This window comes from Podarcis tiliguerta (assembly GCF_965153285.1).
Source record: "Podarcis tiliguerta genome assembly, chromosome: 6".
NCBI classification, from domain to species: Eukaryota; Metazoa; Chordata; class Lepidosauria; order Squamata; family Lacertidae; genus Podarcis; species Podarcis tiliguerta.
Window position 1 is genome coordinate 14,458,936 of NC_139539.1, and position 144,179 is coordinate 14,603,114.

Below are 144,179 nucleotides of genomic sequence, written 5' to 3' on the forward strand. Positions count from 1 at the left end.
AACCTGGGGCCGCAAAGCGGATGCCCTACCACTGAGCTGAGCCGTACATCTGCCCTGTACATTTGAAGCACTATCATGCCATTTTAAGCAGCCATGGTCTGCCGCCACCCCAAAGAATCCTAGGAACTGTAGTTTAAGGGTGCCGGGGATCATTAGGAGACAAAAGCCTTGGATCTGCCAAGGGTGGTCTCCATTGTGGTAGCAAGGCGGTCTTCTCCATCATCTCCTATCTGATCAGCCTCCAATGCAAGCTAAATCCCATCCCCACACTTCCAGCCAGATAAAGGCAAGCTGCAGTTAATGAGGAAAAGCGGTTCAGATTGCCAAACCAAACTAGGAAGAACAGGGTTTATAGCAGGGATGTGGGGAAACTTACGGCTCTCCAGCTGGTGTTGGACTACAACTTCCAACACCAGCAGGGACAGTAATCTGACTGACAGCACTCAGGCCAGCACTGCAGCCTTGAGGACACCCTTGCCCTCTAGGGCTTTATCTGATTGGCTGGTGGAAGATCTAGAGTTCTGGTTTGAGCCATACTCCCCTCAGCACCATAGTCAGACAATTTATCTCACCCAGTTTGCCTGCCTTTCTGGCCTCCACCTAAATCCTCTTAGATTAGCCCCTCTTCTGTTTTTCCTTTTCTAGGGTCCCACTGCTCAGGCTTCTTCTACTCCCTCTTCTGTTTCCTCTGCCCAACTCTGACACCAAAGCAGCTTACCCAGTCCCTTCCAGAGACTTCACTGTTTGCACAAAAACCATTCTCGGCCCAGTATACCTGAAGGAGCATCTCCACCCCCATTGTTCTGCCTGGACACTGAGGGCCAGCGCAGAGGGCCTTCTGGCAGTTCCCTCACTGCGAGAAGCTAAGCTACAGGGAACCAGGCAGAGGGCCTTCTTGGTAGTGGCATCCATCCTGTGGAACGCCCTCCCATCAGATGTCAAAGAGATAAACAACTACCTGACACTTAGAAGACATCTGAAGGTTCAGGGAAGTTTTTAATGTGTGACATTTTAATGTATTTTTAATCTTTGTTGGAAGCCACCCAGAGTGGCTAGGGAAACCCAGCCAGATGGGCAGGGTACAAATAATAAATTACTATTACTATTCATGCGTTGCAATGCAGATACCGGTGGGCGATTAGATAGGGCTGCTGTATGGCTGCATTTCCCCCAGACATATTTGTCAGAAATAGCAACCCCGTAGAATTTCTGAAAATCACAAAAATGTCCAGAAAAACGTAGGTGTATGCAACCCATGTCTGAAGTGTTGATTTTTTGGCAAATTTCCTTAAAAATAACTCAAAATCTTCTGTTTTTGTTGTGGAAAGGTTAGCACTGGTTTTCTGAAATGCTTGTTCATGTGTTTAAAATAACCAGACCTAGGGCAGCAGATCAGAACAGAAGCCAGAGTGATGCACTGTGGACTCAATATCTAATAGCACATTTTTGGTGAGGGGGTGGAATCCCCCCCTGCCCCTTCTAATAGCAGTTCCACATGCTGCAGCATAAGCTGCTCCTGAACCTTGGGGAATTGTCAAAAGCAGTGAGGAGGAATTAAAGAACCTTTTAATGAGGGTGAAAGAGGAGAGCGCAAAATATGGTCTGAAGCTCAACATCAAAAAAACTAAGACCATGGCCACTGGGCCCATCACCTCCTGGCAAATTGAAGGGGGAAGAAATGGAGGCAGTGAGAGATTTTACTTTCTTGGGCTCCATGATCACTGCAGATGGTGACAGTAGTCATGAAATTAAAAGACGCCTGCTTCTTGGGAGAAAAGCAATGACAAACCTAGACAGCATCCTAAAAAGCAGAGACATCACCTTGCCAACAAAGGTCCGTATAGTTAAAGCTATGGTTTTCTCAGTAGTGATGTATGGAAGTGAGAGCTGGACCATAAAGAAGGCTGATCGTTGAAGAATTGATGCTTTTGAATTATGGTGCTGGAGGAGACTCTTGAGAATCCCATGGACTGCAAGAAGATCAAACCTCTTCTTAAGGAAATCAGCCCTGAGTCTGAAGCTGAGGCTCCAATACTTTGGCCACATCATGGCTACCTGAGAAGAGAAGACTCCCTGGAAAAGACCTGATGCTGGGAAAGATTGAGGGCACTAGTAGAAGGGGATGACAGAGGACAAGATGGTTGGATGGTGTTCTCAAAGCTACCAGCATGAGTTTGACCAAACTGCGGGAGGCAGTGGAAGAGAGGAGTGCCTGGCATGCTGTGGTCCATGGGGTTACGAAGGGCTGGACACAACTAAATGACTAAACAACAACAAGCAGTACCAACAGTAACAGAAATAAAAAGTCAGAAACCCCATTGCGTACACAAACCTTTCTCCACACATAACAGGGGGGCTAAGTTCAATATGTATTAGAATAAGACACTCAGAATTATTCCTGTTGCGGTGCATGGGGGACCTAAGGTTCTTTTAACAGTGCAATACAATTCAGACTTTTGACTTCAAGAAAAGTAGAAAAAACTGTGTACTTAAGACGGGGTTACTGGCGTGACTGCAGTTGTGTATTTGGAGGGCAAGAGATTAGAAATATGACAAGGATAGTAATGAATCATTCACGATCCTCTGATGGCCTTTATGGTTTCACAGGAAGCATCTAGAGTGGCTTTTTAAATATTCATTCTTAATTTGTGGTGCAGATGTGTCGGTGGATCTAAAGCCTAGATCTGGCAGTTCCATTTTAAACGGAGATAGAATTAAAACGCTGAATTTTGTAGACACGGCGGCAGGGGAAGAAGGCATCCGCTTTCAGTTGACAACCGTATTTCGTGAGAGATGGTTACCCGTGTGATGAAATATTACAGGGGTCAGCACTCCTTACCATTCACTGGTCATTAGATGGGTGAAATTGGTTACTTTTCTCTCTCTGGAGAACTAGATAGGACTGAAGGAGGAAGTTGAGGAAAAGTGACCCTCTTTCCCTATTCCCTCAACCTCTGGGCTTTTCAAGGCTCAGTTGAATTCTGCATCCGGCTTTTACCCAGAAACCTTGGAAAACCAAAGTCTGCAGACACACTTTCTCTCTTCCTGCCTCTTAGGAAGGGGAGGGGGTTAATTGGGGGGAGGGGAAATGGCCAGAAGAGGCAGTGTGCATGGCATCCCTCCCAAAATCCATATATGCCCATGGGCCTAAAAATGTTGGTGAAACTTAGTATACTGTAATGTTCTCCATGTGTGGCTACGTAGCCCTGAAGACTGTTCAGAATAGAATGCTATTGCCTAGTTATTTGTGAATGCCAGAAAGTCCATGGGCAGGTAGGGTCTCAGCCTGTATTCCAGGTAGAGCTGGTAGACAGCTGCCCTGGACACAGAACTGGCCTGCGCCTCCATGGACAGCTGTGAGTCCAAAATGACTCCCACCTGCGCACCTGGTCCTTCAGGGGCACAGTTACCCCATTCAGGACCAGGGAATCCTCCACACCCGCCCGCCCCCTGTCCCCCAGAAACAGTACTTCTGTCTTGTCAGGATTCAACTTCCATCTGTTAGCCGCCATCCATCCATTATGTAGATGGATTAGAGATTTTTGGTGATTAAGTGGTCTATAAATCCTGATAAATAAATATATACAGTGGCCCTGGTCATAGCTCAGTGGTAGAGCACATGTTCACTCTGTATCAGCCTGCTGAGATTCAACTAGGTCAGTGGTGTAGCAGCTGCTCTGCATGCCAAAGATCCCAGGTTCAATCCACAGCATTCGGTCCAGTATATCTAAAGGAGCGTCTCCACCCCCATTGTTCTGCCCGGACACTGAGGTCCAGCGCTGAGGGCCTTCTGGCGGTTCCCTCACTGCGAGAAGCCAAGTTACAGGGAACCAGGCAGAGGGACTTCTCCGTAGTGGCACCCTCCCACCAGATGTCAAAGAGAACAACAACTACCGGACTTTTAGAAGACACCTGAAGGCAGCCCTCTTTAGGGAAGCTTTTGATGTTTGATGAATTACTGTATTTTAATAATTTGTTGGAAGCTGCCCAGGGTGGCTGGGGAAGCCCAGCAAGATGGGCGGGGTATAAATAATTTCTTCTTCTTCTTCTTCTTCTTCTTCTTCTTCTTCTTCTTCTTCTTCTTCTTCTTCTTCTTCTTCTTCTTATCTCCAAATGTCTTCTCCCTGAAATCCTAGAGAGCTGATGTCAGAAAATAATGGTAGAAAATAATGAGCTTGATGGACCAATGGTCTTAGTATAAGGCAGCTTCCTATGTTCCTATGAAAGATACTGACCTGTACATACTGTAGACTTTATCAGTCAGTAACTAAGACATAAGATCAAACCGATCCATTCTTAAGGAAATCAGCCCTGAGTGCTCACTGGAAGGACAGATCGTGAAGCTGAGGCTCCAATACTTTGGCCACCTCATGAGAAGAGAAAACTCCCTGGAAAAGACCCTGATGTTGGAAAAGATGGAGAGCACAAGGAGAAGGGGACGACAGAGGATGAGATGCTTGGACAGTGTTCTCGAAGCTACTAGCATGAGTTTGACCAAACTGCGCGAGGCAGTGGAAGACAGGAGGGCCTGGCATGCTCTGGTCCATGGGGTCACGAAGAGTCGGACACGACTAAACAACAACTAAGACATATGACATCTGCCTCTTCCACTCCTGGCAAGAAAAAGGAGGGAAAGCACAGAGGAGTAGCAGATTCTGAAATATGGCACTTTCACACCACCAGTCTGTTCAACTATTCTGTGTTTGGACACGTGAACTGTCTGAGATTGCTGCCTGCCAGTATCTGCTACCCAATGATTGTCCCACCACACCTGACAGAAGCACAGGAAATGTGGGTTTATCTTTCTCTGATGTCATAAAACAGCCCCTTCTTGAAATATTTCATCATCTTCCCAAGTCCAAACGTAGCAAAATTAGTCAAGAAGCGTTTTTGAACAGACCGGCTGTCTGAAATCGCTTATTGTCTAGATTTGTTACCCACAGACCAGTTGAAAATTGCTGAGGGTCTTGCCTGACCACTTAATGGCTTTTCTGCTTGTTGCAGCAACTGTAATGCGCTGGTGTAGATGTGGTATGACTTACAATAATGATGCAAACATTAAAACCAATATTAAAAAAATCAACAGAAACTGAAAACCGAAAACCACATTCATAACGCACAAACACATATAAAGGTAATACAACACAAACCACTAAAAGACAAGCAAGCAAGAGGTCTGAATTAAGGGCCAAAAATCTGGGTAAAAAGAAACATAATTTTTTTTTTGGTCTTGTGCCTAAAAATAGATAGCTAGTGCCAGACATGCCTCCCTGTTGACAGCATTCCAGAAGTGAGGAGCCACCACTAAAAAGACCCATTCGGATCTTGTCACCTTCTGCACCTCCCTTGGTGGAAGATCACAGAGAAGGGCCTCAGATGGTGAATGCTGGGTCCAGGTTGGTTCATGTGGAAAAAATATGGTCCTTAAAAGAAAAGGAAAAGCAAACACTTCCCTGCTGCCAGCTGAAAATTGAGGGATCAGGGCAATGTGGGAAGGGGAGAAAGTGGGGCGGGCGAAGAAGGTGTGAGGCAGGCATGGGCAGTGCCAGATTTGCGTATAAGCTAAACAAGCTATAGCTTAGGGCCCCACTCTCTTGGGGGCCCCAAAAAAAATTTAAAGGAAGAAAAATCCTGGATGTACATTTCCAAAATATGAGATAAAAATGAATAAAACAAAATCTACATACAGCAACAGCTGCAAATGGCTTTAGATATATATTAGGTCCATAAATTACCATATAGCATATATTCAACACAAAAAACAGCGATAGTTTGTTGTTGACAAAGGACAGCTGGACATATAAAGGGCCCCATTCCCTTCAGTAGCTTAGGGCCTCATGAAACCTAAATCTGGCCCTGGCCATGGGCAAAAGGAAGCGTAGTAACAGTGGTGGAGTGACCAGATTGGGGCACGAGCTCCTCTCAAACATGGCAGTGCTCCTATTATTCTATTTTTCCTCCGCAGAGGTTGATGAAGCAGGAAGAAGGCTGTATCTCAGTGGAAGTGCATCTGGGTTCAATCCCCAGAATCTCCAAATAAGACTGGGAAATGCTGCTGCCTGAACCTCTGGATTGCCACTGATTTAGGAGCAAGAGAGAGTCTGTAGCACGACCCGGACCTGTTTCACGCGTAATAGCAACAAGGCCCCACACAGAAGACGGAGAGGCCTTCTCGATGGTTAATGGCAAGGTTAGTGTAAGTAGGTCACCGTTTAATGGTTTCCGATGAAACGTGAGCAAATGTGTCTTGTTAACACAGTGACTTATTTATGACTCAGCCCCATACTGTAAGTGTGAAGACATGTGCTGGCGGTATATGAATTAATATGGTTTGGATTTTGCTCAGAACACGATTGCTCTAAGGCTCTAGCCTGGGGCTCTCTGGGCAGCCAATTGCTTTAAATTGCAAGCACAGCCGAGAGGTGAGGTGTTGGGTCAAAGCCAAGGACAAAGGCCAGGGAGGGGGGAAGGACAGGGTGCAGAGGGGGGGGAGAGTTTTGCATACAACGGAGCAGTGTGCTGTAACTCAGAGGAACAGCAGCTGCTTTGAACACAGAAGGTCATGGGTTCAATTTGCCCCTACAGAGCTACTACCAGTCAGTGTCTAGACCAGGCACCCCAAACTTGGCCCTCCAGGTGTTTTGGGACTACAGTTCCCATCATCCCTGACCACTGGTCCTGTTAGCTAGGGATGATGGGAGTTGTAGTCCCCAAACAGCTGGAGGGCCGAGTTTGGGGATGCCTGGTGTAGACAATACTGAGCAAGATAGACCAAGGGTACAGTTCAGTATAATTGGTGGCAATGGTCACAGAGGACAAGCCTGAAGAAACCATTGTGGGGAGCCGGCCCCAAACTGCAACAAATCCCTGTTCCCATTGTTCTTGGTCTATTTTCAACATGGCTTCCAAGAATTACTAGTCCTGGGAAGTGGAGAACCAATGCAGAAGGAAAACACCAGCTTCTGTCTCTTGTCATGGGGATGTTTTTGGGGTGCCATAGCTATAAGGGGACTAGCTGGATTTTTGGCCCCGGGTGACGCCACAGAAGGGCACCACTGAGGCTCTCAGCCTCTATGGGGTGTACGCAAATGTGGGGGGCAGGATTTATTTTAGGAGGGCAGGCTTTATGCTAGGAGGGGCAGAACCAAGCTATCTGCGACACAATTGGTCAGTTCAGTATTTTTATTTAGTTACTTGATTTGGGGAGGGCAGCTGCCCCCTCTGCCCATGGTGGTGTGTGCCAAACTGGGTCTCTGACCCAGGCAAAATAAAGCCTAGTTTTTCCCCTGGGGAGGGGGGGGACCCTACTACTTCAAGCACCTGAGGTTCTGGCATGCTGCAGGACTGACCCTGCCATTAGGCAGGGTGCAGCAACCACCTCAGACAGCAGATACTGAGGAGTGGTGAGAAGCTGTTGGGAGGACAGAGTTGTGTGCTCCTGTTTACAATGCTATGTTCTCCGCCTGAAATGAGTATGTCCAGTTAACCAGAGACGTTCCAAGACCTTTCATTGCCTGAGCCAGAGGATCCAAATATACCCCAACCGTTTTAATGACGAATCTTTCCACATTCGCTGGATGGCTACAAGTTTTAGTTATTGCGTATTGTACCACACTTTCTCTGCATCGTGCTTAATTTTAGTCACCTCTATCTAGTCTCCGCGGGACGCGGATGGCGCTGTGGGTTAACCACAGAGCCTAGGACTTGCCAATCAGAAGGTCAGCGGTTCGAATCCCCGCGACGGGGTGAGCTCCCGTTGCTCGGTCCCTGCTCCTGCCAACCTAGCAGTTCGAAAGCACGTCAAAAGTGCAAGTAGATAAATAGGTACCGCTCTGGCGGGAAGGTAAACGGCGTTTCCATGCAGTGCTCTGGTTCGCCAGAAGCAGCTTAATCATGCTGGCCACATGACCCAGAAGCTGTATGCCGGCTCCCTCGGCCAGTAAAGGGAGATGAGTGCCGCAACCCCAGAGTCGGTCACGCCTGGACCTAATGGTCAGGGGTCCCTTTACCTTTACCTATCTGGTCTCCTCTTTCTCAGCCTTTTCTCTAAGTGAAAAAGCTCCAATACGTTGCAGCCTTTCAAGTCTCTCCAGCCTGTGATCAGTTTGGTTACCATATTTCTGAACTCTGTTCACGGATTGGTTTTTTTCTAGAAACATGGATGGAATTTGCCTAATGAACCCCATCAAGTGGAAGCCCCGTGCAAGGGCTTCTGCTTGTGAAAAAGGGCTCCCCCCCCTCTCTCTTCCCTCTGTGCCAACCACAGTTGGCTTACTTGGGGGGGGGGTCAGGAAAACCCCTAAAACTGAGCAGGTGGAGGGGGGCATCATTCAGTCTGGAAAGCCGATATGCTTACACAGAGTATTTGTAATAGTGTGGCACTTAGGTCCACCCATAAACAGCAATTTTGAAAATAATAAATTTCAAATTCAAACATTTCCCATTTTAAAAAATCCAAACCCGGATTTCAAATTGGCATACTTGCATTGACAAATTTATGTCCCATTAATTCTCACTGTCCATAAGCTGGGAATGAGTTGGCATAGCGTTGGTGGATGTGAGTGCCAACATTTTGCCTTAACTGCAAACAGTTGCTTTCGATTCCCTCAGTGTTCAGCTTTGCCACAGAGGGATGGTGGAGGAACATCACCTGAGAGTCCGTTAAGAGTCACCCAGTAAGTTTCCCTCTTCGCTCTCTAGCCCTAAGATAATTCACAACCTTTCAGCTGCTAAGCTTCTTAAATCACATTTGTTCTCTGTGATACAAGACTTTTCGTCTCATCCCCACCGGATTATCAAGTATTGTTGAAGCTGGGCATAGACTGTCAGGTGGCAAAAGTGTGAAGATTAAACAATCTTCTGGGAGTCTGTTCATGTTCAGAAAAGCCTTTTCATCAGCAAGAGCCAGTTTCCAAACAAACTTGGGAGTCTGTTAGAAACTTGTTTAATACTATTTTTAAATCCCATTTTCCACGGAAGCCAATGAAAGTTCACGCTTAACATTAAGAAAGACCATGCTTGGCGCTTCATAATTTCCGTAGGCTTGCAAGTAATTTGGGGTTTTTTTCATGCCATTTCATTATGAGCCCTTTTTTAAAAAAATCACCTTGTACTTTTGCACATTTGGCATTGTTGGTTCTCTAGGGGGAGAAGGAGCAAGATAAAGACCCTTTAACTATTTGCAAGCAGCAAATCATAGCTATGAAGAATTATGGAGGAGCCATTCCCTCCTTTTTACAAGAGAACCCAAAGCTGTCTTTATCTCTGAGTAACAGGATTTGCCAAGTATTTTAGCAGCTTGTTCACACTGCTATGGCTGAGCTTGCATCAGCAATTTTTTATTATTATTATACATGCCTTTCTTCAGACAGGTTTATTTCTCAGCTAAGGGTGGACAGAAATAATTTTGGACTAAATCTTAGTGCAAAGATAGGCATCATTTCTGGGGTTATTTTATCCCTAGTGCACTTGTCTGCGAAGAGCAAGGTAACTGTGGTTTGCTGTTGCTGTTGTTGTTTGTTTTTTAAACTCACAGGAAGAGACTGGATCTCTCTACAGTCTTTCTCTCCACATGTCTCCAGCCACGATCTGTGGCTGTCACCAAGCTGTCACACAGCTCTACCCCCCACCAAAAAAAAGCATTTTGGGACCCCATGCCAGTTTTCTGCCCCTAGCTTCAGCCACATTCCTCTCTAGCAGTGGAGGCCTGCACTTTATCCCCCAGGTATTGATATTGGGGTGGGGGTTGAGAGCCAACCCTCTAACAACATACGGTAACAAACCTATCCTATTAAAGGTTTAAGCCAGGGGTAGGAAACCTGACAGCCTCCTGCTGCTGGTAGACTCTAACTCCCATCAGCCCCTGCCAGCATGACTACTGGTCAGGAATGATGGGAGTTGTAGTCCAACAACATCCAGAGACCGCCTTGTCATGTGATTTCCCTGACCAACCTGCACATTACACAGAATGAGCTGGTAGCCTGAGGCAGTAGAATTCTGGACTGCACCACCTAAAAAAACTGTAGGTGGGAGTTTGCATTTTTTTAAAAATGCACACTTATTTACTCTACTATGTTATATATGTCTGCACAGAAGTAAGCCTTATTGAGATCAGTGGGGCTCATTTTCAGGTGAGTATAGGACTGCGCCCTTAAAAAAAAATCCTGACATATAGTAAATATCAGGAAAAATGTTATGAATACTAAATTAAACATACAGTGGTACCCCGCAAGACGAATGCCTCGCAAGACGAAAAACTCGCTAGACGAAAGGGTTTTTCGTTTTTTGAGTTGCTTCGCAAGACGAATTTCCCTATGGGCTTGCTTCGCAAGACGAAAACGTCTTGCGCCATTTTTTTTTTAACCGCCAATGCATTCCTATGGGAAACCGTCAATACACATTGGTGCTTCGCAAGACGAAAAAACTCGCAGAATGAAAAAACTCGCAGAACGAATTAATTTCGTCTTGCGGGGCACCACTGTACTATTAATAATTGTTTTTTTATTTGTACCTCACCCATCTGACTGGATTGCCCCAGCCACCTTCCAAAAGGTGGTGGTGCTTGTTACTTATCCCGCTTTTCCCAGGGTATCCAATCATGATCTACTATATATTTTGCAAGTTTGTTTGTCTGTTCCCTATGCATTTAGGCAACTCTTAAGATACTTGTAACCAAATTTTGCATAATGGTTCCTGAGATCAAGAGCAGGTTTCTGTCTTAAGTTTGGATACAAATGGACCCCATTTTGAATGAAGATGACAGGCTGAACCTTTCAAAACAGTACTGATTTGGGGCGTGTTGGGGGTTTCTTAGTTTTCCAAGCAATGTTGGGCATGTGGCTGCTAGTTATAAATAAAACGATATAATCACACCATTATAAACTTTCAGAACACACACAGGGAGATTCAAACATAAGACATCTCATCTGTTCATCCCAGAATTCTGCCACTCCAGTCTATCCCCTCATTCTACTTCAGGCATAGATTGGCTCTCACATATTACCCAAAGTGCTGTAGGGTGACCCAGTGCTGTTGACAACAGCTGGACTTTAGCACATCACTTGTACCTGTTGTGCTAGATAGGAGTTTCCAGTGTGCTACAAAGTGTGTTAGCTGGCCACTGTGAATTAAATTTACCTAACATTCCTTCTGATATTTGCCAGCCAGCCATATCTACATAGTTGGCCCATTGCTAACTGTCTTAGAAAACGGATCTCTCAATGAGTAGCAAGCTCTTGGAACTCTGAACATTTGACTTGCATGTTGGTTGTGAGTTACTGTATGACCAAAAAATAATAATAATGCACACATTTATGGCATCCAAATATGAAAATGTGATTCCTAGGCTACAGAGAAATGCATACTTTATAATTTGAAGAGCTCAAAATTCTTTTTGAAAGATGAGCCATTTTTAGAGGTCCTCTTGCCCTCATTACAAGGAATGCGGGTGGCGCTGTGGATTAAACCACAGAGCCTAGGACTTGCCGATCAGAAGATTGGCGGTTCAAATCCCCGCAACAGCGTGAGCTCCCGTTGCTAGGTCCCTGCTCCTGGCAACCTAGCAGTTTGAAAGCACGTCAAAGTGCAAGTAGATAAATAGGTACCGCTCTGGTAGGAAGGTAAACGGCATTTCCGTGTGCTGCTCTGGTTCACCAGAAGCGGCTTAGTCATGCTGACCACATGACCCGGAAGCTGTACGCCAGCTCCCTCTGCCAATAAAGTGAGATGAGCGCCCCAACCCCAGAGTCGGTCATGACTGGACCTAATGGTCAGGGGTCCCCTTTACCTTTACTTGCCCTCATTAGTTACCTATACTCTGATGTCTTGTAAGGGGCAATATGCAAGTTGTTACAGCAAAGAGTCACGTGGCAGCATAAAACGAATGCACATCCCATGACCTGAGCTTTCATTCAGCTTTTCACTCACTCAGTCTTGATGCCAAACATAGGAAGCTGCCTTACACCAAGTCAGAGTAATGATCCCTCTCTCAACACTGACTGGCAGCAGCTCTACAGAGTTTCAGGCAGAGGTCTCTCTCAGCCCTACCAGTGACCGGATGCCAGGGATTGAACCTGAGACCTTCTGCATGCAAAGCCAGTACTTTGAATTGGGCCCAGAAACTAATTGGCAGCCAGTGCAGTCTGGCCAGGATTAGTGTAATATGCTCTTCGAGACTGTGAGCAACCTGGCTGCTGAATTCTGCACCAGCTGAAGTTTCCTAAGCATCTTCAGAGGCAGCGTTGCATTAATTTAACACACATGGCTTCCCCCAAAGAACCCTGGAAATGGTAGTTTCCCCATCACAAGCACTACAATCCCCAGCACCTTTAGCAAACTGAAGTTCCCAGGATGATCCTTTGGAAGAAGGCTTGTGTTTTAAAGGTGTGTTGAATATGTACTTTAAATGTATGGTGTGTGGGGTTTTTTTGTGGGGGAAGAAAGATACAGGACCTGCAGTCAGTTAAAGGGTGCCTTTCCAAAAGCAACAGCTAGAGGTGAGTAGGATCAAGTCTTTTATAAGGACAAGGGCAACTGGATCCGCAGGGGGACAGGTCACCACTGCAATATTTATCTCCCCCCTCCCGTTTCTTCCGCACTTGTCCTTTTTTTTATTACTGAAAGGGCCATGCCTGTTGGCTCGTCACAACTGAACCTCTTTCGGGCCTGCTTTCCCCCTCCCCTCCCTTGCAAACGAAGCCCAGCCGACGGAGGTTGCCCATCCGAAGAGGCTCGCTTGCTACTGCTGCAATAGCCCTAGCCCCATATCCATTTCCCACAAGGTAGGGACGTGGGTGGCGCTGTGGGTTAAACCACCGAGTCTAGGACTTGCCAATCAGGCGGTCAGCGGTTCGAATCCCCATGACGGAGTGAGCTCCCATTGCTCAGTCCCCGCTCCTGCCAACCTAGCAGTTCAAAAGCATGCCCCCAAAAGTGCAAGTAGATAAATAGGTACTGCTCCGGCGGGAAGGTAAACGGCGTTTCCATGCACTGCTCTGGTTCGCCAGAAGCGGCTTAGTCATGCTGGCCACTTGACCCGGAAGCTGTACGCTGGCTCCCTCGGCCAATAAAGCGAGATGAGTGCCGCAACCCCAGAGTTGCTCACGACTGGACCTAATGGTCCCTTTACCTTTACCTAAGCTCAAGGGAACTGACTTCTGAGAAGACAAGGACAGGATGTATAGGAGCCATGTCGCTCTAAGACACGCACAGGCTCGCTCACTCCAGCTCAGTCCCGATGGAAACCAGCTTCATTAACATAAACTAAGAGGTGCCAAAAAAAAAAAAATCACTTTGCAGAGGATCCCCAATTTCCGGGCATGGTCAGCTCTTGCAAACCGCTCTCATCACTTATCATCTATTAACTGTCCCTCCTTGACGCCGTGGGTGAGCGCTTGGAGCACCAGGAGCGGCTTAAGAAAGCCTCGTCCGCCGCTTACAAATAAGGACCTTATCGCAGTTCTACCGGCGAGGAGCCCATCTCCCTCTGTCGGTTCCTTGGAGAAGCACCTTCCGAAGGGGAAAAGCTCTGGGCGCGTTTGCCTTTAAGAGGCGGGGCGCCGAGCCTGGGAGGAGGGCGGGGCTGAAAGGCAAACGCCGCCTGCGATTGGGTAGCAGGCCCTGTCGCTCCCGCGCCTCCTCCCTCCCTCTGCCAACCTCCCCCGCCCGCCCTCGCCTCTTCCCTTACGGCTCCCTCCGCCCCCTCCCCTCGCTCTGCGCCGCTCGCGCCCCGCCCGCTGGAAAGGGCAGCACCAGTCTAGCGCTGACGTCACCCCGTCTGTCTGCTCTCCCCCCTCCTCTTTCCCCTATGAAACTGGATCTCCTTGGACTTGAATGAGGAGCAAAGGGCGGGGGCGGGGGGGGGTTGGAGGAGGAGGAGGAGGAGCAGCAGCAGGAGGAGGAGTGCGGGGGGGGGGGAGAAGAGGAGGAGGAGGAGGAGGGAGTTACTAAGATCTTGCCTGGGCAGGCGAGAGAAAGAGGGAGGCACACACCGAGAGAAACAAAGTAGCAAGTCCCTTTCCCACCCGGCTCTGTCCGCGAACTTCTGGGGCTGGGGGGCAATGGAGGGGAGGGGGCCAGCCGCAGAGCTGAGAGCTGAGATCTCCTCTCTCTAGTGCTCCCCATTTTCCCCCCTAAACTTGAATCCCTCCCCCCCCCCGCACCCTGCGAAATTTATTTTTGGAGGGTGCGTGTCCCCCACCCCACCCCCATTCCTTCCTTCCTTCCTCTCCAAAGGGTTTTTTTTAAAATCAATTATATTTGCCCCCCTCCCATTCCCTCCCCCCCTACTCTTCTTCTTCTTCCGCCGCCGAACCCCTCGAAGGAAGATCCCGTCTTTATGTTGTGCTGCCCGGAGAGACCCCTGAAGTCTTCCCGTCCTTTGTTTCTCCGCTTCTTTTTTAAATGTATAACTTGATGGGTCTCAACAGCACAACCGGAGCCAGCCAGCCCAATGTCTCCTGTACATGCAACTGCAAACGGTCTTTGTTTCAGAGTATGGAGATCAGTAAGTACTTCTTTCCCATTCTGTATCTCTTTCTGTATTTGCATGTGTGCAAAACTCTCCCTTCTGTCGCCTTGTTTGGGGCCGGAGAGAGAAGCGGCGTCTCGGGCTCTCCTCGCTCGCCTTTGCTGGGTTCCCAAACGCGGCGCCTTCTCTGGGCTTTGGGCGATTATTTCATTTCGCGCTGCAAAAAATAATCGAAGGGTTGTTGTTGTGTTTTTTGCAAACAAGATATTTTAAGACTTGCGGGTATGTTCTGTTTCCCCACTTAGTGTGTGTGTTCGGGTGCCCCAAAGTTTTATTTTCCTTTATTCAATTGCAAAAAAAAAGAAATCCCCCCCCGTAACGTGCCCCCCTGCACAATTTTCCAGCTTCCCAAAAATGCGATTTGGAGACCCTCTCCCAGGGAGCTCAAAAGAGTTGCTTTCTCGAGTCCCGGAGTTCGCTGGCTTTTGGCTTCTTTTCTCCCGGATCTGAACTTCAACTCGACATCTTTTCCTCCCGTCTTAACGTTGCCCTTCTCCTTTGGCCGGCGGCGGGGCGGGACGGTGCGAGGCTCCCGGGGAGGGGAAGGGGACGCCGGCTGGATGGGGGTGAGGCGGGGGGTGGGCGGCGAGAGACCCGAAAGGAGACCCGGGGGGGAGTCGTTGCAATATTGATCCGCGCGTTCCGCGTGCGTAAAGCCCACCTCCGGAGTGGTGCGGGCGGCGGAGCAGCCTCTTCTCCGGCTTTGGCGAGGGCGGCGCGGCCGGGTCTCCCCTTCGGAGAGAGGCGAAGGGGGCCGGGGAGGAGCGAAGTGGCCGCGCGATCCCAGCCAGTGAGCTCCATCGCCCCTAGGAGCTTTTGTCTGCTTCCTAAGCCAGACGGTGAAACAGCCTGTTCAGGCTATTTAAAGCACATGCTCGGCTGGAGAATCCAGCAAGCAAAACCCCGGGAGCCCTTTCCTCCCAGAACAACACACCGACGCGCTCCGCTTTCTTATGACCGCCGTGGCTGCCCTGCGGTTTATTGCCCTGCTGCAATCCGCTGCAGATCGGGACCCCTTTTCTCTCCCCCCCCCCACAAGCAATCACACACACGCTCCTCACATCCCCGATTCTCTTCTCCAAACCCCCTAAGCTTTGAGCCCGTTTGCATTTGTGCATTTGGCACCCGCCTTTTGCAACGATTCGGAAGGCTCTTTCGGGAGACCCTTTGAAAAGGGAGGAAAAACAAGATTAGACCGTATCATAATGGAGGGCCGGTCAAAGCGGCTGAGCATTGTGGCTAAATAGAGCTTCCGTGTCGAGTAGCAGTCTACCTCTGGCTACCAGGTGCTTGTGTTCTGCATGCGAGTTTGCCAGAGAGAGGGTTACTGTACGTGGTTGGAAACAGAATACTGGGGAAGGGGGGGGTGTTGTTTAAGATGGACCTTTTTGGTCTGATCCAGCAGGACGCAGAACTCTCATATACCGGTTCCGGCTCCAAAATGTTTAATCGGCTGCTGTGATGCCTTTTGAACCACAGCAGAGGACGGTGGTGAATTAGCAACGGTGCAGCGGCACACCCCGCCATGAAATTACAGGATAATAGTTCAGCAATTAAGTTGTCTCATCACCTAGTCCTCTGTGTGTGTGTGTGTGTGTCTGTGTGGTAAGAATGCAAATGTTATGTCCAGCGAACTAGAATTTGTGCCTATAAATAGTAATCGCTAGGTCTGAGAAGTAGATTACAGCTCTGTCTAGCCTTTAGAAAGGGTAAGTCAGACAAAGTTGCCTCCCCCCCCCACCACTCCCTGAGTGTCTCTGTCTATAAAGTGCCTATAAAGCTGGCTAACTAAATGTGTTGTCTAAGAACTTGTGATACCAAATGAAAAAGCATGATTTCTGCCCCTGTATTTATGGACTAGGTACCTTAAAGTATCTCAGAGAGAGAGAAAGAGATGGCAGTTTTCAAAAGAATCTTTTTATTACGTGCCTGGGTGGGAGAAACCAACTAAATCACTAAGCAGTAAAATACAGCCTGGGATTGTCCTTACCATTCTACAATGTTACACTCAAGAGCTAAACTCTCTAATGTTGGGAGACGCCGGGGTCCGGAATATTTTTGACAGTTCCACTTTTGTGATGATCACCACCTCCCCCTCTGTTGTTGTTGTTTTTTGGCAAGTGTTTGTTTTTTTAAAAAAAATATATTGCAGAACTTGTTCAAAAGATCCAAGCGGCACATAATCCTGATATCCTCATTACTGGTGAATGTGCCTGTGCCCTTGGTGCTAAGCTAGCTAGACTCCTAGACAGAGCAGGTTCGTTTTCCTAATAATGATTGTGGGAGGGGTCTTTCTCCTCCTATTGGAGGTGTAGGATGAACCGGTTTCCGTAAATTAAAAAGATCAATGTCCATAGAAAATTTGATTATCTCTCTTAATACCACAGCAATTAAGATGGATTCTCCACCGCCCACCGCCCACCTCCCAAATCTCATTCCTGATCTTTAAACTGGGGGTTTGGACTAGTCACCTGCTGGAAAATTCCCAGCTCATAAAAAGATATGTGTGGGACTTAAGTCTACTGTGTAACAGGATGCCAGATCCCCATGTCCCTCAATGCATGCTTTCTTCTTCTTTCTGCCTCAAATTCATCACTTTTATTTTCAGTCCCTTACTCTCTCAGCTAATCAGCCATAATGATGTTTTGGCTGACATGGAGGCAGTCTTGTTAATTTAGTTGTCTGCTTCTCCAAATAGAGTTCATTTCTCACCTCTGAAGTAGTGATACTCACAGCAATTTGACCTGCAAGGGTTAGCATCAGTACTAACTGCATTCAAAATACAAAATATATACATTCTTTAGTTCTTTAGAGGCCAAAGTGAAATGAGGAAGGGAATATCCCAGGAAACTTATTTTGATGGGCAGTTTCTTTAAAAACGTTTTGTAGGAATTAAATCACCTGTGACATTTTCTCCTTTTTGTTGTTTGTTACTAACCCTAGTCTGGCTCAAAAGGAAAAGTCTTATTTTAAAAACTTACCATGTTCTATCTAGATATTCAGACTGTTCAGAAACCCGACAGTTCTATGTGTTATGGATTTATTTATTTTTTAGGGCTAGAATCTGCTTTAATTTTAAACTGTATGGGACTTTGCCTCTGGGAGTTATTGGCAAAATATAAGAGGGCTGCAATTTGCACATACTGTATTCCGTGCTTGCTTGGGAGCAAGCCCCATCAAAATCATTTGGATCTACTTCCAAGTATCTTGCATCAATCTTAAAATCTTGTAACGCATGTTACAGTGGTCAGGCTATGGTCTTCCTAACAAAGCAAATTTCCATTTTTATAACAAAACATACAGCTGTATGGAAGGTAATGGGACCACTACCTATTAATGCCAATATATTAGAATACCTGGCTTTCCCTGCTATTTCTGGGCTCCTAACAGCAGCATATACTACTTAAGAGTTTAACTGATTAGGTCTGAAAATTATTCAGCTATATATTTTGCTATTTGAGAAACTTGGCATGCTTCTCTGCACTTGGAACTCAAACAGAACTTAAACATTGATTCCATATAAAACCAAACATTCATATATTTTAGTACAAAGCTGATTTGCCTGGTTATCCTAACATTATTATTACTGAATCTAATCTATCTTGATTTGAGCAAACTCCATACTGCAGATAATATGGGTAGTTTTTTGTGATTCTCTCATTTGACCCAAAAAATGAATGGACTACCAAACCCATCTTCCCCACCCTACATCTGAGAAAGTAAAACTTTTTTTTTTCACTTGATAGGCACTGGAAAAAGTAAAGAAATTGGTATAACAAAAAAAGGGGAGGGATAAGTATCTGCTCTCAACATTCTGCTGGAAGAGAAAGTCTCGAATGACACACAGGAAAAGTTTCCTGTTTGGAACAATTTGTTCTCTTTCAAATGATTCCTTGGCACTTTGAAGATAGAGCTCAGTTTACAATGTTATTCAATATATGAATTTTCAATATCCCTTTTGCTTTTTGTAGTGGTGAATTAGTCTGTGGGTAAAAAGCTATGAATAATGAGGTAGGGATCCGTTAAGGAGTGTCTGCTTTACTCAACAGTACTATGCACTTACTTGAGAGTAAGCCCTTTGAATAACTAGCGGAACCTGTGGGGAATAAAAGTTCATAGAGTTGAGCTGCACATTGGCTCTCTTAAGAAGAGTGCAACCACTTACTCGCAAGTGAGCCTCATTGACTTCAATGGGACATACTCCCAGGTAAGTATGAACAAGAAGCACTGCCTGCTTCTAACACAGCTTGCTAAATCACAATGACGATATCATCTGATATTGTGGAGCCCAAGCTATTAAAAACTTTTAACTCTTCTTGAACTAGTGATTAATGTGATGTGTCTCTTTAGGGACTGAAATACCTACCCCAGGAGAGGATTTTTGTATCTGTTGTACCTGTTCAATGTTTGAATGCATGTAGTTATTTTTCTTTTACCCCAGATCCATTAATCTAAAATACTCCTACACCCAGGTTTCTTATCCCACCTCGAAGGAGAATTAAAACCCCTTCCCCACTCTTAGGCATTCATTAGAAAGAGTAGTGAAAAGGCTATTTGATTCCTTGTAAAGCTAAGAGCCCAAGTGTGTTAAGAGGTAACTGAGCCACGCTGAATAATCCTGGGCATGAATTATCTAGCTGCAAGCACATTTCGATGAGATGCTGACCTGTAATTCTGCAAACTGATGGAAGGTGGAGGATTCCACAATGGGAAATGAAATATTCTTTTTAAAATGCTCATCTTTACTGTATATGCATGTTAATCCACACTTAGGTTAATTTTGGGGGGATCTGTGCCTACAAGATCTGATTTGAAATAGAGGAGGAACTCGGTTCCTGAACTTCACCCCTGGATTAGGATTACAGAGTGTCTGTTTTCTGCCTTCCTCTCTCTCCTCTCTCCCCCCCTGCTCCCCCTCTTCCAAGTTCAAAGTCTTGACTACTCTGACCCACCGTAGCAACCATTCACCGTGACACTCTCTGAGACAGCCAGACATCCCCGATGTGGTCCTAATCAGTCAGACGGAGTGAAATGAGGTCAAGGGAGAGCGCACTGTTGGCTGCGTTTTGTAAATAACAAATCATTCGGATCGGCAGAGTAACGTCGCACTCTTCATTCATCTGCTGTGATCATTTCTATAAAACAGTTAATTCTGCTTGGTGTTGTCAATGGGTTTGTTTTCCCGGGGGTTAAAGAAGCGTGTGTGTTGTTGAAAGGTAGTTTGTGAGGCCTGGGTAAAGTAGAGCTGCAAATCCGTAAGAATTTAGCCTTCCTGCATTCTGCCTCGGTTTCTCTGGGTGGCATTGGAGACTTCTGACCTTTTTAAGTTCATCAGGTTTTGGCAACAGGTGGTCCTGTCTGTCTGGGTACCCCAATGTGATGTTGCCTGAGGATACTGGGGGATGGGGAGGCATCCTATACTCTTTATGTGCTGCTGTAATGTTTGCAGGCAGAAATTCAGAAGAATTAAATGACAGTGCTCATGGTATAAAGCAGGGATGAAGGAACCTGTGGCTCTGCAGGTACTGGACTCCATCTCCCATCAGCCCCTGCCAGCTTGGCCAATGGCCCGGGGTGATGGGAGTTGTAGCTGAGCAATACCCAAAGGGCCACAGCTTCCCCACCCCTGGCATAAATGAATTAACCGTATCCCAGACTGTTGTCTTCATTCATACTTTTCCCGTTTCATTGTAGCTGCTTGCCTTTAGTAACTTACGGATATTACACTAGAAGCATACAGCCAAATAACTGGATGACTGGTCCAAAACAGAAGTGAAATTCAGTTTCGCCCTTTGCCCTCCCCATCCCAAAATTGCTTGCGCTCCCTTGCGTTTTGGCCTCATCAGGGTTGCCAGGACACCATGCCACAGTGATAGGAGAAGCTCAAATGGTACAATTTCCTTCTCAAGTCTAGACAGGAGACTTGCTATGTTCCCCACAGTCCTCGGCCCCTTTTTGCCTACTCACATCCTTCATATCAGTAATATAAAGGTAAAGGGACCCCTGACCATTAGGTCCAGTCGTGGCCGACTCTGGGGTTGCGATGCTCATCTCACTTTATTGGCCGAGGGAGCTGGCGTACAGCTTCCGGATCGTGTGGCCAGCATGACTAAGCCGTTTCTGGCGAACCAGAGCAGCGCATGGAAACACTGTTTACCTTCCCGCTGGAGTGGTACCTATTTATCTACTTGCACTTTGACATGCTTTTGAACTGCTAGGTTGGTAGGAGCAAGGACCGAGCACGGGATTTGAACCGCCGACATTCTGATCGGCAAGTCCTATGCTCTGTGGTTTAACCCACAGCGCCACCTGCGTCCCATCAGTAATATACACAGCTCCAATTCTATTTTCATCTGAGCTCTTCCTTTTTAAAGTTCCATGTTACCACCACTCCTTGCTTTCTCTGGTTCCTGCTTTTCAAAGCATTCTTTCCATTGTCCCATTTCCTTTAGCTGCTCTGTCCTCTTACCCAGCCTCCCTAACACTCCTCTTCCTCTCTTGCTCACAATATAAGGCCCCTCCTGACCGTAAGTATTCTGACATCCCTTCAGAGCTCCCTCTCTGCCTCCCCTTTAAAAGTCCCGTTTCTCCTCTATTCTTTTCTGCAGCCTTCCTTCTTCACTGAGCCTCCTTTCTCATCTCTGACCTCTATCTCCCTTGGCTTTTCTGTGTCCTGGGACCTCTTCCTGGTCTTCTACCCCACGAGGTTTTAACCTAAAATGACAATGTTCCCTTCTCTCACAGAAGCTGGAGTACAACTGGTTCAGTTTCAAGAGCAACTGAACACGCCACGCAGCTTCACCAGCTCAGCCTTTTGGTGCTGGAAGCTTCACTGCCACAAGCACAATAGAATATCAATTGGTTCTCTTAATAGAGTAGGGAGAATACAGTCTCAATCATTGCTGTCTTGTTTACTCTTTCCAAAATCTCAGGAAGCAAACCATATATATATATATAGCAGATAGCAACTCTATTCTGACAACCATTCTGCATTTAGTGAATGCATGTGGGTCAATCCAAATAGGACTCAAGCTTGATTTAATTAAAGAGGAGGATCCAGGGCTCAGTTCCCTGACATGTGGGCATGGGTGATGATGATGTGCTTCTAAAAGCACATGTTGATTGTGTTCACACACTAGGGAGTTATTTTAAATGGAGCCTGAATAAGCAGTTCATGTAATTCATTGGCCTCATTTAGACAACTGTGGCTTAGCAATACATGAATAAGCCACCTTCTGATATGGCCGTGAGAGGGAGATCAGAAACTTTCGTTTTAACTAACTGCAGTTTAGTGTTACGAATGAACCTAGACAAACTGTGGTTAGTCTTGGCTTTGGTTTACTCAACCTTCAAACCGTGGTTTATGAAGCTGGCTTGTTTCAATAAACTGGGTGTGGTTAATATGTGCCTTTCCAAAAGCTGTTGGACCACAGCTCTCATCACCCCTGACCATCGGTCATGCCTAACTATAGTTTAGGCCATACTGGATCACAGCCTCAGATGCAATGCTAAACTTCGGCCAATTGAAAGTGGAAGCAAAAGCTTCCTATCTCTGTCTCTGTAGCCACACAGACGGAAAGAAGTGGGGAGTGCCCTATGTTCATTCAGTAAGGCTAAACCATAGTTTAGCATTATGTCGTAACAAGGCCAGTAACATTACTGGGTTACGTGAACTGCTTTGGCATTTAGCGCTGTGTCCAAATTAGGCTATTGTGTTTCAGAGCAAAGCCTTACAGCTTCTCAAGGTCTTTTCTGAGCCCTGACTACATACATAGAGTTGTGCTTAGGGTATTCTGTGTTGCTTGTAATATCCTGAGATAGCTGTTCTGGAGCAGATGCACATCAGCAGTTTTTCTGTGGTCAAATATTAATTTCTTCCTCGAGACCTCAAGCAATGTCTTTATACCTTTGCACTCTCTCTCTTCAACTGTGCTTGCTGTTTTGATTAGCAGGAAGCAGGAAGTTGAAGGGTTGCTAACCTGAGGGACCTGTCTAGGTGAATAGGCCCAGGGTGCTTTTTAAAGAGAGCACCGTACATTAAATTCCCCTTGATACACATGTGCCTATAGTGGCAGATCTTCAGTGGGTTCCTGAACATATATGTAGTAGATATTGAAGAGACTCATGAATTGCTAGCTAGTTCAGGCTCCACTGAAATCTATGGGGATCTGCTATGGGCTACAATGCAGTCAGAAACAAATCCCATACCAGATATTAGCAGTGTGGAAGTAAAAAACAAGTCAATATTGCTGAAAACAACTGTATCAAAGAACAGCCTGTGCCACAAATACTCATTCAGGCAAAAAGAAGAAGAAATCCTTATTACAGATTTTCAACTTCTAGGATGAGATTGATCTGCAGCAGACTGATAGTACAACTTTCAGTCTTCGATTTGTCTCCTAACTTGCTTAAAGCGTTCCAAATTTAAATCCTGCTCATTGGAGTTGGACTAAGTCATTTCTGGAAATGAGACACTGGGATTGATTTCGATGGGCTTTTGTGGGACAGCTCAGAACAACCAAAGAGGAATACAGACAGCCATTTATCGGGGTGGGCAATACCCAAATTTGCATATACATGGGGGAACTGGTGCTGCCATGCTCTGTACGCATCAGAGATTAGGAATAGCACATAGCAGGGACGTGTCGAAATGCTTTTCACTGCTGTCGACAGCACATCTGACCAGCATCACGCATGGTCACGAGTACAGCCTGGTAGGTTATCAGTTGTTGAGCAAATGGTAAGCTATATTTCTTATCCAAGTTGTGGTTTTAGATAGGGATAGGGTTGTCTCAAAAGATTAACCCAACAGTGAAATAGTTGTGCTTTGGAATAACCCACTGATTTAGAGCTGGAAATGAAGCCGAGTTAGTTTATCAGACTGAGGCTGAGCTTAGTAACCGACCACCACCATCAAAGTTCTTGGTTTTCTTTCTATCTCTTTGTTCAGTGTTCTGTCCCTATTTTGTTCTGGTTGCGCTTCTCTGAAAGGCACATGTACCTCTGGCCTTCAGAATGGAACATAGCCTGACTTGGTATATATTTATCCATTTAGCCTATTATTGTCTATCTTGACCAGCTCCAGCGCCTTCCTTTCATGCTACCTGGTGTACCTGTTACCGGGTTCCTTCCCGTTCCAAGAATCTTCTGAGTTCCTTCTGCCCTGCTTGACCATTGCATAATTTTTCACCTACACCAGGAGCACAACTCCCTTTGGGCTCACCTGCATCAGAATTCAGGGTCACTTCCCACTTCTGGCATAAAAAGGAATCCCATTCCCTTGCAGTATTGCCGGGACACCTTGTGCTTTGTTTCTACGGCTTCTCAAGGGCAGTAGTTTGTATGTTGCTGTTACTGATGTTACATTGTGCAGCACTCACACATATTTCGGCATGCAACCTCGTCGCTTGATGATTGCAACAAGTAGGGACGGCTTACATGTGTAGACATCTGTCAGTGACGAAACATGACAAGCTGAGCATCCGTACATCACCTCGGGCCAAACGCCTTTCCAATAGAGGCATCTTGCATAGTTAACTGCAGTGTATAGCACTGAGTAATCAAAAGGCATCAGGAAGCATGCACTTCTGTCAACCAATCAACTTTTATCACACAGTTAAGAGACCTTCTAGGTACATGTATGTGTGAGTCAAGCCTAAGGCTACTGTGGTTGAAAGTGGTTTGGATAGCTCTTTGATTAGTAATTTGGTTCTAAACACCTTTATATGCATTTCCCATGACACACTGTAAAGTTAAGGTGTTAGTATGAGTGTGCCTGCAGATTTGCAGAATGTATGATTGATAAAGAATGGTAATGCAGGTTTTTGTAATTACCCCAGTCTGCCTTCTAGGTTGATACCCTTTAGAACAGGGGTCTGCAACCTTTAAGACAAAAAGAGCCACTTGGACCCGTTTCCGAAGGGGAAAAAAAACTGGGAGCCGCAAAACCATTGCGACATTTAAAACAAATATATCTCCGGAGCCGCGATCTGACAGCGGGCGGGAAGGTGATGTCCGGACGGTGCGTGACTAACGCACGCACTGCCCCCATGCGACGTCACAGCCAGTACAGCGCGCGCCACAGTGGGGAGTATTGGGGCACACAATGCGCCTCCTCCCCTCGCTAGTATCCGCCCCGGAGCCGCAGCAAAGGTGTAAAAGAGCCACATGTGGCTCCGGAGCCGCGGGTTGCAGACCCCTGCTTTAGAACATTGTGAACAGGAAGACCTGGGCACAAGATCATTCTCCCTTCCTAGATTTTCCAGCAACTGGTACAGGCAGCGACTGTTTTAGGCATGTCCGATGTGTGTACGACTGCTCACACACTCATCACACTAAACCCAGAAGTGACCTGGAAACATCCCAAAAATGGGCGGAGCAAGGTGGGGTGGAATGGGGTGTTTGTAGGCTTTTTCAGTGGTGTTTTAAATATACACAAATATATATTTGTATAATGGCATTACGGTATCCGCAGTTTAATTTATTGGTAGCGTTCTATGGAGAGGGGGAGTGTATTCAGCCCTGTCCCCCTGTCACTATCACCTTCTATGAATGTCTGGACTGGGGTGGGGGGTGAAAGTCTGAAGTAGGGAACGTCTTGTGCTCCTGGTGGCTCCCTGCACGTTTTGGATCTCTGGAAGATCCGTTTTCAAAATCACACAGGAGCCTCCACGTAAATGAGGCTCCCTGTTTCAGAAACTTCTTCAACTTGCGGAGGTTCACGGAAACAGAAGTTTAGCAAAGTCATCCCCGCTTTCCTCTATATGACTCATGTGGAGAATGGATGCCTGAAGAGGGCTACTGTCTGCTATGAACATTAAGTGTAATGGTTGCTTGTCATTGTAATTTAGTTTCTTGGACAATGTTATTGGTTGGAATAAGCCTTCTGGGTGTGAATACTGTTAACATTTAGAAGCTAAGACAGCAGTTTACAGGGCAAGTTTACAGGTTACAGGTTAAAATTTAGAAGCTAAGACAGCAGCTTACAGGGCAAGTTTTTTCCCGCTTCTCTTTTTAAGGATTGGTTTCTCCCCAGTAATTGCACTTACTTGTGAAATATTCCTTAATAGCACAAGGGCAGAAGTTTTAGGATCCTGTTGCATGGAGTCATCTTGACATTATGCTTTGTGAGCTAAATTGCCTCTGGCCAGGTTGCAGAATTGGTTAACAAGGATTTCTTTTCAGTGGAAAAAGAACCATCGGACTATGTGTGTGCTCATATGAGTCGTGTGTATATTGGGTTTTTCTTTAATGTTCTGTTTAAAAACAACACTGTGATTTTAAATGGGTTACAGCACAATCTAAACCCAAGATCCACCAGGAAGAGAGAGTTTGAATTTGGAAGTTCTTGGGTTATCAAGGCTGAGCCAGGACTAGGTGGGTATAAGTCTCTCAGCTGGGGCTCAGCTGGCAGAACTTTGCTGGCATATGTTCCCCAAAAGGGGGCATGGCAGGGGTTAGGGAAGGAGAGACTTGTGTGTATTGCAAACCCAGATCAACTTGGCCTCAAAACTTGAACCTACAATTACTTGCCATTTCAGCCAGGCATAGCCTCTCCCAGAGGTTCCTGAACAGAGTTTGGAACAGGGCACGTTACACCAGTGTAAACCATGCTGGCCTAAGTTACTTTGGCATCTTAATACTCAGGATTGCTGTGTTAGTTGCTTACATGGCCCTAAGTCACTCTTGCTTTCCACAGAGATAACCACAGCTGTGGGGCAAGAGAAAACAGTAAGAGCTGTTTGACAGTGGAGTTTGCTGCCAAGGAGTGTGGTGGAGTCTCCTTCTTTGGAGGTCTTTAAGCAGAGGCTTGACAACCATATGTCAGGAGTGCTCTGATGGTGTTTCCTGCTTGGCAGGGGGTTGGACTCGATGGCCCTTGTGGTCTCTTCCAACTCTATGATTCTATGAAACTAGTTCACAGGCGTGAGACAAGGAAGGAGCACACTCAAGACATGTTTCCCGAAACAGCACTTGAATGTTCTATACGATCTAGGAAGAAATATGTACATGGCCAATATAAGAAGTGTGAAGCATTCCCAGAACCACAGCTAACAGTCACATTGGTGCGATCTTCTCTGGTCCAACTTAGTTTCCTCTGTGTCATTTTATTTGTGATGGCCAGTTCACAGAGGAAAGTGGTCACTTCATGCTGCTGCCAGCAGGTGATGTGCAAGGTGCAACAGGAGTGTTACCTTGCTGAAAGGTATCCACATCTCCTGCAAGAACCAAGGGAGCATTTACTGCATGCTGAAAAGTCCCCATCAAGTTGTTCTAAGACCTCATATGTATTAAGCATATGGGCAATCGAAAGCCCACTATTAGGGGGCTTTTGATTGCAATGCCCACTCTTATCCCTGCTGTTCTCTGGACATGGAAGTTTTGCATTGTTGTCATGAGGAATAAGCATTCGTTTGCCTATCTCTTTATAGAGCCATCCAGGCAAATGGCTGTCCCATCACATCTTGTGGCAGTGAGTCCTGCAAGTTAATCACATATTGCACAAAAGCACTTCGTCTCTTTTGCCTTTGGTCATCCATTTCACTGCATGGCCCTTATGCTCTGGTATTGGGAAGGAAGGAAGGAAGGAAGGAAGGAAGGAAGGAAGGAAGGAAGGAAGGAAACCATAAACCCTCTTCCCATTTTCGCTACAATCTACACCATGCCTGATTTTATAAACCTATATAAATGCATCTCTGTGCGGGTGGCACTATGGTCTAAACCACAGAGCCTAGGATTTGCCAATCAGAAGGTCGGCGGTTCGAATCCCTGCAACGGAGTGAGCTTCCATTCCTCGGTCCCAGCTCCTGCCCACCTAGCAGTTCAAAAGCACACCAGTGCAAGGAGATGAATAGGTACCGCTCTGGCGGGAAGGTAAATGGCTCTGGTTCACCAGAAGCGGCTTAGTCATGCCTGCTACATGACCCGGAAAAACTGTCTGCAGACAAACGCCGGCTCCCTCGGCCTATAGAGCGAGATGAGCGCCCAACCCCAGAGTCGTCCACGACTGGACCTAATGGACAGGGGCACCTTTACCTTTATAACACATCTCTAACCAAACACTCAAAATGCTTTAGCCTTTCTTTGCATAGGGAAGATGCTCCCGCCCCCCCTTGATTATCTTGGTTGCCCTCCTCTGCATCCCAGCTGTTTGAGATGGGGCAACCAGAACTGTGTGCCCCTGAATCACTCCAGCAACCCTAGTCAACAGATTTGCTCTGCTATCTCCTGCCCCAACACACACATGATTTCTAGTAATAAATCTGCAGCTCATGAATCAACTCTGATTAGCATTGTGCAAAGAGCATGAGTAATTTCTTTGTTCTCTCCCCCCCCCCTTTCTTTTATAAAACTTTGTGATTGCTGTCTGCAGAAGGCCAAAGGTATGGCCTTATGGAAAGCATGATTCATTTATTGGTTTGTCTGTCGACTAGTTATCTTTCAGTAATTCCAGAAAGCTGCTACTAGCCAAGAATGAATCATACATGGCTAAGTGCACTAACAAACGGGGTCATGATCATCTGCAGAAACTTTTGAAATCTATTTATGGTGCCGGGGAAAGAGGTGGGCGTATGAATGATGATGGAAGAGGTGCCAATTACCCTTACGAATAAACCAGTTAGGTAATGCCAATCCGTTACATAAATCTCTTTTTATGCATGTTGGTAGTGATCTCTGGAAGGATAACTTTCAAATGTGATTGTATCTGCTTGATGTATCTTTCCAAAGTGCTTCTGATTAATTTCCTTTGTTGGAGAATAGCTAAATTTCTAGCTTCATTGTGCCCACAGGGCCTGAGTCTGCTAACTGAGACCTTCCGTTCATATTCCATACGAAAGACACACATTAAGTGTTGGGAACTCAGATAGTCACCAAATGCCAACTTAAACCTAGCTTACGGTCGCCACAAGGGAATGTCCAGGAGCCATTTTTCCCAGCGAATTTTATTTTTCTTCGTTTCATTTATATGCCAATTTATATCCAGAATAGAACAAATTCGAGCTTCAAGGAAAATATTTCAGATCCTTCTCTAAATGATACTTTGCTTTCCCCATATTTATTTACCTACTTAATTTTTATAGCTGCCCGATAGCAGAAGTATGTTAGGAAGCCAGTGTGGTGTAGTGGTTAGAGTGTTGGACTAGGACCTGGAAGAGCAGGGTTCGAATTCCCACCCAGTCATGAAGGTCACTGGGTGACCTTGGGCCAGTCGCAGCTTCTAACCTACCTCACAAGATCATTGTAGGGATTACCTGGGGGGGTGGGGTGAACCATGTACCCTTTGGGGAAAGGGTGTGATATAAAGACAATAAATAGGCCCTTCTACTTACCTGCTTAACAAAGCTGATGGGGCCAACAAGATGGAGATTTCAGTCTCCCGCTTGGCATCCAGAGATCTCCATGTGGTCACAGTTGGACGCTTGTCAGTCACACGACTCGCCTGGCTAATTTTAACCGTATCAGGGGCAGAAAGAACTGTGAAAGTGTAATGTTCATACAACAATATGCATCTCTGTCTTGAAGACCAAGGACTCATTTATGCAGGTCCCAGAGTGCACAAAAACATCTGCCCATGCTATGCAGCATTTTACTTAAAAGTGCCATAATGGCTGGTATCCAACTAAGTTTTACTCCGAGTAGATACACTGAAATTAATGGACCTAAGTTAATCGTGTTTATTTTAATGGGCTTGTTCCGTGTAGGAGTAGTACTTGGTACAACCATAAGAGTTCCCCGCCAACATTTCTCCAATGAAAATGGGAGAATAATTATTATTATTATTATTATTATTATTATTATTATTATTATTATTATTCCCTGCCCATCTGAGTGGGTTGCCCCAGCCAATCTGGGTGGCTTCCAACATAATTGAACATTAAACATTAAAAAACGGTTCCTATACAGGACTGCCTTCAGGTATCTTCTGAGGATTGTATATTGTATAGTTACTTATCTCTTTGGCTTGGGACTTGCATATATACTGGTGGAGCACTGCGTAATTTTAATGTCCTATGTAAGATCCTGCACACAGCAGCACTTTTCATGCACCCAACACCTTGCAGTCTTGGAATACACATTGTTTGGAGTTGCTGCCAGAGTTGGATTTTTCATTTGGTTTCTCTCCAAAGGAATATGTATGCCCTGCTGGGTTTTAATGGGCTTTTAGGCTAGCCTACAATTCCAAAGAAGGCAACCGTGCCTTAGAAATGTTATCATGCTAAGCAAACCCAAACAAGATTTTGCCTTGTCATGCCTGGTCCTACTTCCACAATGGCCTATGTGGCAACAGCTCTGTCTAGACGCTGTAATTACTTTCTGTTTCTCTTTGTTTTTCTCTTGCTTACTGGAAACAGCTAGCTCATATACCCTTTGTAGATCACACCTGCCTCACCGGACTGATGTGACAAGGAAAACTTGCCCTTTGCTACTGTGGCTGTGCCAAAACTATATACTGTAGTGCTCTCCCAGATGCTGTAATCCCATAATTAAAACTAGTTGTGGTTCCAGCTTGTGCAATCTCTACTGCCATTATTGGCCAGCTATCAGTATCAACCATGAGTAATTTTGGACTCACAGCTGTCCACGGAGGCACAGGTCAATTCTGTGTCCAGGGCAGCTGTCTACCAGCTTCATCTGGTACGCCGGCTGAGACCCTACCTTGCCCACACACTGTCTCTCAAGAGTGGTCCATGCGCTGGTTATGCGCTGGTCACCTTGAAGGTGACTTGGAAACTGCAACCAATCCTGAATGCAGCAGGTGGACGGGTGACTAGGAGCGGCCGCCAGGACCATATAACACCGGTCCTGAAAGACCTACATTGACTTCCAGTACATTTCTAAGCACAATTCAAAGAGTTGGTGTGGACCTTTAAAGCCCTAAACGGCCTTGACCCTGTACACCTGAAGGAGCATCTCCACCCGCATCGTTCAGCCCAGATGCTGAGGTCCAGCTCCAAAGGCCTTCTGGCAGTCTCCTCATTATGAGATGTAAAGCTACAGGGAACCAGGCAGAGGGCCTTCTTGGTTGTGGCACCCACCCTGTGAAACGCCCTCCCATCAGATGTCAAGGAAACAGACAACGACCTGATTTTTAGAAGACATCTGAAGGTAGCCCTGTATAGGGAAGATTTTAATGTTTGATGTTTTATTGTATTTCTAATATTCTGTAGGGCTAGGTAGAGTGACCCCTCCCCTCTGTCCAAATATCCTCCAGCATGGTGGAGCAGGGCTTTGTTGACCACTGTGCCACACAGTTGACTTATTTGCTATTAGTTGGGGAATGCAACGTACGACGCAGGGAGTGGAACTAACTAATACTCCGGAGCGCTTGTTCCTCTTCCATTCCTGCCACACCTGCTCCACATTCCACTCTCCGCTGCAGAGACTAGATGCCTGTGAATGTCCACTAACAGTTAGTCATGGGCCTTTGGGTTTTCTTCCAAACATTCCTTTGGTCTGGGCTGACAGAGGCGAGGCCCTAAGCTGTGGGTGGGTTTCGCTTGAATTTGCAGGGAAACCCTCAGTGCAGTTGGTTGTGATGTCTTCAGCAGAGGCAGTTCTGCTATGTTATTTCTCCCCGCTCAGAATATGATGTGGTCTTGGTTAGACTGAGCCTCCTGGAAATCAGTGGATTGAAGAGACACCCTTTTGAAATACCCACCAGCACCTTCTATGGTGGCTCCAAGTGGTCCCAGTAAATATCTCCCCCCCCCCCAAAAAAAATACACAATACATGAGACCACGTTGGCTCTTCCCTTGGGTATCGGGGTGGGGGGAAGACCTGCCGCTTCCCCTGGAAGAACCATCACCCCCACCTTCCTTTCTTTTTTAAAAATTCTATGTTTCTGGCAGATGAAAAAATTGAGATAGGAGACAAAATGCGCAGACCCTTTTCTTCTCTGTTTTGTGAGGGACTTGCTTTGTCCCAGTTGTTTGTGCAGAGTATTGAACACCCATCCTTCTGTTCTGAGGTACAAGGAGCTTCTCTCTCCCCCCCCCCTCTGTGTGTGCAACCATATAGAGGTAGGTCCCTTCCCATCGATGGAGGGGCCCTGCTTGCAACCATTTTATGGCCCTGCCTCTCCTCCCTCCCTGCTCCTTAGATGTGAAAGCCATTTTGTGTGGGGACATGATGCCCTGGATTTGGGTGAGAAGATGCTGGAGGGTAGAGGGACGCGGGTGGCGCTGTGGTTAAACCACAGAGCCTAGGATTTGCCGATCAGAAGGTCGGCGGTTTGAATCCCCGTGACGGGGTGAGCTCCCATTGCTTGGTCCCTGATCCAGCCCACCTAGCAGTTCAAAAGCACGTCAAAGTGCAAGTAGATAAATAGGTACCGCTCTGGCGGGAAGGTAAACGGCGTTTCCGTGAGCTGCTCTGGTTTGCCAGAAGCGGCTTAGTCATGCTGGCCACATGACCCAGAAGCTGTACGCCAGCTCCCTCAGCCAATAAAGCGAGATGAGCGCCGCAACACCAGAGTCGGTCACAACTGGACCTGATGGTCAGGGGTCCCTTTACCTTCATGCTGGAGGGTATGCAAAGGTAAAACTCACATACATCGCTCCACCCACATTGCCTCTGGTCCCATCCGCCAGCAGCATGTGGGCCCAGAAGGGAGTGTGGCCCTCAGACTGAGAAAGTCCCGTATGGTAGACAGATGGCATATTGGCAGGAACAGATCTCCCCTCTCTTTGGTACTTGTGGCTCCTTCCTTTCAAGCCGACTTCTACGTTCTGTAAAATTAAACATGCTCCTTGAACCCTGGCTGATGCTGAATGCTTATGGTAGCAACCGTCGTGACTAGTGAAAGCCCTTTCTTTTCTTCCATGCTGTGAGACTTTACTGCTTGGCAAGGTGCATGTGCTTTATTCTGAACAGCCTTTTGAAGGAAGTGTGTGTCATCTCCTATTTTGCTGTAGGCCGAGTCAGAATCTGAGTGTGCTTTTTGACTACCCGTCTAGGAATTTTTACTGAAGTCTCCTGCATAGTTTAACCTTGTGCAAACAGAATTCTCATTTGAAGTCTTTAAACACACACACACACACACACACACACACACATATATATATATAATCTCTCCCCCCCCTCCCGGCCGCCCTGATTTGTTCAATTCTGTCCCTACTTCCATCCCTTCGGTCTATGAATAAAACCCTTTTCTTTGGAAGAAGGGAAACACAGCAAGGCAGACCTTCTGTGTCCCATTGATACTATGAATAAGCACACAGTCATCAACCTCAAAACTTCTTACTGAACCATATGTGAAGAAGTTTGGACAACTTCTGAAATAGTTGAAGGTGAGGCCCACAAAGCTTGTTGCAGCTGGTGTGCCTCCGGGGATCCTTGTAAGATCTAGCAAAAGAAGCGTTGATTTGTATTCAAGTGGTTGGAGTAAGGCTGTGCACAAAGTTCGTGGCTTTATTGAAATTGCTTACGAAATAGCATTTTATTAGCCATTTCATTCCCTCATCAAAGCATGCAAGATTTTCTGCATGTAAAAGCAGATGGACTTCCTGTTGAACTTGATCTACTGTCCATACATTTTCTTTTTTAAAAAGAAGTCAACTTCCTCTACACAACTTTTTGTTTCCTCACTGTGGTTTCTTCAACCAGAATCTTGCTCGCAAGGATGAGCTTTGCCAGAACTGAGATGTCAAAAGCGCACTGCAAATTTAATTTAGATAAGCAGAATAAGTTTACTGGAAAGCATGTTGGTCAAAAGAAGCAGAGCTCTTCAAAAGGCCTGCAATCTCAGCAGGAAATGCTTTGGCAAAAACCCACATGCGTTTTCAGCTTCTGTGCAGGTCTTGTGTGATCTGGAAGATATGCTTTGCAAGAGGTTAACTACATATTAAGATTAGAACTGGCAAACTGAGCAGAACACAAAGCTGAAGAACTGATTTGTCTTATAATATTACGCTATGAAGAATTCTATTCCTGTTGCTTCTCACGGATATCTGTTTTTAGAAATAAGAGTTATACAAGTAGATATATTAAAATGTGAGCAATTTGTTAAAAGAAGAAGTTCCCAAGTGGGAACTTCAAATTCAGGGAAGGAGGTCTGTGAATCAGGGATGGAGAGCCTGTGGTCCTCCAGGTGTTGCTGAACGATGGCTCCCATTCACTGTTCGAAATTAGCCAGGCGCCAGGCGCATTTTGCACCTGCCTATCAGCCCCCTGCGACCAAGTGAAGATGCCTGGGCCCCAGGATGGCATCTGACATCTCCACCATCTGGAGGTGCATATCTGGGGTTCATTGGATCTTGACTGTTTCCACACACTCATGCCGCATCCTGTTATCAGTTATATTTTATTTGCACAATCAGAATGAATTTTAGGAATCAAAATACCTTTTCTGTGCAGCCTGAGCAGGAGCAGTGAACAGCCTTGTAGTTACCGGTAATAGTTGTGGCTTGTCTTCATTTATCCCACCCCACTGCCCTGCTCACAGCTGTGAAGTATATTCTTATGTTACGAATGCTCGGTGTGTAACTATTAAGGAAAAGAGATAGGAATGGGCCAATATATATGTGGACTGTCCCTGGGTCAAGTGACTTTTCTTCTTTAAGTTCTCAAGTTTGTCATCTGAAATAACCAGATGTTGTCAGTCCACCATTTGAAAAATAAGGCTTTGAGCCATCTTGCCCCCAAATGGCAACTAGACATTCTGTTTTGGCGACTGTAACCTTAGGGAGCCATTTGGTGCCTAGCTTACTGTATTTTTTGCTCTATAGGACACACTTTTCCCCCTTCAAAAATGAAGGGGAAATGTGTGTGCGTCCTATGGAGCGAAGACTCCATAGCCCCGCGACCCTCTCCTGGCTGGAGAGGTGACACACAGCTATGGCAGGAGCCTCTACAGCCGCGCGTCACCTCTCCAGTCGGGAGAGCGTGTGCGGGGCTAAAGAAGCCATAGCCTCGTGACCCTCTCCTGGCTGGAGAGGTGACGCGCGGCTATGGCAGGAGCCTCTCCGCTGCGCCTTTCTGCTGCTCCCTGACCTGCTCTTTGGGGCTGGTGGTGGGCTTCCCCCCGCCAGCCCCAAAGAGCAGGTTGAAAGGAACCTGAAGCCTGGAGAGCGAGAGGGGTCAGTGCAAACCGACCCCTCTCGCTCTTCAGGCTTCCAAGGTAGCCGCCTGAACGCACCTTAAACGGCACCTTTTTTTAGAGCGGGAAAACAAGAGGGGGAAAGTTCTCCCCCTCTCTGTGCAGCGCCTCCTGCCGTTTCGCTGAAGGGGCGCTGGGCAGAGAGGGGGAGCATTTTTTTTTCTTGTTCTCCCCCCTCTAAAAAAAAGTGCATCCTATTGTCCGGTGTGTCCTATGGTGCGAAAAATACAGTATATATCTGAGTTTCTCACACTGCTCCCATGATCCCTGACTATTGGTCTAACTGACTGGGGCTAATAGGGATTGGCATTCAGCAACACTTGGAAGGCCAGAAGTTCCCAATTCTAAGTCTCAGTTATGGTTTCTGCAAGTGGTGGAAGGGCCTTGCCTCAACATAGTCCAATCTATGCTCTTTCTCTTCCTTTTTTGCCAAGAACAGGCATTTTGCTCTCATTTTCTTTATGTTTCAATGGTCAGCCGCTTTGATCAAATCATAATTTCCCCACCATTTTGAAGCTGGAGTTGCTCCATTAAAAAACCCACAACGAATTCAATAAGATCTGTGCTATGACTCTTTCTAAACCGAATAGATGTGCTAAGAATTGCTTTTATATGCTGTTCTGGGTTTGGAGTTATTTTCAATGCAGGAAAGTGGAGAAACTGCTTGCAGATGCTGATGAGCATATTTTGACCATTTTGTCATGCATTTTATTGCTCCAGTGGAATATCTTGCAAGGGTGGCCCCACCTTTCTTTGTCATCTTTTCCCATACAGATTCATGTGGAAAACATAAATTCCCAGCCATTTTTTTGCGGGGTGGGGCTCTGCACAACTTAGAAACTAGGATACTTCTCCAGTGTCATAATGAAGCACTTGCTGATCCAGATTCCATGCATCACCATGGGAAAGTAGACTCCCTGCATTGCAGTAACACTCGCTGAATCTTGGTCTGCTCTCCAGGTACTGCTTTGAACTGGGTTTCCTGGTTTGCCTGTGGGAAATTAATAGGTGAACTTGAACTTGAAGATGAAGGTTGGGTCTCTCCTTGGCCATGAAGCTTATTGGATGGCTTTGGGCAAGTCCCTTTCTCACAGTGTTGCAGGGTTGTTCTGCCCTGGACTCCTTGAAGGAAGAGTGAGATATTTTGGGTGGCATTGGTTTCCTCACAATTGTAGAACACACATGCAGGCACTAGGGATATGGCTTTCTCAGTGGTGGCCCCACACCTTTGGAACTCTCAGGGAGATGTATATGGAAGTTGGATCAGTTAATGTTTTCAGGAAAGCTTCCTGCCACTGCTGGTCTTCCTGGGCCATAGCTCTGTGTCAGAGCACATGTTTTGCATGCAAATGATTCCAGGTTCAACCCCTAGTGTCTCCAGGTAGGCCAGGTAAAGGTTTCCACCTGGAGATCTGCTGCTGCCACTGACTGGCCCAATACTGAGCTGGATGGACCAACAGCCTGACATTAAAAGGCAGCTTGCCATGTTCCAATTCAGCAACATAACCAAGTACTGAGAGGGGTGGATGGTCGTTGTTTGCTTGAAGTCTTCTTGAAGACATCTGTTGGGGATGCTTTCGATTTGGATCTCTGTCAACATGAAGTGAGTTGGACTGGATGTGGCCTTCAAGGCTCCCTTCAACTCTACAATCGATTCCACTGATTCTTTGCTCGTTTCCAGGGAAGTAAATTCAAGATGTTGTAGCTTTGCATTACGTATTTTGCTTAGATTACAATGGTTGTGTGCTGTGAACATGCTCTAGGTATTATTTTGCATGAGTTCAGTTGTGTATGTGGTGACCCTATTTGGGTTGTAATGTTTGGTAGCGGAAATGTGATGGAGAACAGAAACAGAAATAAAAATACTTGCTAGAAATAACAATACTGGGACGCTACAACTGATGCTAAAACTGAGAACAGGAAATGCTTCTGCATGTGCAACTGATGGCGACGACAAATTAGCTCTTGGAAATATTAGGCTGTTGTTGTTTAGTCATTTAGTCATGTCCGACTCTTCGTGACCCCATGGACCAGAGCACGCCAGGCACTCCTCTCTTCCACTGCCTCCCGCAGTTTGGTCAAACTCTTGCTGGTAGCTTTGAGAACACTGTCCAACCATCTCATCCTCCGTTGTCCCCTTCTCCTTGTGCCCTCCATCTTTCCCAACATCGGGGTCTTTTCCAGGGAGTCTTCTCTTGTAGGCTGTAGCTGCAGCTAGGTTAATTTTCCATTAACCTGGAAAATCATAGGAGTCTTGCACTGTGATGTTTATATGGTTTTCATGGATCATACCACTGCCGCTCACGTGATGAAATTTGGTGCAGTATTCTGGCACACAGGTTTGCCCCACTCTTTCCATAGGTGAAGTGCCTATGCATGTAAAAGGTGTCCGATGACCTCTGCTATTGTGTCGCACCACAATCAATGGTGTGAATGAAATTTAGCATGACCTGGTGGAATATTGATTTAAAAATGCACTGTTCCATAGTGCAAGAGGAAGTTCGGTGTGAAAGGAATGTTAAAAACCAGGGCAGAAGCACTAGCATTATAACCAGGAAGTTTTACACAACGATCTCCTTGCCTCAGTGCACCCTAATTCTCTGCCCCTGCCTCTCTCTCTGCATCCCAGTTCGGGCCCAATGCGTAGAACAGCCAAGGAACTCTGTGCATTTTTCTTATTGTAAGGAAAGGATTTTGGAATTGGCTGAATCAAAGTTTCCAGTATCCATTCCTCAGACTTCAGCTGCAAAGACCGCTTAACTATACTATCAGGATCATACCTACTTTGCATTGAGTTTTACTGAAGTAAAAGGCCATTCTCTGAGTTACCAACTTTTGAATTAGGCTCTGTTTGTCCTCGTCGTACTTTGCAAAGCGCTTGATGAAAGGCAAAAGCAGCACCCCATTCTAATAGCGCTGGATCTTTTCCTTTTTCCCCAGGAACATTTATCTATTTAATATCTACTTAATTACCCAATTCTCTAAGCAGCACGCATAAAAATTACAGAAAGCACATAGTGGATAAAATTAAGATTAATCACAAAAATATAAAACTTCCTTAAAATGCCTGCTGAAATAGAGAAGTCTTTGTCAAACTCCTGAAGTTCAACAGAGCCGAGGTTTGTCTGGTCTCAGCTTCCCTCCTGCAGTGCCACAAAAGTCCCACACAAGTTATCTCACCATCTTCTAAGAAATGGGGTCATGTTGTCCATGAATTTAGAACTTGCTGATTTGAAAAGTCACTGTGCATCTGATGAAATAGGCTGTGGCCCACACAGAGGCACACCCTTTATAAAATGAAGAGCGTAGATGCGTTTTGCTGCTTGCCCTTCGCGGCTCAGGTTGCAATGGAATATCTATGGGTAGATTTCTGTTGCCGTTGTTGGCATTAGAAAGTTTAAACAAATTGACTGTCTCCCCCCACCCCTTGATTAGTAGGTTACCAAGGGCAAGGGACGGTAATAAACTTGTTGGCATTGATCTTAGTGGTATTTTTCACTTCTGTCGTGGCATTCCTGATAAATGGTCCAAGGTCCTGCATTTAAATAAAGATTTATCGGAGGCACGCAGTCTAGTGTTAACACGCTATTCAGTGGAAGTTCACGTGCTTTGTTTTTGTGCATCCCAGAAGATAATGTTCTAATGCGTGCTCTGCATGTTCGCTTTATTCGCAACCTGTCTCAAAAGCGTTCCTGTACATCAGTGTTACTTTTTTTTAAAAAACTGGCAGCTCATCTGAAACAAGACTTTGAGGGTGCCAGGCTGATAATTCACAGGAAGTCTGTGGAGCATTGTCATTTTTTCCTGAAAAAGAGAAAAGGTTGTGCTTTTGGGTGTCCGAGCCTTGTTCATCTATTTAAATCCTTCTGGTTAAATTGTATTTATTTATTTTATTAATACTTCATCCATACCATATTTTTGTTTACTTCTGAGATTTCTTACCAGCTTTTCACCATAAGACCCCAGGGCAGGTTACAAGCAATACAATATAGAATTATAAAAACAACTGAAAACAGTGAACAGTGTTCCAAATGGAACAGAACAGTATAAATTCAGCAAAAGGGGTGGGTTCCGCCTAATAAAATGTCTTAACTATTTATTGCCAGAATAAAGAGGCGCATTTTCAGCATATATGCCAGGTTTACCTCCATGGGGAGGGAGTCCCACATTTTGGGGACTGATTTTTGAGTATGCAAAGCACTTGAGAACCCCTCACTTAGGGGGAAAAGGTTCAGCCTCTTTTCGTTTGCCTAACAGCCAAATTGGGCTCTGTTTCCCTTCCTTGCAACTACCAGTCCTTCCTCCACTGGGCTAGAAGCCTATCACTCTCTGACTGCCTGATCTCAGCCCAGCCAAACTGGAGGCCACGATTATTCCAGCCTAGGAAGATGAGGTATGGACAACACAGGGTTTTACTCACTCCAACATACAATTGCAGTTAACGGTGGCAAAGAGAGCTTGCCAGAGAAACACACCAGCAACTGGCCTGGAGACATACTTAACCAGAAGACCAGAAAAGTTGTGAGCTGGTCTTCTGAATGCTTGCCTCCAAACTCCACGGCTTTTAATGCACTTAACCTTCACCAGGAAATGGTTTTGAGGGGCAAGGCTGCAAAGTTGACTGTGAAACATTTATTTACTCACAGGAAATCCCAGTGTCATCTGCCAGAACTTCCCAGGAGGAACTTGCTTGACAATTGCCTCTCTTCTTCCTTAAACCCTAGGTTTCTAAGATCATTATCATGGGTGTTGTGAATTTAAGCTTGGAAATATCTGTCAAATAGTGAGATTTAAGGATAAACCTCTGGGAGTTAGCAAACCTGAAGAGTTTGCTTTCTATCCCACACTTGGCAGGCTGGTGCCCACTGCTTGCCATAATTCACATTTTGTGAGTTACAGTATCTTCACAGGGCTGTTAATTTACTAAGCTGGGTCCTTACGTCTTATGCTGGCTTGTAAATAACCCCTTCTCTAGAGACAGTGGATGAGGCAGTTTTTGGAAAGTAGAAGAGAGTTGGTTCTTCCGGTGTGCCACAAATGATATTCAATAGGTCAAGAAATGTTGAGGACTAGGAACGTCTGTGCACTTGCCTGCAAGGCCAATATTGTTCACATGCTGATAACAACAAGAAAATAATTAACCTCTGTCTTTATTGTGACTCATTAGCTTAGAGTTCTGTCTACACTGGCTTCTGCTAAATGAAAGAGGAATTGCCCTCTAAGTTAGCTTAGATTTGTGACCCTTTTATCTTGAGCAAAGGAATTCTTTCTCAGCTAATTCCACTGTTGTGCATACAGAAAACCAGTAGTATTCTCACAAGGAGGAGCACACGAGCTGTTGGAAAGCAAAAGTTAGTTTCAGAAGTTGTGCTGGTGTGTGGGAGCTCTTGCTTCTGCCCCACAGAGAGGGCTTGTAGATGCAATTTCAATTTTTGGATTTTAAAAAAATATTCAATGAAAAAAGGCAGTGACTGCAGAAGAAGATGCCAGTTTCAACTCTTTGGATTCTTAAGCATGGCTGTATCTGAAGTATTAGCGAATGAGAAGTTTGATAAGACCCTGTTCACCTAACTGTTCAGGAAGGTATGGGTAGCAAGTAATAAGTTCCTTGCCTATGTGAATATGCAACCTTTCCCTAATATTAGCAAATGAGATATCTCTTCCATGGGCTTTTCTCTCTCTCTTACCCACCCACTCCCAGTCCAGAACAGAACAGGATGTCCCACAACACACGAGGTATTTATTTGGCAACCACATTATAAAGAAGTTGTTGCATGTGCTGCTGAGACAGAAATAATGGGTGTGCTGACAGCTGAGCTTGTTTTGTGGTGGTTTTGTTTTTCATTCAAATGTCTTCAGGCGCTGAATGTCTGGCCACACAACTTTCCCACCAGGTAAACTGGTTCGGCTAAGTATTTCAGGAGCTGCCAAAACCTAATTGTGTTCCATGCTGTCCTGTATGAAGAGCTGCTATCGTCAGGCCTCATAAAATGGTTTGAAATTACCTTGGATGTGCTGCTCACAGTTGCATGCCTGCCGCTTTTCAAGAAGACTGCTAAATGCTTGAGGCACATCCTGGGCAATAGGTGCAATTAAGGCTTTATATGCAGCATTTTCGAGATTTCGCTAGTTGTGCGTCGCCCCTTCAGTAGGGTAGCCTTCCTCAGTTTGGAGCCTTGCAGATGTTTTGGTCCACAGACCCCACCATCCCTAGCCCACAGGGGCATGCTAGCAGGGACTGATGGGAATTCTGGTCCAAAATATCAGGCGGGCACCAGGTTGGGAAAGTTTGTACCGAGAACATAGGCTTCCCTTTGAATGTCCGCCGAGAGGATGTTGGATTCATTGACCAGTTTCTCGTTTCTGGACAAGAAAGAACCCCATGCATTCTGATCTTCAATATTGTTGTTGTTGTTGTTGTTTAGTCGTGACTGACTCTTCGTGACCCCATGGACCAGAGCACGCCAGGCACTCCTGTCTTCCACTGCCTCCCACAGCTTGGTCAAACTCATGTTGGTAGCTTCGAGAACACTGTCCAACCATCTCGTCCTCTGTCGTCCCCTTCTCCTTGTGCCCTCCATCTTTCTCAGCATCAGGGTCTTTTCCAGGGAGTCTTCTCTTCTCATGAGGTGGCCAAAGTATTGGAACCTCAGCTTCAGGATCTGTCCTTCCAGTGAGGACTCAGGGCTGATTTCCTTCAGAATGGATAGGTTTGATCTTCTTGCAGTCCATGGGACTCTCAAAAGTCTCCTCCAGCACCATAATTCAAAAGCATCAATTCTTCAGCAATCAGACTTATTTATGGTGTTAAAAACATGGCAGTAGACGATGGGTCTGCAAGGAAATGTGAGATTACAAGGAGCGCTTTGCAACAAAAGGCCCTCACAGTGACATCTTCCTGAGCCAAATTATTCTCAAGACTTCCTATAGCATAAATCTGGCCTTCCTGTCTTTTCCTTATTCTGTCAGAGGGGTTTGGGGGGTGTTTTGTTTTGTTTTGCTTTGCTTCCCCACCTCCCAATTCCCCCCATTAAATGTAAGACAAAAAGGGGAGCAAGTGCACAGCATAGCAAAATATCCTCATAGCTTCTGAGGATTTTTTTTTTAACAAAAAGCTGGTTTAAGGCAGACCTCCCTGTATCAGATAGTTATTCTTGGAGCCTTTGTTGTCTAGGTCTTGTCTGCAGCTTCAGCCTGTACATTGGTAGGAGAAAAAAGCCGCTCTCTCAAATCCAAAAGTGCTTTCTTTCTTTTTTTTATTCACAAGCTTTGTTAGTATTATTGTGAGGTTTCAGGCTTCCTCCCGGGAGACTGCTCTACACATTTCCAAAAGATAACAGCATACCCTTGCAGCATTATTAGGCATTTCTTGCTTTATTTCCTAGGAACAAGGGAAGAATTACAGCCCTTACAGAGATTACAGCTGTTAAGATGCCATGGCAAGGAAGGCACCAGGGGTCAGCATCATTGGGCACCTGCCTGAGGCTTAAGACACCAGTGCCCTGGTCTTCCTCCAGTTCCCTGTTCACCTGCGTACAGTAGTTTCATTGCAGTAACTGACCTTTAAGAGCCATGACTTTGAATACCACCCTTCTACATGCCAGGAGGGCGTGGACCTTAGAGCAAAGCTTTGGGAAAAGGTTCAGTGGAATAACACAATGTGATGCATGCAGAAGGTTACATGATCAGTGTCTGGGACCTCCAGTATCCCTGCTTGCAGGTTAAGATACAGTGGTACCTCGGTTTAAGAACAGCCCTGTTTACGAACTATTCGGTTTACGAACTCCACAAAACCGGAAGTAGTGTCCTGGTTTGCGAACTTTACCTCGGTCTAAGAACGGAAGCCGAATGGTGGAAGGGCACCAGCGGCGGGAGGCCTTATTAGGGAAAGCGCACCTCGGTTTAAGAACAGACTTAAGTTCGTAAACCGAGGTACCACTGTATATGCTTGAGATCCTGAACAGCTGCCACCACCCAGTTGAGCTAAATGAACCAATGGTCTTGGCTAGATATAAGGCAGCTTCACAGCTGTCTATATCTTCACTAGAACCTTGTGTTCTAGGTTATGCAAAGGGCTGTACTGAGAACTCCCTCACATAAGGAGATGGAAGAGTCTACTTGATGGTTTCCATTTTAGCAGGTGGATAAAATCCTTACTGACCAGGGGTAGGCCTAATAATCCTAATACTTACTCATTGTAAATTCCTACCTCAGTTTAGATGACTTTAAGAGAGATTTTAGGGATGCCTTGCTAAAATGCTGTAAGTGTGAGTTTGCTCAATTCACAGATGGGTAGCCATGTTAGTTTTTTGCAGCAAAAACAACAAAAAGCCTGGTGGCAATGAAAAAATATATATTATGCTATTCAGCTTTCATGGGCACAAACCCACTTCATCAGATGCAAGACTCTTTGCTTTTTGTTAGTTGCTCCTTAGGGTACAGCTACTCCCCCCCCCCCTGCAGCCTCACAAAGTTAAGGCCACAATCCTTAACAACATCCCTGGCCATAAGTCTTAGTGAGATCAATGACACTTTCTTCTGACTAGATATATATGGAATTGTGCTGTAAATCCCTAACTAGGAGAGGAAAGGAGCGTCTTGTGTCAACTGTGCATGCACATTAATGCACACACACACACACATGACCGCTAAGGCAGTATGGTTTGCATAACCTGCCATTTCTCACACATTGCTGAGACTTATGTAGAAGTGTAAATAACATAGACCAATGAGTGTTTCTTTCCCCCTGGTGTATTTTTAACCGAAAGAAATAATATTCCCCTTGCTTTTAAACTAGAGGCAGCTGCAAAGTAAACACAACGCACAACAGGCAGAGCACAGCTTCCGGCTTCCTCCTCCTCTTAGGAGAGGAGGCTCCTCAGGTTGCCGTGCAATCCAAAATAGGTTTTCTTGGAAGTAAATCCTATTGAACTCAATGGGGCTTACAAACTGATGTGTGGCCACTGTCTGCGGATACAAGCACAATAAACATTAGTAGCAGCACCTACTAAATCCCATGAAAGGAGCAGCTCTCATTCTCCAAAGAAGATGGGCAACATGTGGCCTTTTCTCCTCATCTTTGGCAGCTGTGGCACATCTTAACATCGCTCCAGTTCAGGAATTTGCTGCCCAAGTATAACAACAACAGCAACAACAATTCCCAAAGGAAACCTCCACATGGAGGAAGAACATCTGAGAAAACCCAGTCTCCATTTCCAGCTGCTGCTTCCTAGTGGTGGTTCTGCCTCTGTGGCTGCAGAAAAAAATGGCTCTCTGCACTCACGCAAATTGCCACTGGAAAGCAGCAGAGCACCTTGTAACTGGGTTTATATCAGGTCAGGGAGTTCTTCATTCAGCTACATCCCTAACAGTTGCTTCACGCGGCGGAAGATGCTGCAGACATCTTGACATTAGACCTCCATCGTGGGTCTTCCATTGCAGTCAATTATTTGTTCATTTCTTCCACTGTGGCTACTCTGGTCTTCTCTATGGGAGTCTGATGGGCCTGAGGTGCATCAAATTCCTGTGAGTTCATTGGAGGTCTGTGGACAGAAGCTGTAGCTTGGTGGTAGACCACACCTGCTTTGCACGCAATTCTTGGCATCTCCAATTAATAAAACGCTGGCGATGCTGATGTAGCTGGACAAATGGTCTGACCTGGTATAATGAAGTTTCCTATACAAAACTCTGCCCTCCAAATTGGGTGACAGGTGGCCAGTCTGCCACAAGTGGCACAGGCAGCAAGAGTTTGTGGCATCCCGGTTGGACAGAGGGGTTTGAGGCACATGCACACAACGCTTTTGTGCCCTGCACAACCAAGGCCCTTACACCTCCCTAAGCTTTGCAGGGACAAAGCTTCATCAAATTTTGACAAAGCCCAAGCATCTGTCTTCTACCTGCAACTTCCAGTGTGTGTTCCTTGGAGGTTTTTGAGCAGAGACTGGATGGTCATCTGTCATGGATGCTTTAGCTGAGATTCCTGCAAGGATGAACTTTGGGTTCCCTTCCAACTCTTATGATTCCAGGACTAGGCCGTTTGCACATTTAACAACTTTTAATGCGTGAGATTGCAAAATAGGATCTGATATTTTTAATAGTGAGCAACCTTTTGCTTCATCCTGTCTTAGTTTTGCAGTATTTGCTTAATGAAAGTAAACTCCAGTTATTTCAATAGGGTATACTGATTGGCTGCAATCCTCCTAGGCTCACGATTCCAGGGGAGGATCTGAAATACACCTCTTGTCTTGTAACAACCTGCTCTGAAAGAAACCCAAATTGCTCATTAGAAAAGTTCCCAAAAGTATTACAATTCAGCGCCCAGGGTGCCTTATGGAAGGAGGCAGGTTCAAATTCCTTTCAGCTGGATGAATTGTGGCACAAAGCGTGTTCAGATGATGCTTATGCAGCCTGATTCTATCTTTGTCTGTTTACTGGAGAGGAGGGGCCACTAAAATCAGTGGGACACCTTCCCTCTGCAAAAAGAGAGAAAGGGAACATGCATAGACTTTCGCCTTCAAACGGTTGGATTGATGTATATGGCAAAAATGGCGAGAATAATCTGAAAATCATACAGCCCTCCTTTCAGAACAACAACAAAAAGAGAGCAGCGATTCTTGAAGATGTTTTGTCTGGTGTGCTGCAGTCTCCATAGAGAAGGCCAGTATTGTCTCTGCACACTCCGGGCTCTCAGAATGGTTTTAAGTGCAAAAGTCAGCACAGTTTGGTTCTCTCGTTACACTGTGTCCTGCAAAATTGCATTCTAAAATGATGAAACTGGATCAGGCATAGACTTTTAACTTTCCCCAATCTCCATGCAGACTATTTTCCAAGTTGTTTTCTGCTTCCCTCCTGTTCCACCCCCACCCCACCCCAGAAAAGTATATGCCAGCCTCTGTTCTCTGAAGCAAGCCATGTATCTCGATAATACAATACTTGCCTTCTCCTGCATTCAGACTGGAGGTCTAGACACTTTTTCTACCTTTTGTTCGGAGGGGTCACGGGGTTAGGATAGTGTTCCCAGCCAATTTTCTCTCTCCCGAACAGTGGATGTTTTCCCACAATAGGGGGTTGTGCTTGGGAAATAAAGCCAGGGCTCGTCCGCAGAGAGCAGGCCCCGCTTTTTAAGCACGCTCAATTTTTATAATTACCAAGGCAGCTCCCGAAGAGAAACGTGCTTTTGAAACGCAGTCAAGATTACTCCCACTCCAGTTCTTACATGCACAGATTCTCAGCTGACACAGTCTAAATAAAAACCTTTTACCCTATGCCAATAAGTCTCGAGCAAGCTGCCAAATAGCGTTGAGGACCAAGATACCCAAAAAAAAAACCCCTCCACTGCTAAAACACTGCAGTCAGGTCTAAGCAGCGTATGCTTCATGGAAAGGGTACAATTGACGTCCCTCTTTCCACCGCGTTCCACACACAAGATGTTCGGTCTTTTGGGAAGGGGGTGTTGTTGCAACACATTAACAGAATTTTAAATATCTTTGTTGGATTCTAGGCAAATACAACTCCCTTAGCAACAAAGCAGAGCCAATACTTTCTCTCTCCCCCCAACCCTCTCTCTCTCTTTTTTTTAATAGTAAGGCATTTATCTTATTTTTAAAAGTCACACACACACACACCATGCAAAACAGTGTTCCAGTTATTCAAACAATGCTCTAACTTTGCAATTGTTGTGGTGAGGCCATCTGTTCCTCTTGTTATCGAGGTCCATGCTGACTCCATTGCTTCATCCACCAGGCTGTCACAAGCAGTAAGTCTGCAAGCCTAAGCACGCTCGCTTGGAAGTATCGGTTTTAGAGTTTGCACCTTTCAAGCTGGCCCTGTAAATAAATGTTCAGGCCCCAAATGGCTATAGCTCTTTGGATGTGAACTCCATTTCCGATGTTGCTAGACTACATCTCTGCTCATCCCTGTCTGTTGGCCATGCTGGCTGGGACTGATGGGAGCTGGAGCCTACCAATGACATCTGCAGATTCCCCGCCTCTTTTATCACCAGATGCTTTTTTGGGCAAGCAACACCGGCTGACACCCTCCATCTTGTTTTGCCCATCCTGGGGCCAGTGGTTGGCCACTGTTGGGGACAAAATGACAGATTCCATGGACCTTTGATCTGATTCAGTGCAGATGGTTCTTAGGTTCTTACAGTGGTGCCATAAAGCCCTTCTGTCTCTTTTTATGAGGAAGGGTTCACTGGGATTTAAAATGGCTACATATGTTAAGGAAAATCCCATGTGTAGACTTCAGGACTTGCTGTTTGTAGAACGTAAAAGTGTGTTTTTTTGGAAGTCGGGCAGTGCGATAATGCAAACCCTTCCAAAGGGCAGGGAAAGAAAAGAATCTGGTTCTATCCTTCATGGCTCCTTTTAGTAATTTCTTTCAGATAACCTACGCCTCTGTGTCAGTGCAATTAAAAGAGAAATTCTGTCTAATGAACAGTTGTAGCCCTTGGGCTATTGTGGAATGAGCAGTGAAGTTGGGAGCAGTCTTATTAAAATAATAATTAAGGAACAAGGGAGGTGGGGAAGAAAAAGAGAGGAATTATTGATGCTCATACAGCCCAATAAATGTTGATAAACAGTAGCAAGGAACAAGGGAGGTGGGGAAGAAAAAGAGAGGAATTATTGATGCTCATACAGCCCAATAAATGTTGATAAACAGTAGCAAGTCCAATTTGGAATTTCAGAGACAAACTTTCAGGCCTCCCACATCACTCGTAACAACAGTTGCATGATGCAGTTTAAGGCTAGAGGCTTGGAAGTTACTGATCCCACTTTTCCATCTCAGAAATACGAGGAGTAGTGCAATGTTATGCATGTCTACTTGGAAGTAATTCCAATGGTGTTCAATTGGGCTTACCCCCCAAGTAGGTAGGTAAGTGTAGCTCTGCACACTTACAAATGAGACTTAAACCTGAGAAAACATGCACAGGATTGAGCCGCATGAGTGGTCTAGCATGTACAACTGGGGCTAGATGTGGATGATTGTGCCATGGACTCATTGGGTGGTCTTGGTGGTTTGGTCTTGGCTTGTTCGGTAAGAAATAAACCACAAGCTGTTTCACAGGTAATGTTAAGCCAACACTCTGGTTTGTTTCCTCTTGGCCCTGGGAATAGGCCATAGGCTTGGCACGGCATGTGAACCAGGCTGCAGTCTCAGCCTAATGCCCTACACATTTACGTCACACAGCTATTTCTAAAGTGTACTTTGCACATTGATATGTGTTTGGTGAATATTTTCTTGTTGTGGTATAGCAGCCCCTTAAGAGACTTGATAGACTTCTGTGTCTGCTGCCTGCCTGGGATGGAAGGAAGGAAAAGAAACTTTTAAGTATCTTGACAGCCCACAATACAAGGAATGGGGACAGTTGGGTTTGGTGAGATACAAGATGTCTAAGTCATACTCATTCTGAATAGTTGTTTTGCTTTGACCAGCGTTCAAACAAGACAACTCTTGTTCACAGCGAGAACTAATGATCAAAGGTGGCCGTGAGTCCTTTGGAAGACACGATTTTAGCAACCACACGGGCATTTTGTGGCCCGCTGTCTTGGCCCCAATATTCTAGCTACACTTCTTTTTCACCAATTCTCTTTCTCTTCCCTGCCCCCAAGTCCCTTGTTCTCCATAGCCTTAAAAAGAAAAGAAAATACCCAACCCAACACACTAAAAGACTAAACCTATCAAAAAAAAAATGAAGAAAAGACCCTGTGTTGTACCCAGTCCAGAGAGAGAAGCAGAAATGGCGGTGAAGAGAGAAAATAGCAGTAGCACTTAGACTTGTCAGGTCAACTGCCACTTGTGGAAATCCACATGTATAAAATACAGGGAGAGTTTGGAGCATGCTCTTCCATTCTGAACTTTCAGGTATATATCATCAGACTGAATGATGGCTGGAGCTCTTCAGCATAAGAGACATAGGGAAGCTGGCTTATTATACGGTCCTTCTAGGTCAGCATTTGTTGGTAATGACTGGCAGCAGCCGTCCTGCGTTTCAGGCAGGGGTCCTTCCCAGCTGGGGATTGAACCCAAGACCTTCTGCATACAGATCAAGATGCTCTGCTGCTGAACCTCAGCCCTTCATCGGGTTTGGTCACCTCTGCTACTGTAGCTCCATTGCTCTCACACAACAGAGTAAGGGCTGTATTGCAGAATATCAATATACAGCCGAATGTAAATTTTCCCACAGTGCCCCAAGAAGGGTAGTCACATGGTGCCGGACTACAACTCCCATCAACCTCAGGCAACATTGCCAGGGAAGCGCTGTAGACTCAAGAAATCTGAGGACCACCACATTAGCTACATTTGCCCCCAGAGCATTGCGGGGACTTAAACAGCAGCTCCTAAACCAATTGCCTAGGGATGCTAAGAGCAGACCCCGGGTGAACATGCCATGAAATTGATCACGGAGACTTTACCCCTCAAAAACTCATTCCCGCTCCCCAAAACCAAGGACCCTTTGCTGTCTCTTTTAAGCACGATAAGCCTAAATCTTGTTAAGCCAGATTTTGTGTGTGGTTCAAGATATTTTAAGTCTTCCGCAGCTCATTAACCCTAGGAGGAGGAAGGATGTTTCCTGTACTGGCCCAGCTTTTCAAGAGTTTTTTTTTTTTTTTTTTTTTTTTTGCATCACCCACAATTTGCCCTTTTGTTTATAAAGCTGGTGTAGTTGCTAAGATCAGTTTGCTGCCTACCATTTAGAAAGTTGGCTGCTTTTTAAGTAGGCAGCTTGGAAGGCAACATGGTGTTTCTAAGAGAGCTGAGGCACCGCTTAACTCTTTGTGTGTGTGTTTTAATTGCTGAGCAAATAGAAGGCGAAAGGTTCGAAGCTGCGCGTGAGTCGCTAGTGCTGAGCAATGTCATCTGTTTCTCCTCCACCCTGATACTTTTTTATGTTGAGTCATCTCGGTATGAGTCTTGGGCACACTTGGCATGACATCATTGAAGTGCTCTGACAACACTGCACCATGCAAAATGGGCAGGGATTCATGCTGGAAAACACACAGTGCAAACAGCACAGAAAACACACAACACAAACAGCGCAGGAAGCGGCCTGGTTTGCCGCTAGATCTGTGCATACAACGCAATTGGTTTTTTTGTGTGTTTCCCCCCCATTACTATTAAGAACCTCAACGTTGCACAGTAGCTTGCAATATGTAATTCAAGAAGGTAAGCTAGGCACATTAATCATTCCCGATCTAGGATCATATATCAAATAATAGAATTGGATTAAAGTATTTTTCTCTTCCTTAATCAGCTAGCAAACTGGGTAAGGTTAGGGTGTCAAGAGCGAGCTATTTCTGACCCAGTTAAAATACACTGTACTTGGTCCTGTAAACTCAGAATGAGCATGCCGTGTGCACATGCTCTCACATCCCTTCTCTTCCCACAAATCCTGGTTTGCAGTCAAAAATCAAACCACTGTTGTTGTTGTTTTAATTCGGACATAATGGGAAACTGTGGTTTGGCAAACCCTGGACATTTTGCATTATGGCGCACGATAAGAGGGAGCATGCAGGCAGAGAGCACTCGTTCTTGGTCCTTTAAAACATGTTTTATACAGCTGAGATATTATGCCTGAACTGAGTCTTTCTCTAAAGCATGTGGATGGGCTCACTTGCACTATCTTTCGGGAGACGCATTTATACGATGCCGATCACTTCTCTCGCTGTAGGACGCCAGTGTTTTAATTTATTGGGTTTATCTGTGAATCGCTGCCATGTGGTCCATCTGTTATATGAACAGAATCCTTTGCTTTTGCAGAATTTTGCACAGTACTTGATTCGCAACAGTTCTGGACAATTGCCATACCCTCCTGGAAGTGCAGATAAGTGAAAATGTAGCTGTGCTGCAGCGCTCATCATGCGCAACATTCATGCTGCTATTTTTTTTATTTAAAAAATTTAATAAGCATTAATGTAAGGCTATCAGTATAAATGAAACTTTATATTGTCCACAATTCTTTATTTACTTGTCCATGAGTGTCACGGAACTAACGATGGAGTAGACATACACAGGACCGCACAGTTGCAGAATGACTTTGGCCACAGAGATGGCTTCCTTGACCGCTGGGGAAAGGGATTAACAAGTAACTGCACATTATTTCTGGTGGGGATGTGAGAAGTAAAGAGTTAAGTTGAAGGACTTGGGGGGGGGTCATGTAGGTGTCCTGAGCAGTTTAATTCATTTAAGAAACCGTATAAGTTAGGAGGAGACCTTGAGGATAGTTGATAGGACTGCCAACTTGTTTAACAGGCCCTGCTCCTGTGCTTTGTAACTGCTGCTGTAGACATTGGCAGTTGATGATGATACGCACTCTCTCTACTGGGGCAGGAGGGGCCTGCAGAGGCTCCAGATTTCTGCATATCAAGCTGAAGTTAAAGTTACAAGAGCAGGTCAGAGCCCCACCCCACCCCAAACGCATCATTTCGCAATCCCAGCTACCCAGGATTCTGGAGGGAGCAAAGGTCATGGGAAGGGACATAAGAGCAATTCAGTGCTAAAAGCTAAGGAGGGGCAACCCTACAGAGTACAGTACATAACCACAAATGATATAATATTATCAAATCGTAAATTAAATTATCAAATCGTAAACTCACATTTGCTAGTTTTGAATTTTTTTACAGCATCTTTTTTATTTTCTGCAATGAATTGCAAGCAGTCCTGTCTTCACTGTGGGATAATAATAATAATAATAATAATAATAATAAAAATCAACAACAACAACAAATTATTATTATTATTAGTATTAGTATTAAAATATACAAGTTAGAACATTTGTTGTTTTTGAAAGCACAGGGCTGTTTCAGGTACCTTTTTTTTGCATCATGAACCATGGACTTTAGAAAGAAAGGTGGCCTCAGGACCCCAGAATGGCTTATTTTCTTGTGAAGGCCACCTGACAAATGGTAGTCATCAGAGAAAGGCAATGCTGCCTCTTTAAATGGCCACTCTCTCTGTCAGCGCATCTTGTGGGGCTGAAATGCCCTTTGTTATCACAGTCTAGACAGGACGCAGGCGGAATATTTGATTGTGTGTGTGTGTTAAGGTGCAGGCAGAGGGAGGGGGGAGTAGACAACTAGACAAGGGTTAGGTGAATTTGACTGGCTTCATCTAGGAACGGATTGCAATGATTTTTCTCTCCTCACCACTTCTTATCTGGCAAACTCTGCCTGCCCTCTTTTGCTTATTTTAAAGGTGGAAGGGATGAAAAGCCAATCCTGTGTGTTTATAAAATTGTTCCATTTCTCAGAAGGAGACATTAGCGCACTGCAGCCTGCCTCCCTTTAATTGCCCTTTTTATGACTGTCTAGACATCATCCAGATACGTGTTTGCAGTGAAAAGACGTATCCCCTCCTTCTGGTTATATGATATAGTCCGAACCCTTTTCACCCATTCTCTTCTAACCCACTCCCTGGTTGTTCTTTTAAGAATGGATTTTATCCCCATATTCCCTCCCGAGCAATCGTATTATTAGTACTGTGCACCAATTGACTGTTTCAGTTGTATTTTGGGTGCCCCCCCCCCGCTGTGTTTTCCTGGTGTCATGAGGGGCTTTTTTCTTCCCCCACCCCCAAGCTTTTTGGAGGGGATATAGAGCTTGGAAAAAGGGCTCTCATTTGGAGTTACTTAAGCAGATCACATTTCTAAAGCTGTGTTTATATTCAAACATAGCCACTTCTTTGTAACCCCCCCCCCCTCTCCTCCTTTGCTTTCATTTTTGTGTGGCTGGTAAGAAGAATACAACTCCTCCGACCAGGTTTTAAGAATGGAGACAACGAGGAACTGTGAATGGGCTTGGGAGGGTTTTAGTTATGCAAATGAGCTACATTAATTAGCTCTGTTGCCATAGCTGCTGCTTTATTGTTTAAGGAGGGGGGGAGGGGGGACAGGCTGTGCTATGCCCAATTCTCCACCTCCAAAAAAAAAGGGGTGGTATCACCCTTATGCCATCCGTGTTCAGGACAAAATTGCCTAGGTCATGAATGTTGTGGTTTTCCTCTGCCAAGACTGAATGCATGAAATGAAGAGGTTTATAAGGGGAAGGAGAAGGGGGAGTTAATTCATACCATAGTCATCTTAAAAGAGAGAGAGAGAGAGAGAATATTAAGATATCCTGGAAGCTTGTTAGCAGCAAAGCTAAGGTTACATTTGTGAAGGCTGATGGGGTGAAGAGAGGGGATGGGCCAGCTTTCTTCGTCTGCCATAAAAGAGGGAGCCCCCTCTGTTTTCTTTTCTCTCCCTCCTTGTGGGCGACTGGGGAGGCAGAGCTATTGTTGGTGTTGACCTTGCTGAAAAGCCATAAATATTTGCCTCCGCCCCCTCACCCCAACCCACCCATCCGCCTTCTGGTTTATGGTGAAAGAGGACTCCGAGGCAATGGAAATAGGAGCAACAAGAAAGCCAAATTCATGGGCGTGCGTGTAAAAGAAGTGGCCCGTTTCTGCCTTAACAGGCGTTCGATGCGACACAAGTATTGACAACTGAATTTTGGTATAATATTTCTGCTTGGAAGAGAAACCTTTGGGGTTGAGGGTGGGAAGACGCTTTACCTTACAGAACTCTTTTTAAAAAAACAAACCCAAAACATTTCTGTTCTTGCCTTCATATTGCAGCCAGAAAGCACCCAAGGTGGTTTAATTTCACCTTAACTTCTTCAGAGAGACTTGGGAGGCAGTGAAAGCGTTAAGCATCTTCTCCCAGTTCTGATTTATTTGATCCCTGGCACCTGCAGTATAAAAAGAAAGAAAGGAAATCAGGTAGCAAGTGAAATGAAGTACTTCCGCCCGAAACCCTGCAGATTCGCTGCCAGCCAGAGTAGACATTATTGGCCCAGATGGACAAATATGGTGGCCTTGAATAAGGCAGATTCCTCATCATGTTCACAATTTGGCTGTGCAAAATCAGGTTTCTTTCATTTTGATGCTGGAGAAGGTCCCTGCCACCCTTCCACACACACACACACTCCACATCAAAATGATTGCTGTTTGGGGAAAGGCTGTGGCTCATCTGCCTTGCATGCAGCCAGTCCCAGCTTCAAATCCTGGTGTGTCCAGGTAGGCCTGGGAATATTCCCTGTCCAAAATCCTGGAGAGTTGCTTCTGGTCAGTGTAGTAGATCAATACCGAGCAAGATTGCTTACAGTTCTGTGATTCTAGATCTGTAGATCTGTGTGGGGAATAAGGGTGTCCTAACAAATCTCAGCACCCTTTAACAAACTACATTTCCCAGGATTCTTTGCAGTGCGGGAGCCATTACTGTTTCAAAGAGGTATGATAACTCCTTTAAATGCATGGTGCAGATGGGGCCTGGGCAGAACACTTCCCCTTGATACCTGGATTTCTTTATGGAGGGAGATTTTCATATGGAGGAACATTCAGTTCTATGAGCACGATGTCCCCCACCTCAATGGGACCTTGGTCTTTGATCTGCAGCCATCCTGTGATCTGTGTACCACACCAGAAAGACCAAGAAAATGCAGGCCTGAAGGTTCCCAGAGCTAACCTTGAATTATTCCCCCCCTCCCAACTTCATAGGATATGCTCAGAGGGACATTCATGGGTCTTCCTCACCCTCACCTTTTATCCACCTGGTGGAGTGTGATGGCAAGCTAGTACCAGATTGCAGGAGGCAAGTTTCCCTCCATGGGCTCTCTTGACTCAGTGCATCCTTGTTGGATATACAACAGCAGAGATCATTCAGGGTTAATTCTGTTTTTTGGTCTGCATGTCAACGAGGAAGACAGTTGAGACTTGACAGTCGATGGAGCAAGAGAGAAAAGTTGTTCTGAAGGTGGTTTACCTTGGGATGTGTAGTCAAATATGTCTCCCTGTTCTCAACTGGGCCTTAGACTCATAGAATCATATAACTGTTGGGAAAGGGTCACCTAGTCCAACCCCCTTCAGTGCAGGTATCTTAAATATGATTCTTCCCAAGTTATACCTTGCCCTTGTTCAATTTGTCGTCAGTAAAGTATTGTTAGTTTCTTTCTCCCCATAACTACTTTATTCTCTGCTCATATTCCTCACCACAACTGTGCCGTTCCTTGCCTTTCTCTCTGGCCCCGATCCGCAACACTTCCACAGGGTGAAGCCAAACGAGGAGCAAGTTGCTGATGCTTTTCCTTGGTCCTCTTGCTGCTTCTTTGAAGGCGAAGAGGCAGAAACAGTGAGGTCCAGAATCATGAGCATGCTCAGAAGGCTCCAGGGATTGGCAGTGGGGTCCTTCCTGAGGCATGGGCCTTGACAGGTGCCCATGGAAGCAAAGCCCTAAAGCCCACCTTGTAGAAGCCACCCTGCTGGAGGCTGATCAGTGCAAAATTGTGGCTTGGTTTCTGCAGGGTTTTCTGGCAATGAAATATAAAGTTACTGCATTAGCCATCAAAGAGAAGTGCTCTCAGAAGTGTGTTTTAAAAATGTATAGAAAAGCGTATAAACTTGGGAGAAGGTGTTAAAAAGAAAGAAAGAAAGAAAGAAAGAAAGAAAGAAAGAAAGAAAAGAAGTGGGAATTCTACCCAACTGATAGCTCTGATGTTCTGCAGCAGTAGCAAGCTCTCCATGGAATGAGCTTTGCTTTCTCTCTTTCTTTATTATTTGGGGAGCCCAGAGCAGACAGTTTGCCGGCGAGACAGATGTGGTTGGGCAACAACAAACATCTATTTCTATAACTAGAAACAAATTTAGTAATTGCCTCTTTCAGTAGGACTTGATCAAGCAGGAAATGAAATTCCTAAATGGCAGTTAGCAGAAGTATCCTATAGCTAAACTAAAAAGAGAGAGAGAGTGAAGCACGCTTTGTGCTCTCACGAGTTTCGGGCGGCTTGGGGGCTGGGGAAGAAGACTGCATTCTGCAAACCATGCAAGCATAGCACCAGCCTCTTATGGCATTTTATTTTATTACTATTTAATTGAAAGGAAAAAAATAAAAAATGTCCTTGACTTAGGAGAATGGATTCTGATGCCTCGCTTACAGATTCCATGCACTGTTGAAGAGCTTCTGCCGGGGCTGTTATTCCTTATTTATTTTAAGAAATTACTCTACTGCAACATGCTGGCAAATTACATCTGTGTTTCCTCTACTTAGCTGACCTCACCCTAATATTCTGATCCTGCTTGGGGTATTCCCTGTGTGCGTGAAGAGCTATTAGGTGATAGAGTTACCTAGAACAGTTCTCGAGGGCACAAACATACTGGGTCTCGAACTGGTGACTTCAGCGACGTCCAAAAGGGGATTTGGCGTGTGCTCCACCAACCCAGGGCTTGTTTTTTTCCAAAATGGGCAACCAGATACAAAAAGAACTCTTGGAGCAGTTAAAAAATACATGTCATGCGAAACTTGTACAGTCGTACCTCGGCTCCCGAACGCCTTGGGAGTCGAACATTCTGGTTCCTGAACGATCGAAAACCAGAAGTGAGTGTTCCGGTTTTCAAATGTTCTTTTGGAAGCCAAACATCCGGTGGGGCTTCCGATTGGCCGCAGGAACTTCCTGAAGCCAATCCGAAGCCGCGCTTTGGGAGTAGAACGTTTCAGAAGTCTAACGGACTTCCGGAACGGATTCTGTTCAACTTCCGAGATACGACACTACTATCCTGGGTAATGTGAAAAGTAAATTAAGTGCTCCAGGCTCCCTTAGAACCCACATGCCCCCTGGCCAAGATCAGACCTCCGTTGCTTCACTCTGCAGAGTATTCACCAGTATTTCTCAAGGAAACCTAACACTCTCTTCGAGACATTAAGGATGTCAAATGCCCAGTTTGGAAATTTTTCTTCCACTCTTATAGGCTTCTGAATGCCTTGGGATATGAAAGCGCACATGAAGAAAATGTACAGGTGTCCTGTAGCAGCCTGTTCGAAAGTTTCCAATTTTTATTTTTATTTTTAAAACCCTGTCAACACCTGGCTTTGGACATAGGAGCGAACTTCAGGGAGGCAGCCAAGCAAGTCTCCTTGTACCTATAAACTGAAGACTGTCACTTGATGCTTCTTCCCTGACCCCTACAATGCCTTCCAGGTAGGGCATATTTGCAGGAAATGTAACTAGGAGACTTGCTTTTGTTGAATGCAGACTTTCTGTGTCTTGTTCTGCCTTTAGTTGGAAAGGAGCCACGTCTGAGAGCAGGTCCTGTACTAAACTGACCGCAAACCTCCAGTCAAGGATTGGCAGTCCAGCTTGGCTGAAAGATTCCTGCATTGCAGGGGGTTGGGCTAGATCAGGGCTCGCCAACCTAAGGCCCGTGGGCCACAAGAGGCCCATGGGGGTGGTTTAACTGGCCCATGGACCCCTGCCGCTCACCTGGGGACCCCCACCGCCCACTCGGTCGGCTCCAGTGTAGTGTAGTGGTTAAGAGCGGTAGTCTCGTAATCTGGGGAACCGGGTTCGCGTCTCCGCTCCTCCACATGCAGCTGCTGGGTGACCTTGGGCCAGTCACACTTCTCTGAAGTCTCTCAGCCCCACTCACCTCACAGAGTGTTTGTTGTGGGGGAGGAAGGGAAAGGAGATTGTTAGCCGCTTTGAGACTCCTGAAGGGGAGTGAAAGGCGGGATATCAAATCCAAACTCTTCTTCTTCTTCTCCCATGCACCGTGCTAAACTGGCACGGAGCAGAGCGTGGACTGCCTTCCGCGACGGCTTCCCATTGGCTGCAGGAAGCTCCTGCAGCCAATGGGAAGCTGTGCACCCCTCCTCCGCACCGGAAGGAGCGCTGGAACTAGCGCATGCTTGCCTGTTCACACACACACACTCCGCCCACTGCGGCGTCTGCAGGACAATGAACTGGCCCATGCCACAAAACCTTTGCCAACCCCTGGGCTAGATGATCCTCGCTGCCCCTTCCAGTTCTACATTCTATGGTTCTAGCTCTTTCTGATGTCCCAGGCAGGAAGGCAGAAGTGGCTGAGCCTGTGGTGGGCTACCACACATGGTGGGCTACCACAGCATTGTGCATGGTTTTTTGTGTGTGTCTGTGGTATAGGACCACTGGACAGTTAAATCCTGTCAAAGGTGACAATGGGGTTGTGGCGCTCATCTTGCTTTCAGGCCGAGGGAGCCGGCCTTTGTCCACAGACAGCTTTCCAGGTCATGTGGCCAGCATGACTAAACCGATTCAGGTGCAAAGGAACACTGTGACGGAAAGCAGAGCGCACAGAAACACCGTTTACCTTCCCGCCGCAGTGGTACCTATTTATCTACTTGCACTGGCGTGCTTTCGAACTGCTAGGTTGGCAAGAGCTGGGACAGAGCAACGGGAGCTCAGATCACCGTTGCGGGGATTCGAACCGCCAACCTTCTGATCGGCAAGCTCAAGAAGCTCAGGGGTTTAGACCACAGCACCACCCACGTCTCCATGTTATGGAGGGCTGGGCTACGTATAAGGAACTTTGGAAGGTGCTCCTTGACCCAGCTCTGAATTTTAGGTCAGTCTTAATGCTTCATGTCTTGGCATCTTTGCCTTGGGCTTCTGCCTTCTGAAATCTCTCTCTGGTTTCGGCTTTGCATTTCCTTTCTCTTCAATGAAAATTTTGCATGAAGGGAGGGCTGGGGAAAAAACCCAACCATTGTCATTTATAAATGACTGAACATTCTTCCCCACCCAGCCCCTAACCGAAGCACTCCTGTTTTTATAATGGAAGTATTTGCAGAACCGAATACCATAGCCTGACCTTTTGTCATAGTAAAATTTATCACTGTTGTGGAGACTTCCAACCAGATGTATGTACGTGTGTGTCAGTGTGTAAACATTATGGAAATGCGAAAGGTGGTGAGCCACAGACCTTGCAAACAGAACACTGAAGCTTTTTGCAGTCATTTGATCCAAATAAAATTGATTGTTTATGCTATGCACTGCTGCTCCTTGGTGGATGAATGAGTTGTGCTTATGATGGATCAACAGAGCTGTCTGCATTTTTGGACTTTCCTCAAGGGTATCTATTTTTATTTTGTTAAATTTGTAAAATGACCTCCTGACCTGCACCACTGCTGCTGACCTTGATGGCTGGGTGCATGAAAAGCAGCGCTTAGAAATTAGCCCGGCGCCAGGCACTTTGCACAACCATTTTGCAGGAAAGCAAAATGTCACTTGGGAAAGAATTTGAAATATTTTCCTTGAAGCTTCAATTTGTTTTATTCTAGATTGTTTTATTTGATGTTTTAATGTGTTGGAAATCGCTTTGAGATTTGTTCTTTAAAATATAAAGTGGTATATAAATAATAATAATAATAATAATAATAATAATAATAATAATAATTTAATTAATTCCACTTGTGGGGAGGATAGCACCTAGACACTCCATTGTGGCTGCTATGTTTAAGGTGCCATTTGATGATTTGATTAGATACCTGAGTTGATTATATACCTGAGCTGAAAAGGTCTGGCAGTGTGTGTGTGCGTGATTCCACAAAGTAGGTTACTCCTCTAGACACCTTAAAATATTTTGGGTTGGACTGAAAGAACTGCGAGCGGAAGGAAAATCGCCGCCAATGCTGTTCCACAAACACTTGCACATGCAAGGTGTCTATAATAGCTAGTTATCATTGTCTGGTTGCACCACAAGCCATGTGAGCACTCGTGCAAGTTCTCGACAGAGCAGAGTAACGTCAGTGGATTTAATTTTACTTTTCTTGGGCAACGTCGTAGTGAGAGATGTGAAAACAGCTCTTACGCCAATACAGGACTTCTCGCCTGCTTGCAAAAGGGCGCCCTTGGATCTGACCCATTTTGATACTGCTTTGTGCTACTTAGCATTGAAGCTGAGGATAAAGGTGAAATACGTGGCAGGCATATTTGACATGGATGTTGACTGCAAGATCCAGAGGTTAGGAGACGGGATCCCTGCCTGTCATTCATTCCTACAAAAAGCCACATAGATTTGATTTCTGATGTTGTGATGGTTGACTCTGCCACATATATTCTTACATGGAAGAAAACCATTACAGAAGAGACTGGCCTCCATAGACTTTGTTTCATCCAATCTTCGAACGCTCTTAGGAGTTACAGTTGCCTACAGTGTGTGAGTCTTTCTGTTTCCTACTGCTGTTTAACATTTCAGAAGCGCAGAACCGTCTGTGAACACCATAATCCTCAAAGCACCCTATACTTTGAAGTCACCCTCTTGATGTAGCTGTGCTACCATTAAATAAGGACTTCCAAGAGTTGTGACCTAAGGGACTTGACCTCAAGTCAACTGTGGGGCAGGTAGCGAAAATGAAGCAGGACCTTGGAAAAGGAAGAGAAGGTGCATAGGACAGAACAGGAGAAGAGGCCAAGCAATTATGGGTTCCTAATTGCACAGAGCCAACTTTTAAATATATTTTGAGGCACGTTGCTTCTCCTCATTCCCAGTACATTGGTACCTTGGGTTACAGGCTCTTCAGGTTATGTGATTTCAGGTTGCACACTGCGCCAAACCCGGAAGTACCGGAACAGGTTACTTCTGGGTTTCCACGCATGCACACAAGGACCGAATCACGATCCATGCATGCGCAGACTCGGTGCTGCGGGTTGCGAACGTGCCTCCTGCCCGGATCATGTTCTCAACCCGAGGTTCCACTGTACTGGTCCTTTAAAGGCCTTTACATTTCTGCTGCCTCTTTCAGTTTATATAATAAAGAAAGCTGCTCATTACATTTTTAAACTTTTTGCCTCTTCCTTTTTGCACATGTGATGGGATCGCATGATCAGCGCTGCTAGCAGAAGCTCTTAAGAGCTTGTTTGATGTTCCACCACCACCAAAGAAAAAAGAGAAAAAAGGAGGGGGGGGAGGAGAGAGACACCTGGGGTTGCAGCAGAGAAGGGAGCGAGATCCGGTGCCACACAAGTGGAAAACTGAGATTGAAATAGAATTTGGGACAGTTCTCGCCAGTGTTCCCGTCCTCTTTTGTGAGTCACGCTACAAGTGCAGCTCTAAGGATATCAGAGGTGTTGATTTTTGGGGGGTGCAGGTGGTGCTAAGCAGCATTCTAAAAAAGAAAATACAGTGGTACCTCAGGTTAAGTACTTAATCCGTTCCAGAGGTCCGTTCTTAACCTGAAACTGTTCTTAACCTGAAGCACCACTTTAGCTAATGGGGCCTCCGCCGTGCCGCTGGAGCACGATTTCTGTTCTTATCCTGAAGCAAAGTTCTTAACCTGAAGCACTATTTCTGGGTTAGCGGAGTCTGTAACCTGAAGCGTATGTAACCTGAAGCGTATGTAACCCGAGGTACCACTGTAAGGCAATTTGAACTACGAGGGCACTCACTGTGGATTTCTGAATTCTTTAACTCCAAGACCTGGAAAAAACAGATTGTAGCTGGGGATGTGTGTGTCTCACTGAAAACAGAAAGCTAGCAAAGTTAGGGGGAAAGGTTCTAGTTCACTTCCAGCTGTGCTAGGTTACTATTTGCAGGAAGCATGGGGTGGGGAGAGCATTGAAAACATGAAAAATGACAACAAGCAGCTTAAACTACAACCTAAACAAACCTTGCCTGCCCACCTGCACCAGCGTTCTTAGTGGTAATGCTCCCTTGTACGCGGGTGGTGCTGTGGATTAAACCACAGAGCCTAGGACTTGCCGATCAGAAGGTCGGCGGTTCGAATCCCCACAATGGGGTGAGCTCCCGTTGCTCGGTCCCAGCTCCTGCCAACCTAGCAGTTCGAAAGCATGCCAAAAAGTGCAAGTAGATAAATAGGTATCACTCCAGCGGGAAGGTGTTTCCGTGCACTGCTCTGGTTCGCCAGAAGCAGCTTAGTCATGCTGGCCACATGACCCGGAAGCTGTACCTGGAAGCTCCCTCGGCCAATAAAGCGAGATGAGCGCCACAACCCCAGAGTCGTCCGCGACTGGACCTAATAGTCAGGGGTCCCTTTACCTTCACCTTAACCATCTCAGAACTTCATACGCACTCCCCCCCCCCCCGACATAGTCAAGGACACTTTCTTCCTTATCATCACTAGGATTAAGACCATGCATCTAAAATAAGGCCACAGCAAGTCCTGGCTTTTAGTTTTAGGCTTTGCTGCCCATGACTAATGCAACAGCAAATGGTTGACCAACAATGTTTTTCGTCCGGCTTGCTTGAGAGGTAGTTACAACACAGAAACTTCTTCAGCCTAAGCCCTCTCATGGTGGGTGGAGGCTGTGAGATCTTTGGAAACAGCACAATGTTTCATTGCTCTGATAAAAAAAAAATTGAACCGTGTTTGAAGACACCCTGAAATTCTGCAGAAGCCGATCAGGGATTTCTTGATGGCAAAACTGGCAGTAGTGGACCAATGTTCAGGCTAGCCTGCAATCACCAATATGACCCCTGAAATGTGAAGTTGCAAGTGACTGTTAGCTCTGTTCTAAGCAATGTTCTCTGTATAAGTGGAATAACAGAGGCCCTAGTCTGCCCCCCAGAAAAACCCTGCACCTTAGAACATACATACATACATACATACATACATAATTTTCTTTGAATGCCACCTTTCCACAGTTCACACCATGCTCAAGGCAGCTTGCAACATGGAAAAAGACCACGTAACTACAACATAACGAAAGTAGCAATAAACAACAAATAAAACATTTTTAAAAGGCACAAACAGACCAAACAATTTCCATGTAGGTCAAAACAAGGTCTAAAATTAAGATACAGAACGAAAACAAAAGCCAGCAGCAACAACCCCACCCAACAAAACCCACTGAACAACTCAGCCCAGGAGCCTCTGCAGTTTGCAGTGCTAGAGTTCTGTGGTGAGCATTGAGTGGAGTCAGTGGTGGATATAGAAGAGTTAGAATTGGTGTAGTAAAGGTTCCCTGGGAGTGAAAAGATTGAAAACCAATGTCTCCGAGAGTTCAAGGTTTTGTTGTTATCAGAGCAGCGCGACCAGTTCTGCTGCCGCACTAGGTGCTGAGCCTAGGGGACATCACAGGGCAATGCAACTATGATCTAGTGAATTGAACCTAACAGAAGGGGAGGGGAGGGGGAGAGTGACTGGATTTTGGCCTCACACAGCGCACTGCTGAAATCGGAAAGATCAATGTCTGTCCCTGTTCTAATTTATTTGTTGCAAAATTCTATGCTGAGTAACCATTCACTGAGCAACTTCCTAATGTTGTCTCCACAGAGTTCCAATACTCAGCGTGGTAAAGGTAAAGGGACCCCTGACCATTAGGTCCAGTCGTGACCGACTCTGGGGTTGCGGCACTCATCTCACTTTATTGGCCGAGGGAGCCGGCGTACAGCTTCCGGGTCATGTGGCCAGCATGACTAAGCCGCTTCTGGCGAACCAGGGCAGCTCACAGAAACGCCGTTTACCTTCCCGCAGGAGCAGTACCTATTTATCTACTTGCACTTTGCCATGCTTTCCAACTGCTAGGTTGGCAGGAGCAGGGATCCAGCAAAGGGAGCTCACCCCGTTGCGGGGATTCAAACCGCCAGCCTTCTGATCGGCAAGTCCTAGGCTCTGTGGTTTAACCCACAGCGCCACCTGTGACCCTAGCTCAGCGTTGTAGGTAGATGCCAATGTGACTAATTTAAATGTTTTATTCCCGTGGTGAAATTGGCACCCGCTCTGGCCCTTCACCAGCCTGGTGCTCTCGGTTCGGGCTGGTGGAAGCTGCAGTTTCCTGATGGACAACTGAAGGCCGCTTTCCCAAGAGAGCTAGTGTGGTGTAGTGGGTCAGAGCTCCCGGGCTAGGAACTGGGAGACCAGGGTTCAAATTCCCACTTGGCCATGAAAATAACTGGGTGACTATGGGCCAATCGCTCACTCTCAGCCTAGCCTAGCTTTGTTGTGAGGATGACATGGGGATGAGAACTATGCGACTCACCTTGAGATCCTGGGAGGAAAGGTGGGATATAAATGCAACAATAAATAAGTTTGCCTAGAGCAGTTTTCTCCAAATCTGGTGCCCTCTAGATCAGTGGTCTCCAAAATATCTGGAAAGCACCAAGTTGGACTCAGCTTGACTCACAAATGTTCCTGACCGAGCTTTTTGCTGCCATGTAGTTTGTATCTCTCCCACCCAGCAACTCATGTATATTTTGTGAATCTTCCTTTAATCCTTTTATCCCTCTGCTTTTCTCCCCTCTCTGCTAACTATCCAGCATAATCTTTGGAATTCAACACAGGTGTTTGTGCTTAGCTGAGAAGCTCTAGCATTCAAGCTTACCCCCACCCCGGATAGCTTCCAGCAATGCAGTCAGCAAAGGGGGAAAAAAACCACCATACTGATTTAGGATTACATTCTGCAGATACCTTTTGGAACGAAACATCCTCTGAGGGTGCACCATTGGGAGGGGGAAACAGGACACTGCAGGTTTCTTCCTGGTTTTCTGTTTTGTCTCATGGGATGCTCTACAAGTCTGTGCAAAGTGCCGTTTGCATCTGTGTTCCCAGAGAGACCAGGGTTTTCTTTCCCCTGTTCTGCACACACACACACACACATGTATGCATGGATCTCAGCCAGTGTTGCCAGTTAGGGAAACTGCATAGCTCATGCAGAACAGTATCATGGTATTGTTAGATGGTGAAATGCCTTTTGAATGGTTGTGTGGAAATGCCTGGCAGTGTGTGAAAGCCGAAAGCCCAGTTGAAAACATATCCCAGTGGTCTGGAGTTATGCTAAATAATATTTAGAGCCCTGTGAAAAGTACATAGACCTGAAGGAGGAAGTTGGAAGAGTGATATTCTTTCTCACTTCCTCTTTCACCTCTGTTGTGTTTTTCAGGGCTCATATTAATTATTATGTCCACAACCCTTGGAAAAGTGTGAAGAACGAACTTTGCATGCAATTTCTCTCTCCTTCTGCCTCTGCAGGGCAGAGGGCTTATTCACACAAGGGAGAAAATAAGACCATGGGGTTGGAGCTTGCGGCACTCACTCAAAAATCCAAATGTGCCTGCAGGCTGAGGCTCCTGTGCTATGCCCTGAAAACCCAACTCTCTGTCCTTATCATCTCTATATGGCCTGATCCTCTGTTTTTGCTGCTCCTTCCTGCTAACTTCATTGGCATCCTGGACCCTGATTGCTTTTTCTCGCTGCTCTTTCCCAAGCCAGTTAGATCTGGTCTGCTGATGATACAATAATTGGAGAAATAGTTGCAGTTCCATAACACCGCTACCCAGTTTCCATTTCCTATGCCCAGTTTTGCCCCCACCTTGCTAAAATTTGGCCTTGGGAACACTGGGAAGTTGCTACAAATTTCCATATTTATTAGGCAAACCTCGTTCCTTGTAAAAAGTGACTCATTTCCTGGTTTTTCAAACCCTTTCCCCAGATGAAAATAGGCCGTGCTCGGTTTGTGTTAGGCAGGAAGACTCCTGGAGAGAGCGGAGCAATGAGCCACACGGTGCAAACAGTTTGCTTCAGGGGCCTGTGCGGTTGGCTGCAAAAACCCACTGAAAATATAAGGAAGGTGCAGACATGTCTTCAGAGGATGCCAGCATGGTTAATGGGCAGAGTCAGTGAAGCTACGGAAGGCAAGAAGCCTTGCTTTAAAAGGTGGGCATCTTGCATAAATGAGAACAGAAAGCAACTCTGGCAAAACAACTGTGAAGTGACAATAAGGCAAGCAATTTTTGGAAGAGGATTTAATCAATCAATAAAAGCAATCAATTAAAATGCCTTTACGTATGTCAAACTGGGGACAGAGGCCATCGGGCCATGAGACAAGAAAGATGTTTGAAGGAATAGAGGGTGGCAGTGAAGAAGCCCAATGAATTTGTTGCATCACTTTTTGCTGTGGGAGATGCTCACTCCTGAACAACTTATTTTGGAGAAGGCATCTGAAGAACTAAGTCCAATTGCAGTCACATGGAGTGAAGTACAGTGGTGCCCCGCAAGACGAATGCCTCACAAGATGGAAAACCCGCAAGATGAAAGGGTTTTCCGTCTGCAGAGGCGCTTCGCAAGACGAATTTCCCTATGGGCTTGCTTCGCAAGACGAAAAATGTCGGGAAAAAAATCGATTTTTTTTTTTTTGCTCCAAAATCCCTTATTCTGAATCGCTAAGCTGCTAAAAGCATTTTAGCAGCAAAACAGCTAATCCCCCACCCCTAAAAAAGCCGTTTTTAGCCCTTAAAGTGCCAATAGCGCTAATAGCGCTACTCCGTCAATGGGCTTGCTTCGCAAGAAGAAAAGACTCCCGGAAAGGATTCTTTTCGTCTTGCGAGGCACCACTGTATTAGGACAAGAAATACAGCCGCCGCCGCCACCGTACTGCTGCCGCACGATTTCTGTTCTCATCCTGAAGCAAAGTTCTTAACCCGAGGTACTATTTTTTCTGGGTTAGCGGAGTCTGTAACCTGAAGCATCTGTAACCTGAGGTACCACTGTACATGCAAGCCCGATCCCATTATTGCGTACTCTTGCAGGTGCGATAAAAATAGCAAAAAACTTATATGTGCATGCTCCGTTCTCGGTTGATGTGCTATGACTGAGAGCCTGCGTGGTGTGGAGGCTTTTCCAGTTTGTTCATTTGCAGGGAATGAAAGGAGTGACAAGATCTGCTCCTGAGCTAGCTGTGTCCATTAGGATGGCTGTAAGCTGCCCTGTATATCTGAAATATTATAATGGATGTGTATAAGTTGGTGGTGAGACTGCTGCTGAAATCCTCCCCTAACCACAGACACACATATGTACAAATTCTTCCTGAACAGCCTGAAAATGGCTGAAGTTCTTGGATCAGGGAGACCTGGGCTGGGTTCTGATCCATATTCCCATGGTTCTGTAGAGAGAACTGTAGCTCAGACTTAAAGCAGCTGCAGATTCAATTCCTGCCATTTCTTGAGCAGGGCTGCGGAACTCCCCTTCCCAAGTTCCTTAGACGAAGGGCGAGAAGTAATATTTGAGAGAGAGAGAGAGATAGGAACATATTTTGTCCCTTCTTTATGTCTACGAACGCTCGATGGCTACAGCATTTGAAAGCGCCTGGCTCCCCCTTGCAAAGTTATTCCTTTAAATGTCTGCTTCAATTTGGCTTGCGATTCTAAAGAAGCAGGTCTTCATTCAAATCAGGAGGAAACCTTGGCTAGGCTTGCGCTTGGAGCAGAGATAAATGAAATTGCATGCCCGGTGCAAGTCAGCCGCATGGGGGTTGCTGGTGAGAATGACAATGAGTTTCGCTCTGCCTTGTCACACAGATTGCATTGACTAACAAGATTAGATTTTCATAAATTTGAGACACTCCCCCCTCCCTCATATCTTTGTGGGCAGCCAGGAGTCCAGACATGGATGCGTCTTGCACATATTTGGTTGTTAGCCAGTAAGGGTGTGTGTCTGAGAGAAGAGGGAGGAGAGAGATTTAGTAGGGCAGAGCTTTTTTTTTTGCTTGCTTTTTTTTAAAAAAAAGAAGGAAAAAAAGATGGTTCATGGAAGAGTGCACAGGCTTCTAGGAAGTTTGGGTTTCTCTGGGTTTCCAGAAATCCCCTGGTTATTTATTTTTGAAGTATTTAAGGGAGCTAGCATTGAAACAAACCAGTATGTAGCTAGAATATTGAAACATGGTAATGATCTCCAGAATTTGAAATGTTGCTACTCTTGCTTCTCTTCCAAAGGACCACGAAATGGTCCACAAAACTTCTTATGTGCAAGAATACCAAAGTTTCCAAAGATTCTAGATTTAAAAAACCTGAGATTATATTCTAAGACATTTTTTTTAATAATAAAAATCAAATTCTCAAAATGTGAAATATAGGTTTCGTTTCCTAATCTTTGCCAAAATTCACCAAAATTAGAACTTGATAACATTTGGGGGGGGGGCATTTTCCGTGCTATTGTGCCGATTCAGTGAACGTTCCCTGGTTTGTCAAACTGAGTTAGAGTAACTATGTGCTTTTTGCAAGTCCTCTTATGAGATACTGTACAATTAAACAGTGGTTGTGACGTTACAAATACACAATGAAAAATTCTGTCTGCTGCAGCATGTCCACTGTTCGATACTGTCAATACTGTTGAGATGTTAAATACCGTCTAACGCTGGCTCCTTCTGCATGTCAGCTCTCAGAATCTTATCAAATGTGGACTGCCCTCAAAACAAAAGTTTGTTTCAATTCTGGGATATTTGGTGTGCCAAGTGCTAATGTTAAGTGGCAGTACCTAACTGATACCCATAAACCAAGGGCCACATTCCCTTATGGGCTGCCTTTCCGGGGGCCACATAGTGGGCAGGCCAGAGGCAACAACGAGCAGAGCAACAAAAGGGAATGTTTTAACCTTTATAGGGTGAGCTAGTCCCCTTTCCACATGTCTATCAAGGCAAGCAAAGAAGTATCTCTGGAGTTCAAAGAGGGTGCCAAGCAAGGGGTGCAGCCTGGGAAGAGTCTTAAGGATCAGGCAGAGACATCTGGAGAGTTGTATTAATCGGCAGGGCCTGAGGTTTCCCATCCCTGCCATAAACCAGGAGTATATAGCCATGTTCAAATATATAAAAGGATGTCACATAGAGGAGGGAGAAAGGTTGTTTTCTGCTGCTCCAGAGAAGCGGACACGGAGCAATGGATCCAAACTACAAGAAAGAAGATTCCACCTGAACATTAGGAAGAACTTCCTGACAGTAAGAGCTGTTCGACAGTGGAATTTGCTGCCAAGGAGTGTGGTGGAGTCTCCTTCTTTGGAGGTCTTTAAGCAGAGGCTTGACCACCATATGTCAGGAGTGCTCTGATGGTGTTTCCTGCTTGGCAGGGGGTTGGACTCGATGGCCCTTGTGGTCTCTTCCAACTCTATGATTCTATGATATCCAGGTAACATTTGCTGCCAGAATCCACAAAGGGGTTTTTTGGAGAGCAAATCCATGTCAGTCCCATTCAGTTTGCACTGCATCCGCTACACACAAACGCAGAGACACACACAGAGAGAGTGCTGTCAGTCCCTGCCCTCTTCCACACATCCCCATCGCCATTCCAAGTGACTTTCCAAGCCCTTTTCTACTTGAGGAGACTCCCTGCATGATTCTAAAGCCTGGAGGTTCTTTAATCATGCAGAGATCCTACTCGAGTTCAGCAGGCTGCCTTCCACAGCCACCAGTAAATGGAGGGCTGTGGGACTGCAGAAGGGGCTCCTAGGATGGAACCGGTCCAATGAGTTGGTCTCCATTTCCCCCCTTCGTTCAACCATCACTGCATGGGTTTGAGAGTGCAGAACAACTGAATAGGGCTAGAGCTAGTTATTATTATTTTTTCCATTAATAACTTTTGTAAACTTGGGTCATGCACACCTGCAGTGTTTCGTTTGTGCACTGGCTCTTCCATCATTATACCCAACACACCACTGGAGTTGTGTTCAGTATGCTCTGCTGTTAGGTAAGACCTACATTTGCTGTAAAAGGCCGCATCAAGTCCCACTAGAATAAGGTTTGGAGCCATAATTGAGAAAACTGGCTATTGCAAAAAAACAAAACCAACTCCTGAGACAATTTGTAGGCATGCTGACAACCCTCAGTGACCTGTCACTGAGTTTTCACTGAATCCTTGAAACTGATAGCGCTTATGGGAATGTGTGTGTGTGTGTTTAGTGGGGATATTTATCTGTAAAAGCAATCTATGCATTGCTCCCTATTCACGCTGCCCGGATTCCCAAAGCGTCTGTGTTTGTCTAGACAGAAAATACAAAGAAGCAGGTTGTGTCACTCCAACACAGTGTCTGAACCTGCCTCTGAAATGTATTCAGGAGTAAAAAAAAAAATTATGCTAAATTAAATTAGTGTGACCTTACTTTGCATTTCGAAGCCACATTTGTCCGTCGCGTAAAGCTTGGTGCATCCATCACTCTTCCCTGGGGAGAATTGCAAAGGGGAAAAAATGGAATGAGGTCTCCTCTAATTGAAAAGTGACAATGATTAGGAAGCCAAATACAAAATGCATATATACGAAAAATACATAAATAGGCATGAGCAGAATGATAAATCTGTGTAGTTTGTTTCTGTTCCTCAAATGATTTTTTGGGGGGAGGCATTGTTATTGGGTTACTAGCACTACTATAGTAGTAATATATTGAGCAGAGATTAGATTTTGAGGGGTTCCTCTCCCCAAAGAAGGTCTGACTGGCAGACTGAATTGACCCAGTGAATTCAACTCCTCTTTACGCCTTCTCAAAAACAATACTTCGCAAATGTGAAATGCAAGAAAATCTATCCATGAGCTCCTTAAGCTTTCATGTACCACTCTATCCAAGTGAGAGGGGCCTCTTGTATAGCAAAGGCATCAATATGCCTGCTCTGTATTTGCACTGATTCTAAATTATAGAGGTGGAGCCAGAGGATCACTTTGGGGGGGCGGGAAGGTGCCTGGCCTCCTGCGAGTTCTCAGCTTCTGATGATGCTCACCTGTGCGTGTGAGTTAAAAACTATTGATGCATAAGATGTTGATTGGTTATAGAAAATGAACCCCTTCTCCCTGGTTGCATGATAATTGCATAACCCCAGTCAAATGGAAGGAAGAAGAAGTGAAGGGGACAGATACCCAATGATAACTCAGGGATAGAAACTTGATCACCCAAGGTTATGGGTATGATGCTTATCAGTGCTCCCAAGTCACCTGGATATTCAAGGTGCCTCCTTGTATGATAGGGCTGGGCGAGCGACATCTTTCTGTACCATTAAGATGATTTAATGACCTTTTAATAAACTGATTGATTAGCTGGTAGTATGTTTGTTTTGCCGTCTGATTTAATGGCTTTTGCATTACGTGCTCCTGTATAAAATCACAGCAATTATCTGACTATGTGATTTTATTAATTCATTTGCCAACATTTCTACTCTGATCTTTTAGCTCTAAAGGAGTTTCTAGGGCAGCTAAATATTAAAACCAACAATTCCAAAACAATAACCACCCCGGTAAAACAAAAGAACAGCAGGGCATTTTAACAATGTTAAAAACACTCTTTCAAACACACACACACACACACACACACCGAACATACTCGTCAGATTGGACAATATCAAAATACCAAAAATTTCTTGACCAAAAAACAAAACAACCCCCCCCCCCCAAACAATAAGTTGATGCTAGGTGAAACTTTCTGAGGATGGGGCACCATCACTGAAAAGTCCCTGTCTGGGAATTAGATGGAAATGGGACCTTAAGAAGGGATTCAGAAGACTTTTTGGGGGTCCTGGCAGAAAAAAAATATATAGAGAGAAACAAACCAATATTTGTGTATTCCCACCTCATTTCCAGATTCTAGGAAAATGTACATTCAAGCTGTGGGGCTTGCCAGCTGCTGGGTCCCCGTAATCAACTTATATTGACATTGCTTATTCTCTTTCATAAGGCACATATTGCTCTTACTGTTACTAACGCTGACAAATGTTTTGTGGGGGGAATACCTGGGAATATGCATCTGAAATTAGCTTAGTTCTCCTCTCCCCTCTTTTGTTTCCCTTGACTTTCTTTTTGACATTAAAAAGAGAGAGAGACACTCAAGGTAATGTACAAATCACATGTACGGCGTTACAAATGTCATCAACCGAATGAACAAAACAGGCGCTTTTGTGGGAGCCGGGCAGAAAGAATGCCTGGCCCTGCTATTGGAGGGGCATTTTCTGCCCTGCGGTAAATCTTAAAACACAGACTCACCCCTCACTCACACACACACCCTCAGCCCCGCATCCACACATGCACTGCGCAAAATTGCATCGGTGGGAACCCTTTTCTGCTCTGGAAGATGAGCGCTCCTGAAACAGGGCTGGTGCAAGGAAGAAGATTGCAGGGCAGGGGTTGTGCAGGACAGGGCTTGGGGCGGGCAGGGGGGGAGGCGAGCAATTCCATGGGCTCCTCTGTGAACTTCTCCCGGGCCCCCTGCGACTCTCCCACCGCAGAGCGGCCTCTTCTGGGACTCGTGATGTGACTGTCAAAAGCTGCCTGCTTGAACTCCACCCTTGAGGCTCCCTTGTCTGTCTGCCAGAGTGCTTAAAGCTGTCTAGGATTCAGCCAACCGTACCCAGGGTGAAAGCAGTTAACACAAGGACAAGAGGATTGCGCCCGCCCCCCCCCCCCCCAAGCTGGGCTGCTCTTACCTTTAACCCCTTATGGCTGCAGCCAAACAAAAAGGGCCCAGCGCCTCCTGCTTCCCCACCCCCCACCTCCTGGTTGTGTGGGGAAGGCTTTCTTTACAAAGGGAGCCCTTGAATGCCCCTTTCTCGTCCCCCCCCCAAACATTCAAATGAGGTGGAGGGCCTTGCGTCTGATGGGCCTTTGTTGCTACCCTTCTCCCCTCGCCCCCGCTGCCCCAACCTCCTCAGAGCCACATTTTTTCTGGACATGTATCTCATTACAATACAAAGAAAAGCCCCCCTGCTCCTCTCCTCCATCCCTCATTTTTTTGGGGGGGGGGGATTTAAAGGCCTCTGTTTATTTACAGGCTCTCTAGACAATTCCCTGTGGTGAGGATTGAGATGGTTGGGACAATATGCACGCCATATATATATGTGTGTGTGTATATATTTATATATACATACATACATACATATATATGCATGCTCTGCGCTCGCTGAATGGAGATTGGCGCTTTTTTCTCTCCCTTTCTGCTTCAAGCACCAAAAGAAGCAGCAGGGAGCCAGAGAGGAGAGTTTGGATACTGTTGCTGGGTAAATTTCTATCCTCCAGCCCCCACTAAAAATTTTTGGTTCCAATGAAACTCTCGCTGGCAGCAATTGCTCTCGTAGATGTTGAAGGCATTGTGGAAAACGGTAAATAAGGCTGAGTTGATGTGTGTGGTGTGTTAAGGTTGAGCTTATTTATCTTTTTTTGTTTGGGGGGGGGTATGCGGGAAAGGGCAAGCCACCCCGCAAAATTTGGAAAGGATGGGTGCAGAGGAATGATGGGGAGCATGGCATGGTACCCAGTTGCTGGCCATTTCTCTTACTGATTTTCTTCTTTATGTAAAGTGCCTCTCGGGTTTCTTGTAGGTTTTCTGAGTTCAAGGGTTTTGGCGAAGGACGAGTTTTGTCGGTTGCGTTTGACGTATTGACTAGCAACCTTCCCTTGCAGAGAACAAGGACACTGTCATCAAGAACCTTGGTTGAGTAATCCCCAGGGTTGATTGCCGCAGTGCTTTCTACGTGGGGCTGCCCTTGAAGACTGGCGTCATATTTAGGGGACTGGCTGCTGGCAGAAGTGAGGTGGCAGAAGTAACACACAAACACACCTTTTTTTTTATTCAGAACTGTGCTAGCCTCCTAATGATTCCCAAATGCAGCTCAAGGTGTGTCTGAGTGGGAATACATCAGAGGTCCGTAAAAATAGTGCAACTAGTTTACTTTAGACTTGGGAAGGGGGAGCAGAGCCCTTGAACTTGCCACAGATCACCTGGTAGTGCCTGGGCCACAGATGGAGCTACCTGAACTGCTCACAGTCTTTCCTCACTGTGGCGAGATAGATTGTGCTGCATATACATACAAATCGACAAGCGCAAATTTTGTTCAAATCTGCCTCCTTTTTTGTTTTGTTTGTAAGTCTCATATAAGCCATCCCCCATCATCCCTTGTTTCTGGTAGACAGGCTTGCTTGTTTATCGCATCTATATCCTGCTTTTCCTCCTAGGAGCTTAAGGCAGTGTGCATGATTACCCCGCCAAACATGGTTTGATCCTCACAACAACCCTGAGAGGTAGGAATCTAGCTCCAAGCACCTTCCAGAGGTTCCCCTCACTGCGAGAAGCAAAGTTACAGGGAGCCAGGCAGAGGGCATTCTCAGTAGTGGCGCCCGCCCTGTGGAACGCCCTCCCAGCAGATGTCAAGGAGATAAAGAACTATACAGTGGTACCTCAGGTTAAGTACTTAATCCGTTCTGGAGGTCTGTACTTAACCTGAAACTGTTCTTAACCTGAAGCACCACTTTAGCTAATGGGGCCTTCTGCTGCCTCCGCACCGCCAGAGCACGATTTCTGTTCTCACCCTGAAGCAAAGTTCTTAACCTGAAGCACTATTTCTGGGTTAGTGGAGTCTGTAACCTGAAGCATATGTAACCTGAAGCGTATGTAACCTGAGGTACCACTGTACAGTCTTTAGAAGACACCTGTAGAGAGAAGTTTACAATATTTTAATGTTTTATTATGTTTTCCTATATGCTGGAAGTTGCCCAGAGTGGCTGGGGCAACCCAGACAGATAGGCAGGGTACTATTATTATTATTATTATTAGTATTAGTATTAGTCAGACAGCAACTGGCCCCAGATCACCCAATGGGCTTTAAGGCTGGTTTGAAACTGGGTCTCCACAGTCCTATGTAGCTTGACACTTTAACCAAGGACCACATTCCTCTGTGGGTAATCTGTGGAGGGCCATATGTGAATAGTTGTTGGGCCAAAGCCAGTGGTAGATGAGTCCACCAGTCCCCAGAGGCTGCTGGAGGTTCAAGAAATTAGGTTGAGGGGTGCAGGTTGCCCACCAGTGCTCTTACCACTACACCACACAGCTGGGTGGCCTAAACCCCACAAACTGAGCACATCGCTGCAGCTCGAGGCTTTATTCTTTCATTCTTTTTTATTTGGCCAATCGCGTTGTGTATTTTTAAAAAAGTTGTTTTATTGCTGAAACTGGTTATGGGAGATCATGGTTTTTATACAGTTGCTGTTTTATTGTTCTAATTTGTAAGCTGATTTGAGGTGTATGCTATGATACGGAAAGCAGGTTGTAAATAAATAATTTCATATCATAAAATAATATCATATCCTCCCCCTCCACTTCTCTCTCTCTCTCTCTCTCTCTCTCTCTCTCTCTCTCTCTCTCCACACACACAGACACACACACACACACACACCACATTTAGCTGACAAGGCCAGATCAGGGAATATTGTTGAACCCGAACTAATTAATTCAAAGTTAAGCAAGCAAATAAAAGTTTTTACAAGGGTCTGGTTCGTGGTTATAGAAGTTCTTTGGGGCACCCTTGGGAAGAAATGCAGGAAATGTAATACTGCGGGGAATATCTAGTGGTTGGCAGAGCAGCTGCGACTCTGCAGACTCTGCTCCAAGGTAACTGGCAGGACTGGGTGGTTTGCCTCACATTTTGTTTGCTTATGCTGGCGCTGAACCATGTGTGGAAGCCAGAAGGAACTCTCACCAATCATCTTATCCCTTCCCTCCCACCCACCCCACTAAATCCAGCACTTAGCAACTAATTGCATAAAAGAAATTATAGAATCATAGGACTATAGAGTTGCAAGGGACCCTTAGAGCCATCTAGTCTCCCTCCCAACTCCCCGATCCAAGGGCTTGCTCCTTTCTTGGCTAAAACCACCGTTGGAACTCAGAGCAGATTTGGGAGAGAAGAACCCCCATCTCCCCCCCTTCTTTTTAAAAAATCGTTTCCATGGCTGCTTGTCTGTGAACATAGTTTCGGATAAAAACAGTCTGCAGTGGTGTTCGATGCCTTCTCAAAAAGTGCTCCTTGCCACCTGATGCCGATTTCTCCTTACCTGTTTAAGACACACCCAGCCTCCAGGTTTCAAATCTTCTAAACACCTGGCTCTCTAAATCCCCACTACATGGCAACTGGCTGCATTGACTCAGCGACTTGAAGAGGAAGTGTGCTCTCTGGGCGTGCTTATGTAGGGTTGCCATATTTCAAGAAGTAAAAATCTGGAAACAAAAGTTATTCGGCTTTTTTGGGGGTGGAAATCGGCATCATAGTTTTGAGCTTTGGGGGGGAATTGCCCCCTCTCCCCCAAAAAGGAGAGCAAAGAGTGATATTCTAACACGCACTTCCTTGTTCAGTGGGCAAAACCCCCAGACATTTTGCCGATTTCCCAAAAAAGTCCCCCAGAAGCTAATTCCGCCATTGAAATCCTGGGAAATTCCTGACGTATAGCAACCCTAGCTTATGTGTGCCAGAACATGCGTGACACAATCTCACTTAATAATGAGATGGAATGGAGGCAGAGCATAGCCATCATGCTTAGTAGCCATGGATATAGCCTTATGCCCCGTAAATTTCATAGCAGAATCATAGCATAGCACTGTAGAGTTGGAAGGGACCCTGAGGGTCATCTAGTCCAACCCCCTGCAATGCAGGAATATGCAGCTGGTCCATACAGGGATCGAACCTGCAACCTTGGCGTTATCAGCACCATGGTCTAACCAACTCCAGGCTCAATTTGTCTGATCCTCTTTTAAAAGCCATCCAGGGAGCCCACAAATTCATTCCACAAACCCCTTTCTTCATTTTTTAGCCAAATCCCAGAAAAAGGACCAGGTCATTTCTTCCTCTTGCATCCTGTGATTTAAGCTCTGCATCTCACAAGTCACCCCACCCTCCTAGTTTCCCAAGCAAGAAAATGGTAAAGTTCAGCACTATTATTCTCTTACACCTGAGCTCACATAAGTGTAGGAAGAAGGCACTTGATGTTCCCCTGGATAAAAATACACCAAGTGGGACGAAATTTATCCATTACTCTGTTCCTGTGACTGCAGTTTGTTTTAACTGTTTTTAATACTGATTTTTGGATTGCTTTAACCCACCCTGGGACTTGATGAAGGATGGGCTATTATACATCAGTAAGTAGACAGATTAGATAGATAGATAGATAGATAGATAGATAGATAGATAGATAGATAGATAGATAGATAGATGATAGATAGATAGATGATAGATGCATTCTCTTACATGCCCTAGGCTTATCTGGCCATCACAGGGATGGCCAAAGCAGAGGGGTGAAGTATCAGTCAGTAGCCCTTTATAACAGAGGGGAGGAAGCTCACCCAAAGTGCAGGGACAGTAGAAGCTGTCCATTCTGTTTGTTGGTGGGAGAGACAAGTGAGACGGGGAGATCTGAATTTCACACACGGAATTATTATTATTATTATTCGTCCCCCACCTGCAATAGAAGTTTGGGGTGGGAGGGGTGATTTGCAGTGGGCATGCAAGGGAAATTTACCTGTTTAATGCAATAAGGGGTCTCCCTAAGTATCTGTTTTCTGAGCCCTGGCCCTGATGAATTTTTGGCTCCATTTCTTTCCAAGAAAGTTCCTAAGTCTAGCAAATGTAGCCCATGAGGGAAAGGCTGGCTCCTCCTTTCTGCCCAAAGCACAGGTGAGCATTTTTCTGTTGCAGCTACCCCCACCCCCCAAAAAAAACCTTAATCTCTTGGCCGGCAGACAGAAAAGCGAGCTATGCAGGAGTGGCACTGTGCTGTCTGCCTGGGACCGTACATCCCTCCCTGGGCTAAGCTGTTTGGGAATAATAGTCTCTATCAAATGACTGTGTTGTGTCTCTGGGATCAAATTCTATCCCTTCCAAAACCACGCCACCCTCCAAGCAAAGTGTGGGGAACTGTATCCTCAAGCTCGTGGAGCTATTCCTGCCGAAAGCTGCCTTCTCTCTCTCTCTCTCTCTTTCTCAAATGAAGTTTTAACTAGTAGCCTGTTGTTGCTTGCTCTTGTTTATTTGGTGGCTTGGATTGCATTTCTTCCTCTTCTCAACCTCCAGCCACCACCCCCCCTTTTTGTGTGCAATACACTTTTGTGCCAACTCAAGCCATTCAAGCTGCCACTGCCAGCTGGCTGAACTGAGCACTGAATTAAATTACGTCTGGAAGTCTGGTATGCGGATGCCACTGGGAATGGTTTGGAATCAGCGTAGGTTAAGAAAAGCCTGCGCGCTTTGTGTGTCTGTGTGTGTTTCTATCAGCTGTGCGTCAGTCAATGGGTTTGCTCAGCGTCAATGGGAAGTTTGTGTCTGAGAAATGCCATGCGGGGTGGGGGGAGTTGGGGGGGGTCAGAAGGGGTGCAAGGTATGTTTCTCGAAACTTTATTGCAGTTGCCCAATGTTTCCCTGAGAGGTATTTTAAAAACCTTTCTGCAGACTGGCTTTTTGGTAAGGCAGCAAGATTGAAGCAGTTCAAAGCACACCTGTTTTCCTTTTCTTTTTTTAAGGACTATTTTTGTTCTGGTGTGTTACAGTAATAGCAGAGCAAAGATTAAAGGTGGGCTTCCCCTTCTGGCAGCAAATATGGCACCCTTTGCTGATTGCATTCCAACTTGTCTTGCAAAAGCACCTATAATAAAGTTTCTGGCAATATGCAATTTCCTTTAACTTGCCAATGATCACTGCCAACTCCCAGGTTTTGGAGAGCTCTCATATTAGATGTCCTCAGTGGACTCTCCTTCCTGAGTAGGTCTGTCTCCTCAGTGTTGTCTCCAAAAATCCCCAAGGGGGGAGCCACCTTTTGACAACAGTCTTGCAGATGTCCAATTAATTTTTAAAACTCTTTACCTGATGCCCTGGCGGTGCTTGGAAATGAACTAGTAAGTGCTCTCAACTGCTTCAGGTGAGACAAAGGATGGTTGCCAGAGGACACCTGACCTGCTTCCTCACCTGCCTTGTTTCCTGGTTGTTTCAGAAGACAGAGTGACACCTGCCTGTCATTGCAATCTAGGCAGAAGATTTGTGGTGCTTTCTCTTGCACTGGAGTACCCATGACGCAGTGCGAGACCTCCACATACCTTCCATACAAATAACACTCTCCATCAGAGCTCTTTAGAGTCCTCGCTTATGATGCGAATCCATGCATTTCCTCTGAAAGAAATTAATTACACATTGGCAGGCAGGCGCCTATGCAAGACCAGTTTGGCTGAATGATTGCTACTGCCCCATTGAGCCCAGGGCAAGTCTCTGTAGGGCTCTAACAAGCCATGTACTACGCCGGCACTGCTTTCTGCAGCCTAGATTGTTGCAGCTTATGAAGAAAAGTTAGGGGCCGCAGAACACAGTATGCATCTTACTAGATGCCCATTGCTTAGTCACAGTGGTTATTGTGTGTTGTAGAGAAACTGGCTTATAAATCTGCTGACTTTAGAGATGGCATGGAGTGTGCAGCTAATCAGTTTGGGGCAATTTTAAGTGTTCAGTTTTCTTCTGCCTGGCTACGGAATAACTGTACCAAAACTGAACTGACTGGATCTTCTTGGAGCCAGGTTGTAACATGGTTAGTATGAACTACCACCACCCACCCCAGTCATGATTTGCAACCTGCTCTTATTTTTAAGCTCCACTTCAGTTTTAGCCTATGTTTTAAATAAATGAGCAAACGGGCAAGAATTCGCGCACCCGTTTTTGGGTTGGGAGAGATGGATGCTCCATCTTTCTCTTACTTTTGGACTGTTCTGCTCACTCATGGGACTTCTTGACTGGTGTTTGTATCCCTTTTGCATTGCGTCTCTTTCCCTTTAAGCGGATGCCTGGTGTTGACAAATGCCAAATCCACCATTAGAACCATAGGATGCTATCTTGTGCCAAGTCCAGACACTGGTCCACGTAGCTCATTTCCATCTTGCAGTAACTGGCAGTGGCTCATCAGAGTTTTGCGCAGGGGTGTTCCCCAGCCGTGCCTAGAGAAGGCAGAGATGAGACCTTGTGTGCGCAAAAGCATTTGCTCTACCACGGAGCTATGGCTCTGCTGCAAATGTTGGTGGCACCTGCCCGTCTCTTCTTGCTTTGTGACACAGCATCACTTAGTAGCTTTTTCTTGATTTGGTGCCTTTTCATCCCAGGATCTCAAAATAAGCATGTTTTTTTCTTCTTGTCTCCTTTTTCCTGCAGCGGAGTTGGAGTTTGTACAGATAATCATAATCGTGGTGGTGATGATGGTCATGGTGGTCGTCATCACGTGTCTGCTGAATCACTACAAACTCTCTGCACGGTCCTTCATCAATCGGCACAGTCAAGGACGGAGGAGAGAGGAGAACCTATCATCAGTAAGTAGCCCGTGTCTGCCTCCCCAAACTCTTTCCTGCTTCTCTGCCTGGTTCATGTTGTTTGCTGTGCTCACCAGCTGACCCTGGGTGCTTTCAGAACAGCCATGGTGGGAGGACTTTGACCTGGTTTTTACATCCCGCCCAGTCTCACTTGGAGCGGTCCATATATAAATATACGTGGGCTGATAGTCTTGCAAACTTTTCTAATGTCCACCAGTGTGGCCAATCTATCTGGCAATGGCGTCACGTGCAGCAGGGACCTGTGATACTCCTAGAAAGTTTTAGCACCCATAGGCTTGTCTGTGGGCTAAGATCAGGTCTGTGGCCCTCCCCAGTTCTCCCATGATGCTTTGCTGTCTGTTCCCCAGCTTAGTAGAGTAGAGGCAAAACTGTACTATACTGTATACTAGGGAAGTTGCAGCACTTCCCCCTACCCGTTCCTGTATAATAATAATAATAATAATAATAATAATAATAATAATATATTTTTATCCCACTGTTCTAGAGGAAAGCCCCCCCAAGTTAGATAGGTAACAAAACCCAAAGCAACAATGCATTAAGATAACAGCTGAAAAATCATACTCTGCAGTATAATTCTTTTTAAAACGATAAATATACAGGTAGCAGCAGCAGCACATAAGTTCAGCGGTTCCCAAATGTTTTCTGCCACAGACCGCTTGAAAATTGCTGAGGGTTTTGGCCGAATGCTTAATGATTTTTTAACCTGTGGTAGCAATTGCAAATCTACGGAATTCAAGCAGCAATAGGAGACTATATGGCAGACATAAGAAAGAAAAGAAGCCATAAAAATACAATTAAAAACCAATATGAATATTCAGAGCAATGGATGTGTCATCTCAAGAGGTTCCTCACCCCTGCTCTGGGCAAACCTGGTGCTGAAATGTGCCTGCAAAGCTGTGCATTCCTGGCTAGGGCAATATTTTGTTACTTTACAGAAGGCTAGACTAGGTGAAACCACCTAGTCTAGCCTGTGCAATGGGTCGGAGGTGGTGCTGTGGTCTAAACCACCGAGCCTCTTGGGCTTGCCAATCGGAAGGTCATTGGTTTGAATCCCCGTGACGGGCTGAGCTCCTGTTGCTCTGTCCTAGCTTCTGCCAGCCTAGCAGTTTGAAAGCACACCAGTGCAAATAGATAAGTAAGTACCACTGCGGCAGGAAGGTAAACGACGTTTCCATGCGCTCTGGTTTCTCTCAAGGAGTCCCGGAAAGCTGTCTGTGGACAAACGCCGACTCCCTTGGCCTGAAAGCGAGATAAGTGCCGCAACCCCATTGTCGCCTTTGACTGGACTTAACCATCCAGGGGTCCTTTACCTTTTACCTGACCTTGCTGCAAATGGAGGCAGTAGACTGGGGCGATACTGTGGCCTGCTGCATTCCAAACAGCAAACAGGGATTACCATTTTTGAAAGCTCACTGATAATTACTCTGCAAGATCAAACCAAGCACATCAGGGAACAAAAATACTAGCCTATCCTGCACCCAGCTGTTTCCCCCTGACATACACACGGTTTTTCAGCATATGCAATCTAGCCACAGAATATGAAACTGAAGGAGCTTATTTGTCATGTGTCACTCCAAAGTGCAAAATCTGAAAGTAATGAAGGAGTTGCAACCTGGTTTCAGTTTCTCTCCTTTAAATAAAGGCAGTGCCTGCTTATGTTGGGTGCAGTCCTATAAGGGGCAGCAAAGCTCCCCCTAGTGGGTAAAACCAAGAGCACATGGCTTTGCAGCTCACATTATTTTATTTAGGTGGATGTATATAAACCTAATGGGACGCGGGTGGCACTGTGGGTTAAACCACAGAGCCTAGGACTTGCCAATCTGAAGGTCGGCAGTTCAAATCCCCGCGACAGGGTGAGCTCCTGTTACTCGGTCCCAGCTCCTGCCAACCTAGCAGTTCGAAAGCATGTCAAAGTACAAGTAGATAAATAGGAACCACTCCGGTGGGAAGGTAAACAGTGTTTTTGTGCGCTGCTCTGGTTCGCCAGAAGCGGCTTAGTCATGCTGGCCACATGACCCAGAAGCTGTACGCCAGCTCCCTCAGCCAGTAAAGCGAGATGAGCGCCGCAACCCCAGAGGCGGTCACGACTGGACCTAATGGTCAGGGGTCCCTTTACCTTTATATAAACCTAAAGTGTGAATGAGTTGTGAAGTGTGAATGCACCATTCAAACACGCTTGTCAGGGAGACATGACTGGCTGCAGCTCCTTCCTGAACGTATGTTTGCCTCTGTGTAATGTGTGATGTGCCCCTTCGAACAAATGTGTCGGCAGGGAGCTGTGTCCCTGTAGGTGTTGTTGGACTCCAAGTCCCATCAGTTCCTGTTGCCATGGCCAGTAAGTCTGGGATGATGGGAGTTGTAGTCCAGTAGCATCTAGAGGTCCAAAGGTTAGCTGCTGCTGCTGCCGTATTGCATTTAGGAGCCTCACATCCTTCTCTCTTCAGTTGGGTCAAAAATCAAGTGTTGGGTGTTTAACAATGAAAATGAGCATGGCGTCCAGATGGACTACCAGGGTCTTAGGAGTCTAGCACCATAGCTGACTGGGAAGTGGAGCAGCAGGGCTGGCCCTCCCATTAGTCAAGAGAGGCAGGTGCTGAGGGACAGGGCTGTGTGTGGCCTGCCCGGCACCCACTGGTGTTCTCAGCTGCCTTGTTGCCATTGTTGAAGACATCTTCGCCTGCAGGTTGGCTTGCCTTTTGTACATGGAAGGTGGGGGAGACCGCCTTGCATTGCAGCAGCGTATCTTGGGCTGGTCCTGGGGTGGTGGCAACTGAGATCTGCAACCAGTAGCAGAGGCACAAATGCCCTGGAAGTATGATTTTAGGCAGCCTTCAAATATCGTCTGCAGGGCACCATGTTGGCTAAAGAAAGAAAACGAGGCAACCAGTTGCTTTGAGCACGGATGGGCCCGGGAGGACCATTTCTTTTTGAGCCCCCAATCTCGATTTCTGGGGCATAATTTTATTTGATAGACGAGACTAAAAATCCATTAATAAATGAAGAGGCATTCTCTTGACCTTTTGCTTTTCAGCTGTGAAGAGTTGAAGGCTGGCTCTGGACATTTTAATCTGGATCCGTTTGTCCAGAATAAAAAAAATGTAAGGTTGTTGTATGCAGGAGAAGGCATATGATGATCTTAAGAGTGATGGGAGTAGATGTTTCAAAGCATCGGCTTTGGGGCTGCAGGACAGCTTGCCTCCATCCACCTCTTTCCCCGCAGTAGTGTTCAGACATCAGCCTGAAGACTTTGGAGCGGCAGATGGCATAATGCAATGACATTGCCCACTGCTAAATTAAATATAAACCAGTGAGCATAAGGTGATGATACACTCACCACTTAGTAAATATGCCCTATGGGATGATGAAAAAATAAGCATTTGTATGTCTCAGAGTGATTCGCTCCTCTGCCCAGTGTTGTAAACTGTTATCAAGCAGACCTCTAAGCCAAGTGGAATCCCATGTGTGCAGCGCTGCCCTTGCGCATAGCACACAGATGCTGCTCTAAAGCATTTGCCCTCAACTGGTGGTTTGGGATCTGCTGCTGGGACACAGCCTGACCTAAGGTGGGTCACCACAGCAGCTCAACCACCATACAAATATAGGGTAAATAAATAAATTAGTGGGTTCCCGCAACGGCATATGCGGATGAAATCTGTTTGCAAAGATTAAGGATGACTGCCCCAAGTGGCTGTTTGCAGCGATTCCTTGCCCCCTTCTGAGCAACAGGTCCCACCCTCCCATCTTGTATGAAAATTAAGTGTTGCCGTTCGGGACCAGTTGCCAATCCTGATGAAAGGCTGGTAGAAGCCAAAGTCCAGGGCTTGTGGCCACTTCTTAGGGCTTTATGGTTCTTAGGGTTTTATGGTTAGATGCAACCATAAAACCACAGTTGTTAGCATTGGTTTATCTCGAGAGACAACGAAGTGCACCCCCTGGGGGACAAGTCAAATTGCTGGAGAATCCCAGCGCCTGCCGTGGCTGCAAAGACCAGTAACTTGCTCCTCCCTCATTGCTTTTGCTGTGTTAGCAGCACCAAAGTGACCTCTCTGGGGGCACAAGCCTGGACAGTGTGTATGGAGGTCCTGGGCTGCCCAGACAAGACTCCTCTCTTGGCCTCATTGATGTGGTCCAATGGAAAGCAGAGCAAGACGTCTGGCACCAGCTTGGCGGCAGGAGTTGTTGGAAGGAGGCGTACAAGGCGCCATCCAACCGTCTTAGGGGCTGCACTCCAGATTAGTGTAGGGTCTGCTCATTAACCCTTTCTTCTCCCGAAGATGTCCTGCAGTTACTACTTCTATATAAGAGTGGGGAACCTCTGGCCTCCCAAAATGTTGCTAGCCTCAACTCCCATCCAACCCAAAGACCCCAGCCAGGGACTGTAGTCAACAGGTCCCCCATCTCCAACCTAACCATTCTATGCAAATTACATGGAGTGTGGCTAATTACTCAGAAACAAGCCCCCACTGGCTTCAGCAGAATTTGCTCTCAAGTAAGGGTGCAATTAGGGATGTGGGTGGCACTGTGGGTTAAACCACAGAGCCTAGGGCTTGCCGATCAGAAGGTCGGCAGTTCGAATCCCCGCGACGGGGTGAGCTCCCGTTGCTTGGTCCCTGCTCCTGCCAACCTAGCAGTTCGAAAGCACGTCAAAGTGCAAGTAGATAAATAGGTACCACTCCAGCGGGAAGGCAAACGGGGTTTCCGTGCGCTGCTCTGGTTCTCCAGAAGCGGCTTAGTCATGCTGGCCACATGACCCGGAAGCTGTACGCCGGCTCCCTCAGCCAGTAAAGCGAGATGAGCACCGCAACCCCAGAGTCATCCGCGACTGGACCTAATGGTCAGGGGTCCCTTTACCTTTAAGGGTGCAATAGACCTGCAACTTTAGAGACCAAGTGAGGAACCAGGAAGTCCCCATTTCAGCTCTTATCTCTGCCATGGAACTCACAGTGGTGATAACAGCTCTACCCTGTCTTTGGAAGCGCTGCTGGAAGTGCATATTAAGTGCTTTGTAAAGCCTTTTCTATGGGACGTGGGTGGCGCTGTGGGTAAAAGCCTCAGCGCCTAGGGTTTGCCGATCAAAAGGTTGGCGGTTCGAATCCTCGCGGCGGGGTGCGCTCCCGTTGTTCGGTCCCAGCGCCTGCCAACCTAGCAGTTCGAAAGCACTCTCGAGTGCAAGTAGATAAATAGGGACCGCTTACTAGCGGGAAGGTAAACGGCGTTTCCGTGTGTGGCTCTGGCTCGCCAGAGCAGCGATGTCACGCTGGCCACGTGACCCGGAAGTGTCTTCGGACAGTGCTGGCCCCCGGCCTCTTTGAGTGAGATGTGCGCACAACCCTAGAGTCTGTCAAGACTGGCCCGTACGGGCAGGGGTACCTTTACCTTTTTTAAAGCCTTTTCTTAATTCCAAATTTCCTTATGCAACAGCTGCCCCGTCAAGGGAAGTTGCAATCACCGTCTTTTTTTTTTTAACTGGGAAATCTCACCACAAGGTTTTTTTTAAAAAATGTGGATCTATAATTCTGCCATGGTTGTTTGTTCTTTAAATGAAACCTTACCAGGAAGCGAGCGAGAGAGAAAGAACACAACAGAATAACATTTCCCTGGAAGCTTAACAATGCCCTTTTGAATTTATCTCTGTTGCTACCATCTGGAGATGCATTTATACGTGTGCCTCTAATTTTTCTTTCGTGTGGTTTTTGTGCTTTCTGACTTAAAAGTAGACCGTAAGATCCAGGGGTACTTGACAAGTTCCCCAACTACACACAGCAGCCTCCTGAAATATGGCCGGTTTATTAGTTACATCACCCAAATGGTGCAAGTCAATTAATATTCCATATGAAACCGGCACTGGTTATCTTTCACTCCAGAGTAGCCTCGTATCTTATGTGTGACATTTTTCAGACAAGATTTCCTATGAAAGCAGAAGGAAGGGGGGGAAGCATCTGGAGCAACATCTCATTTCCCTATAAATCACTTCTGGCCTCCTCTTCTGGTTGCAGCATGCCTTGTCTGCAGAGCTGGGAACAAAAATACAACAACGCAGAGTGGATTTGTTAAGGGGTTGAGGAGCCCCTTTTCAGCTCAAGGGCTGCAACCTCTGCGGTGGCAATCCCTTGCAGGCTGCATAGTAATGGTTGGTGCAGCCAGAAGCAAATGTGTGCAGAGCAATGGATCTGACTATAGTAGGCCACGCCAGTGGCGTAGCGTGGGGGTGCAGGGGGGGCCGGCCGCACCGGGCGCAACATCTGGGGGGGGCGCACTCGCACTCGCAGCTCTCTGCCCCTACCTGGCTCACTCACTCTCTCTCACTGCAGTGCTGGCTGTGCGAATCCGATCTGAGCCCACTGTGGAGGGGAGGGTGCCAGGCGTGCGGTGCGGAGAGAGAGCGAGGGACTATCTGGGGGAGGGGCAGTGCAGCGGGGGGGGGGGCGCAAATTACTTGCCTTGCCCCGGGTTAGGGGGCGCAAATTACTTGCCTTGCCCCGGGTGCTGACAACCCACGCTACGCCACTGGGCCACGCTCTGGTCACACTAAAGACCGAAGGTTCTTGAGCCACCTCCTGTGAATTTCGCTTCTTCTGTTTAATCCATTCTTGCATCCCCCCGCCCCCGTCCCCTGCCAAAAAGGATTTTTGTGAAAATAAATATTGCATTGGGATTTCTGGGCAACTTTCCCATCACCTTTAAGATGATTTTGATAGTATTCCATGGCCTCTGCTTCCAAGCAGGCTTCCCTCCCCAATCTGATTTCTTTTTGACTGCTGGCATTCCAAGGGGCAGCAAGCCAAAACAAGGCAAAATTGGAATAGATGGTTCAGCCAATAATTTAGAGGTGTCACCAGGCAAGCTATGGTTCTCTCAACTTCTCTCTCCCATGCAAACTCCTGCTACTTAAGATACTGCCTGATGCTGGTTCATGTAGTTCTGTAATGCCTATCTGCTTGCAGCAGATTTTCAGTTGTTAATCATGATCCTTTTGCTGCCCTATCTGGCGATGCTAAGGGTGGATGGAACTTGGTACTACTGACATGCAAAATAGTGTGCTCTTCCAGTGAAATACAGTACTTTCCCCAATACGAGGACCATCTTATTTAAAAGGAGGTTATCATAATGCTCTTGCCTCCCAAGGCTGTTGTAAACATCACTGACATAATGTGTTGTAGTTGTTTAGTCATTTAGTCATGTCTGACTCTTCGTGACCCCATGGACCAGAGCACGCCAGGCACTCCTCTCTTCCACTGCCTCCCGCAGTTTGGTCCAACTCATGCTGGTAGCTTCGACAACACTGTCCAACCATCTCGTCCTCTGTCGTCCCCTTCTCATTGTGCCCTCCATCTTTCCCAACATCAGGGTCTTTTCCAGGGAGTCTTCTCTTCTCATGAGGTGGCCAAAGTATTGGAGCCTCAGCTTCAGGATCTGTCCTTCCAGTGAGCACTCAGGGCTGATTTCCTTCAGAATGGATCGGTTTGATCTTCTTGCAGTCCATGGGACTCTCAAGAGTCTCCTCCAGCACCATAATTCAAAAGCATCAATTCTTCGGCGATCAGCCTTCTTTATGGTCCAGCTCTCACTTCCATACATCACTACTGGAAAAACCATGGCTTTAACTATACGGACCTTTGTTGGCAAGGTGATGTCTAAACTCTTGACATTTGCACCCTGGCTTTGCCGCCTACCACTGGAAAGTCTGTGCCTCCTGTCTTTCAAGAAGAACACCCACTCTCAGCCTAACCTACCTCACAGGGATGTTGTGAGAATGAAATAGGGGAGGAGAAGCATACAGCAAAGGGGAGACCAACCTTGCCCTGTCAACTGACCACTGAAGAAGCAGCTGTTTTCTTCTTCCCTCCTCAGTCTTTTTCCTTTTGTATCATGCCTGTTAGATTGCGAACAGGTTGTGAGCCAGCAGGTAGCAATTCTGCTTTTTTTTTTGTAAGAATAATTATTTTGTTCCTTATTCTTATTATTAAGTGTTTAACCTTAAGTACATCATAAGTTTTCATTCTTATATTTCTCTGACTTCCCAGAACCCTTGATAATAATTTATTTCTTATACCCCGCCCATCCAAGCTTCCTGAAACAGGCTGCCTTCAGATGTCTGTGAGAAGTTATATAGTTGTTTAACTCTTTGACATCTGCCGGGAGGGTGTTCCACAGGGCGGGTGCAGCTACCAAAAAGGCCTTCTGCCTGGTTCCCTGTAGTTTCACTTTTCCAGGCCTTATAACCTGGATAGCTCAGTAAGGTAGAGGGTGGTGCTGATAAGGTTGCAGGTTTGATCCCCGTACGGGACAGCTGCATATTCCTGTATTGCAGGGGGTTGGACTGGATGATCCTCAGGGTCCCTTCCAACTCCACGATTCTGTGATTCTAATGAGGGATCCTCCAGAAGGCCCTCAGAGCCGGGCCCCAGTGTTCAGGCTGAACGATGGGGGTGGAGACGCTCCTTCAGATCATGCATGTGCAGCTCTTCGAAACTGTTAGGCTCTTTGGAAGTTGCCGTTGTTACTAGCAATCGTTAATAAGTTTGAGCAGGGTGGGGGAGCAGCATTTCTCAGTAGGAATTATCCAACCTTTTCCTGTTCTTTCCCATTTTAGGAAGGAAGCTTGTGGCCTTCAGAAAGCACAGTGTCGGGAAATGGAGTAACAGAGGTAAGTAGCATGGTGTCAGGGCTGGAGTCAGAGGCAAGTCAGCACAGTTGCCAGGGAAGTTTGCTCTTTATGCAAGGAAATTGCATACAGTGCTACCTCGGGTTAAGAACTTAATTAGTTCTGGAGGTCCGTTCTTAACCTGAAACTGTTCTTAACCTGAGGTACCACTTTAGCTAATGGGGCCTCCTGCTGCCGCCCCCACGCAATTTCTGTTCTCACCCTGAGGTAAGGTTCTTAACCTGAGGTACTATTTCTGGGTTAGCGGAGGCTGTAACCTGAAGCATCTGTAACCCAAGGTACCACTGTATTTCTCCGGGTAGTTCGGGGAAAATCTTGCTGGACCTCCCATCGTCCCTGATGGCTGCCTATGCTGGCTGGGGCCAAGGGGAAGGAAAATCCAAGATGTTTTTCGGTACAGTTGTACCTTGGAAGTCGAACAGAATCTGTTCTGGAACGTTCGCCTTTCAAAGTGCAGCTTCTGATTGGCTGCAGGAAGCTCCTACAGCCAATCGGAAGCCATGGAAGCCCCGTCGGATGTTCGGCTTCCAGAAGAACGTTAAAAAACCGGAACACTCACTTCCGGTTTTCAATTGTTCAGGAGCTGGAACGTTCGACTCCCGAGGCATTTGGGAGCTGAGGTACGACTGTATAGGCATAGATGAATCAACAACCTGGTTCCCTATGAATCAGCACCCTCTGTTCCTATTGCAGAGTCTGTAACCTGAAGCGTCTGTAATCTGAGGTACCACTGTACAGGTAGCTCAGCAACCCTTCACAATTCCCAACACAATTCTTGTAGCTGCCAAGACTGAAGGTCCCCCCCTTCTACCCTGTCTAAGGCTCCACATTTCCCAGATGTTTCCCAAGCAGCGTCAAACTGTGTCTGTGCACCTCTGGTCTCTGTTCTGCCCTTCTTGTTCCCCATGATGTTCTTTGAGACCAGTAGGAGAGGGAGTCCTTGGGTTCTGCAGCAGCCTCTTTATCTGTCTCCTCTGCTTCAGCCTCTGAGTCTGAACTGCTGCCTGTCACCGGCTCTCCCTGCTCACTAAACCCTGTTGCCCCTTCAGCACCCAGCCCCTCCTCCCAATCTTCTCCCTCTGATCTCTCCTCATTGTCCTACCACCAACCCACTGGCTCTGAGCCTTCCCCCTCTGGGGGTTCCCCTGGGGCTTCCCACCACTCCCCTTCACCCAGCCTGTGCACGACACGCAGTCAAAACTTAGCAGAGGCCAGATTTCGTGGGCTCGCACACGGAACGCGCCGCTTACGCCCGTCTCCCTTCTTGTCTCCAGCAGCAAGTCTACACGCCGAGGCCTACGGACCGGCTTGCCGTCCCGTCCTTCTTGCAAAGGGACCGCTTCAACAGATTCCAGCCGACGTACCCTTACATGCAGCACGAGATCGACTTGCCGCCCACCATCTCTCTGTCGGACGGGGAGGAGCCCCCGCCTTACCAGGGGCCGTGCACACTGCAGCTCCGAGACCCGGAGCAGCAAATGGAACTCAACAGGGAGTCTGTCCGGGCGCCTCCCAACCGAACCATCTTTGACAGCGACCTGATAGACAGCTCGGTTTACGGGGGGCCCCGCCCCCCCAGCAGCAACTCTGGCATCAGCGCCACCTGCTACGGGAGCAGCGGTCGGATGGAAGGGCCGCCCCCCACGTACAGCGAGGTGATCGGTCACTTCCCCGGCTCGACCTTTTACCAGCACCAACAGAACAGCGGCGGGGTGACCGCCATACTGGAGGGGGGCAGGCTCCACCCTTCGTCGCAGTTCGGCAGCCTTGAGAGCACAACAGTGTGGAACAAAGAGAAAGAGAAGCAAAAAGGGCACCCCTTTTAAAAAAGAGCGAGAGAAAGAGAATGATATTAAACACTCTGCACTTGTTAACCGGGGTGGGGTGGGGGGGTCGGGGGGGGAGATATCGAGAGGCGGAGGCGCTGTGTATGATACCCAACGCCCGTCTCCATATAAATATTTACATGTTTATGTTTGGTCTCAATGCACAAGCCAACCAAGCTTGCAAAACATTTCTTTGTTGAGTTCTGTCTAGAAAGGTGTTTTTTTTTGAGGGGGGGGGTATGTGTTCTGTTTTGTTTTTTTAAGAGAAAAATACCCAATCCTTTTTCTCTGCACCCCCCCCCCGCACCCCACCTGCCACCTTTTGCGCCTCCCCCGGCCCCCATTTTGTTTCTAGTTGAGCTGCGTGTTTCGGCGCTACAATATTTTTGTTGTTGTTGTTTATTTCACTTAACTTTAAAAGACAAAAATATTTGCACAAAAACATTTGTTTAAAGATCTGCAATATATATATATATATAAATAAATATAAATATAAATATATATTAAAAAAATAAGAGAAACTGTATGTGTGTTGGGGAAGCAGGTATTTTTATATTAGAAGAGACTATTGATGAGGGGGGAAAGAAGAAGAAAAGTTTTTGTTGTGTTTTTTTCTGAACTAGAATTAAAAAAAAAATGGCAATTTTTGTGAGGCAACTCAAAAGAGCATGTATTACATTGTAAAAAAAAGCGAAACAAAAAAACAAACAAAAAAAGCAGGGGTTTAGAGTTATTTATATAAATGTTGAAATTTTGCACTATTTTTTAATATAAATGTGTCAGTGCTTGTGTTGGTCTAAAGCCTCTTATCACATCTACCACAAAACTGTTAAGGGAAACATGTTTATAACAGGGCAATTCTGTATGCTTCTACTCAGAAGTAAGCTCCACTGAGTTGAATGGGACTTACTCCCAGGTAATTGTGTATAGGGTTGCAGCGGAAGTAAGGACTAAAAAAGAGAAATTGAGGGAGGGAATGCCTGTAAAACTAAAGCCACAGACCAGTAAGGAACATCATGTGAAGACTGCATCTTGTACATTTTCTTACTTTCCTATTTTTGCTCTCCATAGTCACTCGACCACGTCTCAAACCTGATCATCACATCTATGACGCCTGACTACAGGTGTCATCAAGATACCTGACTGCAGAATGTACACGGAACTGTATCCGTTCTGAAGGGTGTTTAATGCATGTGTATAAACTACCCTTTCTTTTCTGGTATGGTATGATTTTGACTTAAAAAGGAAAGAGGTCATTTATACATTCGTGTAGACATCTTTCGAAATTGGACACAGTTTCCCTTCTTTTTGCACTCAGGTGTCTGTTCCCAGGGATGTTAAGTCAGGTGTCTGTTCCCAGGGATGTTAATTCCACTCTTGTACATTCCCTTGGAAATAAAGACGTTTTAAAAGAAAAAATCAACAAATAAAATATTGACTGTGCATTTGTTTGGCCATTTATGGTTATTGGAAGCATGACAAAAAAATATATTTTTAAAAAGCAAAGTTTGGAGCTTGCCCTGACAAAACGTTAGCCCTGCATGATTTCACAGTTGCCCTGGCTCTCATTGATATGGAGATAGCTACACATATTGTACAGGCCCTGCCGGCGAATGCAGAACTAAGGCCGAAATTTAAAAGGGTGGGGAACCCCTGCTTTGAGCAATGCTAAGAAGAGCGCAGACATCGTGTTCTTTAAACAGAGTTTTGCAAAGCCAAGACCTTGAGAGAGCAATTTAAACGGCCCCTTCTACTGCTACCGTCTCACTAACTTCAGGATGACTGTAAAAGCATAAGTGGTCGTTAAAATGCCTTCTTTTTAGTGATCAGGTGATGACTTCTAATTGTTGGGGTTATTTCCCCTGCCCCCCCCCCAAACCAATCTGGCTCTCTTTGTCAGTTAAGGCAATAAAAGCAGGGAGATCCCACAGACCTGCCTTATAGATCAGCTGTTTATAATGGTTTGGGACAGCTCCATTTTCCATAAAGGTTTTGAATAAACTCTTAAAAGAAGGTTGACCAGATGGGGAAGGCTAAGGTCCCTGTGCACTTAATACTTGTGTAAATGAAGAGGAGGGCCGGACAGGTGCAGTTTGCTCTGTCGGGGCAAGAATATGGGTCCATTGACACCCCTTCTGTTTACACAAGTATTAACATTGCAAGAGTCTTGTCTTCCTTTGCTCCCAGTTTTTTGGGCCTGCAGAACCACCCACTCGCCCCAAGCCAAATGCCACTCCCCAGCTATGTGGTGATCCAAGCGTATAAAAACTCTCAGCTGGTTTCCTCAACCATGGGTAGGCAAACGAAGGCCCGGGGGCCGGATCCGGCCCAATCGGCTTCTAAATCCAGTCCGCGGACGGTCCAGGAATCAGCATGTTTTTACATGAGTAGAATGTGTGCTTTTTAAAAAAAGGCATCTCTGAGTTATTTGTGGGGCATAGGAATTCGTTCATTCCACACACACACACCCAAAAAATATAGTCCGGCCCCCCACAAGGTCTGAGGGACAGTGTGGACTGGCCCTCTATCCATGTGCCCCACCTGCAGACAGAAAGATGAGGGCAGCCATTTTGGCAGGCCTTGCTCAGCTTCCTCTAGTCATTAACTGTGCTTTATTTATTCTAGATAAATTGGTTCTGATTTGGGCCAGGGCTGGGAGTGGGTCGTGGACAAATGTAGATGGAAAAATGTTGACTCCTGTGATGTATTAAAGGCTAAAGAGTTGTGCTTAATGCTTGAGAAGCAAAACCTTTACCTCTTCCGAAAGTTGGCCTTCGCTCAAAACCTAACCATTGCAACATCCTTCTGTGTCGAGGTTCTGCTCGCTAATCCTCCTTCGAAACAGCTCATGTCATCATTATCTTTTCTTTTCGAGTGTTGTCTCGTTCTCTTGTTTCATAAAGCATTTTGTCTTACAACGCTATTGTTTACATTTTTTTATATTGTATAAAAAAAAAGACCTGATCAGTTGCTTTAACCTTCATGGTGAATTTGTACGTTGACTGTGCGAGAGAGTGAGAGTGAGAGACGTAAATTATGGAGAGAAAGAGGAAGAAATAGATGCATGTATAAGGGAACGAAACGCTTTTTTCCTATCTTGTGCGTAGATTTTAATCTATTGCTGCAAAGGTTGCCAACTCTACGGAAACAAACCAGCCTGGCCTGTTCTTCTGTCTTTAACAGTAGCACGATGGTGAGAAATTAGCAAGCGAAGCTTTCCTCCCCGCCCCCAAACTGTACGGAGACACAAACATGATCGCCTGCTGGTGTGTGCATGTCATGTCTGGTTTAGCAGTGGCTATTAGGCACGACACGCAGTATGCTACTAAATATCAGTTGATGCCTTCACATCGTGCTTGGAGGCATCTAATTTGGTCACTTTGGGAAGCTGGATGAGGCGGAACAGGTTCTGCTCTTTTGGTCTCGTGTTCTTAGCTGCTGATAAAGGCACAGCTGCAATGGCCAGTTGAAAAGTTGGCAACCTTCACGCCTACACGGTTCCACCAAGCTGGGGGGAATGCAAGAGCTCCGTGTTGGAGTAATAGGGAATGGTTAGAAGAGGGAACTGCACCAAGTGACCATTTTTTATTTTGTTTTTTACAAGGAGGTGTAATTTTGCTTTCTGCCAGATGCTAACTAGTAAGGTAACATAAATGAAAGATATAAAGGCAATAACTCTTGTTTTTATGCGACTTTTCTATTACTTGAAGAAGAAAAAAGAAGGGGGGGGGGGAGGAAACAGCAATCCTGCAGCCAACCAGAGAACAGTTTTTAAAGTTCTGACCATTTGCAACACTATTTATATATATTTTAAAAAGGACAATAGAGACAACTAAGAGATGAACTTGAAGTTTTCACCATTTTTAAGGAATTTTTGTGCTTTTTTTTGTTTTTGCCTAGCGATAGGTTCCTGGACCTTTATTATTATTATTATTATTATTATTATTATTATTATTATTTACAGCATTGTAACCTGCCTTTCCCACCCATAGCTCCTTGACGATAGCTTTACGACACCTGCGATTTACCTTTTTTTTTTTTAATAAAGTGAACTAAAAGGAATAAATATCGCTTCCTACGAAAGGTACAAAGTATATGAATTTATAGAAGTTCTTTTTTAAAAAAGAAAAAAAAGTATCTTTCCTTTATGTAACATGTCTATTTAGTGCCTTATTAAAAAGAAAACAGTAAACCTCCCTTTCTGAAGAAATAAATTAGAAAAGGGGGGGGGGGAGAGGGAGGAATCCAATCATTGCTAGTGATAGGAAACTTCCAGGGTTTGGTCACTTCCCTTTTTTAGATCCCTGGTTTCCCTAGTTACTTGTTTTTTCTGAAAGGGGGGGGGTACCACTTCTTTGAACTTGTACCCGTGACCCCCCCCCCCAAGACCCAGTCTGATGTGCCTAGCTGCTTAAGGTGCTCCCTTCCTGTCGTCTTCTGCCGCCTCTTTCCTTGGGACTGTTTGTGAGGTAACTTGAAATACATTGTATGCACATATCCTACTCCAGTAGGTATTACAACTGTGGTGGATATTGCAAACCGAGAATACCAACCAAAAGACGAAAAACCGAAATATATATATATATCTGCCGCCCTCTTGAGCCAAAACGAGTGACTAGTAACGTTCTGTGTCTTTTAATTGTTTGTTGGTCGTCGTCATTATTTTTTCTTCTCCGTTCTATGGTCTTAACTAGTGTGTTTGCTACAGAAAGAAAGGAAAAAAAGAGAGAGAGAGAGATAACAAAACAGAAACGAAAACGCTTACCTCAATAGCTTTTGGGTGAATGTGCGTCACATATCTGAAAACTCTTTGCTGTATCACCGGGGTTGGTGGTTGTTAAATGTCCTCGCAGTGCCTTGTATAAAATAGGAGGAGTCTGCTATCAGAGGGGGTGCAGTGGTGGGTAGGGGCAGTGGCGTAGCGTGGGTTGTCAGCACCCGGGGCAAGGCAAGTAATTTGCGCCCCCTAACCAGGTAGGGGCAGAGAGCTGCGAGTGCGAGCGCGCCCCTCCAGATGTTGCACCCAGTGCGGCCGGCCCCCCCCTGCACCCCCCACGCTACGCCACTGGGTAGGGGGCCAGGAGGCCGACTGCTGACCTCTACCTTCAGCTGCTTGGTTCTTGCTGCTGTTACTCCTTGCCGTGTAACTGTCCTACACCTGACCTACACCAAGTAGGAGCAGTAGGGATGAGTTGCCCCACTAGCCTTGCCCCTCTATCTCCAAGCGGCCGGGTGGTCCGGTCCCAAAGGAAGAAGACAAACAGGGTCAGCAGTGACATTGGTGAGGAGGAGACTCCTGTTGGGGGAGGCCCACTGCCCAAAATCCTCTGTTCCACCCTTCCAAAACAAACCCAACAAAAACCCTAGAGCTGGCACTGGGCTGCCAACTTTGTTCCTGGCTTTGCTCCTCTGCTTTTAACAAAAGGCTGGCGTGCATCCACAAAGGGAGAGGCTTTCCCACATTGCTCCACCCTCTTCCCTGCCTTTGTTGACTTACAACACAACACTTCTGTTGTCCACTCCCATCCCTCTTTCCACCAGTCTCTGCCTGACCAAAATAGCCGTGTGTGTGTGTGTGTGTGTGTGTGTGTGTGTGTGTTTAATGCCATCATCCCTCTTAAGCTAATCAACTTGTTGAATGGCCAGTTGTAGTTATCAAAGATAGTATTGGTCTAAGCAGGAGCCACTGGGAAAACTCCTTTTAAAACCATGGCTCTGATGGAGAGTGGTTTGATTCCTCCCCATTCCTGCTCCTTAATACCAGCAAAGGAAATGATATCCCCCCCCCCCCCGTTTGCCCTTTGTTGCTATTAAGATGCAGACGGATGTGTGCTTATCCCAAGCCTCCAGGAATTCACATACAACTCATCAACTTTGATCTAATGTTGCCACCTTTTACCTACCAGGGCTCCTGTGCCTTTTCAGCCTGGGTGGAAGGCAGAAAGACACGCAAGCAAACGTTTTCCCCCTGATAGCACTTCCATCCCAGGAAAAAGGTGTGCTTGTTGAGCTTCTGCCAGAAGTGAAGTTGTTACAGACCCAGGAGCCCCTCTAGGAGGAAAACGTGGCAACCTTAAGTGAATTGTGCCAATAGAAACTCAGATACTAACCTGGACTGATCAAGGAATCATTCCGCCATTGGGGTTTCTCAGGTAGCTTGTTCACACTTGCTTAAGCGTTTGCAGTGAGAAATATGTCGTCCCCCTTATAATAATTACCCCCCAGTAATAGTTTTGCAATCAGATCTGCAACATGTGTACGCTGTCACGCTGGCTGTTTAAACAAGCCAAGTTCTTAGATAGTTTCTGAATGGCAAAGCTGGTTTCCCCATTTGCCAGTTTTACAGAAATTCTGCTAGGAATCTTGCAAGCATTGATGACACACTTGTGCACAGCGGATTGTTTGTAGTCAGTATTAATCATAATTCTATTCTTGCCCCCATAACTCAAAGGGAGATCTGTCGGCCTTCATAAAAACGGAGTGACGGACCTTCATTGACAAAAAAATAGATGGAAGGACACACCTTCATTGATGAAAGCTATGTTTTTGCGCCTGACTAAATGAGTGAAGACATGAGCCCCAGAAAAGACCTTAAAAAACAAAAATTATGGGAAGAAAACACTTATAGTTGACAAATTCCTTTCTAACTGCTAGAAGTGTGAAGAGCCAGTAGATCTGGAGGGGGTTTTTTGTGCTGTACTTTTACAGTAGAGCAAAGAGAATTCTTAAAAACCAGTTCCACCAAAATATTATGTACTGAAGTATGAATGCATACTTGAAAATAGTAACGGCAGGTTACAAGTGGTTCTTAGGTAGTCCAGTTTCTTTTTCATGATTCTTGCTTTCAACTCTTGTAATCGTTGGGTTTAGAAATTTGACCCACAATTCACTTAAGAATAAGGATGGTCATAGGTAAGAATAAAAAAAAAGTGAATATTGTTCTGAGAACATGGTTCTTTCGTTTTAGTACATCTGAATCTCTCTTCAAATTTGCACTAAATGCTATGTTTAACGGAAAGAAAAATCCCACCCTTTTTTCTCTCTTGAGTTGAATTAAAGAAGCCAGAATTGTAGCGTAAACATACTAGCCAAGAACAGACTTAATTTGTATTCTCTTGTATGATCTGTGTGGCACTCAGATATATATATAGACTTCTCCCGTGTACTACACAAAACAAAAGGGGTTGGAGAGGAAAAAACAAAAATTTCCATAAACTGCTTTTTTCAATTTTTTGCTGTAATATAGAAGCTCATGAAGGACTACATTAAAAGTCCTAATTTGCCTGCCTTATAGTCACATTTCATTGTATTTTAATATTTTCTTCAATTTCCAGTTGGATTGCTTTTGGCTTTGGAGTTTGTTATAGGCAGTCCTGTATCCTGAATTTTTTTTTTCTTCAGATAAAAAAAAAACTTATGTAAACTATAGACAGCACATGCAATGCAGTACTTATCTATATTTTGCTGTTTTAGTATGAATATGTACTCTGATGCCAATTTCCACAACTCCGTTGTAAAACGCTTCTTGTGTAACAGTAACCGATGGTGGCAATGATATGTCATTCTATTCTTTAAAAGCTGCAATACTTAAAACAATAAATTTTACAATACTTTGGATTGCTTGTTTTCACCTTTTTGCTTTGTTTAACACAAATATATTATGTCTTGGAAACGCAACACACAGATTTCGAAAAAGGAAGGGGGAAACCCTCTGTTTTGGGTCTCTGCATTCATTTTTTTAAAAAGCGAAGCCTTCTCAAAAATTAACAATTTATGACAAAGTGTGTGGGTTTTTCTTCTTCAAGTAAATTAATCTCATTCCTAGAATATTTGTGTGTGTGTTTGTGTGTGCGTGCGTGTGCTTTTGCACGCACATGCAGATGAAGTATTTATTTTCTTTTGAACAAAAGAAATATTCCTGATTTGCGTTATTGCACCAAATGTATACATGTCACAACCCTGCCTCAAATAACAATTGACTGACGTCCTAAGCACAGATCACCCGAGACTTTCTTTTCTTTTCTGAAGCTGTGGTCGAATTGCAGTGATCACATTAAAGTTATGATTGAAAAACTCAACTGTTTGCAGGGTTTTCTTAAATGTCCTTTTGGATTTTCTCAGACCACCTGGACATGCCTCCCACTCTATATGCATACTGTTCATAGTGAGTAGTTCTTGGGTCAGTGCTGAAATACCCAAGACTGGCCTCAGAGACCTGCCTTGTGCATCTGCAGTAGGTATGACTGGGCCAGCAAGAACATGAGACAGGGCCTTTTTAGTGGTGGCTCCCTTCTTAATAAGCCTCATTTGGTTCCCTTTCGCTTAGGTTTCTTTCTGCAATCTTTCTTTGATGGTTGGTATGGTCTTAAACTTCTTTCACTGTTAGCGTAATGGTAGCAGATGATGCATAGCTTGAATGTAATTATAATATAATATAATATAATATAATATAATATAATATAATTATAATATAATATAATATAATTAATATAATACAATGTGCTTTTGTTTTTGTACTGCTTTCAAACATGTATTATGTGCTTGTGGTTTTAATGACTGGGTTGGTAATGTTTAATTTTATTCCTGTTTTTGAGCCACTGATGGTTGTCACCAATGTTAGTTCTACTCAGGAGTAGAACCATTTAAAATTAATGGACATGACTTGCTTGGGTCCATTAATTTGAGTGGATCTACTCTCAGTTGAACTTGCTTGGATACAGCCCGCAGAAAGCATTTTCGTCCCGAAAAGCAGCATGAAAAATTACTTACATTAAAAAAATAAATAAAAAGTTTGCTTTGGGTGAGAGGGCATTGGAGACTTGTGGGAGTACATCCGTTCTTAGAGTAGATCTGTGGCTTGCCGTAGGTCTCCTCTAAATGTAGATCCAATCCATGGTGTCTCTGATTTGTTTACAAGTATATAAGCAGAGCACAGTGGATTCCTCAAGAGGCCCAGATTCCCCAAGTGCCTCTGTTTTGGCTATTAGCTTTTTAGCTACCTCAGTTCAAACTGCAAAACTTTTTCCAAGTATTTTTTTATTTTTAAAAAATAAAAAAAATAGTTTTATCAGTAGAAATTTACAATCGAACAATTTGTGTAATCATTTTGTGAGATTTTCTGAATCTCATGACTTCTTCCCCATCCCCTACAAGGGTCCTTATTACCATAATTAAGACTACATATCAACACATTCTCCACTATTTTCATTTTTCCAAATTATCCATAATCTTCGTTACTTTACAAGTTATTCTTGTAGTCCAGCTAAAGTTTTGATTACGGGAGGCAGTGGAAGACAGGACTGCCTGGTGTCCTCTGGTCCATGGGGTCACGAAGAGTCGGACACGACTAAACAACAAAGTTTTGATTTGCTTACAATGGTTTCCTAAGTAAATTATAATTTTTTCCCATTCCAAGTCCTTATCTTCTTGGTTCCTGAGTCTCCCCGTTAGTTTTGCCATTTCGGCATAGTCCAGCAGTTTGGGTTGCCATTCTTCCCTTGTCGGAGTTATTGCTCCTTTCCATTTTGGGGCTAGTAGAATCCATGCAGCTGTTGTCGCATACATGAAAAGTCTTTTCAGGTCTTTTGAAATCTCAGTACCTGTAATTCCCAATTTAAAAAGCTTCTGGGTTTTTTTTTAGCAAAAGTTATTTTAAATTTTTTTCAAAAGTTTATAATATACCATTTCCCAAAATGATCTTGTTATTTTACATGTCCACCACATATGAAAAAGTTACCTTCTTTTTCTTTACCTGTAATTCCCAATTTAAAAAGCTTCTGGTTTTTGTTTTTGTTTTTTAGCAAAGGTTATTTTAAACATTTTTCAAAAGTTTATTATATACCATTTCCCAAAATGATTTTGTTATCTTACATTTCCACCACATATGAAAAAAGTACCTTCCTTTTCTTTACACTTCCAACAAATATTTGAACTTGCTCTATACATTTTAGATAATTTAGTAGGAGTTAAGTACCACCGATACATCATTTTCATAAAATTTTCTTTCAGCGTACAACATGCTGTAAGTTTTAAATCTGTTTTCCAGAGCCTCTCCAAATCTCCCATTTGTCTGCATTATGCCATAGGCCTCAGATTCCTCCTTCTGTCCTGGTGTGAACATGGGGCTCAATCTGGCCCCCTCCTTTGGACTAAAACTCCCACAATCCACAGGAAGTACGTTGTGTCAAAGCAAGTGTTCTTACTCCACAATTTCCCATACTCCACAATTTCCCAGCGCATTTCCTCATGAAAAAGTATGAACTTTTGGGGCAGCAGGTTTGTTGCACAAGACCACCAAAGCAACCCTAAAGCAGGCAGCCCCAAATTGCCAGGATGTGATAGAATCCCACCCCAAAGTAGTGGCAGTCTGGAAGAGACTCTTTGTCTGGAAACCAGGAGAGCCACTGCCAGCCCGTGTAGACAGTATTTGAGATTGATGGACCCAATCGCCTGAAGCAACACAAATGCCAGCAGTTAAAACGAAACACTTCCAAACAATTTCATATATGAAAGCAATTAGAAGAATGTCATACGTGATTTCAAGAGGGTGTACGGATGAAAGAAATAAACACAAATGAACATTACAATTGGTTTTCTTCTGCTTCTCAGTTTTTGGTTATCAGCACCATCGCAGCATTATTTTATACGCCGTTTCCCTACTACTTAGGGGGCCCTCAAAGCGGATTGCAGTAAGCAATAAATGCAAGATATATATAGTGGCACCTCGGGTTAAGAACTTAATTCGTTCTGGAGGTCCGTTCTTAACCTGAAACTGTTCTTAAGCTGAAGCACCACTTTAGCTAATGGGGCCTCCTGCTGCCGTCGCGCCACCACTGCACAATTTCTGTTCTCATCCTGAAGCAAAGTTCTTAACCCAAGGTACTATTTCTGGGTTAGCGGAGACTGTTACCTGAAGCATATGTAACCTGGAGCATCTGTAACCCGAGGTACCACTGTAAATCAATTTAGTAAAAGCACAATGAAACGGAAAACCAGAGCTTCTACAAATCAAAGAGAGGATCATTATTAAACTGTATCTGATAAATAATCAAATTCCGGTTCTGGGGTCCCCAACATGGCACCATGGGCACCCCAGTGCCCTCAGTGCTGCTCCTACCCATTTTTTGAGCAACCACTGAGAGACCTAAGCTTTCAAACAGCCAGGCACAAAACTCCTGCCTCTGGCTGTTTAAAATAGTAATCAACCGCTGATTATGCACACACACACACACACACACACACACACAGTAGACCCTCAAGTAACGTAAACTTCAGGTTGCGAAAGCAGCAAACCCAGAAGCGGCACCTCTGGATACCGATTTTTCAGGGTGCGCATAGACCCCTGAAATGAATTAAATTCGTATCCAGAGGGTCCACTGTAAACACACACACACACAATTATTATATACTCGATTTATGCTGCTCCAAATCCCTTAAATAATAACTTCTCAACCCTTGACTCCGATTCCACAGTCTGAACCCCATCAAGAGCTATTTTGAGGAACACAAACCATCTCTGGGTGCCTAAAAGACTCTCGTATTTTGAGCCCGAGTGTTTCTCTGGGTCACAGTGACTTAACAGCTGAGTATGTGGGTCAGGCTAACACTGACATTATTTACGGGGCACCCAGCGTTTGCTGAGTATGCCACATGCAACAAGAACACAGAGGAAGTGCAACTGTTCATGCACTCTCCCAGTGCTCTCGGTATTGGGAGAGGCAAGCGGAGCAACAAAGTGTTGCAGCGCAAAGTGCTCCAGGCACCAGCCTATGACACCACCCTCTCTCACCACCATAGATTTAAAAAATATTTTCCCTCAACAGTGGCAGTGTCATTCCCTGTTTCCTGATATCTATCCCTTGTAATATCTTTTAAGGAGATAACTAGGAATTCAGATTGGGGTAGTCTCTGCTCTTTCCTGCGGAACACAAGGATCATCAGTTGGGCCTTTAGGGGATGAGATGATCTTTGATAACACAACAATGGGTGCTACTCCTGAGGAATCCCCGCTTGCCTGGGATTGGCTTGCAGGCCAAAAAGGCAAAAGGTTGAGAAACGAAGCGACTGAGTGACTGAGATCCATTTTTTATTCTATAATATAAAACTATAAAAGTTTATAGAGGGAAGTAGGGATGGTATGTCCTGCTATAGTCTTGTGTCCTTTAGATTTACAGGCCTAATAAAGAAGCAAAAGAACTTCCCTTGGGCTGCATTAAATAAGGAAAGATGGGAGGTGCTAAAATTGTCATATTTGGGTATATGCTTTTCTGTTTCACATTCAGAGCACATCCAATTAGCCCACGAGAACAAGTTGTTGTTTTTAGCGAAGGGGGGGAATGTGGGAATTGCAGGGTCTCCTAGTTATACTTTTTAGGTTTCCCTTCATAATTATTTTTTTACGCGTCATAATTATCCCTATGGTATTTATTTACCTAACCCTGTGGGTTTTCAGAACACTTTATAGACATGTACCGTATTGGCCCGAATATAAGCCGCGCTCCCCCCAAAAAAATTCTGATTGTGAAAAGTTAAACTGTGGCTTATATTTGCGACCTTACGGTATCACTGCTGAAACAGCTGCCCACAAGAGCCGTTCAGGGGTCAGGACAACGGCATCTGTCCCAACCATGTCTCCCAAGGCTCCCCTATGCCACTGTAAGGAAGGGGGAAGGGAGAGGAGGCCACTAGCAAAGTGGCGGGGCTCCCCACCCCCAGAAAGCGGCCCAGGAGCGCGGGGCAGCAGCCCACAGCCCACCAGCCGCTCCCAAGCCTCCCCCAGTGCTGGCTTGGGGAGGTAGTGCTGGGATGTTGTAGTGTTGGGAAGCAGGTACATATCGCACTCAAAACTGAGTGCCGGGCCAGGTTGGGGAGCAGGACCCCAGCGCTGCCCCCCCCCCCCCCGTTTAGGGTGGCAGAGCTGGGAGACGGGCTGCACCCGCAAATAAGCCTTGAATTTTGAAAGTGTGGCTTATTTGCAGGTGCGTCTTATATTCAGACCGATAGTTTCATTTTGCATATATACATGCACAGAGAGAAATGAAGCATTGTGGCAAAGTTTGTTTTGATATTGTTGAAGGTGGAAAGAAGGTGAAAGGCTAGATTTTTGTGATGAGGAATAAGTCAAGATGCAGCTGCCATTCACAGTGACCCAGTTCAAAATACAAACTCATAATGCTCAGATGAATTATGAACTGAGCACCCTTTCCCCCAGAAATTCTTCTCCGGCTCAGACTGTAAAAAGAGTTCCTGCTTCTGTATTGCCTCTTTGTTCTGGCTGATCGTTTATCCTGCTTTTTTAGGTGCAGTGTACATACAGTGGTACCTCGGGTTAAGTACTTAATTCGTTCCGGAGGTCTACTCTTAACCTGAAACTGTTCTGAACCTGAAGCACCACTTTAGCTAATGGGGCCTCCTGCTGCCGCCACACCACTGGAGCACGATTTCTGTTCTCATCCTGAAGCAAAGTTCTTAACCTGAGGTACTATATCTGGGTTAGCGGAGTCTGTAACCTGAAGCGTATGTAACATGAAGCGTATGTAACCCGAGGTACCACTGTACTTCAGTTCTTCCATGTTAGCCCCTTATTCCCAACAAAGCTCTTGTTGATGGCAGTGAACTGTATGATCAAATCGCCCAGCCAGATAGTATTTTGTTTGGAGAGTTCCTTCTTTATTCTGGTCAATTGTTGCATTTTCTGCCTTCAAAATATCCTGTTTCTCCCTTCACACATTCCAGTTGCTCCCTTCCTGTGCTGTTCTGAAAAGCTAGAAATATAACTTCAGAACACTATCTTTACACAGAGAGTGCAGTTCCTCAAAGTGATGTAGCTATAAGTATTTATGAAATCCCCAATTCAAATCTCGTATCATCTCTATAAAGTCGCTAGCCTTCACTCTCAGTCAACCCCTGCATCTCAAATATGGGAATAATCATACTGTCTTACAGAGCTGCGAGGATAATTGAGATGATTATATTTACTACTGCAACTCACTCTGTGCAGACCAGACTCTGCAGCTAGTGCAGAATGCAACTTCTAGAATGCCATATTACAACAGTCCTGTAGGATCGCTACTTATATATTACTGGGCCCAATTTAAGGTGTTAATGACTCGGAACCTATGTGTCTGATGTAACACCTCTACCCATTGTGATAGGAATTTTATGGTCTTAGATATATGGTAAAATTCATAAGTGTACCAACCAAGCACGTACATAGATCAGCACAGGAAGGCCAACCTGGAACCATTTTGATTCCTAAACTGACCAAATGTTTTCTCTGCAAGGTCAAAGTGGGAAACCTCCCCATTGTCTCTTTCCTCACAAATCCTGTCTTAAGGACACATTTAAGATATGAATAGGGTGTGAGCCTGTGACCTGGCCCAGTGTCAGGGAACTGCCATCAGTGTCCGAGGGAGAGAGCAAGCTCCGAAGGGATCCCAGAGAGCGTCCCGGGAGTGGGAGGGGCAGCCCATCTTCTGGGGGAGAGAATCAGCATAGCTCCAGTGGAGAAGGGGGGGAGATGGGGGAATCGGCGAGGTGGTCCCATGATTCCTTGCCGGGGACCAGCGGGGAGAGAAGGGGTCCTCCGCTGCCCACGCCCTCCTTGCGCAGAAGGCTTCCGCGCAGGGAGAGTAGGCAGAGACTGGGCGTCAAAGAACTTCTTTGCTGGAAGAGTTTAAGAAACGCCCACTGACGGATTCTGCCAGCGATTGAGACGGTCACAGGCGAGTGGCTGCCCGGACAGGAAAGGTTCACTAAGGTAACCTAGCCAGAGGTTGGGACAAGCTTACGCACGAGCAACCCCTAGAACCATTACACTCAGGAACTAAGTATTTATCACTACAAAACAATGGCCAGGCTCCCCAGGCAATCCAATCAAGTAAGCTGCCAGACAGGAGATAAACAACAACAGGAGAAAAACAATATTTGAATTTCTGTTTTAGACCGCCTTTTTGTGATGTAGGGGTGATGTATCTGAGGTCTTGGGTTACACCCCTTCTGTGATGTATGTATGATGTTTCTGGAGGTGGTGTTGATCAACAGTGTGGCAATTTCAAAAGTCTTTATAAGGCCTTGCACGCCATTTTTCGGGGTTCCTCCTCTCTCCTGCAGGTGAGGGGAGCACCCTGTTACAAAAGATCAATAAAGATCAAGCTTACTAGCTGCTTTGCTTCTCAATATTCTCTGGTTGGCCTCTGTTATTCTCTCCTACCAATAGGGAACCTATGTAAGGACTCTATATGGGCTCTTAGATACCCCATAAGGGAAAAGGGCAATTTTTGTTTACAACACCATACCAGCAGAGAGGGCTTATCATACAGAGAGTGGTGTTGGCCATGTGGGGACCTTACTGGTGGTTGTGCATGCACCAAATACAAAGCTATGGAACATTTTTCTTCCAGAGGTGTGAATGGCTGGCTCTCTCTTTGATGAGTTTCTGTGAGCAACTCAAGACAAATGTCACCCAGACTTCTGGTGGATTTTCTTAGTCTGCTCTGGATCAGAGGGTTGCATTCTTGCTGCAGTGTGGTTCCTATTTATTGAACTGGAGGGGAGGGCTGTGGCTCAGGATATCTGCTTTGCAAACACAAGGTCCTGACTCACTCCCCAGCATCTCCAGATAGGCTGGGAGAGAACCCTGTCCGATATTCTGAAGACCCCTTGCCACTGAATATTGACAATACTTGGCAAGGTGGACCAAAGGTCTCCATATGAGGCAGATTCCTATGTTTGCATCTTACGTTTTTACCAGCGCTGCTGTTGTTTTAAAATGCATTTTGAATGCATTTTGTTGATTGTTGTGTGAACCACTGTGTGACCACATATGGGAAAACTGATCCAGCTGTACTGGAAATCAGTAGATGTGACATGCTTTATTTGAACGATGGAATGAGGATTTGCTGAATGACATGAACATAACTGTTCCCAGTTTGCAGCTCTTGTGTAACAGCTGCTTGATATGCAAGAATTTACAGGTGGAGCTTTTTAAAACATGAAAATAAACAATGTGTAGACAATGTAACATTTGTTTTTTTTTAAAGGGGGAGGGAGATCCGAGACGGGAGGAGGCCCAGGAAATTAATAGCCCATTGAGTTCAACACCTCTTTCCAGATACTTTGATGGAAAGCATTGTTCTAGGATTATCAGTCATATGGAAGAACAAGCCTTGCTGAAGAAGAATCACATTCAGGGTTGGCAAAAGGAAGCACCGCTTTGCACAGCACAGCATTTACGGCATTTGCTGCCAGAAGAGATGGCGATGTCTGCTAGCTTAGATGGCTTTAAAGGGGGATTAGACAAATTTAAGGGACGCGGGTGGCGCTGTGGGTTAAACCACAGAGCCTAGGACTTGCCGATCAGAAGGTCAGCGGTTCGAATCCCCGTGACGGGGTGAGCTCCTGTTGCTTGGTCCCTGCTCCTGCCAACCTAGCAGTTCGAAAGCACGTCAAAGTGCAAGTAGATAAATAGGTACCGCTCCAGCGGGAAGGTAAACGGCGTTTCCGTGTGCTGCTCTGGTTCACCAGAAACGGCTTAGTCATGCTGGCCACATGACCCGGAAGCTGCACGCCGGCTCCCTCGGCCAATAAAGCGAGATGAGCGCCGCAACCCCAGAGTCAGCCACGACTGAACCTAATGGTCAGGGGTCCCTTTACCTTTACCTAGACAAATTTAGGAAGTATGAAATCATCAGTGCCTTCTAGTCGTGACAAACAGTGCCTGTTCCAGTATGGAGTGCTCCTGCTTAGGAGTCTTCATTCCATTACTCTCCCCTGTTTTCTATTTCCCATCAGTCAACAGTTAGTCAACATTATGTGGATAATGAGTATTCTCAGTTGCCACTGGGCCATTATGGGGGTCCTCGTCCATTTAAGTACTTTTTCTAAAGATTATTTTTCTGCAGACCCTGAGGGCACATGACCACCCTAACTCCACAGAGCCACTGCTAAAGAGGTTGGCTGAAAAGTTGGCCATTACCCAGCACTCCACTGGTTGCAGACGAGGAGCCAATTGAAGAGAACAATTGCATCTGCTGCTGCTTGTGTTGGCTGCTTTCTTTCCTTAAAAAATGTGAGAGACGCATATGAAATATAAACACCAAGGTTTAGTATGACTGACAACTGCCTGGTGTGGATAATTACCATTTAATGAAGGAGGAGGAGGAGAATTCTGAAAGACTTGACAGTTGCAGGAAATAATGAAGTTGGTGCTTTCCAACAAAAGCTCAGGCCAAGATAAAGTTGTGCAAGTCTTTAAGGTGCCACAGGACTCTTTATAGTTTAATGAGTTCCTCCTCTCTTCCCCACCAGTTGGCACTTGCTGGAAGGTGCATACTTTGACTTGAAAGCAGCTACACTTCAGTCTCTTGACTCTTACTTAGAATTTCCTTTTGGTCTTTTCAAAGTGTGTGTTTTCCTTTCTCTCCTTCTCACAAACCCAAACTTTTTTCCGCTGCCGCTGCTGCTGTTGTTGGGCAGAGTTTCCAATTCTGTAGCTTTCTCCTCAGGCCTGGGCTTAATCCTCGTTCCCACAGCTTCTTGACAGATCTCTTTATGATTCACTTTCTCTCTGCACAGCTGTCTTCGCCTGCATTTAATCACCTCTGATTCCTGGAGGCTTCCTGGCTTCAGGCAAGGGGGAAAGAAGTTTCTGCTATCCGGATTTAAGAAGCTCTTTGCTGACTCCTCTGGTCGCATGGCCTACTTCATGAGGTTTTCAGCTCAAGGTTGATCTAACTCCCCCCTCCCTCCCCAGGAATCACTTTCTTCCCCCTTTAATTTTACTGAAACCAGATAAAATGTTTAAAGAGATACATACCTCTCAATCCCCCAGTGCATAGGAAGGTAGAAAGCTGCCTTAAACCGCATCCAACCATTGGCTAGTCCAAGATATTTTGCCATCTGTGGCAAAGGACAAGGTATTCTCCCTCTCCATCCCACATATAGAAGCCACCCTGAGACTGTGAACCTCTGGGTATAGGGTGGTATATCAATTCCAGGTGAGGCCATAGAGCGAAATGGCTGAGGGGGCTCAGGAGAAACAGCTGGGGTGCTGTTGCTATTCCCAGTTATCTGCACCTGAGGTGGCTGCTCCACTCTGCCTAATGATAGGACCGTGCTGCTAATCACTGATCTGTTGCCCCACCTTTCTTCACCTGCTTTGCAGGTTTGCTGAGGAGCGATAACATAGATTGTGATAGGATGAGAGAGGAAAGGGCTGTGAGTAGTTGTGGCTGTCTTGTCTTCCTCTGCGTTCTTTTGGGATGTGACTAGATGCCAAGAGACAATATATTTATAGATATTATCTTTCCTTCCTCACGTTTGTGGGATCAGCAGGGTGCCACTCCTTTGTAGCCTAAAAGGGAACCTTAGATAGGCTAGTGTTAGCCTTTTAGTTTTAGTAATCTAGAATACTTTAAGACAGACTGGATTTTCCTGGTATTACTCTATTTTATCCTCATTAAAATAAAAGTCACACACAAACAGTCTTGAAAAGGCTAAAATAATTTACTCACTCAGTATACTTCTTGTATACTGCAAATACAGCAGTTTTGTCCAAGCAGGCTTAAAATAGTAATTCGGTTACTTAGTCTAGGGGTGTTCTCACATTGTATGCATGGTGGCGAAAAGAGAGGTGTGTCCAGGCAGGCATATATAGCTATGCCATCTTCCTGTCAGGTGGGCACAAAGGGAAGTGATGTCACAGAGTTCTCTCTAGCAAGTTTACAGGAAAGCTCCGTGAGCCTCAGCTCCTATCTGGCAAAACATGAATTGTTGGTTTGACTGCATTAAATATCCCACACATTTGAGCCAGAATGGTGTGGTGGTTGCAGTGTCAGACTAGAACTGGGAAGACCTAGGTTCATTTTCTCACTCAGCCAAGCTCACTAGGTGATCTTGAGCCCAGGGATGGATTTAAAAGGGGATCAGGCAACTTCCACGGAGCTATTAGCTAAATGGAACCTGCATGTTCAGAGGCAGTGTAGCTCTGAATGCCACTTGTAGGGAGTCAGGGGTCAGGATAGGAAGGCTTTACATCATGCTCGTATGGTTGGATGAATCAATTTCTGTTTCTCTCCATTACTCACTTTTGCCATCTAAAATTCAGTTTGCCACATTTCTACATCAAGTTTCTGATTTTGTTAAAAAAAAAAAAGTCCTCGTGAAAATTCTTCAACATCTTACTGTGAATTTCTCCTAATATAGACATCATTGCATGCAATTTCTCCTAATATAATGCATTTTGGTATATTATTTTCATGAATATATGCACACTTTATTATGTGCAATTTTGTACACATTTCTTCACTGGAGAACTGCATTGCAAAATTCAGAGAAGTGCACATTTCAAAGGATGGCTGTGTTTTGGTTTGTGTGTCCCCCCAGCCCCCACCTCGGAAAGAGTCAATTATGTAGGTTCACCTTTTGTTGTTGTTTAGTCGTTTAGTCGTGTCCGACTCTTTGTGACCCCCTGGACCAGAGCATGCCAGGCACTCCTGTCTTCTACTGCCTCCTGGAGTTTGGTCAGGCTCATGTTTGTAGCTTCGAGAACACTGTCTAACCATCTTGTCCTCTGTCGTCCCCTTCTCCTTGTGCCCTCCATCTTTCCCAACATCAGGGTCCTTTCCAGGGAGTCTTCTCTTCTCATGAGGTGGCCAAAGTATTGGAGCCTCAGCTTCAGGATCTGTCCTTCCAGTGAGCACTCAGGGATGATTTCCTTAAAAATGGATACGCTTGATCTTCTTGCAGTCCATGGGACTCTCAAGAGTCTCTTCCAGCACCATAATTCAAAAGCATCAATTCTTCGGCGATCAGCCTTCCTGATGGTCCAGCTCTCACTTCCATACATCACTACTGGGAAAACCATGGCTTTAACTCCATGGAGAAAGGCAACAGGTTCACCTTTAACACCGAATAAACCTAATTTCTCCCCCAGCCCCTCCTATTCCAACGTTTCCAAGATACACCTGGCTATAGGGACAAGGATGCTTGATTAGGTGAACCTGCATATTCTAGCAGGGTTCTTCTGAAGTGACTTAATATATAGACATATCTCAAGCAAAACACTTACTAGTAGGCTTTGTACCATGGTCAGCCTCTAATTTTGGCATCCAGTATAATTCAGGTTGTGAAATTACCATTGGTTTGGAGGTCTTGTGCAAATCTGCTTCCCTTTTTGCAATAAGGAGAGTGATTGGAAAATGCTCTGGAAAGTGTGGGGTATAACACTTGCTTGATGCAACCTCATTTGACCTCCCCACAAACAAATCAGAATGAGTGATCATTAACTAGCCAACATCATCTAACCTGCAAACAAATCAGGATGAATGCTCAATAAACAGGTCACCTGGAAGCACCCATCATGTCTCTTCAGCTCTGTCTTTTCCACCAAAGCACCCAGGAGCCTTATCCGTTGCTCTTTTCCTCTAAAGACAGTGTTTCTCCAGTCTGGTCATGATTAACAAGAGTTTCTCCTGGGGCACAAGGATTTTCCTCAGACACTCTGCACTTCTGCTGAGGTGAGCAAAGAATTAAACAGAGCCTCTGCCTCAGCGCTCCTTGCACAGCATCCCTGTGGATTTTCCTCAGAAGAAAATCCTTCGGATCCAGGTCACGTTGTCAGTCAAGTTGGATTGCAGAAGAGTTTTGGTCCCTTCGGGGGACAAAAAGATGTTTACACCGTCAGAAAAAGGATGATGCTCCTTGTACCAAGTGACAGAATCGATGTGTTTCTGCCAACAGAGAGTGTAAGTTCTCTGTCAGCCACTGAGGGAGAGCAAAATTAGAGTGACATTCAGGAGATGTGAGAAAAGGGACCCTCTCCGATGCAGAGAGAACCACTTTAGACCAATTGTGTAACAGAGGCAGCCTGGGCTCCTGCTCAGGGCAGTGGTGGATTTATGCGTATGCACAGAATTAGGGCCCATTGCATCTGAGGGCCTCCTCGAATTATTGCTATCCATTTTTCACCTAGAGATTAACTTTGAAATGTGGCTACAAACAATGAATTGTTGAATTCTAGTATTTTAGTTCCTTGCACTGTTTCTAGTCTTCATTTCTCTCAATACCCCATCCAATTCAGGAGAGACTGCTCCATTAAGTTGGGGGGGGGGGTCACCAACCAAGTGCCCATGGAGGGCTGCACTGGTACCCTTGAACAGGGAAGCCAGATTCTAAGCTTTCAAATAAAATAAAATAAAAATAAAACAAGTCTCTAGCCCCAGGGTTTTCCAATCTTGGGTATCCAGCTGTTGTTGGACTACAACTCCCATCATCCCTAGCTAGCAGGACCAGTGATCAGGGATGATGGGAACTGTATTCCAAAAACAGCTGGAGACCCAAGTTTGGGGAAGCCTGCTCTAGCCCTTCTAGAAATAAAGTTTTCAAAGCCTGCTTCGATGTTGGCAAAGGGGGGGAGCAGGTTTGCATTTCTGGCATAATCATACCATGGTTTGGGCACCATGGTGGGAAATGACTCTTTTCTTACCCTCACCCTCAGAAGATAGCTAGATCTAACAGGAGAGGAGAAGTTTGACCCTGGAGTCTGAGTAAAGTTCTTAAGGTGCTTGTATAAAGGTAAAGGGACCCCTGACCATTAGGTCCAGTCGTGACCGACTCTGGGGCTGCGGTGCTCATCTTGCTTTATTGACTGAGGGAGCCGGCGTACAGCTTCCAGGTCATGTGGCCAGCATGACTAAGCCGCTTCTGGTGAACCAGAGCAGTGCACGGAAACGCCGTTTACCTTCCTGCTGGAGAGGTACCTATTTTTCTACTTGCACTTTGACGTGCGTTTGAACTGCTAGGTTGGCAGAAGCAGGGACCGATCAACAGGAGCTCACCCCGTCGTGGGGATTCGAACCACCGACCTTCTGATCGGCAAGTCGTAGGCTCTGTGGTTTAACCCACAGCGCCACCTGCGTCCCTCCAAGGTGCTTGTATAGGAAGAGACAATTCCTAAGAGCATGAGTATTGGTGGCTCAGACCGGAGGCCTATCTTGTCCAGCATCCTGTTTTCCCACACCAGCCAACCAGATGCCCATGTGAAGCCCAGGAGCTACAGCAAAATAGGCACCAACTCAGGACCTGGTATTCAGAGAGGCACGCTCCCGCTGATCCTGGAGAAAACATGTGAGCACACATCTCTTAGGGTTGTTCCCCTGCCCCCCCCCAGCAGGTGTGGCCAAATTAGTGGGAGGAGGGGAGGGGTGTAGGGTGTGGGAGAGGGGTGTGTGAAATAAACCTATGGGTTCAGTAGAACTCGTTTCCCCATATATTTATATTTTCCCGAATGTAATGCATTTTTGTATGTTATTTTGACTAATAGAGACATTTTTCTGCACACTTAAGTATATACTTTTTTTCCCCTTTACCCATTACATGGCTGGAGAACGGCATTGCAAAATTCAGAGAAGTGTGAATTTCAAAGTGTGGCTGGGTTTGGGTTCGCGTAGTGTTTTTGTAGGTTTGCCTTTAAATTTGAACGGGATCAAATCTCTCCCTCGTCTCTCCAGCCAGGTGTGTTGCACAACAGTTTTGGAGGTCTTATGCAATTTACCCCCCCACCACCACCTTTGCCCACTCTCCACCTGCAAAAGGGATTTAATTCCACTCCTGGAAAGAAGAAAACCATAAACTAGTCACCTGGGAGACATTTCCTTCTGTAGCCTGATTTGAATTTCTAGCATCATTTCTCTTATGCTCTGGATTGGACGGGATGTGGTATGTATTCATTCCAAACTCGATTAGAAATGAAATTATGTGTTAATTGTAAACATTTGTCCAAAATTAATGTTTCTGAACTAATGTTGCTCTTCTCAACCAATGCTCTCAGAAACTAATGGCTCTTCCTAGCTGATTTTTGCAATAACAAGAGATGTACATGTTCAAAAGTCACACGCAAATGATTACAAATCCTCCTTTGGCATCAGGTAAGGGCATCAGCATTGAAATGGGCAGCTGGCCTGGCGCTTCTTCATTTGGGATGATTCTAGAGTGTCCTGACGGATTTCTGATTTGCAACAAGGGAGCCTTTTACTTAAGCAGACTGTGGGCATTAATTAGGGACGTAGCTCAGTGGACAAGCATTGCCTGTTGAATGTCCCAGGTAGGGACATCTCTAACCCCATGTGATTTTATTTGGGCTGGACATAAGACCATACAGAGGGCATGTCAGGTCTGAAATGAATTAATATCAGACTCTTCAGTAGTGGTTCTGCATGCAGGGCCTTGGTACAAGTCAACTGTATTTAATAATAAAAAATTTCATATACCACTATATGACAGGAGAGAGCCAGCAGTAAATCACACTGAGCAAGTTGGAGTTAATTCTTTATTAGCAAAAACAGACTCTGCACAGGAGTGTCGGGTCTAATGAGCACAGCAACTCAGTTCCGCCAGGTCTTGCCTGAGTTGCTGAGACTGCCTAAGTCCCCTCGTCTCCAGGGTTTTCCCCCAAGCAATCTGAGACTGCGCCTATGTGAAGCTACCTTCTCTGCCCTCTTCATGCCTCTCCTGGTTCTAGAAGACCAGCAGGAAGGGGAACGTGTCACAGCAGGAGGCGAAGACGCCTGTGCTTCTTCACCAGCCTGAGCCATTTCTGCCTCTTGGCCTTCCTCCTCTCCTACTTCAGCTTCTGCCTCCGATTCTGGACTTCTCTCTGCCGCAGACTCTCCCCACTCACTAAGCCCTGTTACCTCTTCAGATTCTGACACCTCCTCTTCCCAGTCTTCTCCCTGTGACTATTCATTGTTGTCTCACCACCACTACTGGGCTCTGAGCCTTCTTCCCTTGGGGGTTCCTCAGCTGGTTCCACCCACTATTCCTCTGCCTCCAACCAGACCGCGACACTTCATCATCATCAAGAACATCAGAGCTGTTAGAATAATAAGTAAAGAAACAGATATCAAAGCAGTTCACAATATTCGGCACATGTGGAGAACTAGAAACTTCAGACCCTGTTGCAACTTTCGTACCACAAATGTGAACCTTCATGCTGCCCCTCCCCCCCCCAAATACTTTATGTATTGTATCCTAGAAGCCTGAGGTTCTACTCATGGCACTGAAGGACTTCATGGCACCTGAGGCCTTAAATGTTGCTGCATAATGCAGCCAACCATCAATCTGTGAATTCCGAACACTTTAAAACACTTAACTTTGGCTGGACCATTCTCTGTCATAGTGACAGCCAAGAACTGCTTCATGGAGCTACCACATGCAGATATGGATTAGATAAAGATATATAGATATTTATCACTGACTCAATGTATTCTAAACCATGGTGAGCTTTCTATTAAGAAATATAGCACTTTTTCTAAATTTGTTTATGCACATTTATGCAACGCTCCATTTTCTTTCCTCTCCTTTTTTGGTGATGTCTTTCCTCTTTCTAGGTGACAATTGAGCAGCCACTCTACAGCAAGGTAGGTGAGATTTCAAACCAGTTTTGCATGGGGAAGTGTGTCCAATATGCAGCAGTCTAGATTTGTCTGAGAGACCGGTTGATTTGAATTTGTGGGGTTTCAGGGGAAGGAATGCTGTTGCCTTGGGATTTGCAGGATCTAACCAAGTGTTTATGTCTCTGTACCTGTCATGGAGACTCAACCTGTACATTTACAAATATTATGGGACATGGGGAACCTGGGGCCCTCTAGACTCCAAATCTCACCAGACCCAGCCATTGTGGCCAGTGACAAGGGATGTTGGGAGCTGTAATTCAGAGGCAACTGGGGGGGACAATGGGTTTCCTATTCCCAATTTAAATGAAAACCAAGCAATGATTACAGAGACTCCAAAAACATCCAGTCTACCCTGATACTTCTTTCTACTCTGGTGAAGACATAATGTGCAATGTTAAATTGTTCATAAGAGTCTTCTTGGGTGACTTTTAAAAATGTCTGCATGGGAAATTGGTTTTTCTCTTCTCTCCCCTCAGCCTACATATCAGTGATATTGACTGTCAAGTGCTTGCAGTAATTAATGCTATTGCTAAAGAGATGATTGAAATTCCTCTTGGATAGTATCGCTGGGCTGCACATCATGCTTATAGAGCTAAATGACAGCAAAAATTCTTCTGCCTGATACATTTCGATTTCTTGATTACATTACCCTGCACCAAAGGGACTTTCTGCTCCTAAAAGTGTTTCACAACTTCAGCATTTTGAAGGAGGCCAAGAAACTTTGTCTCTAGATATCTGGCATGGCAGATTCTTAGTTTGGTATTCAGTTTTGTGTTGGGTTCTACACAAAGAGATGAGTAAAGGCCAAACTACATGTTACAAACAGTTCCAGGTAACTTTTTTTCCCTCCCAAAGGGGAAGAAATGCATCTTCTTGAAGTTGTAATTAGTTACAGATAAGGCAACCATGTTGATGGGTATTAATAAGAGGATATAGTAATTATTACATATTTATATTGAATATTAATTATATTTGATATTCTACAGAGCCACATCAAGATAGCTGGACCTTAGACCTTGGACTATAGAAGGCCATCACAATCCAAAAATGAAACCAGAGAGAAATTCCATCCCATAAAATGTGACCAACATGGCACACATGAGTGACCAACACAGCATACATGAGTGACCATCATGCACCCAAAGAGGCCTTTCCTCAAACCTGCAAGGTCCCCTTCCTGGATTGGAATTAGGCTTGAATGAAGCCTCCTATTGTAGGCAATAGGATTTTTTCAAAGCCCAATTATTGTCTAGTGTGTGTGTCTCTGTGTTGATTTTCCTAGAAATTTCAGATGTGGGCTAGGAAGGGAAGGTTAACTCTGTCTTCCCCAGCTACACTTTCCATAAAGTCCAACCCCCTGCCCATGATTAGGTCAGGGGGTGGTGCAAAAACACTTCTTTTCAGGCATATCCCCCTGGAAATGAGTGGGCACCTGCATCGTTCCAGCACATTGTGGAGCCAGTGTGGTGTAGTGGTTAAGAGCGGTAGTCTCCTAATCTGGAGAACCGGGTTCGCATCTCCGCTCCTCCACATGCAGCTGCTGGGTGACCTTGGGCCAGTCACACTTCTGTGAAGTCTCTCAGCCCCACTCACCTCACAGAGTGTTTGTTGTGGGGGAGGAAGGGAAAGGAGATTGTTAGCCGCTTTGAGACTCCTGAAGAGGAGTGAAAGGCAGGATATCAAATCCAAACTCTTCTTCTTCTTCTTCACATGCACCTGTGCTTATGAGATGTGCCCACAGAAGCTTTTCCAGCCTGCAAATGTGCCCAAGGGCCCAAAAAAACCTATACACCCTGCCGTAAAAGAACACCTAGAGACCTGTAAGAACCACACATGGAAAAGAGGCGAAGTGGAAGAACAAGGCATCGGTGAATGGATCACCCGTGCAGATCACATAAAGGTAGAATATCCCTGCAAATCAGCTGAGCCGGGAGTGGATAAATGTTTACGCAAACACATAAACTCCATCTGCAACCTTTAATACCGCGAGCATTTGGAAATGGATTTATTTTCCAGGTCGCAGCTACACTACACTCTAATGGCTTCAGAGACTGCTGGCTCTTTGACCTCAATTATTTTGAGAACTTTTCTGCTTAGTCCGGTGGGGAGGAAAGGCAATCAGAAGCTGGTGCAGGCCACTTGGGGGTGGGGGGAGGATTGGGGGTGGGGGGAGGCAGCAGGGGAAAATAGCTGAAGGTTGGCTTTAGCAGAAGGTTGGCTTTAGCCTATGCGTTCCTCAGCCACCATATTTGAGCTGAACAGCTTCTAACAGGGGCAGATATTAAACCCTTGCCTATATCTTGATCGCTAGGGATACTGTTCCAAAATGCTTTAAGCATGGGTGAATGCATTTGTTGTTTTTAAGTAGCATGACATTCATAGGCACATGGCTTCTGGTGCTTGTGAGCCATATTCCAGTGTAGGCAGATGTGAGCATGTGGAGGGGAGCACTGGGGCTGTGCCCCCAGGCTCTGCCCCAAACCAACATACGTTCACACATCACACTTGCACAGAGCCTACACAAGCGCACCACCCTTCAACCCATGTTTAGGAAAAGGAAAGAACCATCTGCTGTGTGACATTGTGATGGGCAAAGGGTGAGCAATGGAAAAAGAAAACGATTTAAGCAGAAGTTGTAATAGGTGCCAGTGGAAGCTGGTCTGGGAGCAGGTTAAGAGGCAGAACCAATTCAATCTAGTTTTGCCTCAGTCCTCCTCTAGGCTTGTAAGTAAAATGGCAAGCAGGTGAGGGCTGGCTAAGGACAGACTGAGCTTGGTGGGACAGTGCCCCACTTGGCCTAACGGATGAGCGGTGGAGAAGAAAAGGGGCTGGGTATCAAAGAGATGAAATTCCACAATGCAAAGGATGTTAGGATATTTCCGTTCCACCTTAAAAGGGAGCAGGATGTTTGTGTCACAGCCTGCGCATTTCCTGTTTCACAGGATGTTTCTGTTGTGTCTTTGTTTTCGTCTCTCTGTGCCGGAGACACTGAAGCAGGCAGTCATGTTTTCCTTTGTTCTGATCAACGCAGAAATAAACTTGTAAATAATGCTCTCCTGAGTGCATCTTTCGCTGTGTGCATTATCTGCTGATAGAGCGTGCACGGCTCTGGAATGTGGCAAACTATTTCTGGAGCTCGTGTCGCTAATTGCTGATACTGCATGTCTACGGGAGATCGATGGACGTCCGGAGACGACATGGAGTCATGATGGACTTTGTCTCCCTGGCAGTATCCCAACAAAGAACACCGACTTTACCTGTAGTGTCTAAAGGGCTGAAAGGGTCCTAGCAATACAATAGCTTGCATATCGGCGGGTGGTGGGTGGGGTGGAGCTGTCAGTTGTAGGTCCTTTTTTCAGGGGTTACCAAATCCTAAGAACACTCTTGTGTCAAAATATGTCCCATTGTAAAAGCCCTGAAATAAAATCAGTCTAGTACTCTGGAATCTGCAAGTCGATTGTACTTCTAAATTCCAAGATAGCCCCAACGTGGAGAGATCACCTGTGACGTTAACATGAGAGTGCTGGAGGTGAAATAGTTAAACAGGTTACCCAATCAGGACCCGGGGGTGGAGTCAGAGGGACTTTAAAACCAGCTCTGGGAGGAGTTCGTTGGGAGTTGGGTTGGAGTGGGAGTGAATTGGGATAGAGTTTGTGGGTAGGTTGAGTTAGTGTAGCGAAATAAGCTGAGTCAGGAATAACTAGGGGGCCAGGAAGACAAGTAAATATCTGAGAGGTGGGTTAGTGAGTGAGAGCAGGTAGCGAAAGTTATAGGTCTGGATAGGCACTCCCTGAATGAAATTGACTGATACTGTTTATGAAACCACATGCTTGTTAAACAATAAATAATAAATAAACAAAAGTTTATGTTTCAATTTAATCCTAACTGGACTCAGTATTGTCCCAGGTATGGCCTGGGTGGTGGCAGTGAGAAATAAAGTGGTGGCACAGGGATCAATAGACGGTGAAATATCCGGGGACCCTGTGTGATCACCATAGAATCCACCGACCGTCCTCCAAATAATCACTGGGGAGCACCAAAAATCTGGAGCCTTTTCAATAGTCCTTCTTCATGCTCTTGGGTTGATGGTTCTGTTGTATTCCAGCACAGTGGAGGTCACTGAGCACTATCTGAGTCTTCCCCTCAGCCTAGGAGAAACCCTGGGGTGTATTCTGTATTCTGTATTCATAACTTATGAAGTCTTTGGCAACCGTCTGAATTTAGTAGCCAAGGTTCAACAGATGACACCATTGTTCAACAGATGACACCATTGCCAAGGGAGTTGGGCATGTCCTGTGAGGGCGGTTTACTTCCTTAACACAAATTTACACTGCATTTCCACTCAGCCAGAAGCCTGAACAGATAACAAAAGTGAGACACATCTCTCCTGAGACAGTAGGCACCGACTTCTAGGGGCTGAGGCAGTTTTGCCCCATGTATATTTTTTTTTGAGGGGGTCAGGCCTCACACAACGTTGTGTCAGGCCCCCTCAAACAGCTGGAGAAGCTGGAGCCTCTGCACACCACAGAGAGTTTTGTCTTATGCCACCCACAGCCTATAAAGCACATTCAAAACGCATTTAGTCCCTTAAAGAATTCTGGGGACTGTTAAGGGTTACTGGGAATTGTTAACTCCATGAGGGGTAAACTACAGTACCCAGAATTCTTTGAGGGCAGGAAATGTGCTTTGACTGTGCTTTAAAGGTCTTGTGCCTTGTGCCATATTCACAACATGCTGTTGTGAGCTTCTACACAACATGCTGAGGAAGTGTTCCTATGAAGCCCCTGCAGATTCTGTTTTTCAGTGGGCTGTCACACCGAGGTCTTTTCGAGGCTAACTCCAAAGAGGCAACACAATCGTGGTGTTGACAGGCCATGTTGTCAACACACTGACAGGGGCACACAGTGGGAGCGCAGTATTATTAGCTCTCCATTGTAAGCTCACTATGCTGCAGTCCGGGTCAGCTTGCCCCAGGCAAGAGCACCTTAAGATGCATGACTTGTACTTAGTCGCGGCTGCAGTGTGCTGCTCTCACCCCAGGGGAACCGTTAGGTAGCATTTAAGTTCACCCAATGGGAATGTTTCCCACTACTCTCTACAGAAATCATAGAGGAAAACCAAGTAACTCCCGAGTCCCAGACCTCAAACAACAGAGAGGATGGTATGGGGTTGGACCCTCCCACATCTTTTGTGGTGATCCCCATAGCTATTGTTTCCAGGAGGCTGTGAAGGGGCCCAAGTGTGGCTAAAACTCTGAGGTATCAGATTTCTGGATTTGGGCTGGGTACGCACTTGACCTTTAAGGCACATTTCCCCCTCAAAGAATCCTGAAAACTGTACTTTGTTATGTACTGTACTTCTGGGAAATGTAGGTCTGTGAGGGATGAACTGCAAGTTCAGGACTATCGGGCAAGTCATGGGCTTTAAATGTGTTGTGTGTACACAAGCTGAAGCTGCATACAAACATTATTATTATTATTATTATTATTATTATTATTATTATTATTAATTCCCCGCCCATCTGGCTGGGTTTCCCCAGCCACTCTGGGTGGCTTCCAACAAAGTATTAAAATACAGTAGTCTGTTAAACACTAAAAGCTTCCCTACAGAGGGCTGCCTTCAGATGTCTTCTAAAAGTCTGGTAGTTGTTCTTCTCTTTGACACCTGGTGGGAGGGCGTTCCACAGGGAGGGCCCTCTGTCTGGTTCCCTGTAACCTGGCTTCTCGCAGTGAGAAAACCGCCAGAAGGCCCTCGGTGCTGGACCTCAGTGTCTGGGCAGAACAATTGGGGTGGAAATGCTCCTTCAGGTATACTGGACCGCGGCCATTTAGGGCTTTAAAGGTCAGCACCAACACTTTGAATTGTGCTTGGAAACGTATATACACTCAAAGCACATCCTCCCAACCCCTGAAAGAATTCTGGGGACTGTAGTTTGTTAAGGGTTGCTGGGAATTATAACGGTGAGGGGTGAACTACAATGCCCAGAATTCTTTGAGCAGAAACAATGTGCATCAAATGTTCTTTCAAAGGTCTGGTGCCTATCCAGCCCTAATCACAGGCCACCTTTCTTTCCCCCTGAAATGTTAGCACTGCCCAGTCCAGCTCCTGAAAATTAAGGCAGAGTATGGCATGTATGGCCTGCCCCAGTTGTTCCTTCCCTATATCTTGTCTCCCTGGCATTAAGCTAAGTAAGATAATTATTGTTGATGTTTTGTTTTTCGGTTAATTGCTCAGGTGCCTAACGGAAGAGAATGAGAGGCGTCTTATATAAATATGAAAAGTACAATAAACTCTGCAGCTGGGCTTTTAAAGAAGCTGGCTGATTGTATCTGCAACCACATAAAGCAAAATAACCCAAACAGAGCTCATTGAACAGGTGGCGGTAATGATAATAAGATGAAAATGATGGTGAGCAAAAACCTCAACCCTCTAGTTGTGACTGTATCCCACCTATTGATGTATAAAAGATTACAGGGCTGCTTTTCTGAATGTTATGCAATACACAAAGCCCTGATCTCCCATTTGCAATCTACTGCCCCAGTCAAGATGCACACAGGAAAGGGATACAATAGTGTCAGGGTACATGGTGCTGGCCCCACCATTAGGTAGAGTGAGGCAGCTGCTTCAGGCAGCAGAGGATGAGGTGGGGAAAGGCAGTGCAGTATTGGAGAACTGGGCTATCAGCTACATGTGCTCCATGGCCTGCCCTGCACTACTAAGCCGCTCTGCTGCACTCGGGGTTGTAAAATGATGGAGAGCCTTCACAAGCATAGGAATGAGTTTCGACACTAGAAGAGGATATATTGATTAGTTATTATCCTTCCTTGCTCACATGAGTGAGATCAGCAGCTTAAACTTGGAAGCTAAGACAAGGTTGACTTAACCTTCTAGAAACATTAATCCAGGATGCTTTAAGGCAGACTAGATTTTCCCTAGTATTACTCACCTTCTCCCCTTAAGTCTTGAAACAACAATCACACAGACATTGTTTTGTGAAGAAATAAAAGAGGTGTTTACTTACATAATCTAGGTCTCAAAGCAGGAGTGACACTAGTAAAATAAAGGCCAGTTTGTAACTACTATCCAAGTTACAAAAGTACAAAATGTAAGTTCAAAAATGGTGTCTGAGCTACAGAGCTCAGTTTGGAAGCATGATGAAGAAAGAGAGGCAGGAAGGAAGTATGTCATGTTGCAACTTCCTGCCAAGACAGACAAAGGGAAGTGACCTCACAGAGTTCTCTCTCCAGCAATCTGTACAGGAAAGCTCTGTGAGCTTCAGCCCCTTCATGTGCCCATCTGGCAAAGCATGAATTGTTGGTTTGACTGCAACAACGTCCCACAACAAATACAAAAGGCTACCCACTTTGCAAGATGACCATTCCCAAGTTGGAGGGTGGTGAAGGGTTGGGATGGAGTCAGAGTGCTCATCCCCACTGCTCCCACCTGCTGTGGTATCTTAACATTTAACAGTAATGCCCAATTGTGTGTGACATCTTGAAAGGGGTGTGTCTGCACACCCAGCAGTATGTGCTTAGGCCAGGGGTCAGCAAACTTACCGTGCCTCGGACTGGTGTCTCCAGTGCCAATCGTGTGGCGGCCCGGAGGGCGGGAGAGCACATGCCCATATGCGTGCACACATGCTATTTCCGGTGCACTTCCGGGCCGCAGGAGCACCGGAAATAGCTTGTACAGTGGTACCTCGGGTTAAGAAATTAATTCGTTCTGGTGGTCCGTACTTAACCTGAAACTGTTCCTAACCTGAAGCACCACTTTAGCTAATGGAGCCTCCTCCTGCTGCTGCTGCACCGCAGGAGCACGATTTCTGTTCTCATCCTGAAGCAAAGTTCTTAACGTGAAGCACTATTTCTGGGTTAGCGGAGTCTGTAACCTGAAGCCTACGTAACCTGAAGAGTATGTAACCCGAGGTACCACTGTATACATGTGCATGGACCTCCTCCGACCCGGATGTGCACTGGAAATAATGCTTGTGCATGCGCAAATAATGCGCATGTGCGCAAGCTATTTCTGGTGCGCCTCTGACCCAGAAGTGGGCAGCCATGCAGCGCAGCACTGGTAAGAACGGGCAGCGGGGGTCGCCGCAGGCCAGATAAATGCATCCTTCGGGCCTTATCCGGTCCACGGGCCTTAGTTTGGGGACCCCTGGCTTAGGCTCTCCACTTAGTTGAGAACGCCTTTTGTGTAGGATTCCCTTTCAGGCATTTCACTGAACTTGCAGATATTCTTAAGTGGGGCCTCCGCTGGTGGGGTTTATGTCTGGAGGGGTTCGGAACAACCCTGCCTTCACCCTAACAGGGCACAAAGAAAGATGAAAGGATATCTGTGTGTGTGAATGTGTGTAATATAAAGAAAACAGCTTCCAGAATTGGAATGTGTTCCCTGAAATGTACACTTGAGGGGGGGGGGCACGGCATGTATATTTGAATATTCATTTCTGTTGAGATTTATTATCTCTGTAATTAGCTTGTCACGAATCCACTGACAAAGCAGTTCTTCTGTTTGACAGAGGCTAGAAGCAAAGGTTTACTTAGTGCCTGCCGAAGAAGAAAAAATAACAAAGCTGTCAAGCTTTAAGCAACCAGAAGCATTAATGGCCCCATCCCCTGCCCATTACAGAACAACCAAAGGCCTTATGCAGCCAGACTGCTCTCCCAGGAACACACAACTTCAGTCCTCATATGGAAATTCACCAATATGTGCCAAAGTTCAACGCACCTTCGCTGTCCAAGGTAGTATAGCCCTCTCCTGGGAATGTTGTTGTTGTTTAGTTGTTTAGTTGTGTCCGACTCTTTGTGACCCCATGGACCAGAGCATGCCAGGCACTCCTGTATTCCACTGCCTCCCGCTGCTTGGTCAAACTCATGCTGGTAGCTTTGAGAACACTGTCCAACCATCTCATCCTCTGTCGTCCCCTTCTCCTTGTGCCCTTCATCTTTCCTAACATCAGGGTCTTTTCCAGGGAGTCTTCTCTTCTCATGAGGTGGCCCAAGTATTGGAGCCTCAGCTTCAGGATCTGTCCTTCCAGTGAGCACTCAGGGCTGATTTCCTTAAGAATGGAGAGGTTTCATCTTCTTACAGTCCTGGGAAGGTACTACCTCAGTTATCAGAGGGAGGGCCGCATCTCTCAAAACAACAAACTGCCCACTCCCAGAAATACCCTGCCTCAGTTCTCAAGTGGAGCTGCATCTTCACTGGTGCTACAGTCCTTTGCCTCAGTTCCCAGATGGCAAGTTGCTTCTATAGGGAATGGTCATAGCTCAGTGGTAGAGCATCTGCTTTGCATGCAGAAGGTCTTAAATTCAATCTGTGGCATATCCTGGTTGGACAGGGAGAGACCATTGCCTGAAACCCCAAAGAGCAGCTGCCAATCGGTGCAGACAATAATGAGCAAGATGGGCCAATGGTCTGACTCAGTATAAGGCAGATTCTTGCGTTCTTTGAAAGCACCTCCAGGTAAAATTTGCACCCCACACCAGAACTTACCACCTTGGAAAGAAGGCTTTTTCACAAGGGAGAAGGTATTGAAGAAATGTCACAGCAATACATGCATGGAGTCCTTCATCGACTACTTGCAATCTCACTGGTTCTGCACCAGTAAAAGAGGAGAGCGAACAGCTCTGTCTTTTCATGGGGAAACACAGGATTTCCTTCTCGTGAATACAAGCAGTGTGCTTTATTATTTGGAGTTGCTGCAGAAAACAGCCTCTGCAGTAACCCGGGCAACATATTGCTAATATTTCTCCTCGCTCATCCCCAAAGTTTTGAACACCAACTTTTAAATGGGCCATTTGCAACTTGTTAAAGTTGGCCTTAAGAGGTTGCACTGAATAATAAAAAAGGATCAAGCTTTTGATGTTAACTTCCATCTTCCAGCGGGGGTGGGGGAGGGGGGGAGCCTCAGTGCCAGAGCGAAGTCGTTTGGCCTATTTCACCCAGGCAGGGGAGGGGGGGGGAGACAAGAAACACACACTACTTTTCATTTAGTAGGAAATGTCTGTTCTTAAAAAACATGACAGATAGTTAATTAGGAAACATCTGGCCAAACCGAAGGCAACAGAAGTTGCTCCAATCAATGATGGTTCATTGAAAAGCTTTTCATCTGAACTCCAAGAGAAACAGCAGACTCAGCGTTTCTTGCTCCACCGCCCCCTCAGAAAGGGAACACTTGCCGATAAAGTGCGAAAATAAAAAGGAGATATAGATATACAGATATGCACACGCAGGGATGTATTTGATGCTAGCCCTAATCGGAAAAGATCCACTGAAACTAATGAACCTAAGTTAGTCATGTTCATTCATTGCAGTGGACAGGATTCAACTAAGTTCTGGCAGGCACAAAATGAGGTCAATTTGCAGTGGGTTGGCCTACATGACCAATTCCAATTCCTACATGACCCTTCCAATTCTACAGTGTATGATTCTAACAGGGTTTTCCTCTCACTCCACCCATGGACCCCCTAAATCTGCTCTGGGGGGCTGAGGAAACCCACAGAACAAGTTTAGGGGGCACACGGAGGGAGGAGATAGGGGAAAGTCATAGAACTATAAGGTTGAAAGGGACCTCAAAAGTCATCTACACCAACCCCCTGCAATGAAGGAACCTTTTTCCAACACGGGGCTCAAACCCATGACCTTGTGATTAAGAGTCTCATGCTCTACCAACTGAGCTACCTTCTAGTTCTGTCACTGCATGTGCATACTTGTTCCCTGTGCACAAACCCCATTTAGCATTAGGCAGAATTCCACCCACTGGGTCTATGCTGAGTAGGGCTATCATTGGATACAACCCATATTCCCTATGAGAAATGAGTTGGGAATCTAGGCAAATATTGTGCAGGCTGGGGTAGTGTCAAAGGCATGGCAAAGCTTTTGGTACTGCCAGGACATTTTTGAGAGGCTTTCCTGGGGGAATGTGGGAATTTGCTGGAGAAGCTTGATTCACATTGCTGCAGCGCACTGTTTGGAAGTACAGTTACCATTTTGTATGGTAGCAGGTTGTGGAAAGAGAAACAAGGCACATCAGAGATGCCTTATGAGTAACACTAAGCTATGCTTGAGAGGGGGGAAATCACAGTAAGCAATACAGTGGTACCTCAGGTTAAGTACTTAATTTGTTCCGGAGGTCCGTACTTAACCTGAAACTGTTCTTAACCTGAAGCACCACTTTATCTAATGGGGCCTCCTGCTGCCACTGCACCGCCGGAGCACGATTTCTGTTCTCATCCTGAAGCAAAGTTCTTAACCTGAAGCACTATTTCTGGGTTAGCGGAGTCTGTAACCTGAAGTGTATGTAACCTGAAGCGCATGTAACCTGAGGTACCACTGTATTGGCATATAAAAAGTCATCAGGGTTGGCTTACATTAAAATACAACCTTAAAAAAAATTATCCCCCTTTCCTACTTTGAGGAATTCTCTTCAGTCAGATCCTCCCCTTCCACAGTTGCATTTCACTATGTGTTTATGCTTTTTTAAACAACAACAAGATTTAAAAGCACACCTTGTGGTTTAGTCATGTCCAACTCTTCGTGACCCCATGGACCAGAGCACGCCAGGCACTCCTGTCTTCCACTGCCTCCCGCAGTTTGGTCAGGCTCAGGCACACCTACTGAGACTTAAAAGCAACTCACCTACAGATACCTACTGAAGTAAAATTAGGCATTGAAATGTGCCTCCTAAAAGTGTTGCTGCCTTCCCATTTTGTGGTAATGTTTGTTGGGAACCTGAATACGTGCCGCTTCACACACAGAGGTAATTAGGGTTTGGCAGACAGCCAAGGCAATGTGAAAGAGTAAGTCTGCCTGGTAATACAGAGGCATGGAGACAGCTCCATGATTGGTCAAGTTCTCTCACGGTGAATGATGATTTATGGCCTACTAATTGGAGTTCAGTAGTTCAGTGTAAGTGTAGGAGTTGTGAGTCGTGTATGAGAGAGCTAGTTAAAGATCCGTGTTCTGTTCTGTTCCTGTAAATAGTTCACTGTATATAGTAAACACTTACCGGTAACTACAAGTTCCTAGTTCCTGCATCGTCCATCCTGTCTGTAGCCAGTTGCCAATTGCTTTCGTGAATTCTGTGTTTACTCTGCTACTTCTGGCTAAGGTCCTGCAACTAGTCAGAAAGTTGTGAAAGACCAATAGGTTATACCAATAATGTTAAAAGTAAAATTAGCTGTCTCTGTGCCTAAGGTGGGGGGAGAATAAAAATCCACATTTGGTCAATACCTGTCTTAAGCCAACCAAAGTTTCACAAAATAGGGTGCTAAGCAGGTTTCAGCTAGGCCTATCCCTAGAAAGAAACAAGCAATGGTTGACCCCGCCATTTTTGAAAACAAAAAACCCAACTGTTAACCCAAATCTGTCTCCGTCCAATGATAAAACATATGGGATCTTTTGCAGGCAGCAAACAGAAATAAAGAGAAAGTATGGGGGGGGGGTTCTATATTAAAAAAGCTGGAGATTTTTCTAAGTGAATAAATATGTATTTTGCAATTTACCTTAACACCGTGGCTCAGCCTCTATGGCTGCTCCTAACATGCAAACCTATCTCTGCTTGTCTCAAATTGCTAAACTGGGTTTGAGACTAATCTGTGTACTCCATCATCTGGCCACCAACAATTCTACTCCATGTCTAATAAAGGGATGGATGGAAAGTGGCCCCACCCCTTTCAGTCACCTGACTGATTATATGGCTTTTCACAGGATGTGCTTCAACAGGTAGTAGACTGCTGTGTTTTGAACACACCTCCCCACATGAGCTAAGGCCACATTCCCATGGGAGCTCATTCCATTCCGCTAAAGTTTCACTCACTATTAATTTCTGCATTAATATTTGAAATTTTGTACAATGGAAAAGGAGCGGAAGATAATGCATGCTTGAGCACTCATTTCCATGTTAGTTGATTCCAGGAAGAAGAAGAAAATCTGTTTACAGCCCCCTTAACCTGGAAAATGGCAGGAGAAAAGGGATAACATTTGTGACGGTAGACCAGCTTTATGGCTGTTTTCATGGGGGAACAGAAAGCAGTGGTGTTGTCCAATGAGGTTCATTGTTGTGCCATGCCACGCCCACTGGTGTGAATGAAATTCAGTGCGACATGTTGGTATATCGGTCTAAAAACCACAGTTCCATAACACAATGTGTGTGAAAGGAATGAAAGTGGACAGAAGCAGTATAATCAGGAAAAGTAACACAATATTCCCCATGTCTGAATGCGTGGCATGACATAAACAAGATCTTAGCTTGAGGGAGAAATGGCCGTTTTGACAGGGACATTGAAAAAGGTAGAGGGAGAGCTCTGAGCTTTAGGAAGCACTGTGAGAAGGCTAACTCTTCCTAGAGAACTGAAGTGCCCAGCGATTTCCCCCCCTCTTCCAAAGGAAGAGAAATGCTGCACCTGTGGAACTTCTACACTGCTTGGAGAAGTGTGGCATACCCTCCAACATTTCTCTGATGAAAATAAGGACTTCCTATTCAACAACAACAACAACAACATTCTGAAGAAGTGTGGATTCACACGAAAACTCATACCAATAACAAACTTAGTTGGTCTCTAAGGTGCTACTGGGGCGATGCGGGTGGCACTGTGGGTTAAACCACAGAGTCTAGGACTTGCCGATCAGAAGGTCGGCAGTTCGAATCCCCTTGACGGGGTGAGCTCCCGTTGCCCGGTCCCTGCTCCTGCCAACCTAGCAGTTCGAAAGCACATCAAAGTGCAAGTAGATAAATAGGTACCACTCCGGCGGGAAGGTAAACGGCGTTTCCGTGCGCTGCTCTAGTTCGCCAGAAGTGGCTTAGTCATGCTGGCCACATGACCTGGAAGATGTACGCAGGCTCCCTCGGCCAATAAAGCGAGATGATCGCCGCAACCCCAGAGTCGGCCATGACTGGACCTAATGGTCAAGGGTCCCTTTACCTTTACCTTTAAGGTGCTACTGGAAGGATTTTTTTTTTAATTTTGTTTCGACTACAGCAGACCAACACGGCTACCTACCTGTAACAACAACAGCTTTTTTATTTATGCCTTGCCCATCTGAGTGGGTTGCCCCAGCCACTATGAGCAGTTTCCAATATATAAAAAAAATATTATAAAACATTAAACATTAAAAAACTTATCACTGTGGTCTAAACCACTGAGCCTCTTGGGCTTGCCAATCAGAAGGTCGGCGGTTCGAATCCCTGTTACAGGGTGAGCTCCCGTTGCTTGGTCCCTGCTCCTGCCAACCTAGCAGTTCGAAAGCACGTCAAAGTGCAAGTAGATAAATAGGTACCACTCTGGCGGGAAGGTAAGCAGTGTTTCCGTGCGCTGCTCTGGTTTCGACAGAAGCGGCTTAGTCATGCTGACCACATGACCCGGAAAAACTGTCTGCGGAAGGGGACAAACGTCAGCTCCCTCAGGCAGTAAAGCAAGATGAGCACTGCAACCCCAGAGTCGTCTGCAACTGGACTTAACTGTCAGGGGTCCTTTACCTTTATCTTTTTAAAGGGAAAATGGGACACTCCAGGATCAAATAAAAAACCGGGACAGCTTCTGTAAATCTGTACTGTCCCTGTAAAATAGGGACACTTGGAGGGTCTGGTGTGGGGGAGCGTAACAATAGGAATTGACTTTTTGGATGGGGAGCAAATGATAACAAAATTTTCCTCTGTGCCTGCCTGCCCCAACTTGGTGTTTCTCAAATGTTTTGGACCACAACCATTACCACCCCTGACTATGCTGGTTGGACTGATGGGAAATGTAATTAAAAATAATAATAATCTGGGTGGGGAAAGCTGCTCTATGTGGCCAGCAACTTCCTTGTATTTTTCTCTAGATAATTATGGCAGCATAAGCAATGACCACTGTGCAAAACCTTAGGTGTGATCACCATTTGGGTAAAGGAATGCAAACAACATAGCTGTTTGTGGCTATGTCGATTTATCCTGAACTAAGCTACATTTTAAAAGCAAACGAGTGGGAGTCATCCACTATTCGGTAAGAAAATGTATGCTGTGCTAAAGTCCTCTCTGTCTCTCCTTCCCACTCCCCCCAGTTGGAAAATCCAGGCAGCAAACAAGGACGATATATCTCCCGCCCCCAAATTAATTGCGACTGTTTTGATTAAAGTGCATTATCATATAAATATTTTATTAGGAGTGGGATTAAATCTTCCTTTGCTTATGAACTGTGACAACTTTAAAGTCTAACCTTTTACGGCTTGGAAACACATAATTATTTTGCTCATTATCCATGTTTAATAGTTCGATCTCTTAATACGCCTTGCCATTTGGAACCTGCCGTTGGTGCCAAGCCTCAGATCGATGCTGTTAGTTATTTGTGCTCCAGCACATAATTAAGCTAAAATTAAAAGCAATTTAACCTTGCAGATCATCCAGAGTGTGGTATTAATCTGGCCAGGAATAGACTCGTATATATCAAAGGGACCACAATGCCACTTGCAAAGCATTTGAAACAGTTCAGCCTCATTGAAATCAATGGAAGTCATCTCATATGTTGTTTCCATGGTTTAAATAGAAGATGGGGAACCTGTGGCCTTGCAGGTGTTGCATGACTACAGCTCCCATCACCCCCCACACTGTCCTCCTTTCCATCTAGCCACCTTAAGCCACATCTATTGATTTTTATTCACTGCTTTAGAGATGGTATTATTAATCTCAATTTGTTTGTTTAGCCACATTCACACCGTCCATTTAAGTCATGGCTCTCCACAAGGAAGCGAGGGAGTTGTTGGGAGATTCCTGGGAATGGTTGGTGCAGAACTGAGACATTTTGGCACCTGAGGCAAACCACAAAATGCCCCTTCCTGGCAGAGAAGAAGGAATAAGTGAAGATCTACACTGGGAACGAGTGGTGGTAAAGTGTGAAGTTCTACATTGGGAGCAAGGTGAGGAATCAGATCAACGTTACTTGATGCTTGAAGTGGGACTCAAAGGCCATCATCAAAGGAGGCCTGCTCTCAATCACACCTAGGGGTGAGAGAAGACCAGCAGTGCCTCCTATTCACCAAGAGTTGACACTAGAGGGGCTGCAAAAGAGGTGGTGGATCTGTCCTCCAAGGAGCCAGCCATGGCTGTTGCTGCTGCCACAGCAGTGGTAGCAACAGCAAACAATGCGTTCCTTGGAGGCCAGAGCTGCTGCACCTGTGGATCCTGATGCTTGAGGCGGTCACCTCACCTTGTCTCATAGGTGGGCCGGCCCTGGGCAGAACTTCTCTAGCTCATGCTGAAGCAGGGGAAGGCGCCATAGCCCACATGCTTTGCATGCCAAAAAAAACCTCCATTCAATCCTTGGGATCGCCAGTCAAAAGGATCAGGTAAGAGAGGATGGGAAAGCCCTAGGAACACAGAAGGCTGTCTTATACCGAAGGAGGCCATTGGTGCATCTAGATCAGTGCTGTCTACACCTGCTGAAGTTCTCCAGAATTTCTAGCAGGGTTTTCTCCCAGCCCTATCTAGAGAAGACAGGGATTGGACCAGGGACCTCTCCCATGCAAAGCAGATGTTCTACCATTGAGCTATGGCCAGTCTCTGCAGGCTTCCTGCTGGAGATCCAGGGCTTGGGAGAGTAGACAACACTGGCCTATATTGCCTGACCTAGTTTATGGTTGACTCCTGAACCCTGGAAAAATTCACACCAAACTAAGCCAGTTCACTGCTATTTTGGGTTGCTTCTTTTTGGTGGCCCTCCATGTTTTCTGGGAGACTTCTCAAAAGGCTTCCAGATCAAAAGTGAAGCTATTATAATCTTCCCCTCTGCTTTCTGTTCACCCCACTGGTTGAATGCAGATGCGTCATAGCGAAGAAAGAATTGTTAATTTTTTAAAAATAATAAAAAGCTGTTGTTAAATTGTCACTGTTTGCTTCACTTTTGTTGCGGTCTTATGGAAGCCCACTGTGGATCAAAGGGTTTAAATGATCCTCTGTATTATCTGTAGACTTTGTGCTCTTGGCAAGACGTAAAGAGGAGTGCATAAAACAGATGCAAATATGCAGAGATATTAATTTTGGCATAGTATCCAAAGCTACGCAGTGATCCAGCTAATAGTTTCAGAGGCAGGGAAGCTGAGGTCCTTTGGCTTCACTAAAACCATTTTATGATTGCTGGGTAAGTCGAAAAGCTGATGCTCCCTGGGGATTTCACACATTTTCCGGAAATGAAGTCACTGCAAACTTGCAGTCAAGGGCAAAAACCGCTTTCTGAAAGACAGTCTGTTCACATTCAGGTAGCATAATTGGAGCTTTCATGGAATTTCCGAGACAACTTGATAGTTTTAAGGAGGAAAATATCAATGCATCCAAGCTTTTCTGGTGTAAAGGGAATGCTTGCCCAGCGCTAACACCAGCCAGAATGCTTAGTATTGCTCCAAACAAAACAGCTATATCATACCTTCCAAATGCCCCAGAAAAAAATGGGACATCTCTTTTTCATCTTTCTTTCTTTCTTTCTTTCTTTCTTTCTTTCTTTTCTTTTTGCATGAGATTTCAGTGGCCATTTTGGGTGCTGCGCTCTTACACATTCTCTTGCCCCTCCCCCCAATGTGTTTTTACAGATCTATGATTCTATGACTTAGTGACTCAGCCATAGGGTAGATATCTGTGTGGAGTGGGAATTCTTTTAGCTACCAAGATCCCAAACCACAAAGGATTTAATGGTCAAAAGTGGCACTTTTAAATCAGCCCCAGAAATTAGGCCTGGAGTAATGTCGAAGAATTGGTGCTTTTGAATTATGGTGCTGGAGGAGACTCTTGAGAGTCCCATGGACTGCAAGAAGATCAAACCTATCCATTCTTAAGGAAATCAGCCCTGAGTGCTCACTGGAAGGACAGGTCATGAAGCTGAGGCTCCAATACTTTGGCCACCTCATGAGAAGAGAAGACTCCCTGGAAAAGACCCTGATGTTGGGAAAGATGGAGGGCACAAGGAGAATGGGATGACAGAGGACGAGATGGTTGGACAGTATTCTTGAAGCTACCAGCATGAGTTTGACCAAACTGCGGGAGGCAGTGGAAGACAGGAGTGCCTGGCGTGCTCTGGTCCATGGGGTCACGAAGAGTCGGACACGACTAAACGACTAAACAACAACAAAATGTCCCCCAGTTTGCTCCTGAGAAGACATAGCAAGATTTTGGGGTTATAATTTGAATTCTCGGGACCCCTTAGGGTTGGTGCCTATGAAAGCAGGTGCTCTACCCCTGAGTTATGGCACAGCAGTCCCAGTAATACAAGCAGCCATAAGAGCAGCTCCCCACAGAAGTTCTGAAGTTCTTCTGTGGCAGCCAAGGGATGGAACAAGCTTCAGACACCTCAAGGAACCTGGCCATTTATGAGGAAAGGGTCCGACTGCAACAGGGAGAGTTCCTTCGTTGCCCAGAACTTTGCAGCGCTTAAACCACACTTGCCGTACACGGTCATGGGAGCTATTTATAGCTTGCCAATTAATCCAGCTCAAACCATGCCGCAGGATTAGAAATTGCATAGCGCCTTAATTATAGGTGTATAAATTTGAGGCCAGCAGCTGCTCCGGCAATCTCAGCTGGGAGATGTTTGCCCTAAACAGTCAACACCCCAGGCTGGATGTAGCTCCATGGGCCCAAGTCTGCCTAAGCTCGCTCATGCCCATCTGTTGCAATGGCATCTTGCCCATTCGCAACTTGCTTGGACCCGTGCCCTGCTGCGACACAGGTGCCAGGCAACGGGGTGGGTCGCCTCGCTTTCTGCTGGAAGCTACAGAAGCCTCTTTCCCATTGATGGCATCTGCAGAGGACAGGAGGACAACGAGCAGCGTGGAGAAACAACATGCCTGGATAAAGTAGCTTTGCATGGTAGCCTGCGGAGATAATCTGCAGAAAGATGTGAACCCCATGTCTCAAATTTATCTGTTGGACTTGCAAGATAGATATTTTGGCGTTGAGTCCTGGAACATTATACAGTGGTACCTCGGGTTAAGTACTTAATTCGTTCCGGAGGTCCGTTCTTAACCTGAAACTGTTCTTAACTTGAAGCACCACTTTAGCTAATGGGGCCTTCTGCTGCCACCATGCCACCAGAGCACGATTTCTGTTCTCATCCTGAAGCAAAGTTCTTAACCCGAGGTATTATTTCTGGGTTAGTGGAGTCTGTAACCTGAAGCATCTGTAGCCTGAAGCATATGTAACCCGAGGTACCACTGTATATAAATCAGAATTGCATTCTTGATGATTCAGGTTCTTTAAGCACTTAACCATGGATACATGCTGGAGAAGAGGGACGCAGGTGGCGCTGTGGGTTAAACCACAGAGCCTAGTGCTTGCCAGTCAGAATGTTGGCTGTTTGAATCACTGCGACGGGGTGAGCTCCTGTTGCTCGGTCCCTGCTCCTGCCACCCTAGCAGTTTGAAAGCACATCAAAATGCAAGTAGATAAATAGGTACCACTCCGGCAGGAAGGTAAACGGCGTTTCTGTGCGCTGCTCTGGTTCGCCAGAAGTGGCTTAGTCATGCTGGTCACACGACCTGGAAGCTGTACGCCGGCTCCCTTGGCCAATAAAGCGAGATGAGCGCCGCAACCCCAGAGTCGGCCACGACTGGACCTAGTGGTCAGGGGTCCCTTTACTTTTCCTTTACACGCTGGAGAAGAAAAGGTTAAGGGGAGACATGAGAACTACCTTTTAAAAAAAGCGAGGGATAGCTCAGTCAGTAGAGCATGAGAATCTGAATATCGGGGTCATGGGTTTGAGCCCCATGTTGGGCAAAAGATTCCTGCATTGCAGGGGGTTGGACTAGATGACATTCGTGGTCCCTTCCAGCTGTACACTTCTATGATTGTATGAAATATCTGGTGAGCTGTCATGCAGGGGATGGAGCAGACTTATTCTCTGTTGCTCCAGACAGCAGGGTGGAGATGGCAAGGGAGCAATGAATAATGTTTATTATAATATGTATGTACCTTTTTGATTATTAGCATGTGCGATTTAAGCTTCATTTTCTTCTTCTTGGTTATATGAGCCCATTTAAGTTTCACAATGGCATGAACTTTGCATTAAGTGCCAAACACATTATGTGTTTCTGCATATTTATTGCATTTTTGGAAATTGCTGCGACCTATGGCTGATGCAATAAAGGCCAGTGACTTACAATCTATCAGCTGGAGCCTTCTGCCAAGCACCACAAACTTCCAATATTTCGCTTTCCTCCAAAATTACAGTAGAAATCATTTCAGCCACTTTGGATGTATCTTAAAGAAGGGAACACCAGATGCCTTGGATAAACATGAAATGGCTGGGGATATAAGAAGCATGGCAAAAAGTTTCACCAGTACACTAGGAGAACTATGTTCCACGAGTCTCTTTGCTTTTATTTTTTAATTTTAAACAAAAGGCATAAAACCTGGGTTTGTTTTCACTAGGTTGTGTGCAGAGAGGGACCCATTTGCAGCTGAAAACAGAAGTTATTTTGGCCAGACATGCACTGCCCTTTCACAGGAGATGCAGAGAAAGAGGATGTTGGAGCCTTCCTGTGTCCTAGTGACATCCTGCGCACCTGTGCGTAGCTCGCCAGCTGGGAAATGCAGGCAGAAAATTCATACCGAGAATGGGTCAGGGGCTGAGAGCCTACTGACTTCCTCGCTCCCACTCAAGCAGCGATAACAGGCTCCCCAACTGTGTCACATTCACACCATAACGATGAAAGCACTATGCCACCTTAAATATTCGTGGATTCATCTCAAATAATTCTGGGAGCGGTAGTCTGTTAAGGGTGCTGAGGACTTCCCTTTTCCTCTCACAGAGCTACCATTCCCAGAATTCCCTTAGAAGAGCGATGGATTGTTAAAGCACTCTGAGAAGAATGCTTGCACTGTTGGCATGCTTGAACTGTGCCTACCTGTTAGGGTGGATGTCAGGAGCAAGTCAGCCATGACTCACACAGTGTCAGGGAAGTTACCTCTTTATTCAAGGAAACAAAACAGCTCAGGTCTAGTGAGCACAGCCACTCTTCCCAGCAGATCTTGGACTGAAGGTCTCCACCTTCCCACAGCTCTCTAAGCCTTCCCTGGCTCCTTACAAGCAACCTGAGACTTCTCTGCCTTGTCTGCCTTTGTTCCACCCTCTTCATACCTCTGTGTGTTCTGGGAGATGGGGGGAAGTGAACTGGTCACAGCAAGAGGGGGAGACTGCCTGGCTTCTTCAGCCCACCTCATCGCTGCCTCTTGACCCCACCTTTCCAGCCTCCACTTCTGCCCTTAGTTCTGGACTGATCTCTGCCCCAGCCTCTTCCTGCTCAATAAGCCAAGTTGCCTTTTCAGCTTCTGACACCTTCCCCTCTACTCTTCTCCCTCTTCTCCACTTGTCATTGTCCTACCACCAATCTCCTGCCTCTGAGAGTTCATTCCGGGGGTGGGAGGTGGGGAATTCCCAGACCCTCCAAGTGTCCCTATTTTCCAGGGACAGTCCTGGATTTACAGAAGCCATCCCGGCTTTTCCTATTTTCGTCGGAGAAGTGTTGGATGGTATGGAATAGGAGATCTCTATTTTCATCAGAGAAATGTTGGGGGGTATGCATCAGGGCCACTCTGTGCGTCCTTGGAGACAAGCGGGGAGGGGAGCTTGTTGCAGTAGGAGAGCCAGGCCCCCTATAGTCTTCTGCATCCTCTTTCCCCCCACCCTCCTCTGCTTCAGCCTCTGAGTTGGAACTGCTCCCTGTCATAGGCTCTGCCTGTTCACTAAATCCTGTTGCCCCTTCAGCATTCAACAACTTCTCCCATTCTTCTCCCTCTGACCTCTCCTTGGTGTCGCCACCACCAATCCCTTGGCTCTGAGCCTTCCTCCTCTGGGACTTCCCTTGGGGGTTCCCTGGCTGGTGCCTCCCACCACACCTCTGCCTCCAGCCAGTCCATGACACTACCTTGCTGCTGCCTCACCCCTACCCCTCTCCATCAGCTCAGCTGGAGGAAGGTTAGGTGAGTGGTGCAGCCAAACCATGCTGCCTCCTACCACCTTTGCACTGAGCCACAGTTTGGCTCGGCATTACAGTACATGCAAAGCAGGTCAGTGTCCAAACAAGTTATTAAAACAGTCAGCAAACTCGTGGATGGCACCAGCTGCTTCTGAAATTCCTTCTTTAAACAGCTGGAATCCCCTTTACTTTTTTACTTACTCAAATGCACACGCACAGATATGTTAAGTGCATGCAGATACAGAAAGGAGTGTGTGTGTTTGCTGGCACTATTCCCTGCACGAGCTTCCAGGGTTCTGCTGAATGGGCATCTTTGCCAGGAAAAGCATGTTGAAGGGTGCCCTTTGAGAGTTGTCCGCACGGGGCTGCTTGAGAAGGAACCCTCCGTTTCAAAGGACTTCAGGATCACAGCGTTCTGCTTAATGAAATATTATTCCGCCGGCCACCGACGATGGCATTAACTTGCCGATCAGGTATCGTTGAGTCCCACGCTTTCCCCGTCGGGCACGGTGGACAGGCGAGAGAAAGAGGCAGTTTAACGAGAAGGCGGCATCAACCAGCCGGCAGCCTCCTCTCCGTGGCTCTCATGAAGGTGAAACAGAGGACTTAATTAATTTGCGTGCAATGTGAACTCAGCAGCAGAAGGGAGCCTCTGCAGTCCCTGAGCCACAGACTGCAGCGAGCATTTCTGGGCCACTGCCCTGGCATCTCTCCCGTATGCCTTTCTTTGGGTGGGTGCCAGGGCCAGGATCGTCAGGCAAGCAGTTCACATTCCAGTCAGTCCTGGTTACAATGGCCAGGGAATAAGGAACCTTGCCATGCTCTTCACTTCAGCCTTGCCCACCCCGTGGGTTAGCCAGGACTGGCAATGGTATGGATCTTCCTTCACCCACAAGACTCTTCTCCTCTCTTGCCAATGCAGCAGAGGCAAGAAGGGGGCGCAAGAGCAAAGCTATTGAAATAAATGCTCAGAACGTTTAAATCAATGGCCATTATAGTACATCTGCATGGCAAACATAAATCTGTTTTGTACCAGTTTAGTTCCCATTGTTTTCCCTCAAAAAGTCCTGCAAATTATTCCTTACAGGAATTGTTTAAGCTCAGGCTTCCTCAACCTCGGCCCTCCAGATGTTTTTGGCCTACAACTCCCATGATCCCTAGCTAGCAGGACCAGTGGTCAGGGATGCTGGGAATTGTAGTCCCAGAACAGCTGGAGGGCCGAGGTTGAGGAAGCCGGCTTCAGCTCCTTGGCTCCCTACACTTCCAGAATAATAAGGTTCCCTGGGATGAAGGAGTGGCTGTTAAACCAAGTTATGGCTGCATAAATTGGTTTATTCATTAAAGCATGTTTCCCCCCACCTGCAAAGAATTCTGGGAATTGTAGTTTACCCTCCACAGAGCTACAATTCCCAGCACACTTAACAAACCATGGTTCCTAAGATCGTTTGGAGGGAAATGTGCTTTAAGTCTGTGGTGTGTATGCACACCCTCCAACATTTCACCCATGAAAATAGGGAAGTCCTATATAATAATAATAATAATAATAATAATAATAATAATACCCCGCCCATCTGACTGGGTTGCCCCAGCCACTCTGAGCAGCTTCCAAAATATATAAAAACACTATAAAGCATTAAACATTAAAAAACTTCCCTATCCAGGGCTGCCTTCAGATGTCTTCTAAAGGTTGTAGAGTTACAGTGGTGCCTCGCAAGACGAAATTAATTCATTCTGCAAGTCTCTTTGTCTAGCGGTTTTTTCGTCTTGCGAAGCAACCCTATTAGCGGATTAGCGCTATTAGCGGTTTAGCAGCTATTAGCGGCTATTAAAGGCTTAAGGGATTAGCGGATTAGCTGCTAAAAGGTTATTAGCGGTTTAGTGGCTTAGAAAAAGGGGGTGGGGAGCGGAAAAAAATCTCAAGACTCGCAAGACATTTTCGTCTTGCGAAGCAAGCCCATAGGGAAATTCGTCCTGCGAAGTGCATTGAAAAACGGAAAATCCTTTCGTCTAGCGGGTTTTCCGTCTTGCGAGGCATTCGTCTTGCGGGGTACCACTGTACTTATCTCCTTGGCTTAGGGGTCACATAACTCCATACCCTCCAGCATTTCTCTGGTGAAAATAGGGACATCCTAAGGGAAAGTCGGACATTCTGGGTTCAAATAAAAATCTGGGATAGCGTCTGTATATCCAGGACTGTCCCTGCAAAATAGGGACACCTGGAGGGTCCGGTGTACGCAGTCTGTAATCTAAGCAACTGCAAGGAGCATAGAGAGTAATGGCTGAGCATGCAGCATTAGAAAAGAAGTTTCTATAGGATTCCTATGCAATGGAAATATTCAGTTCACTGGCAGAGGAAGAGGAGTGCGGAGGGAGCACACCGCCCCCAGCAGCGCGATCCCGGTGGGGTGCCATCGCGGCTGCCCGCCACACCCCCAAGATGCGCACCACGCCCCTGCAGGTGTTGCACCACGCCCCCACGACACATGCCAGCCTCGCCCCTGCCTGCTCTCCGCCCCCCAGTGCCAGAGCATGAATCTCCACCACTGATTCAGTTACAAGGGGGGGAGGAGGAACGGACTCCAGCTTTGCAATGGCTAATTGAGCAGTATGAGGCAAAACAGAAGATGTGGGTGTTAGGAAGAGCTCTGTGCATTTTTGATTCTAAACCGACCCAAGCACCGAAGACGCTCAGAATTTCATGCTGAATACAGAAGCTGGCATCCTGAGAATTTCAGCCTTTCGTTATAAACACAGTTTGTAGTTCTTAAGGCTGCAGAGGGATCTGGTGTGAAAAGATCACTTAATTAGTAGTAGCAGTAGTAGTAGTAGTAGTAGTAGTAATATTTTTAAAAAAGCAGTAACAACCAAAACAGACAGAATATGGATGTTAAATGGTGGGTAGACATGGCAGACGACACAGCGATTTCTCCAAAGTAGCTCTTTATTTTGTAAGCTGGAACAGAACTGAACCAAACAGCTCAGCCGGCCTGCTTTTATAGGAGCCGGCTGTCAACATTGTAGCAACAACAACCCAGGGTTTCCCACCTAAAATAACTGACGTGGACCTGAGTGAAAACTATCTACAGTATCCCCCTGCTGGCCCAGGGTGAGAACTTCAGTACATAACAATGGAAGATTTCTGTGGGAGGATGGAGAGAGAGGCTTCATTGCCCTGGATAGCTCCTTGCCACTCCCCCAGATTAGCAGAAGAGAGACCAATTATGCCAAATAAGCAAATGCATACAAATGGGCATCATTTGCACCAGCGAAATTCTGATTGGTTTCCTAGTTGTTGCGGGAGCGAATTAGGGTGTCCACTTACGCGTTGCCAAAGGAGAGGAAATGCATCCCATACACAAAAGGACAAAAGAGGACACAGATGTGCGCAACATCTGCACAAGCCGATGTATAAGTATAGGTGCAATTTTCAAATTAACTACTGTGGTTTAAATAGAACGGCAGCGTCGCAGGGTAAGCAGGTGAAAGTGCTGACATAGGAAAAAATCAGAATCAGACCAATGGGCCATCTAGTCTCACAAGTGGCTAGACAGAAAGCCACCAGCAAGAGCCAAGCCCCAGAGCCGGGTTACTCCTCTCCGGGTAACCGGACGCTTCTGGAAAGCTGACCAGAAGAGCATGAAGCAACAGCCTAGCTTCTCTGTTGCTGCACAGCAGCAAGTATGCAGATGATGAGACAAATTTGTGGAGGGTACAGCTATCAATGGCTACTAGCTGTGATGGCTGTACATCTGAATATCCGTTGCTGGAAACCATAGAAGTCAAGAGTGCTATTGAATTCAGGTCTTGCTGACAGGCTTCTCACAAGCATCTGATTAGCCACCATGAGAACAGGATCCAGGATGAGATGGGCCAATGGTTGTTCTCATGACGTTGCTATGGCACAAGCGATGTTAAAATCCGAAATCGCTGATGCTCAGAGTACAGTGGTACCTCTGGATAAGAATGGGATCCGTTCCGGAGCCCCGTTCGCATCCAGAGCAGAACGCAACCTGTGTCTGCACGTCTGCGCGATTCGGCACTTCCGCGCATGCATGTGACGTCATTTTGAGCATCTGCACATGCGCGAGCGGTAAAACCCAGAAGTAATGCATTCCATTACTTCCGGGTCGCCGCAGAGCACAACCCGAAAATGCTCAACCCGAAGCTACTTCAACCTTCAGGTGCTGCTTTTGACCTTTAAAGCCCTTCACGGCCTAGGACCCTCGTACCTACGGGACTGCCTCTCCCAGTATGCCCCACGGAGAGCCTCAAGGTCCATAAATAGCAACACCCTAGTGGTCCCGGGCCCTAAGGAAGTTAGATTAGCCTCAACCAGAGCCAGGGCCTTTTCAACTCTGGCTCCGGTCTGGTGGAACGCTCTGTCTCATGAGACCAGGGCCCTGCAGGATCTGATTTCTTTCCGCAGGGCCTGTAAGACAGAGTTGTTCCGCCTGGCCTTTGGCTTGGAGCCAATTTGATTCCCTCCCTCTCTTTCTTTTTCCTTTTCCTTCTTCTGCAATGAGGCTACATTTTAATATTTTAATCTTTCAATTTTTTAATGTTGTATTTTTTAATTTTGTTTTTAAGTTGTAATCATTTAACTTGTTTTTATTATTGCTTGTAAGCCGCTCTGAGCCTGGCCTTGGCTGGGGAGGGTGGAGTATAAATAAAAATTATTATTATTATTATTATTATTAACCCGAGGTATGACTGTATTTTGTTTCCCTATTTTTTAAAAAGAAAACAACAGCAAGCATGGTTACTTCTTTTAAGAGAGAGAGAGAGAGTGTGTTAATTTTTCTGTTTTACAATTTAAAAATGCTCATTTAAACATCCTAAAATATCAGTGACTTCCCTTCTCTTTCCTTGGTTCATTTTGCATCTCATAAATCCCTGCATATTTTACAAAAACCAAACCATTCAGTATTCCGTTATTACACCCATCAAAACTTATTTACACTGTTGAATTTATCTTAATGCTGCCAACGTTTTCAAGTGTACACAATTCCCCCCCCCAATGTATTCAATACTGTAAACGCTTTCCAATCTTCTCTAAATCTATGTTCTTCTTGTTCTCTTATTCTATAAGTCTGCAAGCTGCGCATATTCTGTCAGCTTAAGTTGCCATTCTTCTTTGGTTGGGACCTCGCTCGTTTTCCATTTTGGGGCTAACAAAACACAGGGCCGCAGTACAGTGGTACCTCGGGTTAAGAACTTAATTCATTCTGGAGGTCCGTTCTTAACCTGAAACTGTTCTTAACCTGAGGTACCACTTTAGCTAATGGGGCCTCCCACCACCACTGTGCAATTTCTGTTCTCATCCTGAAGCAAAGTTCTTAACCCGAGGTACTATTTCTGGGTTAGCGGAGTCTGTAACCTGAAGCGTCTATAACCTGAAGCATCTGTAACCCAAGGTACCACTGTAGTGGCATACATAATTAACCTGGGAATTTCCATCTAAATTATGCCCAACAAAAAGCACTCTGGGGTTTTTTTGTTTTTTTAAAGGTACACTTTTTTCAATTCATTATGGATTATTTCCCAATACTCTTTTACCATTTTGCAAGTCCACCACATGTGAAAGAACATCACTTCTTTTTATTAATACATGTGTGTCGTCAGTGGCGTAGCGTGGGGGGTGCAGGGGGGGCCGGCTGCACCGGGCGCAACATCTGGGGGGGGGCACGCTCGCACTCGCAGCTCTCTGCCCCTACCTGGCTCACTCACTCTCTCTCACTGCAGTGCTGGCTGTGCGAATCCGATCCGAGCCGCCGGGTCGCCGCCCACTGTGGAGGGGAGGGTGCCAGGCGTGCGGTGCGGTGCGGAGAGAGAGTGAGGGACTATCTGGGGGAGGGACAGTGCAGCGGGGGGGGGGGCGCAAATTACTTGCCTTGCCCCGGGTTAGGGGGCGCAAATTACTTGCCTTGCCCCGGGTGCTGACAACCCACGCTACGCCACTGTGTGTCGTCGTCCGTCCTCCCCCCCCCCCCATTCCTCCAAGGAACTCAAAGAGAAAAACCTGGTTCTGCTGCTCTCCTAACCCTGTTAGGTAGGTTTGGCAGAGAGGCAGAGGCGGCTCCAAGGTCACCCTGTGGGCTTCATGGGGAATTGAACCCTGTTCTCCCAGGTCCTAGTCTGTTTAAGTGCTGCTGAGACATCATTTTTCTGCAGTTGGTTGGAATTGGAATTGAAAGATGCCGTTTAAAGGTGCAGAAGCCCTGAGAAGAGTGTGCCTCCCTTTAAAACTTTGCTTGCCCACAAAGCACAGGCTAATGCAGAAGCTGCGTTTTTGTGCCCAAAAGTTGCCACAGATCAGGTCGGGGGGGGGGGGGGACGGGACTTTATCCCAGCCTGAATTTGATTATAAATGATTTTTACATATGTAACAGTTGTTAATTGTTTGTGTAAATGGAATTGCCTTTTGACGATGTTTTTGCTGTGAATTTGCTTCGAGGTATTTTATGGGAAGTACTTCATAAAATGAATCAAATCAGCCAATCAATTGATTAAATTAAATTAAAACATGGGAAAGCAAAAAAACAACAAACAGAAAAACCAAGCTCCACAACAATTTGATAGCTATGTGTTATGGATACCCTGTAAAAAAGCGAATGGACAAAGGATAGTAATCTGAGAGGGCAGAGCAACCTTGATTGCCTATGACAAGCAGTAATTTTTTTTAAATGGTGTGCCCCCCCCGATAGATAGATATCTATCTATCTATCGGGGACGCGGGTGGCGCTGTGGGTTAAACCACAGAGCCTAGGACTTGCCGATCAGAAGGTCAGCTGTTCAAATCCCCGCGACGGGGTGAGCTCCCGTTGCTTGGTCCCAGCTCCTGCCCAACTAGCAGTTTGAAATCACATCAAAGTGCAAGTAGATAAATAGGTACCGCTCCGGCGGGAAGGTAAACGGCCTTTCCATGTGCTGCTCTGGTTCGCCAGAAGCGGCTTAGTCATGCTGGCCACATGACCTGGAAGCTGTATGCCGGCTCCCTCAGCCAGTAAAGTGAGATGAGCGCTGCAACCCCAGATTTGGCCACGACTGGACCTAATGGTCAGGGGTCCTTTTACCTTTACCTTTACCATCTATCTATCTATCTATCTATCTATCTATCTATCTGTTAAGTTGTGGGCGAACATATCAGACGACACAGCGATTCTTCCAAAACAGCTGCTTTATTTCAGCAGCTGAAACAGAACTAACTGAGGAGCTCAGTCAGCCTGCTTATATAGAGCTCCAGAACAATTGTAACTGTTGCAACTTTCTAAAACTATCCAATCACAGAACGCCACTTTTCGATCCTTCATTTGCATACAAACTATCCAATCACTGAACGTTACTTTCGATCCTTCATTTGCATAACTATCTACAGTATCCCCCTGCTGGCCCAGGGTGAGAACATCAGTACATAACACTATCTGTCATCTAACTATCATCAATTTATTTATCTATCTATTTGGTTGGTTTTGGAGCAACTGGCCTAAAAACAGATCAGAAAATGCACTAGTTATCCAGAGTCTTGCTCGCTTAAAAAATACATAAATGAAAGATGGGCTTCTCATAGAGTTGAAACCCTATCAAATTCTCTGCGTCAAGGCGACTAGAATTGTTCGTAAAGGACTTTGTAGTGTTTTCAGCCCTCCCGATTCTGAAGCAGAGAGAAAGCAAAGGTGCCCCTTGAAACCAGGAAACAGCCCTCTAGTTTGCTGTGCTAATCCCTTGCCCCCCTCTCCCCACCGCAGTAGCCTGCAGGAACAGCAATTAACGTCTGCTGCAATTTCTTCATTATTGTAATGACAGTTCTCAGCAAAATATACGAGAGGCATTGGCAGCGACGCCCAGATGCTGGGACCATACGATGCCACATGGAAAATCGGAGCGTGGTATAAAAGCGCCACTTTTATGTGGTACAGCTGGATCCGCATAATGCCCTGGCAATTTATCAGTCGGCAGCACCTGCTCTTTTGCTGTCAGTCTTTGATTTGCAGATTCAA

At 45.8% G+C, this 144,179-nt stretch overlaps 1 protein-coding gene and 2 long non-coding RNA genes across 9 annotated transcripts; 2 read left to right on the top strand and 1 right to left on the bottom strand.

Annotated features, from left to right (window-relative positions):
- Positions 1 to 5,953: 5,953 nt before the first annotated feature.
- PMEPA1 (prostate transmembrane protein, androgen induced 1) lies at positions 5,954 to 97,402 on the top strand. Of its 5 annotated transcripts, none has more exons than XM_083447085.1 (5): positions 5,954 to 6,190; positions 79,119 to 79,273; positions 87,888 to 87,941; positions 89,234 to 94,685; positions 94,859 to 97,402. In XM_083447085.1, exons 2-4 carry the CDS (start codon positions 79,160 to 79,162, stop codon positions 89,783 to 89,785), a joined length of 720 nt encoding a protein of 239 aa, XP_083303211.1. In that variant the 5' UTR covers positions 5,954 to 6,190; positions 79,119 to 79,159; the 3' UTR covers positions 89,786 to 94,685; positions 94,859 to 97,402. The 5 variants fall into 5 exon arrangements, with proteins under 5 accessions (XP_083303211.1, XP_083303209.1, XP_083303208.1 ...); XM_083447083.1 differs by lacking the exon at positions 5,954 to 6,190 and adding an exon at positions 13,891 to 14,503; XM_083447082.1 differs by lacking the exon at positions 5,954 to 6,190 and adding an exon at positions 72,146 to 72,167 and having other exon boundaries at positions 89,237 to 94,685.
- Positions 37,049 to 50,512, top strand: LOC310680465. Its single transcript, XR_014512792.1, has 2 exons — positions 37,049 to 47,147; positions 47,228 to 50,512. It is a non-coding gene; the product is annotated as an uncharacterized lncRNA (long non-coding RNA).
- Positions 66,973 to 72,112, bottom strand: LOC310680448. Of its 3 annotated transcripts, none has more exons than XR_014512768.1 (3): positions 71,598 to 72,112; positions 69,296 to 69,355; positions 66,973 to 67,199 (listed from the first exon to the last, which is right to left on the bottom strand). It is a non-coding gene; the product is annotated as an uncharacterized lncRNA (long non-coding RNA). The 3 variants fall into 3 exon arrangements; XR_014512770.1 differs by lacking the exon at positions 66,973 to 67,199 and adding an exon at positions 67,228 to 67,607; XR_014512769.1 differs by lacking the exon at positions 71,598 to 72,112 and having other exon boundaries at positions 69,296 to 70,087.
- Positions 97,403 to 144,179: the final 46,777 nt, after the last annotated feature.

Coding starts and splice junctions, on each gene's coding strand:
- PMEPA1 (XM_083447083.1), top strand. CDS start 14,401: ATGTATAACTTGATGGGTCTCAACAGCACAACCGGAGCCAGCCAGCCC. Junction 14,504..79,118: donor GTTTCAGAGTATGGAGATCA/GTAAGTACTTCT, acceptor TTTTTCCTGCAG/CGGAGTTGGAGTTTGTACAG. Junction 87,942..89,233: donor CGGGAAATGGAGTAACAGAG/GTAAGTAGCATG, acceptor TCTTGTCTCCAG/CAGCAAGTCTACACGCCGAG.